Below are 129,753 nucleotides of genomic sequence, written 5' to 3' on the forward strand. Positions count from 1 at the left end.
GCATCCTGAGGTTTGTCATGCAGGATTAAAGGAGCCAGGCTTTGTTCACACAGCTAGGATTGTATTTTACACTGACCCTGGGTCACTATAAGTATCATACAGTTTAAACGAAGCACTGAAACTTGCACATATTTATTACAGATGCACTGAAGCTAATCGAGATTTTTGCTGTCAGTCTGTGGCTGCGATTAAACACTTTACTGGAAACTTTATTAACTAGTAACTTCATCAGTCATGACAGAAGCTAATATTTCTGTGCTAACATCGTTTAACCAGTAACAGCTTTACTCCAATATAAGCTAACGTTTACACCGCGTAAATTTAAGCTAGCACCATAAAGACGGTAAAACACGTAATAATATCTACAAATGCATCTTAAAGCTGTTATATTAGCACTCTGTGTATTACTAACATAACCACATTAACATTACTGACACTCGCTGACGTTTAATGGTCATTCTATAAATGCTGTCCGTTTAAATGGTCTTACCTGTAAACACTGCTGTATCCACCGGATTCCAGCCAGAGTGGATTCTGGAGTCTTCCAAGCTCCTGTTAGTGATCCTCCATCTGGATGGATGAGAACAACCTTCTGAACAATCTAGCAGGAGATGGCCCATATCTATGGGACTGATTTGTGCTAATAACGCCCATTGTATGGACTGATAACAGCCGAAGCGGGTGAATAAAGTCACCCAGTAGCTAGCTGTGCCATTACCCAGCATACATCACTCCCTCCATAAATGCAATAAACCATACAAAAGTATCGTTCTACCTGTTTTTCAGGTAGTTGTTTACATTATATAATTTATTGTGTTCAGTATACGTCACTACAAAGTGATTTCGGAAATATATAAATATACGGACAACAGGCTCTTCCGCGGCAATCTCTTCAATCGGAGGACCCTTCACGTCAATTCCCGACGCGAGGGGGGTACCCTGCGCGTCCATAAGTGCAGCAGAGGGAGCCTGACCATGCGTCACACGTTTGACGAGTTGGGAGTGAGAACGTGTTGGTATAGTGCACTCTATGTAGTATTTTGTATTGTATTAATTGCAGACTGGGATTTTTAATCAATTTAAAGGTTTTTAAGCATACCTGAAGTTTTGGTCTAAGCTGACTGATAAATCTGCTTCCCACTTTGCAATAGGAAGGGATATTGATTCATCTATTTTAGAAAGTGTTCTGTATATTTTAGATAATAATTTGGGGGATTTAAGAGTAAGAAAATGTACCGCACTTGGTGGTGTTTGTAATTCAACTTGACTGAGGTTAAATTTCTTTTTTACTATGGATTTAATTTGTTGATATTCTAAAAATCTTTTCTTGTTGATCCCATATTGTGTAACTAGTCTATCAAATGGAATAAATTCTGTTCCCTCTAATATATGTTCTAAGTATTTAATTCCTTTACAACTCCAATCTGGAAAATTAATCATATTATTGTTTTGTAATATGTCAGGGTTATTCCAGATAGGTGTACGTTTGCATGGGATTAATGAAGACTCCGTTATTTTTAGAAACTCCCACCATGCTGTCAGAAAAAAGCTGATGTTGATGCTTTTAAAACATTCATGTCTTTTGATGTTTGAGCTGATAAATGGTAGGTCTGAAATCTTTGCATAGTGCCTGTTCAACATCTAGCCAGGGCTCATCTAAGAAGGTATGTTTTAGCCATTCTGAGATGAACTGAAGCCTGTTGGCTAAGAAGAATTGGTGAAAATTAGGCAGATCTAATCCTCCTCTATCCTTGGTTCTTTGTAGCATTTTTAAACTGATACGCGGGGGTTTATCTTTCCAAAGGAATTTAGAAATATATGAATCCAGAGATCTGAACCAATCTTGTGATGGTTTGTTAGGGATCATTAAAAATAAGTAATTTATTTTTGGCAAGATCATGTTACGGATTCAAATATTGGGGATGGACACAAGAGGAAAAACCAAAATAACAACACTGGTCCGGCCAGGTTGAGTCAAACGATGATTTTAATGATCACACGCGTGGGAGATGGACACCGTACGCAGACAGCATCAGATCTCAAAATGGTGGAGCATTGATCAAACTCTTATAAGCCTCTAGTGGCCCCCACCTAATCATAAAAGCCTAAACATTCACATTCTTTCTCTCACACAGCGCCTAAGCTACGACCTTGGCTCCCTGTTTATCTGCTCCTGCTGAGATGGGGCAGAAAACCTCTCCAGTATGTTCTGTATGACTTTCTGCGAACAGTATTTCTTATAACTCAGCAGTATAATGCATCATAAAACAATATCATTCATTCACAATAAATCAGCAGTCTAATGTAATGCAAATCAGTCTAACAAATGTAATAGTTATCACCTTCTTCTAATTCAGGAGAATAATGCAAACTAAAACTACATAATAATTCACAATCATTAATTAGGGGTCTAACATGGCATAAAAAAATATTGTAATCCTACAATCATCATTTTTATAGTGGCGACCCTTCGCATGAGTGATATGGGTAGAGATTTCCATCTAGTCAGATCGCCTTCTACTTTCTTTAGAAGTGGGATGTGCTTTAATTTAGTTAAGTCTAAAAGCTTAGGCGAAACATTAATACCTAAATATTTAATATTTCTAGATTGTAGTGGGGCAGAAGAAGACTTATGGAAGGAGCAGTTAATGGGAAGAACTGTAGATTTTGGCCAGTTAATTGAATAATCTGAAACTCTTGAAAACCAGTTTATTAGAGTAATTACCTCAGAGAGGTTGGTTTGTGAGTTTTGCAGAAAAAGCAACACATCATCCGCATAGAGACTGATTTTATGTTCTATGTTCTTACATTTTATGCCCTTAATTGTTGTAGCCTGTCTATGAGACTACTGTTGGGCGACTGTGTTTCCCTTTTTGCACCCGCGAAGGAAAACATGTGAACATGTGCTAGGGTCTCTCTCTCTCGCTTACAAACACAAATGATTGTCGATAGAGAGAGAGGCAAGCTCCTAGAAGCAAGCTGTCCCATCCTGGGCAGCAAGCTGATCCTTCAAAGCACCGTTTAACGACTGCAGGAAATTTCCCTGCAGGTTAAATTCACCTGCCTCAGTGGCGGCGGTACGGAAATCAATCAAATAGAAATGAATACCACGGAGTGTGCATACAGTGCAGCTGCACTCCAGCAGTGTGAAGCAGTGTGACAGTTCAAATGTTTAGGAGGGAGATGTCGAGGAGAAAGAAACTGTTCCTGTGTCGGGTGGTCCTGGTCTGCAGGCTTCTAAACCGTCTGCCAGAGGGCAGCAGGTCAAGTCTGCTTGTGAGGGGTCTGTGATTATTTTCCCTGCCTGTTACACCAGTCCCCGGTCTCCTTCCTTCCACTTAGCATACAGCCTCAGAGTGCTGGATTTGGAGGATTTGGGGATTTGGGGTCTCCTCCTCTGGCCAGCTTACTATCCCAGGAGGGTACCTGATCATGGGCAGAGTGTAGGTGTTGATAGCCCGGATGTTGTTCTTACCGTTCAACTGACTCCTCGTGGAAGGCCTGACCCTCTACAGGTACTTGGTGGTTGCAATTTTTCTAGCAGTTCTGAGTGGTTTCCATTTGCCTGTGGGAAGATACTTGTAGCCGTCCTGTGGCTGATGATTGTTCCATTCCATAGTTGGTATCAGTATCCAGTCTTGTTAGTGATCTCACTGAGGGGGGTTTAGGCCTATGCAGAACAGCAGTGGGGACAGAGCTGTTCTGCATAGATCCCACACTTGATGGTGAAATTGGCCTCTAGTTTTACACGCCACGTCCCAATTGAGTTCCTGATGAAGGCTCTCAAGGTCCTGTTGATCTTGTACAGTTCTAGGCATTCCAGGATCCAGTTGTGGTACATTGAGTCATAGGCCTTCTTTGTCACGGTCTGTGTGGCAGACCGTGGGAGTGTAGGGAAGGAGGACCCAGGCGCGGTGCTCTATGTACAAGCAGTGCGTTTATTTACAGTGATGGACAGACATGACAATAAATCCCGTGCTCTCCCGACTCCCGTGACGTGTCCTCTTTGCAGTGCTAGTTCTCCTGTCTCCGCTTCTCCGTGATGAGCACCCCTGTGCTCGCTGTCCTCTCGTCTCCCCGTAACTCCTGGGGACATAAGAGAGAGGAAGCCATCAGACACACAATAATGCAGCAGACTCAAACTAGGAACTGGTCGTGTCAGGGTCCTGGGTCGGAGTGACCCAGGATCCCTGAGCAGTTATGAATTATATTATTATTGTATTGATATTTGGTGTTGCTGTCCTTCTCCCTGTTTGCGCGTGTGTGTGTATATGTGTTTCTGCGGGCGCCTTCAGGCCTGGTGGGTGCGGCCCAGCTGGCGGACTGGCCACACCCGAAGCCACACACCGGCTGCTGATCAGGCCTCGTCGGGGGAGCTACTTAGGAGAGTCTTGGAGCTCCCACTGACGCGGGATCATTGCTTGAGACTCCACGTTAGTCACCCAGTTGAGCTTGGTTAGTGTGTGTATGCCCGCGGTTGTATGTGTCCTGATGGCTGCTTCTATTGTGTTCCCAGGAGAGGTGTGGAGTGCCAGACAGCAGCAGCACAGGGGGTGCTGAGACACGGGAGCGGAGAGCACAAACACTGGGAGAAGACACGACATGGGAGTCTGGGGAAAGCACGGGGATTTATTGTTGTTTAGTTCCATACACTGTAAATAAACGCACTGATTATGTAACGGAGCGAAGGTGATTTTTTTTCAGTGTTTTTAAAGGAGGGGAACCTTGCTCCAAACGGACAGAGCAGTGAAGCCGCCAAGGGAACGCACACGAATAAAAACTGCATATTTAAAATATAATTTATTATATTTAAATAGTTAAAAATCTAAAATGAATTAAAACAACCCTGGCCAGGGGACAACACAATAAAAATCAATAAAACACAACAGTAAAAGTCCAGTGGCGTCCGCCACGGTATAAAAGTCAAGAAGAATTAAAAATCCAGTGAAGCAGTGCAGGAGGGAAACCCGGCAGCATCCTCGCCTTCCTCTCCGCGTTCTGTGCACCGGTGCGCTAAAGAAAGGAAGGCAGCGGCAGTCACTACTCTTTTAGGCAGCTTTCATTCATTAAAAGGGGACAAGTCAAAAGACTTAACCCGGGTGGGCAGAGCTCTCAACTCCGCCCGCTGCTTCTTTGTAACCGCCAATCGGCACCGGCCCGCCTCGCCGCCTCTAATCTCCCGCAGTGCTTAATCTGGCCTCCTGTTGCTGCAGCAGTCGGACCGCTCGCTCCACATCCCTGGTCGCTGACACTGTATCCTCCTGCCCTGCTTGACACCAAGCTCCACCAGTCCTATCTGTCACTGAGCACTCTCTGTAAATTACCACTCGCTCCTTTCCTCTCAGGTGTGTCCAATTAGTAAAACGGGAAAAGGGCGGAGTCTCTCCAGGACAAATTGACAGATGCAACCAAAACATGCAGTATAAATAAAACACTCCACAAGATATAACCAAAACATGCAATATAAAAAATAAATAAGCACACTTCACATTAAAACACAGCAAAGTAAAACAACATCCGTCCTCCCCTGGATGACATCTACACACAGAGCACCGCACCTGGGTCCTCCTTTTCCTCACACCCCCCACGGTTTTCCTTGCCAAACCGTGACAGGTCGAGAGACTGACGGGAAGCCACGCAGTGATCCAGCGTCGGAGAGAGCTCCACCACACTCTCAAGTTGCTCCTCCGACAGGCCTGATCAGCTGCAGGTGTGTCAAGGTCTTCAGGTGTGGCCAATCACCTCCCAGGGCCACACCCACACACATATGTCTACAAGCAGGGAGAACGAGGGACAGTGATACAAAATACATACATTATAATATTAGTCCATAACTGCTCAGCGTCCCTGGGTCGCTCAGACCCAGGACCCTGACATTCTTGTAGTCAATCCAGACAGGTTGCAAAACCACACAAATCCCAATGAAAGTTGAACAGAACACAACTGAAATAGAAAAAAAAACACAATTCCATGGATTACATTGCCCCCTTTTCCTGTTTCATATGTTAGGCTATGCCCTCTCTATTTTTGGTAATTCCACACCGGTGGAAACCCAAACAAAACATGCATTAAGAAGCCCTAATTCCTGTGTCTCAATCTCGTGGCCTATGTCACCGCTACTCGCGTCCGCATAATGAAGTGAAGAAATGTTTTTTACAATTATTACTCAAAAATGTATTTAATATGAAGACAATAGTGTTACAGGCATAGCCCTAAAGAATGTAGCCTCATGGGCAGTGTATTCCGTGCCGCAGGGAGAATGTACTGCTATACACGTTATGTGTCTGTGAGCGTGAGGGAGGGAGAAAAAGGAGAGTCAAAAAGTACAAGTTGTCACCGATCAGAAACGGGAGATGGAAATATAATAATAACCACAGCAGCCAAAAAGAGTGTCTGATGAGCCCAGTTGTAAGCAAGCTGCCAAGACTGGACTGTACACTGTGTTTGTGTTTTCCTCCGAAACAATAAGTTCTGTTCGAGCAGCGTTTCAATGCCTCTCTCTGTCTCTCGCTAGCAAAGTTGACCCAGACAACAAAGTAAAGCTAGTTCCCAGCTACGAGTCCGACACTGAACCCGACGTATTAGCCAGAGGTCCCTAACCCTAACCCTTAAATGCACCTTAGAACACACATGCATCAACACTACAATGAGCGGGTGGAGGGAGGTTTGGAGTCTTCTCTCACCCCGATTCTCTGCGGCCTGCTGGAGCGGGGGGGCTAGGAGGAGGAGTTGGCCGTCCGACTGCGGTCTGGAGTGTGGGGCCTCCCTGCTGCTGCTACGGAGTCCCGGCGGTCTGCCTCCCCCCACCGCAGGGAAAAGGGTAACACCACCTGGGTCTGGGTGCAGTTCCCCCCTCCAGGGGCAAGGGTACCTAGACCCGGTTTGTAGAGTACGCTTGGGGAGTGTGATCGTGTGTACAGCGTCACTTTATGTCTGTCTCCACGTTGGTTGAGTGTGGAGTAAGTGCATATGAGAGCATGAGGGTGGGAATGGATGTTTGTATATGTGTGTGCCTGTATGTCTGTGTCTATATGTCAGGTTGGGTGTCAAGCGCCACCTCTCTGGGGACATCTCAGGCCCTCCAAGGTTTGGAGGCCTATCTCCCCCTACTACCACTTCCCCTCCCAGTGGCGGACTCCCTCAGACATCGGTGCGTTGGTGGTTCTTTGAGTCCAGGGATGGGCGTCCAGGTACACACCGGCTCACTCCTTGGCGGCCGCTTATCGGGGCCTGGAGCCTGGGGCTCGCTCGGGCCACTTCGGAGGTGGGGTGCCCCCGGCCTCTCGGCCTGGGGCTCGGTCACTCAGGCACGGCTGGCTGCCGGCGGAGCTCACGGGCGCGTCACTGCAACTCCCCCTGGCTTCTGCTCCGCGGCTGCTGAGTGAGCCCTCATTTGGGACTCTCCTCAGCTCTTTCTGGGACAGTGGCGCGGCTGCCCCTCTGTTGGTCTTCCTTGGTCTCTTGTGTTCTGGGGGCCTCTGGATGTCTGGAGTTTTGATCTCCTCCATACCTGCTTCATGCCCTGGAAGACGGGGCTGTGGCCCCCCCACACCCTCTAGCAGATCATTACATGAAGGAACCTTTTAAAAAAACAAGCGCGTCCATGCTCACAGGTGTACACACGGGTGATCACACCCACAAACTACACCCTTTTTGGCTCCTACCTCAAAGCACACTGTGTTCTGTTGATCTTATGTGCTGCACAATAATGTTTAATATTTAGTATTTACTGTCATATTCCCATATATCATTGTGATGTTGTTTATTCTATTACTCTTGTTCTCTTCTGCTTGTTTTCTTTTTTCTTTCTCAGCAGGTGATCCAGGTGATTGATATATGCATTTTTTTTTCTGCCCATTCTGTTGGTTTTTGTCTTTTGCCCCTCTCCCCCGTCCCTCTTCTCAGCTGTTTCTCTTTCCCTCTTTCTTTCTCCCCTTCTTTCCCCCAGTCAAGTCTGTCCCGTATTCAGTAAGTGAAAATAAAATTAAAAAAAAAAAAAAAGCCAGAGGTCCCTTTACTACGGTTCGGAGCCACGGACCTGTTTTATACGCACGGAATAGTTTTCTATACGAGATCGCTGCAAAAAGTGCAGCCTTACGTAATGTCCACCCTACTGTTATTCATTTTATATTAAGATTTAAAAATCTAGTTGGTATTGGTATGGTAAGTAGCCTTCAGTAATAGTAATAAATCACACAGCAATAGTACATTCATACATGTTTTTTTCCTTAGAAAGAAAATCAGCATAGACAAATTATTATTTTTTTCATATATTTCAAACCCTCACAAATGCAATCAGGCAAATAATAATAAATAATAGTAATACAAAGAATAACAAGTACAACAACAATTACAGTCATTTAATCATTAATGTAATAATTTAATTCTTGAAACACTTCTACAAAGCCAACATTTCAATATACTGGTTCTTCTTCAGGGAGGAAGCAATCCAGTATATACTATGGTTAAAAAAAAAAAAGCAAGAATGCAAATACAAAGCAACAGTAATGCTAATACATATGCACTTAAAATAGTTTATTCATTTTAGTTAAGACTGCTGAAAACTGATACCTTATGACTTTGCCGTGCCACGACCAATTATTTCCTTTTTTGTGTTTCGCTCTGGTTTCAGCAGAATTATGTAACATTTTGGTCCAAACAGTGCCACCAATAGGCCAAAGCTTGAGGCCAAAATGGCAAATACCTCTACTGCATCTGCATATTTACCTGGAGAGTTGACATAAGCAGGAACAAAGGCCACCCACACGGCACAGAAGATCAGCATGCTGAAAGTGATGAGTTTGGCCTCGTTGAAGTTGTCTGGAAGATTCCTGGCTAGAAATGCTAGCAGAAAGCTAAGGATAGCCAGTACACCAATGTAACCCAGTAGCACTGCAAAGCCAATTGTAGACCCAACCACACACTCAAAAACTATTTTGTCATTGTAGTACTGAGTGTTTTTATGAGGAACTGGTGAGGAGGATATCAGCCAAGCAGTACATATAGCTGCTTGGATTGAAGTAAGAACTAATACTGTCCCTCTCTGCTGTACAGAACCAAACCACTTAAGATTGGTTCCCCCTCCTGGCTTTGAGGCTTTAAACACTGCCACAACAACCATTGTTTTCACCAGGATGCATGAGACACAAAGCACAAAGCTGATCCCAAATGCTGCATGTCTCAGTTGACATGTCCATAGCCTTGGTCGTCCGATGAATAACAGTGAACACAGGAAGCATAGTTTCAGTGATACTAAAAGCAGGAAGCTCAATTCTGAATTGTTGGCACGGACGATAGGTGTGCTGCGATAATGAGTGAAGATCCCCAAGACCACAGCACAGATAAATGTACCCAACAATGAAGCAGTTGTCAAGCAAATACCCAGAGGTTCATGGTAGGAGAGGAACTCTGTTTTCTTAGGAACACAGCGATCACGTTGAGGGCTTGACCAGAAGTCTTCGGGACAACTGGTGCACTCCAAAGAATCTAGTGTAAAGTGGAAGATACATTTTTTTGTATTTTCAGCATTCACCCTAGTGAACCAACTGCTTATATCAGAAACATTTTATGATACTAACCTGTTTCATTGCTGAACTTTCTTTCAGAACAACGCACACAGTCGAAACAGCACGCAGGTTGCCCATTTTTTCTAGCCATGCGAGTACCTGGGGGACAGCTTACACTGCACACTGACTGCACTGGCTGCAAGGTTAGTTATACCACATATATTGTACACAACATTATTGTATTGTACTGTGTCACACAGAACTATTTAAAAACAACATTAAACAGAAGTAACCTGTTTAGAGTCAGAGTTCCAGAAGATTTTGTCTTCATCAAGTCTGAGTTCTTCACCTTTCAAGGCTGTCTTCTTAACCACGCCCACATTCTGAACCTTCGTACTTCCATCAGGTAGCCATTGCCAATTCATGATATCATATATTGGCAAGGCATCACCATTTTCATCAAATGACACTTCATCTCCAAATGGAGTAGTGAAGTGAACTTTTTCCAAATAATGCATCAACTAAAAAAAATAAGATCAAGAGATTACCATTGAAAGGGACGTGAAAAGGAGACTTGATTATAGACTCAACTGATCATTCTTAATTCTCAACTGATTTTATTACAGCAACTAAGGATAGTTTAGTTTGGCATTGCAACTTGTGGAATAACAGAATTTGCAACATTGTTTTTTATTTCAATTTACTGAAATTAACAATCTTTAGTCACCACAATGTCTAGTCAAATGTGCAGTTATTCATTTTTATTTTGCAAATAAATTTGCTCATCTCACACATGTAAAATAACTATGTTCTAATGACAATGTTAATAAAATCTTGTGTTTCCAAAATCTGTCTTTAACACCAATTACTCACGTGAAAAAGAAGTTCACAGGAACACTCTTACTATTTCCATAGGAATTAAAAGGGTAAGTAGCAGAAAGGTATTGCTACTCACATGTACTTTATTAACTGATCATCAGCAAGTGTGACCACCTCTATATAAACAGAAGATTCAGGAGTTTGGTGTTCTAGAGCATTCACGTGTGTTAACACAATGCCAAATTCTTCCCAGGAGAGTGCGTCCCAGCAAGGTTGCCTGAAAGTCAGACTATGCACTGCTTACAGAATTTCCAAAAACCCAAGATCTACATTACAGATTCTACAAGATTAAATTATCATGTTAAATGTGTAAGTTTGTGACAGTACAATTTGAAGAAAACTAAAGTGTTGCAATGGACGAAGTGCTGTACATAAACATACCTACAAAATCAAAATAACTAAAGCAATGTTGTTAAAAAAAGAGCCAGTCTTCTGCAAAAATGTGAGACATTGATAAATCATACAGAAATTGATTGCTCCAAGTTAATGCTACTAAAGGTGGTTCTCCAAGCTATTGAATCAAAAGAGAGAGGGCACACAATCTCTACTTTTAAAATTAGGCTTAAAACTGTCCTTTTTGCTAAAGCATATAGAGGGATGGATCAGGTGAACCCGAATCCTCCTGTAGTTATGCTGCAATTGGTCTAGGCTGGTGGGGGATTACCATAATGCAATGAGTGTTTTTTCTTCAGTCACATTTCTCACTCACTATGTGTTAGTAGACCTTTCTGCATTGAATCATACTTGTTATTAATCTCTGGCTCTCTTCCACACCATGTCTTTTGTCCTGTCTTCCTTCTCTCTCCCCAACCGGTTGCAGCAGATGGCCGCCCCTTGCTGAGCCTGGTTCTGCCTGAGGTTTCTTCCTATTAAAAGGGAGTTTTTCCTTCCCACTGTCACCAAAGTGCTTGCTCATATGGGGTCTGATTGTTGGGTTTTATTCTGTATGTATTATTGTAGGGTCTACCTTATAATATAAAGGGCCCTGATGCAACTGTTGTTGTGATTTGGCGCTATATAGATGAAACTGAACTGAATCGAATTGAAAGAGTGTACTTAGTTTTTCACAGTACTGTATAACGTCCCATTTAAACATTCTTTTTCACTTGAGTGTAAGAGCTGAATTTTACAACAATAAAAATAAATGTTAGTGTGTTAACCAATACCACACCTGCCATGGCTCTAATTTTTGCAAAGTAGCACAGCTGTTCCCACTGAAAGGCCCCCTCCCAGGTGCACAGCGTAGCATGTCATCAAGGGCATATGCAAGAGCATACACCGCCTTGTAAATATTATACTCAGGCCTGAGGTTAGAAACATCCAAAAACTCAGTCTCCATATTTGCTAGTTCTTCTTGTCCAGTGCAGAGTGCTCCCCCACCTTGTAACCAACCTGATGGAGGTGGAGCAAATCTACACTGAAAGGTGTATTCCCAAAACTGTCTTACCTGAAAAATATTTCAAACAGTCTTAAAAAAGATATTTTCTTTTTTTTTTTAATTTTGTGAGTACAAGTGTATTTTAAAGTTACAATCTTACCATGCTATTTCCATTGTTATTTCTGTCATAAATGTCAGGATGCATTTTCATTAGAAAATCCCTGAGCCCTGGTATTTCTCCTCGACGAATGGCAATGCCCAGAGTGCCACTCAGATATGGCATGTGTCGAGTTGTTTGGAGTACAGCTGCTGTTGTCCAGGCTTCACTAGCCATCCACTGCAGCCCTGTTACATTCTGCTTTATCACCTATTTAGAAATATAAGGAACAAAAAGAATCTGTACATAGTCTAGGATTGAATCATTACAAATCTTGAAATCATTACATACAGGGATGGAAATTGAGATCTCAGTAGTGGTAGGAAATGTTGGTTTACTTGCTATGCATTATGCTTATTGGTTCTTTTTTGCACATGTGCTACAACCAGCTGATTTTGGTTCATGTGACAGAGGAGGAAGATAGTGGCACAGTTTGATGAAAGTAATTTTCATATCCACTATGGACATTACTTTTATTTTTTTGTCCAAAAGGACATGAGCATGACGGTAAAGTGCAAACTTCAACCTGAGCAAAAACAACTGCCTCATCCTGCTAACACAACTTCAGATCTTTACAAGCATCTGCAAAGATAGCATGCTAATGCTAAACTAGCCAAGAATCAAGCATGATGTTAAAACTGAGGGAATGATGACCCCAGCCCAGCAAACAGACCTTGAACTTCAAAAGGTAACAAAACCAGTCACGAGCAGGCTGTAGCCTCCTATTCTATCTGTTCATGTTTCTAAAGTAGAATCTCTGTGGCAATGACTTTGAAGTCTCTTTGTGCTGTTTTCATCTTTGCTTTGTGTTGTGGGCTTTGTTTTCCTACCCGAAATACAAGGAGAAAGATTATATGTGTGTCCTAATTTGGATAAGGAGTTGTGCTGGTGTGTGGGGCTGTAGCCTAAAATGCTAATTATGAAACAGAGAAAAAACAGAGAAACGCAAAAGTAATGTAGCAAGTAGTATAACGAATTTCTTTCTCCTGAGAGTAATTAAGTAGCATACTACATTACTTTAAGAAAAGTGAGCTGGAAAATATATGTAATAAATTACTTTTTTTGACTAATGACCCCATCACTGATCACAACAAAGAATGGAAATACCTCCAGCATCCATAAATATTTGACCACACAGCATGCAATTCATTTGCATGAATATAATGTCTGTAATATAATTTACATCTCTAATTACTAAGCAAGAGGCGGCTGATGAATACAATTTGATTTAGATATACCTCCTCCATTAGTTGAATCATGTGGATTTGATGTGCAAAGACAATTACCACACGTGCTGTGGACTTCTTCATCACCTCAACAATCCTCCTTAGTTCAGCTGAGTTTTCACCCCAGGGCAAAATTTCTGAGTAGGCAAGACAACTTCCACCAGACTGAGCCAACGCTTGTCGAAATGATCTCGCTACATGGACTCCATAATCATCATCACTTACCAGCAGACCAGCCCACGTCCACCCAAAGTGTTTTAGAATTCGAATCATTGCATGAACCTACATAAAGACCAGTGAAATTCTTAGTTTAGGCTTGAATTATATTTCAGTGCAAACAATAAAATTACATAATCACAGTTTTTCTTTCTAATCAATTTGCACAATACGTAATCCAGAAAAAAATGAAAAATTGAAAAAAAAACTGCGTTTTTTTAGTTCGGGGTAACTTACATCAATTCACTTGCTGTAAAATACATTTGCTCTTTGTAGAAGAAAGTTTTACCTGAAAGGCATCACTTGGAATGGTTCTAAAGAAAGACGGAAACTTATGACGGTCACTTAGACAAGAGCATGTTGCAAAATAGCTCACCTATCAAAAAACACAATTGAAATCAAAACAGATTGATGCTGAGAAGCTGGAACTAATATACAATGTATATTTCCTATTTTTTCATTTTGTCATTTCTCACCCTAGTGAGAAACATTAACTTTAATACAGCATGCCAAAAGCACATGTAAAATACAGGACAGGAAACTTACAATTGGCATTTTAAATAAACCTATTACATCAGAGGTTGCAATAGAAAATGTTGAGAAGGAATCACCCACGATCCCTACAACTGGAGGGGTCCCCAAACAGTTCTCGTGAAGCAGAAACTTTTCCTCCCGACCACTGACTAATGATAATGCAGCACTGAATCCAATTACAAGTGTGGCACAGTTGTCATAAAGACTGTATCCAAGAGTCACATTAGGTAGCAGATTGGCGTTTTTGTTGATTTCATCAATAGCAAAGGCCATTGTCATGGCATGCCTGAATCCAGGAGGGTCAAACCTTGTAAAAAACAAAACAAAAAACCCCAAAAACTCAATATTGAAAATTAACAAAAGTATAAAAATCTGCACCAGTGTTTGCTTTCATGAATTGGTGCATTTAATGCATGAATATAGTACTTACCCTTGGCAACTCAACATGTTTGGCTCTGAGGTAAACGTTAGCTCAGGGAAAACAGAGGTGTAGTGAACTTCAAACAGCCCCCCCAAAATCACATCTCCAGGTTTGTGCATCCCATTAAGATAAAACTGTCTCCTTAACTTGCAGGTTGAGAAAAGAGACTCTGAGATGAAAAAGTGGGATGAGAAGTAAATCATGATCACATAGAAATACAAGAACTTCAGTGTGTCAAAAAATGGCCCCATAATGACTCTTTCTCTTTACACCACTTTTCTTATCTTAATTAATGCTTACCTCATTTTATATCTCCTCTGGTTTCTTTTTCATTGTAGTATAGCACCACCTACATGCATATTTTATGACAGGGCATCCACTTTCTAGGTACATATTAGCTCATTAGATAAAGAATACCCTAATGACAATGTCAACTTCTGGACAACTTCCAGACTATGCAAGATTTAGTGCAAGTAAAGTAGAGTAGTAAAGCAAGTAGTAGAATCAATAAATTCGGCATTACTAACTTAATATATTTTTTGCTGCTGCCCCTGCGGCATTTTTGTAGAGAAGACAAAGTTGCTATTTTTGTAAAAAAACAAAAACAAAAAACAATAAAGGCCATAAAAGTGCTGTCAAAATTAACACGTTAACAAAGATTAATCAGTGATAATTAAAAATAAATAAATAATGCAATTAATGCATCTGGAGCGCAGAATGACTCGAAATCCCTGAAACGTTTCTGTCAACGCATTTCAGGCAGTTTGTCCAAGAGTTACATTCGCACATGTGCAAATGGGCAGTAGGTCTGGCAGTGATGATAAATGCACATTGGCCCTCTTGATGGGAAATTTGAGTATTAAAAAAATAACAAGACTGAACAGTTGACTGACATAAAGTCGTATGCACATTGTGGAAGAAGGAATTTTCTTCTTCAGCTTAAAATATCACATTGACGCGATGCATACATTAGTCGGGCCTGCTGCTAGCACATTGGCTAACGCGTCACTCAGCTTGCAATGAACCACCTCACAGCGTATCGGGGGCTCAGTACGTCTACCTCGCAATTTTTGACTGACACAAATGGCAAGTGGATTGCAACAAACTGCAGAGCTATTAATATCGTTGAGAAAACGCGGTTTAAATAGCTTTGGTTCTTATTACCATTATCTATTTGTTTCTTACTGTATTACTATTTATATTTCATTCCTGCACAGTTGGTGTGCAGCTTCCATAATTTCGCTGTGTATATGTACAGTGACACAAAGTGCTGTTCCATTCTATTTTATTCTATTCTTTTTCACAGAAAAACTACTGCTTATAAAAACATTATCAAAAACATAAAAGAAAATTGGCAATGTAAATAAATCAAGTTTCTTTACTTACTTGTCTACAGTTTTATCTTTAGTACTGTTAACACTATGGAGACCAAGACTCACGCGTAGACATGTATCTTGTTGATTGTATGTTAGGCTTATTCTGTACAGCTGGCTCTGAAGTCAGTGACCACTCAGAGAAATCTAAGGAGTACTGGCCATTATACATGCCCGTGGAACCTAAATCTCCAGTTCAGTCACCCATTCTTGCTGATGTTTGCTTCCATGTTTTTACTTTACTTTTTTTGTATAGCAACAACAACGCTGATCAGAGCACCTTAAATTGTGATTGTGATTCCAGATAAAGTAAGAGCAATTCTATCTGAGCAAGTACTGGCTGACACTGAAGAGAAAAGGTCTTTTTAACCAGAAGAGGAAAAACAGCAGAGAATATAATAGAAACAGTCATGGTTATGTTTTTCATTTTTGGTGTATATATTAGTATTAGCCTCTTTTTTTAAGTTGTTAGTATTTTAAGATGTGTTTTTGTGATTAGGCTATATTTCAAATGTCTTCAGTTGACAGTAAAAGATGAATTGCTCATATTTTATTTAATCATGTTGTCCACTAGGTGGTAGTAGCAGAGTGAGACTTTACAATTATAGCTTCTTTTAATATTTCTTAGTAAATTTCCAGCATTAATTTGCCAAAGACTCTGTGTGGAAATATTATACAGTTACATGACTGCAAACATGCCAACTTAGAACTCTCAACACATAAACTGAGCTAAATGTATTAAACATCAAATGAAGAAATACTGAATGATAAGATAACTTTAGGATATCTCCAAGCCTTATCGGGGACAAAGTTTTGTTTTGTTTTGTTTTGTTTTTTTAGCTAAATGAATCCAGCTAAACTCATAGTATCTGTCAAGGCTATTTGTAATATACACTCCTGTTTAGAGTAATGAATGACCGTTCAGACTTTTAATCAAAGACCACTGCGTAAGATCATGTCCTCTTGAAGGCGTAGAGCAGAGCCCTTTCTCTAAAACCCTATATAAATACCACTTACACACATACCTGGCATCAGGGAGAGATGGCAGTCTCAGTTCTTTTAATTGGTCTGGTATCTGCTCTGTGTTTGTTTCAGCTGAACTCAGTTTTTGCCTTGGGTGTGTCTCTGGATAGTCTGAATCAAAGGAGTAGCTTTACAGGTGCTTGGGCTGGTACTGAAGCTTCTTCTGTGAAATGTAAGTTGCAGGGTAGCATTCATCTACCTGCATTCTCAATGGATGGGGACTTCATTATTGGGGGTGCTTTCTCTCTTCACTCCTACACGCAAACAGTGAGCCATGATTATACCATCATGCCTGAGCCAGTAAGATGCAAAGGGAGGTCAGTATGGAAAAAATTATGAACATGTTGCATGTATTGTAATGGTAATCTTTCTTGCTGTGTGTTATCTGTATGAAATTTCATCTTAACAAAATCTATGTAGCCTACAATTTTAACAGTGAGGTGACTGTCTGTCTGCAGCATAAATGCCGATGAGCTGCAGTTGTCACATGCAATGGTCTTTGCCATAGAAGAGATTAACAACAATACAGAGCTGCTGCCCGGAATCAGGCTTGGGTATCAGATCTATGACTCATGTGCATCAGTTTCCATGACAGTGCATTTGGCATTTCAGTTTTTGAATAGCTTGGACCTTGTGTTTCACACTGGCAAAAACTGCTCCCAGTCAGGTATGGTGATGGCTGTTGTTGGTGAGTCTGGGTCTACGCCATCCATCAGCATGTCACGGATCATCAGTCCCTTTAACATTCCTCAAGTAAATACTTTAATTTTTTTTTTTCAAACTAGGTGTTTAAAATATGCATGCACATCTGCAGTTCTTATAGGATTACCTTGTCTTCTTTTGTTTTAGGTGAGCCCCTCTGCCACATGTACATGCTTGTCTAACAAGCAGCAGTACCCAAGTTTTTTCAGAACAATCCCCAGTGACCAGTTTCAAGCTGCTGCTCTAGCCAAGTTGATAAAACACTTTGACTGGACTTGGATAGGTGCTGTTCGGTCAGATTCGGATTATGGAAATAACGGCATAGCATCTTTTCTAGAAGCAGCACAGAGAGAGGGGATCTGTGTGGAATACTCTTTGTCCTTCTATCGGACCCACCCACATAGCAGGATTCAGAAAGTAGCAGATGTTATCCGCAGGTTTCTATATGACGTGGGAATTTAGTTTCATTTATTTAATGTAATCTTTCATGATGTTATGAGACAGTCAAAAAAATTATTTTGTCTCTAAAGGTCAAAGGCTGTAGTTGTTGTGGCATTTGCATCTTCAGGAGACATGAAGATCCTGTTTGAGGAGTTATCACGTGAGCCTTTCCCACCTCGACAATGGATAGGCAGTGAGTCATGGGTGACCAACCCGGGATTAAGGAAGTACAGTTTTCTCGCTGGGACCATTGGATTTGGAATTCAGAAATCTGTAATCCCAGGTTTCAGAAACTTCCTGTTGAATCTCTCTTTTGCTCAAGTGGCTGTATCACCATTGCTTACTGAGTTCTGGGAGGATTCCTTCAACTGCACAATAAAAGAAAGTGAGAAACATTTTTCGTTTTTTGTTTTTCTTGGTTGTTAGAGTTTCTTGTAAAATGTCTGGTCTTAAAAAGGCCAGACATGTTCTTTTTTGTAATTTAAGCAATTTCAAATCCAACATAATCAAAAAGGTCCGTTACTGCAACAAATCATAATCTATATGTTTAACCTTTAGGTCAAGTTTAGGCAGTCAGCCAACACTATTACTGTGGCCCCTTTTCTCAAACGTGACTCTTTGTTTGTTGAGTGATATGTTCAAAAGATATGATGTTAAATGGATGAATTCAATTGTCTGTCATTTTGGTGCCTTTTTTATTTTTAGGTAATTCTGCAGGAAAGAAAGTATGTAATGGAACTGAAGATATAAAGACTCTCCAAACCCCGTACACTGATACATCTCAGCTTAGAATTAGTAACATGGTGTACAAGGCTGTGTATGCAATTGCACATGCCATTCATAATGCATTATGTCAGGGAAGAAATGTCACAGCTCAGTGTGACAAACTAACCAAATTACAGTCCAAGCAGGTCAGTAAAAACGAATCAGTCATTGCCAACATGTTTCACTGTCTCTAAGAAACGTTAAGTGAAACATTACTTTTAGTTGTTCAAATATTGTTTTGTTTTTTCTTTCCACTCCCTTTATGTCTCAATTCATCCTTACAGATTCTAACTGAGCTGAAGAAAGTAAATTTTTCCCGAAATGGATATGATGTGTCATTCGATACTAATGGGGATCCTGTGGCTATTTATGAGTTGGTTAACTGGCAAAAAACTATGGCTGGCATAACTGACATAGTGACTGTAGGGCTGTATGATGCATCACTGCCAGAGGGCCAGGAGTTCCAGATTAACAAAAACATCATCTGGATGGAGGGCAGCACGAAAGTAAAAAGTCAAATTAATGTAATCTTTTCAGTTTTATAGCAAACATTTACATATGTTACGCTGCCTTTTTATATTACACAGGTGCCAGTGTCAGTGTGCAGTGGGAGTTGTCCTCCAGGAACTCGTAAAGTGCTGCAAAAAGGAAAACCCATTTGCTGCTATGACTGTACCGCATGTCCTGAGGGAGAGATTAGTAATACTACAGGTAAAGTAAAATGCTTGTCTGTGCATGTAAAATGTTTTTATGATGCAAATCTGCAACATCGAATACATTACAAGAATAAATTTGTAATCTATAAAGCCAAAATTAATAGAAGCACCTTAACTCCTTTTTTTCTCCCATTCAGATTCTGCTGATTGTTTACCCTGCCACATGGAATTCCAGCCTAATGCAAAGAGAGACACTTGTATTCCTAAACCCATAGAGTTTCTTTCTTTTCAAGACATCCTAGGAATCATCCTGGCTACATTCTCAGTTCTTGGTGCTTGTCTGACTATTATCACAACTGCTATATTCTTACGTCACAGGACATCTCCAATTGTCCGAGCCAACAACTCTGAGCTGAGCTTCCTGCTGCTCATCTCACTGACTCTGTGTTTCTTATGTTCAATAACTTTCATTGGAGCGCCATCTGAGTGGTCCTGCATGCTGCGCCACACTGCATTTGGCATAACCTTTGTACTCTGTATCTCCTGTGTACTTGGGAAAACTATAGTGGTTTTAATGGCTTTTAAAGCCAGACTTCCAGGTAGTAATGTGATGAAATGGTTTGGTCCTCCACAACAAAGAATGACTGTTATGTCTTTCACCTTTATTCAAGTTTTAATATGTACTATTTGGTTGGTACTTAGCCCTCCATTCCCAATAAAAAATCTAACCGCATACAAGGAGAAAATCATCCTGGAATGTGCATTAGGCTCTGCTGTTGGCTTCTGGGCTGTGCTTGGTTACATAGGCCTACTTGCTGCCTTTTGCTTTGTTTTAGCTGTTTTAGCCCGCAAGTTACCTGATAATTTCAATGAAGCCAAGCTTATCACCTTCAGCATGCTGATATTCTGTGCAGTGTGGATCACCTTTATCCCAGCATATGTCAGCTCTCCTGGAAAGTTCACTGTGGTTGTGGAGATTTTTGCCATTCTGGCCTCCAGCTTTGGACTAATAATGTGTATATTTGCTCCAAAATGTTTTATCATATTGTTTAAGCCTGAGAAGAACACCAAGAAACATGTACTGAGCAAAAATTAATCATAATTTAGTGGTTTAGAAATTGTTAATGTTACAATTCAAAGTCAAAATTGCATATAATTGTAAATCAATTTCTGGATACTGGCTACACATAATAGACAACTGCCTGACTACACATATGCACCTACACAGACATACAAACTTCTGGTATTTTCTCTTAACAGGGTCTCTCACATGGTATTCATCATCAATACTTTCATTATTGTTTGCTATTATTACTGCTATCCATATTATTATTATATTATATCATGTCAGTGCTGTGTTGGTGGGTGATTGGGGAGTGAACTGGGCATCTGCACTGCACCCTCAGCACTTTTGGTGACTTGCTCTAGACCCAACCGTTTCAAGTGGTTAAAAGGAAAGTCATAATTTAATAAAATCTCTTATCTCTGTATTTACATAATGATTGATTTATTTTTTCATTTATTTTTGCTACCTATACTTTGTAATGACACTACTATAACTGTTATTTCATATTATTATCATTATTATTATTGTTGTTATTATTGTTATCGTTATTATTATCATTATGGGCATTATTGCATTTGAGAGCATTTTTATTTCTTTATATAGTTTATGTAGTTTGCATTACTACATGAAATTATTTCATTTACCATTTCAACCAACACACAAACTGGACTGTACATAGTAAACAGATACTGGACTCACCTTAATAATGTTTTTGCACAACTTGCTTGTCTTTTTTGTCTGTTCACCTGTCCTTACTGGACCTGTTTGTCTTGTTTACCTCACAATAAAACTAAAAAAGAGGAATTCCACACCTTCAAAGCACATTACCGAGTTCTTCTTCTTTGTTATTTAGAAAACTTTTTCTGTGAAGTTATTATACATTTTTTAAATTATTGTTTGTATGTGTCAATTTATGAATACGTAATTCAGAGTAATCAGAGTAGGGGTAGTAATAGTGAATATTGAAATAAATGTAAAGTCACATTTCACAATAACACAATAACAATATAATTCTGATTTATTTTTCAGTTGTTTCGTACAATGGAATCTAACATTTCCATTTGAATCAAACATGAGGTCCAAGACTGCAAATTTAAGTTTAAAGTGAACTGAGTGAGCTCTGTCATCTATACACATATCTCGCACCAATTTAATCATTTAGTTATGATGCAGTGGGAAGCACTAAGAAACACTGAGTCTTATTATTAATGCGGATGCTACGTTGACATGTAGACACTTAAATGTTCTTAAGCAAGGACACAGCATCACTGTCATCTCCCAAGCAGAAAAATACACCTGCTGTGCCAAAAAAAAAAACTGTTTAGTAATGATGTCGAGGAATACAACATAATGTCTGCTGCGACAATGGTCCACATTCACAAACCCCACAATTACAATTTGCTCACTCAGAGAAAACATTAATTTAAAAAGTACATTTCAAAAAGTCTAGTTATAAAAGTTTTCAACTGTTGTTCAAAAACTGTTGTTCTGAAAAGTTGCCGAAGCAACATTTTCATTCATTATGAACAGGAACAAAATCCCAAATTATAGGATTTAATTAACAGCAGTTGGTAACAATATTTCAGTTTCATTAATTTCCTTCAAATATGCAGCTGGTAATCATGGTGAAATACCAGCAAGAACATAAAAGAAACAAAAAACAAAAATTAAAAAACATTATAAGGTAAATGGAACAATTAAAACATCAAGCCAGGTGTACTAAAACAGATTTTTCTCTTAAATTAAAAAAATAATAATAATAGAAGAACAGATTGGCAATTATAGCCCATCTGGAGGTTCATAAAGCGTAGAGTTCTTTTTTTTTTTTTGGCTTGAGACTATGCTTTGCAATCATTACTTTAATCAAATAACATTAATGTGTATTGTATTGAACAAAGAACTAAATACAGAAAACAATAGAATTGCATATTATTGTCATTGTACATGTAAAATAAAATTGTAGGTGTGTCCCACCAACTGTGCATGGCATAAAAATATACATAGTATTAGAGCAAGAATAAATACATGCCGGAAAAAGGTAGAATGGTTTCTTCACAGAGAACAGCCCAAGTCGGGTGTGAAAAGGCACCCAAGCCTCCCAAGCCTCATCAGCTGCCTGAAACTCATAGAGGAGCTCAACATCTTCATTGCTGGGTATGAGGTAACCCCTCTCCCCTAGACCCTGCTCCCCACTTCCCTTTCAACCAGCAGACCCCTCTCTCCCTCCAGGAACATGAAGTCAGAAGCACTCTGATCGGGCGACCGTGGCTCAGGGGGTTGGGAAGCGTATCTGTAACCGGAAGGTCGCCGGTTTGATCCCCGGGCTCTCTGTCCTGGTTGTTGTGTCCTTGGGCAAGACACTTTACCCTACCGCCTACTGGTGTTGGCCAGAAGGGCCGATGGCGCGATATGGCAGCCTCGCTTCTGTCAGTCTGCCCCAGGGCAGCTGTGGCTACAACTGTAGCTTGCCTCCACCAGTGTGTGAATGCGAGAGTGAATGAATAGTGGCATTGTAAAGCGCTTTGGGTGCCTTGAAAAGCGCTATATAAATCCAATCCATCATCATCTGAGCCCGGTGAATGCCAGAATAACTAATGGCCTTGATGGCATCCCAAGGGCTGTGGTCAAAGCCTGTGTGGAACAACTGGCAGGGATACTCACAAAGCTGTTCAACCTCTCCCTCACTCATGCCACCATTCCCAGCTGTATGAAGGCCACCACCATTCCCCAAAAAGACTGATATAGACAGCCTCAATGACTATGAACATACAGCCCTCACATCTGTAGGCATGAAGTGTGTCGAGTGGATAGTGTCTCAAGGTCTCTTGCACCCTGCCAACCACCTGTTTGACCTGCTGCCCTCTGGCTGGCGCAGGGGTTAATCATGTCTCACACCTTCAGGCTCACAAACAGCTTTTTCCCCTGGGCCATTTGGACATCAACAAACACTATCTCTCCACACCCGACCGATGTCCACTCACCTCACCAATCTGGGCCATGGTCTGAGTAACCCTCATCACTCAGACCACTCACACATGGTCTCTATACTCAGACCAAGTCCTGTACTACTTCAAAGCACTGTGTTCTCCAATGCATACCTTTCTCTTGTTTTCTATATATCGCTCTTGATTGTATATATTTTTCCAGTTTATTGTTTATTACTACTATTTATTACTTATTACTATTATTTAGAAGAAAATTGGCAATGTAAATGAATCAAGTTTCTTTACTTACTAGTCTACCGTTTTATTTTTAGTACTGTTAACACAATGGAGACCAAGACTCATGCGTAGACATGTATCTTGTTGATTGTATGTTAGGCTTATTCTGTACAGCTGGCTCTGAAGTCAGTGACCACTCAGAGAAATCTAAGGAGTACTGGCCATTATACATGCCCGTGGAACCTAAATCTCCAGTTCAGTCACCCATTCTTGCTGATGTTTGCTTCCATGTTTTTACTTTACTTTTTTTGTATAGCAACAACAACGCTGATCAGAGCACCTTAAATTGTGATTGTGATTCCAGATAAAGTAAGAGCAATTCTATCTGAGCAAGTACTGGCTGACACTGAAGAGAAAAGGTCTTTTTAACCAGAAGAGGAAAAACAGCAGAGAATATAATAGAAACAGTCATGGTTATGTTTTTCATTTTTGGTGTATATATTAGTATTAGCCTCTTTTTTTAAGTTGTTAGTATTTTAAGATGTGTTTTTGTGATTAGGCTATATTTCAAATGTCTTCAGTTGACAGTAAAAGATGAATTGCTCATATTTTATTTAATCATGTTGTCCACTAGGTGGTAGTAGCAGAGTGAGACTTTACAATTATAGCTTCTTTTAATATTTCTTAGTAAATTTCCAGCATTAATTTGCCAAAGACTCTGTGTGGAAATATTATACAGTTACATGACTGCAAACATGCCAACTTAGAACTCTCAACACATAAACTGAGCTAAATGTATTAAACATCAAATGAAGAAATACTGAATGATAAGATAACTTTAGGATATCTCCAAGCCTTATCGGGGACAAAGTTTTGTTTTGTTTTGTTTTTTTAGCTAAATGAATCCAGCTAAACTCATAGTATCTGTCAAGGCTATTTGTAATATACTCTCCTGTTTAGAGTAATGAATGACCTTTCAGACTTTTAATCAAAGACCACTGCGTAAGATCATGTCCTCTTGAAGGCGTAGAGCAGAGCCCGTTCTCTAAAACCCTATATAAATACCACTTACACACATACCTGGCATCAGGGAGAGATGGCAGTCTCAGTTCTTTTAATTGGTCTGGTATCTGCTCTGTGTTTGTTTCAGCTGAACTCAGTTTTTGCCTTGGGTGTGTCTCTGGATAGTCTGAATCAAAGGAGTAGCTTTACAGGTGCTTGGGCTGGTACTGAAGCTTCTTCTGTGAAATGTAAGTTGCAGGGTAGCATTCATCTACCTGCATTCTCAATGGATGGGGACTTCATTATTGGGGGTGCTTTCTCTCTTCACTCCTACACGCAAACAGTGAGCCATGATTATACCATCATGCCTGAGCCAGTAAGATGCAAAGGGAGGTCAGTATGGAAAAAATTATGAACATGTTGCATGTATTGTAATGGTAATCTTTCTTGCTGTGTGTTATCTGTATGAAATTTCATCTTAACAAAATCTATGTAGCCTACAATTTTAACAGTGAGGTGACTGTCTGTCTGCAGCATAAATGCCGATGAGCTGCAGTTGTCACATGCAATGGTCTTTGCCATAGAAGAGATTAACAACAATACAGAGCTGCTGCCCGGAATCAGGCTTGGGTATCAGATCTATGACTCATGTGCATCAGTTTCCATGACAGTGCATTTGGCATTTCAGTTTTTGAATAGCTTGGACCTTGTGTTTCACACTGGCAAAAACTGCTCCCAGTCAGGTATGGTGATGGCTGTTGTTGGTGAGTCTGGGTCTACGCCATCCATCAGCATGTCACGAATCATCAGTCCCTTTAACATTCCTCAAGTAAATACTTTAATTTTTTTTTTCAAACTAGGTGTTTAAAATATGCATGCACATCTGCAGTTCTTATAGGATTACCTTGTCTTCTTTTGTTTTAGGTGAGCCCCTCTGCCACATGTGCATGCTTGTCTGACAAGCAGCAGTACCCAAGTTTTTTCAGAACAATCCCCAGTGACCAGTTTCAAGCTGGTGCGCTAGCTAAGCTGGTAAAACAGTTTGGCTGGACTTGGATAGGTGCTGTACGATCAGATACAGATTATGGAAATAACGGCATGGCATCTTTTCTAGAAGCAGCAAAGAAAGAGGGGATTTGTGTGGAATACTCTGTATCTTTCTATCGGACCCACCCACATAGCAGGATTCAGAAAGTAGCAGATGTTATCCGCAGGTTCTTACATCAAAGATTTTCACTCTGGGATTTATTTTTAATGATTTTTTACAAGGTTTTTTTGTTTGTTTGTTGGATTGATATACAAAAATAAGTTTCTGACTAAACATTTTACATACCGGGTAGCTTAAAAAAGTCTTCTAATAAGTTGTACTTTTTTCACAAGATCTACATCTATGGTAGTGGTGGCATTTGCACCATCTGGAGACATGAGGATCCTGCTGGCAGAACTTTCACGTGAGCCTTTTCCACCTCGACAATGGATAGGCAGTGAGTCATGGGTGACCAACCCGGGATTAAGGAAGTACAGTTTTCTCGCTGGGACCATTGGATTTGGAATTCAGAAATCTGTAATCCCAGGTTTCAGAAACTTCCTGTTGAATCTCTCTTTTGCTCAAGTGGCTGTATCACCATTGCTTACTGAGTTCTGGGAGGATTCCTTCAACTGCACAATAAAAGAAAGTGAGAAACATTTTTCGTTTTTTGTTTTTCTTGGTTGTTAGAGTTTCTTGTAAAATGTCTGGTCTTAAAAAGGCCAGACATGTTCTTTTTTGTAATTTAAGCAATTTCAAATTCAACATAATCAAAAAGGTCCGTTACTGCAACAAATCATAATCTATATGTTTAACCTTTAGGTCAAGTTTAGGCAGTCAGCCAACACTATTACTGTGGCCCCTTTTCTCAAACGTGACTCTTTGTCAATTGTCTGTCATTTTGGTGCCTTTTTTATTTTTAGGTAATTCTGCAGGAAAGAAAGTATGTAATGGAACTGAAGATATAAAGACTCTCCAAACCCCGTACACTGATACATCTCAGCTTAGAATTAGTAACATGGTGTACAAGGCTGTGTATGCAATTGCACATGCCATTCATAATGCATTATGTCAGGGAAGAAATGTCACAGCTCAGTGTGACAAACTAACCAAATTACAGTCCAAGCAGGTCAGTAAAAACGAATCAGTCATTGCCAACATGTTTCACTGTCTCTAAGAAACGTTAAGTGAAACATTACTTTTAGTTGTTCAAATATTGTTTTGTTTTTTCTTTCCACTCCCTTTATGTCTCAATTCATCCTTACAGATTCTAACTGAGCTGAAGAAAGTAAATTTTTCCCGAAATGGATATGATGTGTCATTCGATACTAATGGGGATCCTGTGGCTATTTATGAGTTGGTTAACTGGCAAAAAACTATGGCTGGCATAACTGACATAGTGACTGTAGGGCTGTATGATGCGTCACTGCCAGAGGGCCAGGAGTTCCAGATTAACAAAAACATCATCTGGATGGAGGGCAGCACGAAAGTAAAAAGTCAAATTAATGTAATCTTTTCAGTTTTATAGCAAACATTTACATATGTTACGCAGCCTTTTTATATTACACAGGTGCCAGTGTCAGTGTGCAGTGGGAGTTGTCCTCCAGGAACTCGTAAAGTGCTGCAAAAAGGAAAACCCATTTGCTGCTATGACTGTACCGCATGTCCTGAGGGAGAGATTAGTAATACTACAGGTAAAGTAAAATGCTTGTCTGTGCATGTAAAATGTTTTTATGATGCAAATCTGCAACATCGAATACATTACAAGAATAAATTTGTAATCTATAAAGCCAAAATTACAAGAAGCACCTTAACTCCTTTTTTTCTCCCATTCAGATTCTGCTGATTGTTTACCCTGCCACATGGAATTCCAGCCTAATGCAAAGAGAGACACTTGTATTCCTAAACCCATAGAGTTTCTTTCTTTTCAAGACATCCTAGGAATCATCCTGGCTACATTCTCAGTTCTTGGTGCTTGTCTGACTATTATCACAACTGCTATATTCTTACGTCACAGGACATCTCCAATTGTCCGAGCCAACAACTCTGAGCTGAGCTTCCTGCTGCTCATCTCACTGACTCTGTGTTTCTTATGTTCAATAACTTTCATTGGAGCGCCATCTGAGTGGTCCTGCATGCTGCGCCACACTGCATTTGGCATAACCTTTGTACTCTGTATCTCCTGTGTACTTGGGAAAACTATAGTGGTTTTAATGGCTTTTAAAGCCAGACTTCCAGGTAGTAATGTGATGAAATGGTTTGGTCCTCCACAACAAAGAATGACTGTTATGTCTTTCACCTTTATTCAAGTTTTAATATGTACGATTTGGTTGGTACTTAGCCCTCCATTCCCAATAAAAAATCTAACCGCATACAAGGAGAAAATCATCCTGGAATGTGCATTAGGCTCTGCTGTTGGCTTCTGGGCTGTGCTCGGTTACATTGGCCTACTTGCTTCCTTTTGCTTTGTTTTAGCTTTTTTAGCCCGCAAGTTACCTGATAATTTCAATGAAGCCAAGCTTATCACCTTCAGCATGCTGATATTTTGTGCAGTGTGGATCACCTTTATCCCAGCATATGTCAGCTCTCCTGGAAAGTTCACTGTGGTTGTGGAGATTTTTGCCATTCTGGCCTCCAGCTTTGGACTAATAATGTGTATATTTGCTCCAAAATGTTTTATCATATTGTTTAAGCCTGAGAAGAACACCAAGAAATATTTAATGTGCAAAAATTAATCATAGTATATCAGTTTTTTGGAAATGATTATTGTTGCAATTCCAAGTCGAAATTGGATATTTTATATGTCTTTCTAAATCAATTTCTGGATACTGACTACACATAACACATAACTACACATAACTGCCCAACTGCGCATATGCATGTGCACACATCGACACACACACACACACACACACCCACACACACACACACACACACAAAGTTCTGGTATTTTTTCCTAACAGTTACTCGTACATGGTATTCATCAGCAATATTTTCATTATTGTTTGTTATTATCATTGTTATTATTATTGTTGTTGTTGTTGAGTGTTCCAAATTGTCCTACTCTGGAACACTCTGGGTTCCAGGGTATGTCACTAGATGGGTTGGGGCTGTGGTGGGACCTCTGGGTTGGCCTTGACCTCCATCCACTGTGCCCAATCTCTCCTACTATGAGCCAATTAATGACATCATTTTTTTTATTGCATCACATCAGGAAACAATTTTTTTTAAGGAATAAATATTAATTATTAAAAAAACACGTGAAAAGATAACTGGAAAATTTCATCCCTCATTACTATGTCTTTGCTGTCTTTTTTTTTTTTTTTTTTGCATCACAGAAGATTAGGGCTTTTAATATAACAAGAAATATGACAAGTAAATGAACAAGTAAATGAACAACTTTATTCAAGTTTTAATATGTACTATTTGGTTGGTCGTGAGCCCTCTAGTCCCAATAAAAAATCTAACAGCATACAAGGAGAAAATCATCCTGGAATGTGCATTAGGCTCTGCTGTAGGCTTCTGGGCTGTGATTTGAGAGCATTTTTTATTCTTTATATAGTTGAAAAAGTTTTCATGACTATCAAATAATTTCTTTTACCATTTCAATCAACACACATAATGCTCTATACATAGTTATGAGACTACACTATAATAATATATTTGATGAATTTGCTTGTCTTTTTTTTGTTTGTCTGTCCTTACTGATCATTTTTGTCTTATTTACCTCACAATAAAAATACAAAAAGTAAACTGCACACTTTCAAGCACATAGCAGAGTTGTTTACTTTTGTTACTGAGAAAACTTTTTTAAATAATTGTACATTTTTTATTGTTGTTGTACATGTTAATGTATGAATATGTAACTCAGTGTTAAGTGCATAAATAAATTTAAAATCACATTTCACAATAACACTATATAGCTCTGAATTATTTTTCAGTGGTTTCATACAATGAAATCTAACATTTCCATTTGTATCAAGCATCAAGTCCAAGACTGCAAATGTAAATTTAATGTGAGCTGAGTGAGCTCTGTCATCTATATATCAGTTATGCTATAGCAGTTTTCAACTGTTGTTCAAAAATTCCTGTTCTGACAAGTTACCAAAGCAATATTTTCAATACTTAATAACACCAACAAAATCCAAAATATTAGGATTTAATCTGCAGCATCTGGTAAAAATGTTTCAAACTTTCATTAATTTCATGCATGGCCAGTAGACGTGGCGAAAAATAATCAGCATAATCAGAATCAGAATACTTTATTCATCCCGAGGGAAATTAGGGTTACAGCAGGCAGCACGCTAATGGCGCATGCGCACTTACAAAGGAACCTTCTGACCAACTTTACACAAACATCACATTGGGCAGACATGTCAGAAAGGTAGGCTGATAGGAAAAAACAACGAAAATACACTACATGAGGTAAGAGGAGGAGAAAAAAAAACTCCACTCAGACTGAGCTCCTAGTGGGAGAACAGTTTGATAACAGAAAAAACACCTCAGCACAAAAGCACATGACTATCAATACACCATAGAAACACAAGACAAGCAACAGGGGTGGGTAAAGGGTAAGAGAGAGCCGGTGTAGACAGCGCATCCGGTCCTGCAGCATCTGTGCTGGTCCAGTTGACTGCTATCTTCCCCGGTAGGGCACAAGCATCGAAGGCGTTGGAAAGGGAGGGGGAATGAGTGAGTGCTTATCAGTGTAAGTGTGTGTGTGTGCGTGTCCATAGTTTAGCTGAGACAGTGTCCTTCGGCCTATCAGGCTAAGTAAACAGTCCTCCAGCCAATCCAGGTGTCCTTGCATGGGATGGGAAGAATAGCCGTAACACAGTCATTATCAGGGAGTGATTGTTCGCCTCCAGCCTTGGGCCTGCAGCTGGCGCCGTGATGGGGATCCGCAATGTTTATGTTGGTTTTGTTAATTTCCATGCGAGCAGCCCAGGAGAATTTTTCAGGCTGCTCTTTAACACTCCGACACTGGCCTCTCGATCTCCCATTGGAGAGTCACGAGCCTCCCCATGATAGTATCAAACTTCTGTTCCATGGTGTTATCGTTCTTTTGATTCTGAGACCTCATAACTGCAGTGATCCGTTCCGCGATGTTTTCCAATTGTCACTCAAGGGTCTCATTTTGAGCAGGCCTCTCTCTGATGTTTCCCCTCATACGCTCAATGGTGTTGTTTTGAGCCTTCACAGCAGCTGCAAGCGTCTCCAAGGTGTTGACCATATTACGTTCGTTGTGAGAGGTTGCGCCTCGTTCCATTTCAATTCCAGCGGGCAGCCTTGGGGGGGTTTGAACAGCCGGTTCCGCTCTATTATTTCTCCGATAAACCAGGGCTAAGCCAACTCCGATCAGCATGAACCCTGTTATCATGGTTCCGAATAGATAGATATCTTCAGCGTCCTCAATCGACAGTCCCGCCAGGCACATGATCCTCCAGTTCTGCCACCCGTCCATCGTGTATCCGGCAGGGAAAGTCCCTCCAGGGCACTCAGGCTCTCCCGAGCCCAGATTTCTCGTTGAGAAAAGGGTGTCAATAGCATTCAGAGACCAGTTGATCAAATCCATAATTCTCTTTTAGGTTTTAGAGAACGACAAATACCAGCAAGAACATAAAACAAACAAACAAGAAAAACTATTATAAATAAAGTAAATTGAATGGTGTACTGAAACATACATTTTTTGTTAAATTTACAGAAATTTGAAGAATAGATTGGCAATTTTAGGGACGGGAGGATCTGATGCTGTCAACTGAGGAGTGGTAAAAAGGCCAACGACAGCCACTGGTCCAGGTCATTCCTTTTCAGGACACTTGCCTGATGGGCCTTCATTAGTGTGGTTGGTCAAGGTGAGATTAATCGAGATGTGCGTGCCCAGAAACCTAAATGTGGAGACGGATTCCACCCATTCTCTATTTACGAGAGGAGACTCGTGAAATCCATGATGAGTTCTTTTGTTTTATGAACATTCAGCTTCAAGTTTTCTTTGGAGCACCAGCATGACAAATTCTCTATTTCCACTCTGTACACTGTCTCATCTCCATCAGAAGTGAGCCCAACCACAGTGGTTACAATGAGGTTGGTTGGGTGGATTGGTGTACAGCAGGGGTCGGCAACCCTAGGCACGCGTGCCACAGCTGGCACTCAAAGGGTTAACTGATGGCACGACCATAGCTGGACTGGCCATCGGGCATACTGGGCATTTGCTCAGTGGGCCAATGATTTTCTTTTTTTTTTTTTTGTAACGGTATGAAAGGTGGTGGATTGGCCAGATGCTGTCCGGTGTGTAAAAAATAACTCAGTTATTTGGTGGTGGCTATGGCGGTGCATCCACAGATTCAGTAACATTAGCAAGTGGTGGAGGCCAGCAGGTGGATGAGAGAAAGCGGAGGCAAGAGGAGAGACCCGAGGCAGCCGCCGGTCCGAGTGTCAGGTGAACTGAACTTCAGATAAGAAGTTATGACCTGCAGTCTATCTGGGTCAGATATAAACCAAGTTTAGGTGGAGTTTATTTTTGTTCTGCTGACTTTTTACAGACTCGAGACACAATGCATTTTTGGGACTTTCAGGTGAATGGACCAATGTTTTATTTTCTGATCAAACCAGAAAGCTTTAATGAGCAGCTAGATTTGTCTTGCATTAACTGGCTGAGTTAATGCCAGTTAATGCGACATTACACATTAACATGTGTATCTCTGTATTAACAAACATGCTATATTGGTCCAGTTTATTTTTCTTATCGTTGTTGTGAGGAGACCATAAATAGCATTTGCATTTTCTGTTGTACAGTTCATTTGCTGTTATGGAGTTCTTGTTATGGATAAAAAGTGTCTTTTTTTGGTTTCAAAATAGCTGATAACTATCCGCTGATAGCTGCCAACATCTGAGAACAAATATAATTCTATAAAGTGGTTCTATATAGTGTGTAACTGTTAATATAGAACATTATTAAATTTATTGCTAATGCAATCATATGGCACATTGACTTCTGAGGAAATTTTAGATGGCACTCGTCATCAGAAAGGTTGCCTACCCCTGGTGTACAGCAATATACTGGGTGTACAGTACTGGGCTAAGAATGCAGGCCTGCAGGGATCCACTGCTGAGTGAGAGTTTGGTGGAGAGGTAGGGGATGAGTCTGACTGATCTGTCCCGTTGGTGAGGAAATCTTTGATCGAGGAGCGGGTGGCAGGGGGGATGTGAAGATGGTCCAGTTTGTTGATAAGGATGGGATTATGGTGTTTAACACTGAGCTGTAGTTCACAAAGAGCATCCTCACCTAGCTGTTCATGTTCTCCAGATGACTCAGCCCTCTGTGAAGGGTGATAATGATGGCATCCTCTATGTACTGAATTGCTCTATAAGCCTTTTTGTGTTATATATGCCATTTTGTTATGTTGTCCTGCAATGCACTGATAACTTTCAGGTGATGTCTGTTAGTTACAGGAACTAATAATTACAAGAACTAATAGATATCAGCTTCAGCCTGAACTGGGATTTTAATTTGGATAGGACTGACAGTATCCCACCCAAGATTGTGAGTGCACCATGGGTTATTTTGGGGAAAAACAAACAACACAGATGGTGCAGGGAGAATAAACAAAAGCTGGCATGCAGAGCAGGCTATTATCTCCAGCTGCAAAACAGCAACACAAACAGCCCACTTCCAATCATCTTCCTCAGCAATGCCAGATCCCAGCAAACAAAACGGAAGAGCTACAGTCAGAGATTTACTACAACTGCTTTGTCCAGGAGTGTTGTCTACTGATTGTGACGGAATCTTGGCTCCATCCAAACATTCCTAATGCCTCAGTAGAGGTACAGTGGGGCAAAAAAGTATTTAGTCAGCCACCGATTGTGCAAGTTCCCCCACTTAAAATGATGACAGAGGTCAGTAATTTGCACCAGAGGTACACTTCAACTGTGAGAGACAGAATGTGAAAAAAAAAAATCCATGAATTCACATGGTAGGATTTGTAAAGAATTTATTCGTAAATTAGGGTGGAAAATAAGTATTTGGTCACCTCAAACAAGGAAAATCTCTGGCTCTCACAGACCTGTAACGTCTTCTGTAAGAAGCTTTTCTGTCCCCCACTCGTTACCTGTATGAATGGCACCTGTTTGAACTCATCATCTGTATAAAAGACACCTGTCCACAGCCTCAAACAGTCAGACTCCAAACTCCGCCATGGCCAAGACCAAAGAGCTTTCGAAGGACACCAGGAAAAGTATTGTAGACCTGCACCAGACTGGGAAGAGTGAATCTACAATAGGCAAGCAGCTTGGTGTGAAAAAATCAACTGTGGGAGCAATCATCAGAAAATGGAAGACATACAAGACCACTGATAATCTCCCTCGATCTGGGGCTCCACGCAAGATCTCATCCCGTGGGGTCAAAATGATCATGAGAACGGTGAGCAAAGATCCCAGAACCACACGGGACCTGATGAATGACCTGCAGAGAGCTGGGACCAAAGTAACAAAGGTCACCATCAGTAACACACTACAACGGCAGGGAATCAAATCCCGCAGTGCCAGACGTGTTCCGCTGCTGAAGCCAGTGCATGTCCAGGCCCGTCTGAAGTTTGCCAGAGAGCACATGGATGATACAGCAGAGGATTGGGAGAATGTCATGTGGTCAGATGAAACCAAAGTAGAACTTTTTGGTATAAACTCAACTCGTCGTGTTTGGAGGAAGAAGAATACTGAGTTGCATCCCAAGAACACCATACCTACTGTGAAGCATGGGGGTGGAAACATCATGCTATGGGGCTGTTTTTCTGCCAAGGGGACATGACGACTGATCCGTGTTAAGGACAGAATGAATGGGGCCATGTATCGTGAGATTTTGAGCCAAAACCTCCTTCCATCAGTGAGAACTTTGAAGATGAAACGAGGCTGGGTCTTCCAACATGACAATGTTCCAAAACACACCGCCCGGGCAACAAAGGAGTGGCTCCGTAAGAAGCATTTGAAAGTCCTGGAGTGGCCTAGCCAGTCTCCAGACCTCAACCCCATAGAAAATCTGTGGCGGGAGTTAAAAGTCTGTGTTGCTCGGCGACAGCCCCAAAACATCACTGCTCTCGAGATCTGCATGGAGGAATGGGCCAAAATACCAGCTACTGTGTGTGCAAACCTGGTAAAGACCTATAGTAAACGTTTGACCTCTGTTATTGCCAACAAAGGTTATGTTACAAAGTATTGAGTTGTATTTTTGTTATTGACCAAATACTTATTTTCCACCCTAATTTACGAATAAATTCCTTACAAATCCTACCATGTGGATTCATGGATTTTTTTTTCACATTCTGTCTCTCACAGTTGAAGTGTACCTCTGGTGCAAATTACTGACCTCTGTCATCATTTTAGGTGGGGGAACTTGCACAATCGGTGGCTGACTAAATACTTTTTTGCCCCACTGTACTTGGCCAGACATTACACCACCAGGACCACAACCAAGACTCCAGTAAGGGAAGGGTTGGTGGGCTCTATGCTTGTGTGCTTCAGGACTGGTGCCATAACAGTAGAATAAAAGACGGTCCCTGTTCACTGGACTTGGAGGCGATGTCCATTTAGCGCAGACCCTTTTCTCTACCCCACAAACTAACGATAGCCATAATTACCATTGTTTACATTCCTCCTCAATGCTAACGTTAGCGCAGCACTCAACCACATCTAACTTATTATCAGTAAACAGTAGAGAGTGCACATGTCCATATTGTTCCTGGGGACTTTAATAAGACATGTTTGAAATCTGTACTCCCCAATTCCACCAACTTGTTAAATGTCCTTCAAGGGGGAAATAGGGAACACTACAGTACTACGGTTATGGTACACTAGACCATGTGTACCGTAATATCCAGCATCATAAGTTGGCAAGTCACAGAGGTGGTCCTGCAGCCCAAAGAAACGGCATAACTCACTCTACTGTAGGGCCATAAACAGCAGAAGGCGGTGTAGGGGCTGTGTCCAGCGGCAGTCAGGGAAGAGGCCCTGGCTGTCCCATTTCTTGCTATCGAAGCTGGCTACTGGGAACACTGAATCAGTCTCCTAAAGAATGGCTGGACTCTGGTCTGAGTTGGATCAGGTGATGGGGGAGCATGCACTACAAGCCTGGTGCACCTAAAGAAATAATCTGGGTGCACTGGGACAGCCTGGCAGGTCCAAGGGACGCTAGGGACCCAAATGGTCCATGTTCTGCACCTCCATTGCTGAGGCAGCTCCAAAGAGCTGCAAGGTGCTTGGTGCCTGTTGTGGTGCTAACCCCTAATCCCTGAGTTAGATGGTGGTTACCAGAGAGGACGTCATCAAGGAGCCATCAAGCGCAAGGAGTCCTATTGGGCTTGGTTAGCCTGTGGGAGTTTAGGGGTAGCTGTGGAGTGTGGCTCGGGCAGTCGTTGAAGGAACAACTCGGGTGTTGGATGGGTTCAGTGAGGGTATAGAACAAGACTTTCAGACTGCCTTGAATAATTCTGGCAAACCAAAATCATCAGGTGGCTCAAGCAGGGAAACCGGTGCTCCACTCTGAACATGTACAGTCGATGTGGGGTGCTGCTGACATTCAACTGAGGTTATAGACAGGTGGCGAAAGGAATACTTCAAAGAACTTTCTGAATCCCACTAACATGCATTCTGTTGAGAAAGCAGAATATGCAGACAAGGAGGACGACCAGTGATGGGAATGACGGCGTTATACGTAATGGCGTTACTAACGGCGTTGCTAACGGCGTTACTTTTTTCAGTAACTAGTAATCTAACTAATTTCTATTTCTATTGTTACAACACTGTTACCACTACTAACAAGAAAATACAGTGCGGTCGTGTTACTATTTTTCAACAAACAGACGGTTGAAGCTGTGTTCAGCTTACTGCTAGTGATGGGTCGTTCGCGAACGAAATGGCTCTTAGAGCCGGCTCTTTGACGTGAACGACGCGAGCCGGCTCCTTATCGCGAGCCGTCACGTGGGTTTTTTTTTCTTTTTCTCACCCTCTCTCTCGCACTTTTTTTCCACTTCACTTCGCACCTGAGCCTTGTACTTTATGCTGGGCAGAGGGGGAAGGGGCGGTAGTTACACTCAGTAGCACAGGAACAGAGCCAGAGGGAGAGAGAGAGAGAAAGAGAGCCAGGGACAACAACGTCACATTAGAAAGGTATAGTAATCATCCACAACTATTTTCGGTTGCAGATGATAAAGGATTCAGAAAGTTTATTCATGCAGGCCCATATGACAGAGAATGTGCATGTTTTTTTTGTTTTCATATTATAATTTATATTTAATTGTGTTGTGGTTTGCAGCGTTTTGTGTTGTTTCACTTTAAATTTGTAAAAGGAAAAAGCTGAAAATTTAAATAGTTAAAAGTTGAAATGTGAATAGTTGATTTTTGTATTATATGATTTATTTATTACATTTTATGTGGCGTGAAAAAATAAAAGTATATTTACAGTGGCCCCTACAGACAAAGCACATACAAACTTCAAATCACGTACGAACTCTGAAGCATGTACAAACTCTAAAACACGTAAAAACTCCGAAGCACGTAAAAACTCAGAAGCACATAAAAACTCAAAACACGTACAAAAGACAACAGAAGTGCTCCAGGATGCTGGGCGCAGTGTTGAGCTTTTGTTATCTTGTGGCTACACAAGCCAGCAAGTACCAGCGACTGGATTTGGTGTGTGATAGTAACAGGTAGATGAACTTTTTTTTAAATTATTTGAATATATATGAGTGCCTGTGTATAAATACACAAACAATACACACATGCTTTCAATTGTGTAATTTATGTGATCTAGTAGTTCTGTTTTGGAAGTTCAGTTCATGCTAGAAATGTGTTTTGGAGTTTGTACGTGTTTTGTCTCTAGGGGCCACCGCATATATTTATATATAAGCATATATAAATAAAACCACTTTTTTTACGTTAGTAATTCTTTTGTGCATAATTTTATATTATTGTGAATAATAATTGGGGCGACCGTGGCTCAGGGGGTTGGGAACCGCATCTGTAACCGGAAGGTTGCCGGTTCGATCCCTGGGCTCTCTGTCCTGGTCGTTGTGTCCTTGGGCAAGACACTTTACCCTACTTGCCTACTGGTGTTGGCCAGAGGGGCCGATGGCGCGATATGGCAGCCTCGCTTCTGTCAGTCTGCCCCAGGGCAGCTGTGGCTACAACTGTAGCTTGCCTCCACCAGTGTATGAATGTGAGAGTGAATGAATAGTGGTATTGTAAAGCGCTTTGGGTGCCTAGAAAAGCGCTATATAAATCCAATCCATTATTATTATTATTATTATTATTATTAATAAATTAATTAAAGCAACAAAACAACCTGAAGAGCCGGATCAGAGCCGAAAGAGCCGGCTCTTTTTAGTGAGCCGAGCCGAAAGAGCCGGATCTCTAAAAAGAGCCGGAAATCCCATCACTACTTACTGCATCTTATATCAGTTGCATGGAAGTAGCTGACTACGTAAGTAATCTGGGCGCTACAGCTTTAACCAGCTCCCGCGTACGGCAATCACTTTCTGCCGGATGACCACTTTTTGGCACAACACCTGGAGCTAAGGGTGCAAAACAATCGCATGAGTGCTGCTGTTTGACTTAGGAAGAATAAAGTAGTCGTGGTAAGCCAATCACATGACCACTTCAAGATGACAAAGCAGCAATGTGATATATACCAGTTTTTAAATTGTGTTGATAGGCCACATAAAACCAGAGTCATGATAAACAATATATACGCGTTTTTTCGTCAATAGTTTCGTCACGTTTACTGTCTAAGGACAGCGCTAGCAAGCACTCTCTGCTTATGACCAAAAACAAAAAAAACCCTGCCAGATTTGTGAGGTTTAGCATGTTTGGAGTGTGTAGTTAATGTGTTGTCTCGTGTAGTTAGTGTGTAATGTTGTGGATAGTTTTGTGTTGTGTGTCAGAAAAAATGAGGTGACTGCTGTCTCCAGGTAGAGAACAGGAGTGATACACCTACCGCTTTCTGCCCTGCAGGTATCAGGCTGTGATGTTCTCCTTTATAGTGGACAGAAATATTTGGAGTGGCACAGATAATTTGTGTTGCATCATATTGAATGCGGAATACCTGATTGTTATGTAAATAGTTTTAAATGGTTATTTTAAAAAAGGGGTAAAAGGTAAATGGCTGCAAATAACTTTGTTGTTTGCAAAACTTGTGCATATGATTTTAAACTTGACAATTTATATTTGCATTTAAAGTTATGAAATATGATTAATTAAACATGTTTGTGGTTGTTACAGTAGAAAATATAACTCTTTCTACTTGGTTTTTTTTTTTTTTTGTCTGATTTTAGATCAATTGTGTTAATACAGTATGTCAAAATGAAAACATAACTGTAAATTCAGACATGTGAGGTTGTGCTGAAAAGCATGATACCAAACAAGGCAAATCAACAGTTTTTAAAGGTGTAATTTAGAGGTAAAATCAAAAGTAGTTGAAAATGGCCAATTATACCCTGGACCCCAGAGTTTATTAACTCCTTGGTTGCTAGACCCCTTGGATGTTTCCTAAAGGCTCCGGATTTTCTTGATGATCTTGATTGACATAACCTCGAGGAATATCAGAAAATCAGAAATCACATTTAAACACTTTTGCTCAGTAATGCAGATGTACCCATCAAGCAAAAACTGTACTGCCACTCTAAATTGTAAGGTGAAGGAATTCATTGAGGATATTATGCAGGATGATGTAAATTGTTTTGTTTTCATATTACAGGTTGCTTACAGGTTGTTTTGGGGTTTTTTTTTCCTTTAATGACCTTGAAAATTAGTAGACAAAACTAAGACTTGTGTTTCTATATCATTAAGTTTGTGTTGTTAGACTTTACTTTCCATTTTACAAAATGCAAAAAGTAATAACCAAACAGCCTTTTGGTTATTAAAAATACAGTACCATACAAAATACCATACATACTATTTAACATAGTTACTTTTAAATAAAGAAAAAAATCTGGGGACATAAGGTATACCTTATGTCTGCTTATGTCCTAGGACATAAGCAGTAGAAATTATATTAAAGACTTATTTGAAGGCTATTACATAAGGGTATGTCCTTTTGAAAAAAAAAAAAAAACAACTTATATAAATGCCTATATAAATGAGTGTAAAAACCACTCATATGTAAACACCTGACATCAGGCAGGGATGAAGGTAGCAGGTCTTATAATTGGTCTGATATTGGCAGTGTATTTTTTTCAGTTAAAATCAGCTGCTGACTGGGCTGTGTGTCTAGATTGTCTGAATCAAAGGACTAGGCTTACTGGAGCTCGTCCTCGTACTGAGGCTTCATCTGTGACATGTAAGCTGCAGGGTAGCACTCGTCTACCTGCATTCTCAATGGATGGTGATTTTATCATTGGCGGATCGTTCTCCCTTCATGCCTACATGCACACAGTTTACAATAACTACACCAGCATGCCTGAGGCTGTGAAATGCAAAGGGAGGTCAGTAAAAGCAGTATGTGGGTGAGCAAAGATGAAAACAAAAACAAAAAGTTTCTCTCTCTGTCTATATATATATATATATATATATATAGATAGATAGATAGATAGATATAGATATATATGTATGTGTGCATATGAATACAATGAAGATATGTGCATATCGTTATTGTATTAGCCTTTTGTCCTTTCACTTGATCAATCTTGAAATTAATCTTATTCTTTGTAGAATAATTCTAACAGTGACATAATTGTCTGCAGCATTGATACCCGTGAACTGCGCTTTTCACGTGCGATGGTCTTTGCCATAGAAGAGATCAATAACAGTACAGAACTACTACCTGGAATCAAGCTTGGATACCAGATCTATGATTCATGTGCGTTAGTACCTGTTGCAGTGCACGTGGCATTTCAGTTTTTGAATAGCCTGGACCCTACATTTTCAACTGGTAACAATTGTTCTCAGTCTGGTATGGTGATGGCTGTTGTCGGGGACTCTGGATCTTCACCTTCCATCAGTATCTCACGTCTCATCAGTCCATTTAACATTCCTCTTGTAAATAATTTGAATTTTTAGCATATTTTTTACATTTAAGATATGCATGTTCATGATTTTTGATTCTATAGCTCTTTCAGAGGTACAATATTTTATTTTATTTATGTATGTGTATATATTTTTTTTGTATTTCTTAGGTGAGCTATTTTTCCACATGTGCATGTTTGTCTAACAAGCAGCAGTACCCAAATTTCTTCAGAACAATTCCCAGTGACCAGTTTCAAGCAGCTGCTCTAGCCAAGTTGATAAAACACTTTGGCTGGACTTGGATAGGTGCTGTTCGGTCAGATTCGGATTATGGAAATAATGGCATGGCTTCTTTTCTAGAAGCAGCTCAGAAAGAGGGGATCTGTGTGGAATACTCTTTATCTTTCTATCGGACAAACCCACAGAGCAGGATCCAAAAAGTAGCAGATGTTATCCGCAGGTTTCTATATCATAACATGTGAATTACTGTATGTGTGGAAATTAGCGTCCTTTTTTAAGTAAATTTTTATGTCATGTTATAATGCAGTAAAAAATGTTTTTAATGCATTATGTTGTATCTCAAGGTCTAAAGCTTTAGTTGTTGTGGCATTTGCATCTTTTGGAAACATGAAGATCCTGTTGGAGGAGCTTTCACGTGAGCCTTTCCCACCTCGCCAGTGGATAGGCAGTGAGTCATGGGTAACCAACACAGAATTAACGAGGTACAGTTTCTGTGCTGGGGCCATTGGATTTGGTATTCCGAAGTCTGCAATCCCAGGTCTCAGAGACTTCCTGCTGAATCTCTCTTTCTCTGAAATCACTGCTTCATCGGTGCTCACTGAGTTTTGGGAGGATGCATTCAACTGTAGACTGAAAAAAAGTAAGAAAGTTTTCTTGCTTACAGAAAACCCTTTGGTGTTACAAAGGCTAATGCTGCTTCATAAACCAAGACATCCTCATACTCTAACAATTCTGATGATGAATATGAGATTAACAAAGGTTGAATGTCTTTGATTTAATTACTTCGAAGGTTTAATTTGAGTGGCTTTGTTTGGATGGTATAGATTTTATGTATTTAACTCTATTACATTTAGAATTTTTCAGATTTGTCAAACAAAATGTAGGAAATCTAGATCAAACTTCAATGGTGAAAACATATGTTTATGTTTGTTCGTTTTTCTGTAGGTACTGCTACTGTAGACGAGAAAGTGTGCGATGGAACTGAAGACATACAAAACCTCAAAAGCCAATATACTGACACATCTCAGCTCAGAATTACTAACATGGTGTACAAGGCTGTGTATGCAATAGCACATGCCATTCATAATGCAGTGTGTCATGGAAAAAATGTCACAACTCAGTGTGACAAACTAACCAACTTAGAGCCCAAACAGGTAAGATTAAACAAAGGATGAATTGCGGTATTGTTATTAATTATTTAACTTTTAAACATTTTTCTTTCTTTCCCCTCCCTTTCTGTCTTAACTCATCCTTTCAGGTTTTAACTGAATTGCAGAAAGTAAATTTTTCCCAAAATGGTTATGATGTGTCTTTTAATGCTAATGGGGATCCTGTGGCTATTTATGATCTGGTAAACTGGCAAAAACACGAGAGTGGCATCACTGAGATAGTAACTGTAGGACTGTATGATGCGTCACTACCAGTGGGCAAGGAGTTTAGAATTAACAGAAATGTAACCTGGATGGAAAATAGCACAAACGTAAGTCTATGGACAAGAATCTAAATATTTAAATTTTGGAGCATGGAATCCTTACACTTATATAGCAAACATTTAAATCTATTATGGTTCGTTTATGTCGTTCACAGGTGCCAGTGTCAGTGTGCAGTGGCAGTTGTCCTCTAGGAACTCGGAAAGTAATGCAGAAAGGAAAACCCATCTGCTGTTATGACTGCATAGCATGTCCTGAAGGAGAGATCAGTAATATTACAGGTAAAATCTAATGCGTGTCCATGTATTTAAAATCGTTTTATACTGAAAAATACAATTTACAATGAATAAATTCCTAGCAGCCTCTCCTTTTTTTTCATTTAGATTCAACTGATTGTTTACCCTGCCACAAAGAGTTCTGGCCTAATGCAAAGAGAGACACTTGTATCCCTAAACCTGTAGAGTTTCTTTCATTTCAAGACATCCTTGGAATCACCCTGGCTACATTCTCAATTCTAGGTGCCTTTCTTGCCATTATAACTGCGGCTATATTCTTTTATCACAGGACATCTCCAATTGTCCGAGCCAACAATTCTGAGCTGAGCTTCCTGCTGCTCATCTCTCTCACTCTGTGTTTTTTATGTTCATTAACTTTCATTGGAGCACCATCTGAGTGGTCCTGCATGCTGCGCCACACTGCATTTGGGATCACCTTTGTACTCTGTATCTCCTGTGTACTTGGGAAAACTATAGTGGTTTTAATAGCTTTTAAAGCAACACTTCCAGGTAGTAATGTGATGAAATGGTTTGGTCCTCTACAGCAAAGAATGACTGTTATGTCTTTCACCTTTATTCAAGTTTTAATATGTACAATTTGGTTGGTAGTGAGCCCTCCAGTCCCAATAAAAAATCTAACCACATACAAGGAGATAATCATATTGGAATGTGCATTAGGCTCTGCTGTTGGCTTCTGGGTTGTGCTCGGTTATATAGGCCTGCTTGCTGCCTTTTGCTTTGTTTTAGCTGTTTTAGCCCGCAAATTACCTGATAATTTCAATGAAGCCAAGCTTATCACCTTCAGCATGCTGATATTTTGTGCAGTGTGGATCACCTTTATCCCAGCATATGTCAGCTCCCCTGGGAAATTCACTGTGGTTGTGGAAATTTTTGCCATTCTGGCCTCCAGCTTTGGACTAATGCTGTGTATATTTGCTCCCAAGTGCTTTATCATATTGTTTAAGCCTGAGAAGAACACAAAAAAATGTTTAATGAACAAAAACCAATCATAATGTATCAAAGCTTTGTTAATTATTGCTCTTCCTACAGCAGCAGCAAATTGTACGTATCCAGTGCACATAACAAAGATTTTCATTTTCTGATGTTATTTAAATAAAGGATTTCCATTATCCATTGTTTGCCAATTGTTGTTTAATGTGCAAATACTTCATTTAAGTGAATAAATAAATATAAGTTTACATTTCTTAATAAAACCAGATTGTTCTGAGGTAGTAGTTTGACACAGCTGCTGTTAATTATTCTATTTTACTACAAAGCAAGTTTAAAATTGCAGATGTCACTTTAATGTCAACTGCGTGAGCTTGGTGTTATGATTGTCTTATCCACCTATTTTTCACAATTTTAAACACACGTTCATGCAGTGTTCTCCTCGGAAATATGTGTCACTGAAATTCATGTTGATGCTACTTTGAGGTGTAGCCGACATATAAATGCATTTAATCAAATGATTGGACCTCCCCAAGCAGACCAATAACCTACCAAGTAAGCCAGCAGGCCAAGATCGGAGTACTCTACTCTGGTGATATGGTATTATGAGGTGGGGTCATCCCATTTAGCCCTAACTATAAGCTTTATCAAACAGGAAACTTTAAAAGATTATCTGAAAGGTAGAGGGGTTGTCTGTCTTCTGAATCCAAACTGAAAGCTGTTTCCACAGAAAAGGGCCCTGAAAGCTGAAGGTTCTGTCTCCAATTCTACTTTTAAATAACTTAGAAACTGCAAATAAGCCTGTAGTCCAAGTGCAAAGCTGTTTATATGGGTGTTATGGTACTATGAGGTCTCTAAGATAAGTAAAACCTGATTATTCAACATCTTGTATTTAATGAGATGGATTTAACCCTGGCGACCTGTCCAGGGTGTACCCCGCCTCTTGCCCTATGACAGCTGGGATAGGCTCAAGCACCCCCGTGACCCTGAAAAGGATAAGCGGATGTGAATGGATGGATGGATGGATGGATTTAAATTTGATTTGGATTTAACAGGAAGTCAATGTAGAGAAGCTAATATGTGATACTCTATTTCTTTTTTTTTTTAAATTTATGTTTTATTAGTTTTCTTATTTATACAACATGTACAACAAATTCAACTTAATCACCGTGGGGGGAAAAGCAAAGCAAAACAACAACAACAACAAAAGAAACAAAAGGACCAAAACAAAACCAAACATAACACAAAAACAAACAAACAAACAAAGAAATACAATGACATTATACAAAATCGGGCCTTCCGTTTTGGACATATTTCAACCATTTCAACCAATATTCTTCAAATGAGTCCGCCTGCCACTGTTACGGGTCCCAAGGATGAAGACCACGATGACAAATATGTTACCTGTAAAAGCCGGTGAAGAGCAGAGTAAGGAAGACACGATGTGTCTCTGCTTTCCTCCAGAATGTGTCTGTGTTAATAGGAAAATTGTACTTAGTAGTCAGTATAATCTTTTAATGATATAAGTTTGCATATGGTAGAATACTGCATGTAATCATTTGTGTGTAGAAGTATATAGTTGGTGGCATATTGAAAGAATGTCTCATCCTAGGAGGTCTGTAACATTCTAGGGTGTTCACCCCCACATCCTGGGAGCATGAGAGAGGTCGTACCTTGTCTTATTGTTTTACGGTAGGATTAACGTAGCTATGTCAGTTTTAGTTTAAGTGCTTCTTTACATATAGATGAACTGTTGGATTTTCCAGACCAGCAGGTTAAGGGAAGTCGTTTATGGGGCCACACTCTAAGGAAGGAACTCAGCCTGTAAGGAACAAACGCTCACTGAAGTATAAATAAAGACAGGGGCAGTTTATTGGTATATTGGTGCTACTTGAAGCCTGAAAATGATCTCCCATAAAAAAAAATACTTTACACAAGTAATGGCTCAAAAAGGATTCCTTTTTTTTTTTACTGTGCTGCAAATGATTACCGGATTATTTGTGCCATTAATTAGTGTCAACTAATTTTTATTCAATCTCCACATAGGATATGCTTGTGAAGATGGAATATTTAAACTCCCAGAGAGCAGCCATTTGGCTTTTCTACCTATAAAACCCGGAGAGCAGCCAAATGGCTGGTAGGCTTTTAGCTAAGCTTTAGCTTCAGCCAAGTGGAAGCTAAATTGGCTAGTCATTCATATGTATATTAGGTTGTTACCTGGGAATTCTAGCCAATTTAGCTTCCACTTGGCTGAAGCTAAGCTTAGCTAAAAGCCTACCAGCCATTTGGCTGCTCTCCGGGTTTTATAGGTAGAAAGGTAGAAGCCTGGCTTTGCAGGTGATATGGGGGAGAGCAGAAGTGCGTTGAAGTTCCACAAAGTGATGAATGAAGGACATGCATATTGTATCCGATTGTTCAGTCTGACATCACTAGCCGTGTCTGGGTCTAAACTCCGCTGCAGGTCCATATATCAAACGATCACTATGACATTACTGAGAGTTGAAAAACTGTCTAAAGTCTTTCATCTTTAATAAAATGATCAGCGTTCTGCTCTACCAGGTGTAACAATTGAGTTTAACATCCAGGCATCCATGAAAACGGAATTTATGACATTTAACAGAGTTAGAAGTTAGCAGGGAGTTAGCTCGCTAGCTTCTATCTAAATACAATATAGCATGTCCTGACTGCGGGGTTTTGGAAACAAATTAAAACGTACAGCTCTGCTATCACTTCCAGCATAAATGAAGACAGAAAACTAAACAGCAGTGAGGTTTGTAGGGTTACTGAAGTTGGGCTAGCTGGTATACAATGATGTGCTACGTGACCGCTAGCGACACAGCTATGTTAGCATAATATAAACAAGCTAACTTTTTTTCCACTCGATAAAAGTTAACGTGAGTGTTCTCGGTGGTCAGGAACAAATGTAATCGCATGGCAGGATACTGTAAAAGGACCAAACTTCAGCCAGGAGAACAACTGAGATAATCCATCCACAATACGAGGTTAGTCATTCATATATTCATATTCAGGAAGAGCCTCAGTTGCAAGTATCTAAAAAAATCTTGATTTTCTAACCCAAATATTTTCTTAAGGTCCTGGAAACTCATCACTTTTCCATTTTTCAACAAGGTACTGTATGTGGTGAGACCTTTATTTGCCCATGTTTTGAATGTCGAGTCGAGCTTACTAGGCAAAAATTCTGGGTCATATGCAAACCACTTAAGGAATCCGGCCCTCTGGTTTAATTGATACTTTTTAAGTACTCTTTCCCATATCTTTATTGAACTTACTATCCAAGGGTTGCCCGGGTCTCCCAGGAGTCGTAACTCTGACGGATCTCCTATCAGTGCCCCGATAGGGAAATTACCTCCCAAGGACAATTCCACTTCTTTCCATCTTGAACAGTATCCAGGTTTACACCAGCCCACCAGATTTCTTATTTGTGTTGCACTGTAGTAGTCCTGTAGGCAAGGGAGGCCTAATCCTCCTTTATCCTTGGGAAGCTGAATTTTTATGAACTTAACCCTTGGCTTTTTACCCACCCATATAAATCTTGAGAGGATCATATCCCATTCTACAAAGTATCTATCAGGGTTTTCTATAGAAACAGACTGGAATAAGTACAGTATCTTTGGGAGCATATTCATTTTTATGATATCCACTCTAGAAGAGATGCTTAGATAAGGGGTTAATGACCATCTGCTAATATCTAGCATGATATCTTTTTTAAGTAGGGGGTAGTTGATTTCTTCCAAACTGGTTATATCCATTGATAAGTTTATGCCCAGATATTTGATAGTTCTTTTGTCACAGCTTAGTTTGTATTTGCTGAGCAGATTTATTATTTTTTATTTATTTTCATTTATTTATTTATTTATTTATTTATTTTTTGGGGGGGGGGGGGGGGCTATAAAAGCTACTAAGAATTTGTGTTTTTTGTATATTCAATTTATATTGCGAGTATAGCCCATACTCCTTTACCACTGACATGAGCTCCATATGTGATTCAGTAGGTTTTGATAAGTAAACCAAGACATCATCTGCGAACAAGGCCAATTTCTGCTCACTTCCAGCAATATTAATCCCTTTTATTTTACCTTTCAAGCTTAAAAGCATCTGAAAGTTCACCGTTAATCTTTATTTTTGCAGTTGGGCTATTATACAAAGCCCTCAATATTGTAATGATGGACCCATTAAACCCAAATCTAAGCATTGCTTGCAATAAAAACTCCCATCTCACAGAGTCGAAAGCTTTTTCAGCATCTATCAATAATATATCTGGTATTTTATTTAAACATGTCTAATAATTTGCATTCATTAGCGTTCATTAGTCAAACCTCAGATGCAGGAGGAACAATACAGTTTTTGTTCTAGTTGCTGGATGAGCTCTTTATGCTTTCAAGGATATTTGAGGGTTTGTGCGAGTTTGCCCCACCATTCTACATGTGTCTTGTGGACTTGGAAAATGCACTAATCGCATCACATGGAGTGTATTTTGGGTTGTGCTTCTGGATTATATGGTGTCTGGCCCATTGTTATGAGACATTTGGTTCTTAGTTGCAACAGTTAACTTTCGTAATCACTTCCTACAAATCATCAACTTGTCTGCTACACCCCATTTCTAAAGGACTTCTCAAAGATGTTTTACCATTAGTTAATGCTTTAATCTTAAAGCCATGAAGCCAGATGACATGTATCAGTTAGTTAAACTGCACGAATGTCTTAAAGACATAAAGACTTGGATGACCAAAATTCTAAGTTCCTTTTTCTAAATTCAGATAAAACTGAGGTTTTTGTACTTGGCCTTAACATTTCTGGAACATGGTGTTTAACCAGATACTTCCTGGAGTTCCTCGAGTTGCTTTTGACCTGTTTAAGACTATGCTTCCTCTTTACCGTCACCCAGCCAGCCTGTTTCCCTGGCTGCTTGGGATAGTCTGCTACAGGGGACTGGCTAGCTATGTGGTTTTCAAGGGTGCGAAGCCGAGTCTCCAATTCATTGATCATGGCCTCCAGAGTTAAAAATAGGTTACATTTATTCCAAGCAACATAATTGCTAGAGGCTGAGGAGTAACTAAACATCTGACACAATGAGCAGGAAAGTGCAGGAGGGACAGGTGAAGAGGCCATGCTGATAGCAAGGTGGCTACGAGCTAAAATATGTCCTTCAAAGTACATCTTAAACAAATATGCAGGAGTGCATTTCTTACATTGGCATAATATTGTTAAGGTTCACATAATATTGAGGAAGGAGAGTACAAACAACCATGGTCCAGAATATCTTGGTCAAACAATTGATTTTAATGAATACAGGCGTGGGAAGACCACTCTGTATGCAGACAGGAATTAATCTTCGACTTAATCAAAGCATACACAGATTTTTATAGCATCAGGGTTTGAATTAACGACGCCCCTTCATACGTCACAGACAGAATATATACACACGTCAAATCAAAACCACAATGACTTTTAACACAGTTTAAAAGAACGTTGTCTTCGTCTCGTCTGGAACACGAGCCCCACATCCTACCAGACGCTGTTCCTCTTTACAGAGACAAACATGACCAACCTCTCACCTATAAATGAGTCTACTAATGTGTGTGTGTGTGTATGTGTTGACCTTACATGCCCTCTCATCTCACCCGTTGCACTTCTGACCTTTTACCAGACCAGAGGCTCATCCTTATGTGTAATAACCTAACTGAAACTATATGTACTATGTTGAATAAATGTTTTAATCAAGAACCTCTACTAAGAGCTTAGTAAAAGAATATAAAAGTATAACAGACAATTTGAATAACCTAGTAATTCAAATAGCCTCGTCTAACCTGCTCAGAATAACTTAGACTCTGCTTTCACTTCTGCAAACTCTCTGCAACTTCCTGTCAGGCTGCAACTTAGTCTTTCTAAAAGACACACACTGTTTAAACCTCTGAATACAATATCAATGCTGCAGATTATATTATTAATGCAATGGTAATGATGATGATTATTTAACAATAGCAGTAAAATAATTTCCCTGCTCCACAATATCTCTAAAATCAGAAACATCCTGTCCCAGAGTTATGTTGAAAAACTATGCCTCATAGTACCATATCATCCCAAAAGTGCAATTTGACTGCTGGCTAGGGATGGGTACCGATATCTGACATAAACGGTAGTAACCAGACCAAAAAGCAACGCACATTTCGGTGCTTTATTTCGGTGCTTTTTTTTTTCTTTCCTGAATTCCACCATGGCCGGTCCCAAGCCCGGATGAGAAAGGAGGAGGGTTGGGCGTTGGGCTAGCAACTCGACCCCATAAAAACTTTTACCGCTACGGAAACGACAAGAGAGAAATATCGAATACGAGATGTTAGCGGTGAAGAGCGCCGTCTGATGACTTGGAACGTCAGAACTTTAGTCCAGAGTGGACGGTTAGCACAAGTGCTGCGCGAGTTTGAGCGATACATGTTGGACATCTTGGGCCTGAGCGAGGTAAGATGGACTGGAAATGGGCGAACGAGTGGCAGCCGCACTGGTCAGTTGGCGACCAGTCTCTGAACAACTGATCGTGGCAAGATTTATCTCCACCCATGAGAAAACCACTGTGACTGAAGTTTGTGCTCCGACCGAGGACGCCGATGACATGGACAAGGACGCCTTCTACGACGAGCTTCAAATGGTTCTGGACGAGGTGCACCGGCATGACATCGTCATACTCGTGCGACTTCAACGCAGAGATTGGACCTGATCGAAATGGCTTTGAGCAGATGATTGGCCCGCATGGATCGGCCGCGAATACAAATGACAATGGCCTGCGATTGACTAGTTTCTGTGCGGCAAACAATCTCTGCGTCGGGAACTCATACTTTCGTCATAAGCAAATTCACAAGAAGACGTGGAAAAGCCCTGGTGGTCTAACAGCAAATGAGATCAACTACATTTGCATATCGAGGCGATGGAGGTCAGCTACTGCTGACGTAGTCACTCGACGCGGCGCGGATGTTGGGTCTGACCACTATCTTGTTATGGCAAAGCTCCAGTTGCGGCTCAAACGAACAAGACAAGATGCTTGCCGCGTACGCCCTTTCGATGTTGCCAAGCTCAAGGATTGCGATTTCCGCAACCGATATAACGCTGAGATCCGAAATCGCTTTGCCATCTTGAATCAGTTACTAATTACTGATTACTTCCCCAAAAACGTAATCCCGTTACTTTACTGATTAGGGAGCAGCAGCCGTTCTTCTCTCGGCGAGTAGCTTAATGTTGTCTGTGTGTAATTTACGTTGAGTAGGCTAACCACGTTATTAAATTAATGCATGTAAGGTGAACTAGCAAACACAGTCATAGTTACATGCGGCTGTCTTCTTGTTTGATGGCAGATACTCCTTTAACCCTGGCCAAAAAGGCTAAAATTACCAAAGAAAAAGTGGACGAAATTCATAGGGCAGCGACAAAATTTATAGACAAAGATCTCCATCCATTTTCAACGGTGGAGTAACCATAAAACAAAAGACTGCTAAAAATAAAAACATAAGAGGTTTTTGGACAACGTTTGTGTTCTCCATTCTTTAAGCACCAGTTCTAGCACCGTTTGAGCACTGGCACCGTTTCAAAAGTACCGGTTTGGCACTAGTATTGGATAGAGATGGACCGATCCAATATTACGTATCGGTATCGGTCTGATACTGACCTAAATTACTGGATCGGATATCGGAGAAAAATAAAAAATGTAATCCGATCCATTAAATATCACGAAAGCACCTCACAAAACTTGCAACACGCCGTAACTCACCTCAGAATGTTAGCACGTCGGAGCAGTATGCATCACGTGATAGAGCAGCACGTTTAAGCTTGATCAGCTGTTGTTAGAATGTATTTAATATTACTTTCTACTCGAGGATCTTTTTCTACGTAGCTGACGCTGGTAACTGTGCAGGGGCGGATATAGCAAAGTTTAGCCAGGGGGGCCGATAGGGCATTAACAGGGAAAAGGGGGCACAAAGACATACTTTTCTTTCTTATTCTCATTTAAAATGTCTAGCTTTTAATAAATAATTATCTGACACCCAAAGTTTTAATTTGATGCAAAATGAATAGAAGTCCATTACTGTATATAGTGACTATTAAGTCTAATATATATACCCTAGTAAGCTATAGTACTTTTTCCTTTGGGAAGGTACCATCTGTGCAGTCTGCAATTTTGTTGAAGAAAGATGTTGAATCTATTTAATATTTCTTGAAAAATAATTGATTTCTGTGCATTTTTTTTCACACTGCATCAAATTAAGGTTGATTACGTCAATTAAGCATCATGAGGTGGAGCGTGAGGGGTGGTTCCCTATTTTTTATTTATTTATTTTTGTTGTTGCTGGGAGTTGGAACCCTATTAGTTAGGTTGCTTAATATTTATGCTAAGTACTCTTTAAAATACCAGAATAGGGAGGATGGTGTAGGTTTAAGTTTATTAGATTGATCAGTATTGCTGAACTATGACATTTTTTTTTGCATACAGGTATAACAGAATAGCTTTAGTGTAGTTGTTGTTTTAAACTTGAGTATGAACTTATACAAAATGCAGCAAGATATTTAAAAAACAGTTTTGTTGATTAAAAAACACTATATCGGATTCATATCGGTATCGGCAGATATCCAAATTTATGATATCGGTATCGGTATCGGACATAAAAAAGTGGTATCGTGCCATCTCTAGTATTGGATAAAACCTAAACGATACTCATCCCTACTGCTTGCTTGTGGTTCAATACACCTAGACTATTTTCAAGATTAGGCTTAAAACTTTACTTTTTGATAAAGCATATAGTTAGAACTGGATCAGGTGACCCCAAATCCTCCCTTAGTTAAACTGCAATAGGTCTCGGCTGCTTGAGCCTTCCCATGTTTCACGGAATGTTTCTTTTTCCTTCACATTTTTTACTCGCTGTATGTTTATACACTACTTTGCGCTGAATCGTTACTTGTTATTAATCTCTAGCTCTCTTTCACATATTGCCCCCCCACACACACACACACACACACCCCCAGAGACTGGTTCTGCTGGAGGTTTCTTCCTGTTAAAAAGGAGCCTCTCCTTCACACTGTTGCCAGAGTGTGCTTGCTTAGAGAGGGGGTCATCTGCTTGTTTGGGTCTTTTCAGGGGTTTTTTGTATTATTGTAGGGTCTTTACCTTACAATATAAAGTGCCTTGAAGCAACTGGTAAAAAATGTAATGTAATGTAATGAATTGAACTGAACTGAACTGAACTGAACTGAATTGAATTGAAATGAATTGAATGGGCTGGAGACTGCTTGCTCAGTGTCTCAGACCTGGAGGAAAAAAAAGTCAAAATGAACTAATACTGAGTATGACATATCTATCACCCACCTGGCTCTCATTCAGAGTTTCTTTCTGACTTCTCTAATGGTAAGCTCTGTATCCAGGCTGACAAATACCAAAAGTTCTGTTGAAACAAATAATCTTTTAACGTTTTCTTGAAAAAAAAAAGTATGAATTATTTTGCAAATAGAATTTTAAGAATTAGAGAAAAATATTTTTTTTAACAATCTCACAGGTTTATAATTATGTACAGCAAACAGATTTTCTCTCTTGAACTCCCTCCACAGCCGTGGCTCCAGGGTAAGGGTCCAGTAACACTGTGCAACTGAACTGCTTCCTCTCACCTCTGACCAATTTGCCTTAGAAGACCCTACCGGGGGGAGATAAAGCTCCCTGACAACATAGCCATTGGGATCACTGGAAACTATAAACCAGTCCACCACAATAAGGTGCCAATTCACTGAGATGTTTCTGGCGGGGCACAGCCCAAAGAAACGGCATGACCTGATCTCCTGTAGGCCCACCAACACCAAAGTGTCTCTTCATTAATTACTTTTTCATTTACTATGTACTTACACATTGCATTTAATCATTACTTAGTATTGGTCCCTGGCTGACAGTTTGTTTTTTGTCCTGCCTTCCTCCCATCACAGATGTTTTCCCCTCCCTGAACATAGCTCTGTCAGTTTTCTTTCTAGTAAAAACGAGTTTTCACTCCCTGCTCTTTTAAATTGCTTGCTCATAGGGTGTTATTTTATTGTTGAGGTTTTCTTTTTTTATTGTCTTTACCTTACTATATAAAGTGCCTTAAGGTAACTGCTGGTGCTATATGAATAAAATTGAATTGAATTAAGTTTGGTTTATTAGGTTATTAACATGGAAAACTGAAACAGGCAATTTTCCATTTAATACTCCCGATTCTTATTATCAAACATGTAATAACAAATGTGATTACACATGAACTACGAAATTTGGTAACAAGCTTTATCATTGGTGGGATTGTTGGAAAGCAACAATTCTAGTACAATTATTGCTTTGGTTATTCTGTTTCTTCTTCTTCTTAATAATAATAATAATAATAATAATAACATCATTTGCCAGCTAGCCAGTCTCACACAGTTTGTTTTAGGCAAGCCATTCACACCTCAAAATAATCAGCTTGATCATGCGCTACATGATTCAATTCAGAACAACACAACCACAGCACAAAGTAGGGGACAAGTAGAAGTCACATCCATACACAATGGACCCCAGTCCAACACAATGCAATACAGAGTCTGGGATGTAAGGAGGCTCCTGCACTGTTTGGGTAGCATTTACTCCCTATTGTTGTGATACAAACTCCAGTAATAAAATGAGGTTACTTCTAGATTACTGTCACTAATTTGAAAAAAATCTTCCAAAGGCTACGTTATCACATTATAGCATATAGATTATCATATTGTTACTAAAATTACTCAAATAAAAATACTATATAACTATAATATATAAAATATAAAATTTTTGCCTCATAGACATTGTTATTTTACTTGCCATTCATGATCACTATTTATTATTTCACTAATTAAATTTCAGTTTCTTTAAATTTAAAAATCCATAGTTGATACTCCGCTTCCTGTTCAGTAACATCTTGATAATTTCCTAGAAATAAATTGTAATTTTTTATTATTTTCTCCCTACTTAAAAATTAATACCCCACTATTATAATGTTAGTTCTAATTTGTAATATAAAGTCCAGCTGAAAATATTTTACAAGAAGAGAACACAGACATGGAAACACTGTAGAGGTTACACTCAAGACTTGATCAACCACCACTGGATAGGGGCACGCCCTCTTGAAGAAAACAAAAAAGAAAAAAAAACAGCCTTTGTCAAAATACCTATATAAACCAGTAAAACTCTCTTACACTCATATACAAACCACTGACATCAGGCAGGGATGGAGACAGCGGGTCTTACAATTGGTCTGATATTAGCAGTGTATTTTTTTCAGCTGAACTCAGTTATTGTGTTGGCTGTGTGCCTAGATTGTCTGAATTATAGGAATAGGTTTACAGCAGCTCATGCTGGTACACTGGTTTCATCTGTGAACTGTAAGCTCCAGGGTAGCACTCGTCTGCCAGCATTCTCAATGGATGGAGATTTTATTATTGGGGGATCGTTCTCCCTTCATGCCTACATGGATACATTTTATAACAACTACTCTAGCATACCAAAGCCTGTGAAATGCAAAGGGAGGTCAGTAACAGTGAGATATGTGTGATAACAACATATTGGATTGTATAATGGGGGATTAAAGTTGACATGTATTGTGTTTAAAGGTGCTGAATTATCTCTGTGTCGCACCAAAAACAAATGTAAAGCAATAATGCTGGATAATTTGCAATTTTTCATTTAATTTTAAGTTTTATTCCAGTTTTAAAAGCTTCATAAATTAAAGTGTGTTAAGCAACAGTTTCATAAGTGTCAACCCAGAAAACAAAAGATAAATTCCAGTAGTTATCTGACAGTGGTTCAATCCTCCAAAATGTCCTTCATATGTAGCCTTGTAGCCTTAATTCTAACACTTGCTTGACTGTCTACAGCATTGACACCCGTGGGCTGCACTTCTCACGTGCAATGATCTTTGCCATAGAAGAGATTAATAACAACACAGACCTGCTACCTGGAATCAAGCTTGGATACCAGATCTATGATTCATGTGCATTAGTGCCTGTTGCAGTGCATGTGGCATTTCAGTTTCTAAATAGCTTCGACCCTGTGTTTTCCACTGGTAACAATTGTTCTCAGTCTGGTATGGTGATGGCTGTTGTCGGGGACTCTGGGTCTACACCATCCATCAGCATTTCACGTCTCATAAGTCCCTTTAACATTCCTCAAGTATGTATTTTTTTTAATTTTGGCACAAAATTTACATCTCCATAAAATTTGAATGCACAGTTATTTAATGAGTAGCACTGTTTTTTTGTTTTGTTTTAGGTTAGCCACTTTGCCACATGTGCTTGCTTGTCTGACAAGCAGCAGTACCCAAATTTCTTCAGAACAATTCCCAGTGACCAGTTTCAAGCTGAATCACTAGCCAAGCTGGTAAAACACTTTGGCTGGACTTGGATAGGTGCTGTTCGGTCAGATTCGGATTATGGAAATAATGGCATGGCTTCTTTTCTCCAAGCAGCACAGAAAGAGGGGATCTGTGTGGAATACTCTGTATCTTTCTATCGGACAGACCCACAGAGCAGAATTCAGAAAGTAGCAGATGTTATCCGCAGGTTTCTATATCACAGATATAACATGTGGATTATTGTATGTGTTGAAATTAGGTTCCTTTTTTAAGTAATATTTCATGTCATATCATGAGACAGTCAAAAAATGTTTTTAATGCTTTATGTTGTATCTCAAGGTCTAAAGCTTTAGTTGTTGTGGCATTTGCATCTTTTGGAGACATGAAGATCCTGTTGGAGGAGCTTTCACGTGAGCCTTTCCCAACTCGCCAGTGGATAGGCAGTGAATCATGGGTAACCAACACAGAATTAACGAGGTTCAGTTTCTGTGCTGGGGCCATTGGATTTGGTATTCCGAAGTCTGCAATCCCAGGTCTCAGAGAATTCCTGCTGAATCTCTCTTTCTCTGAAGTGGCTGCTTCGTCAGTGCTCACTGAGTTTTGGGAGGATGCATTCAACTGTAGACTGAAAAAAAGTAAGAAAGTTTTCTTGCTTACAGAAAAACATCTAATTTGTAAGATTTATCAAAATAAAAAGTATGAAATCTAGATCAAAGTTCAGTGGTGAAAAGATATGTTTATGTTTGTTCATTTTTCTGTAGGTGCTGCTACTGTAGACGAGAAAGTTTGTGATGGAAATGAAGACATACAGAATCTACAAAGCCAATACACTGACACGTCTCAGCTCAGAATTACTAACATGGTGTACAAGGCTGTGTATGCAATAGCACATGCCATTCATAATGCAGTGTGTCATGGAAAAAATGTCACAACTCAGTGTGACAAACTAACCAACTTAGAGCCCAAACAGGTAAGATTAAACGTATATGTTAATGTCATTGTCTTTTATTATTTCTGATCTCACATGGATGACGTGTAATATTACTATTAATTTTTAAAATATCAAACTTTTTTTATTTCTTTTCTTTCTGTCTTAACTCATCCTTTCAGGTTTTAACTGAACTGAAGAAAGTAAATTTTTCCCAAAATGGTTATGATGTGTCTTTTAATGCTAATGGGGATCCTGTGGCTATCTATGAGCTGGTAAACTGGCAAAACCACGAGAGTGGCAACACTGAGATAGTAACTGTAGGACTGTATGATGCGTCACTACCAGTGGGCAAGGAGTTTAGAATTAACAGAAACATAAACTGGATGGAAGATAGCACAAAAGTAATGAGTCAAGAATCTATATAATTAAATTCAATGAGTATGAAATCCTTATAGCTGTGCAGAAAATATTTACATCTATTACACTTCCTTTATGTCTTTGACAGGTGCCAGTGTCAGTGTGCACTGACAGTTGTCCTCCAGGAACTCGTAAAGTACTGCAGAAAGGAAAACCCATCTGCTGCTATGATTGTATACTGTGTCCTGAGGGAGAGATTAATAATATTACAGGTAAAACTGAATGATGATTATTATCAATATCTGTAAAATTGAATAAAATAAAAAAAGAATCTCTCTTTTTCTTTTTAAAAAAAATGTATTTCTTTGATTTAGATTCAGCTGATTGTTTACCCTGCCACAAAGAGTTCTGGCCTAACTCAAAGAGAGACACCTGTATCCCTAAACCCATAGAGTTTCTTTCATTTCAAGACATCCTTGGAATCATCCTGGCCACATTCTCAGTTCTGGGTGCCTTACTGGCCATTATCACCGCAGGTGTATTCTTTTATCACAGGACATCTCCAATTGTCCGAGCCAACAACTCTGAGCTGAGCTTCCTGCTGCTCATCTCTCTCACTCTGTGTTTTTTATGTTCATTAACTTTCATTGGAGCACCATCTGAGTGGTCCTGCATGCTGCGCCACACTGCATTTGGGATCACCTTTGTGCTCTGTATCTCCTGTGTACTTGGGAAAACTATAGTGGTTTTAATGGCTTTTAAAGCGACACTTCCAGGTAGTAATGTGATAAAATGGTTTGGTCCTCCACAACAAAGAATGACTGTTATGTGTTTCACCTTTATTCAGATTTTAATATGTACTATTTGGTTGGTAGTGAGCCCTCCCTTTGCAATAAAAAATCTAACCACATACAAGGAGAAAATCATCCTGGAATGTGCATTAGGCTCTGCTATTGGCTTCTGGGTTGTGCTCGGTTATATAGGCATACTTGCTGCCTTTTGCTTTGTTTTAGCTGTTTTAGCTCGCAAATTACCTGATAATTTCAATGAAGCCAAGCTTATCACCTTCAGCATGCTGATATTTTGTGCAGTGTGGATCACCTTTATCCCAGCATATGTCAGCTCTCCTGGAAAATTTACAGTGGTTGTGGAAATATTTGCCATTCTGGCCTCCAGCTTTGGACTAATGCTGTGTATATTTGCCCCAAAGTGTTTTATCATATTGTTTAAACCTGAGAAGAACACGAAAAAATATTTAATGAGAAAAAATCAGTCATAGTATATTAATAATTAAAAAATTCTTAATATTGCAATTGTGAACTGAAATTGTGCTTTTTGTACTTACATGCCAATAGTTAAATTATTTATTATTCATATGTGTAACTCTTTAATATGTGAATGTTTTATTGTGATTTAAGCACATAAATAAATGATGGTAATGGTGGTAATACATTTATTTATTTATTGGCGCCTTTAAAGACCCTCAAGGTCCCCTTAATTAGTACAATAAAAACACAAGGTAAATGAAAAATAAAAAAAACAAGTATGAAAGTATAACGGTGTGTTCACACCGAACGCGATGGACGCGAATAAAACGCCCCAAACGCCCCTAATTTGACGCGTGTACATTCGCGTCTCAACGCGTGTCCAAGAAAAATCCACGAGAAATGTGGGAGGAATGTGGGAGGGAGTTGTGCCAGACCGGTATCTTTGCAAGATGGCAGCTATCGAGCTAGCGCTTGAAGAGAGAGTCTCCCTTCTCTATGTACTGTGGAGAGCAGAGCAGCAGCGTAAAAGACGTCCTCGCCGTACCTGGGTCCATCAGGTCCTCCAGAGGCATGAGCAGTTTGGTGAGTTTCACCACTTGCTCCAGGAGCTGCGCCTGGATGACGGCCGATTCCAGCGCTATCACCGTCATTCACTCGGCCAGTTTGAGGACCTGCTTTCCCTCGTCGGTCCCAGCATCGCCCGCCTAGACACCAACTACAGGCGCTCAATCCCACCTGCAGAGCGCCTGTCCGTCTGCCTGAGGTTAGTAAAACTATTTAATACGGTAGTCCTTTATTGATATCTGTGCTAATATGCTAATCCATCCAGTTATACACTCCTAACATGGATGTGCTATGCTAACAGTGAATGCTCTCGGTGTTTACTGAAAGCAAACTGTGGTACAGAGACGACTCTTTATAATATTTCTAGTGATACTCAGAAGGTCTCATCAAGTCCCGATTTAATTCGATTTATGCTGTTATCAGTGTTTGAATGATAGCATGGCTGTGGTGTCACATCAATGTATGCGCTCGGTGTTTGCTGATATCAAACTGTAGCACTAGGACCACTGAGTTAACCTTTGTAGTGATACTCACTCCTTTTTATTTAGACCTGGTTTAATTCTGGGATAGTTGAATATTTGTATATAATCCCTGCAGCTGTCAGACTCTATAGCAGGGGTCACCAACCTTTATTAAAACAGAGTTAGATAAAACTGAACAGTTTGGTTCATCTTTAGTTACATGGTTCTATCTTGATAAGCTGTCTTATCACAGATTAATTTTTCAAAAATATTAATGATTTAAGCAAGGAAAGGGCTACATGTCAACACACAACTCTTTATTTCTATTAATGTCTCACTTCATTCCTACCTGATTGACATGTTTAGGAATTATGAGTGATTGGCTCACTGTAGTTGTGAAAGTTGCTACCAATCAAATTATGATATGTTAAAGTTAAAACAAAACACAACTGTTTTAGATATTATCTAATATACATTTTGTAATTATCCTTATAATTACAAAAAGTTTTATGTAAGATTCATGTTTTGTGATTTAAATCTGACATCACAAAAGTATTTTGGAATTTGAATAATGTATTTTGTAACTGCAGTACACATAATACTGATTTTGAACAATTTTGTCCAGGTTCCTTGTCACCGGGGACTCCTTCAGGACCATCGCGTTCAGTTTCAGAGTCGGTGTGTCCACAGTGAGCCAGATCACCCCCCAGGCAGCGACGTCCATCTGGGACTGTCTAGTGGACGACTTCATGGCTGTGCCTTCACCTGGAGACTGGCGGTCCATCACAGAGGGATTCCAGGAGCGCTGGAACTTTCCTCTGTGCTGTGCAGCTCTGGATGGGAAGCACGTCCAGACAAAGGCACCCCATATATCATATAGGAGACACACACATTGATATACACTAAATATTCATTTCATTTCTTTTTTGTGGTGCCCAAATTGATGCACCTGCTTGATTTTGTTTAAAAAATTATTGCACACTTTCTGTAAATCCAGTAAACTTCTTTTCACTTCTCAAATATCACTGTGTGTGTCTCCTGTATGATATTTAACTGACATTTTTTATTGTAACAACCAACGATTTATACAGGAAAATAATGTCTATTAACAAGGTTGCCCAAACTTCTGCATCCCACTGTATCAGTATATTTTGTCATTAGTATAATATGAAATAAATTCTACATGTGTCAAGTTGTGTGCCAACATTTGCTGTGTAGTAGAACTGAGACATTAGTCATTATAAACATTTATTTGAAATAATATTAAAAGTCTCAAACAGAAAAACATTAAACATAAATATATAAAATATAAGAATTTACAGAGAGACAGGAATAAAAAGGACCAGCTGCTCTCCAGAGCAGGAACAAGGCTGAGGAGGAAATGCTCCATTGGAGACTGGTGTGGCCTCTTCAGGGACACCAGGATGGCCAGCTCCACCGCCGATGGACCGTCCTGGGACCCGTCCCTCATCTGCCTCGGAGCCGTCCTCCTCTGTGGGCCTGTAAAACAGCACAAAACACAAAGAAATGAGAAGGCTGCTACTAGATTTTAATTTCAACATTGAAAAAAAAAAAAACAATAACAGGATATAATCAGATTGGTTGTAGATATTTAGTAAAGGTGATCACAAGGGAATCCCACCGACTAAAAAGGTATCAGTGCTTGCTGTACATATCTGTGGGTGCAGCAGCAGGAGCTCAGGGACTGGGGATGCTCTGCTGCAGAATCAGTTGGTTCTATCAATACAGTATTAAATGTTAACAGGTTGGATATAATAATCGTAGAGTAGACAGTGGTCCCTCATTTATTGCAGGGGTTCTCAGAATAACTAGCCCCTGGTCACAGTTCTCACAATTGATTCTCAAAGTGCAAACCTTTGTAGATTGCAAAACGTAAAAGTATTATTATGCCGCGGTTTGTCTTCATCTGCCCGCCACTTTCGTGCGCCTTTTTCCCTCACGGTGCAGGTGTCTATTTCCGAATGAGGCTCATAGTTATGGGTGTTTTTGTGCTGTTTTTTCTATTGGACGCGATGGTTATCAAAACTAAACGTGATAAATTTGGCAAGCGCAGGAGATTTGTCAATCAGGCTGCAGAATGCAATGCTGTACTGTGCAATAAAAAATCAGCGAAAAAGCAAAGCAGTGACGGATGAACAGCGGGACCACTGTGTGCTGTTTATTAATAAACAATAAAATATATTCCTAAATGATAACATGCATAAAAGCAGAACGGTATTTGTACGTCAGTGGGAAAATAGCGGTGGCTTGCTAGCTTTTGTGCGGCTTCCCCGGGTCAGTGAAAACTTTCAAAAGAGAAATGAATGAACTTACCAGGTTGCCCGATCTCTTCACATATCTTCCTCCAAGCTCGGTCCTTTTTATTCCTGTCTCGGTACTGAAAGCAGCTGGTGTTGTACAGCTCCGAGTTGTTTGCTACCGCATTGATTAGCCTTCCCCTCCATTGAAGTATGAAAGGCTTTGGCTGGATCTGCCCCTTTGACCTAGGTCACAGCCACGTCACCAGGCTCCTGATTGGTTGTTGCGGCGCGATTTGACGCTGGAGTTCAGCTTTTTCCAACTCGAGCGGTAGACGCGAAACGCGCGTATGCACAAAATGCAACACAAAAACTCACGCGCGTGGTTTTATTCGCGAGTCAAACGCGCCAGACGCGCTACACTGACGCGCGTTTCACGCGTTTTGGCGTTTTCGCGACGCAAATCTGCTTCCGAATTTTCGCGGGACCTGCAATCGCGCGTCGTTGCGCCTTTCCATTGACTTTACATGTAAACCTGACGCTCCATTCGCGTCCATCGCGTTCGGTGTGAACACACCGTAAAAGCAAGTATAAAAGTAAACACGGTAAAAAATCGACTAAGATGGAATCATGATGTAGGGTATTCAGTTTTTAAATAGATGAGTTTTAAGACATGATTTAAGAGTGGAGAGAGCGTTTGTAGTCCGGAAACCTGATGGAAGTGCATTCCAAAGTCTCGGGCCAGAACAACTAAAGGCTCTGAGTAGTCAGGAGAGCAGGTGGAACAGACAAAAGGGAAGCTGAAGAAGACTGCAGTGTACAAGGGGGTGAGTATGTATGGAGAAGATCAGACAAATTTGGGGGAGCGAGGTTATGCAGTCGTGAGCTCTCAGAATTGGCTCTCTGAGCAAAAGAATGACAACACCACGGAACGCAAGTTTGATACCATCATGGGGAAGCTCGTGGTTCTCCAACGGGAGATTGAGAGACCAGTGTCAGAGTGTTAAAGAACAGCTTTGAAATTCTCATGAGTTGTTGCAAAAGAAAAATTACCATCATAATCCGGCTACCCCTTCGGCGCCAGCTGTGGGCTCAAGGCTAAGGCCGAACAAAAACTCCCTGATAATGACTGTGTTGAGTCTGTTCCTTCCCATTCCATGCAAGGCCACCTGGGTTGGCTGGAAGACTGTTTACTTAGCCTGGCAGGGCGAAGGGCACTATCTCAGCTGAACTATGGACACGCACACACATACATATACTGATTCTGATAAGCACTCACTGACGCATCACCCTCCTCCCCGGATCCAACGCCACCTCCAACGCTTACCTCCCCTCTGATGTGGACATCGGGTCAACTGGAGGCGCAGTCAAAGATTGCAGCGGTCCCAGATCAGATGTACACACTGGAACACTTTCCCATGTTGCTTGTCTGTGTTTATTGTGTTATGGTGTGTTGATACCTGTGCATTCCTGTATTATCCTTTTGTGTTACACATTTCGATGTTTTTTTCCTCGCTACCTAGCCTGACCTGTCTCCCCAATGTGATGTTTGTGTATTGTATGCAGTGTTGGTCAAGTTACTTGAAAAAAGTAATCAGTAACTAATTACTGATTACTTCCCCAAAAAGTAATCCCGTTACTTTACTGATTACTTATTTTCAAAAGTAATTAATTACTTAGTTACTTAGTTACTTTTTAAAAACACGATTTACAACCTGAAGAGGTGATAAAGCGATAGATCTTTCAGCCCAATTCTACTTTTTCTACATAATCCATCATACAAAATGTAATCAAATGGAAAATTCTCTTTTTTTTAACTTGTTTTATCAGTTTTAATCTTTTAACTTTATGCATCAAGCAAAAATTTAATTATATGCAACATTCTCTGACTTGAATAAATTAGTTTAACATTTAAACCTATTTTCTGCACATTCCAGCACATAAAATAAAATATTTTTTGTGTTTACACTCACTCTTTCAAATAGATGCAAGTAAAACACAGCAGAAAATAAATAAAGTCAAAGACTCAGCGGTCCTGTTGCTCTATTTTCGCCTGTAAAGCAGTACAGCGGTAGGCAGAGGTTTACCCTGGTGCAGGTGTGCCGCGGTCAGTTGAAGAATCCACGAGTTTCTCTGTGAATTTCCCATTACGTCGTTGCGCACTCGGTGCTTGCTTGGAAGTTTAGGGGTTTTTTTTCGCTGGTTTTATCAGAATCAGAAAGGGTTTTATTGCCAAATGTTGAGCGGGTTTACAACATTAGGAAATTGCTGCGGTGCTTCAGTGCAAACATACTGTTATAAATTAAGCTTAAATAGACATGAAAATAAAAATGAGAATAAGAATTAAAAATGCTAAGTAGATAGATATATACATGATATATACATGAGTGCAGGTGGTGATCAGTGCCAAACATGGAATGATGCAGTGAACACAGCGTAGGGTCATGTGTTAGTGGTGGGAACAGTCATACGGTTATTGTTCATGTGTTCAACAGCAGAGGGGAAGAAACTGTTCTTATGGCGAGAGGTTCTGGTGCGAATGGACCGGAGCCTCCTGCCTGAGGGGAGCAGGTCAAACAGACTGTGTCCAGGGTGAGAAGGGTCAGCTGTGATCCGAGCTGCACGCCCCATTGTCCTGGAGGTGTACAGGTCCTGCAGAGATGGAAGTCTGCAGCCAATCACCTTCTCAGCAGAGCGCAAAACACGCTGCAGTCTCTGTTTGTCCCTGATAGTGGCTCCAGCGTACCACACGGTGATGGAGGAGGTGAGGATGGACTCGATGATTGCAGTGTAGAATTGCATCATCGTCCGTGTTGGCAGGTTGAATTTCTTCAGCTGCCTCAGGAAGTACATCCTCTGCTGGGCTTTCTTAATGACGGAGGTGATGGTGGGCTCCCACTTCAGGTCCTGGGTGATGGTGGTACCCAGGAAGCGGAATGAGTCCACAGAGGTGATGGGGGTGTCAGTCAGGATGGTGGGGGGGGAGTGGGGCTGTGTGCTTCCTGAAGTCCACAATAATCTCCACTGTCTTCTGGGCATTCAGCACCAGGTTGTTGTGGCTGCACCAGGACACCAGACGTTCAACCTCCCTCCTGTAGGCAGACTCATCCCCGTCCGAGATGAGTCCAATAACGGTGGTGTCATCTGCAAACTTGATTAACTTGACAGACTGGTGGGTGGAGGTGCAGCAGTTGGTATACAGGGAGAAGAGCAGGGGAGAAAGAACACAGCCCTGAGGGGAGCCGGTGCTGATGGTCCGGGAGTCCGAGACATTCTTTCCCAGCTTCACATGCTGTTTCCTGTCCGTCAGGAAGTCAGTGATCCACCGGCAGATGGGATCAGGCACATTCATCTGGGAAAGCTTGCCTTGGAGATGGTCTGGAAGGATGGTATTGAAGGCAGAGCTGAAGTCCACAAACAGGATCCTGGCGTAGGTTCCTGGGGAGTCCAGATGCTGCAGGATGAAGTGTAGGGCCATGTTGATGGCGTCATCTACAGACCTGTTGGCTCTGTATGCAAACTGCAGGGGGTCCAGGAGGGGGGCCATGAGGGTCTTGAGATAGGAGAGAACCAGGCGCTCAAAAGACTTCATGACCACAGATGTCAGAGCCACGGGTCTGTAGTCATTTAGTCCAGTGATCCTAGGTTTCTTGGGGACAGGGATTATAGTAGAGGACTTGAAGCAGGCAGGCACATGACATGCCTGCAGTGAGGAGTTGAAAATGCCAGAAAACACTGGGGCCAGCTCGTTTGCACAGTGTCTGAGGGTGGCAGGAGACACACCGTCTGGGCCGGGAGCTTTTTGAGCATTCAGACTCTTAAACTGCTTCCTCACACCTTCTTCATGAATATGAAGAGTTGTGGTGGGAGGAGGTGGTGTGAAATCCTCTTTTGTGTGGGGTGAGGAGGGGGGTGTTGTAGGTGAAGTGTTTGAAGGTGGTGATGGCTCTATGGAGGGGGTAGAGGTGGGGGAATGAGTGTCCAAAGTGTCTCTTATTGTTGGGGCCGTTGCAGGTGTGAAGGCTGCCTGATGGCTCGTCAAAACGGCAGTAAAAGTCGTTGAGGGTGTTGGCCAAGAGCAAGTCATCAGTGGAGTGGGGGGTTTTAGGCTTGTAGTTGGTGATATTCCTAAAACCTTTCCACACAGAGGCCAAGTCATTCACTGAGATCTGCTGCTGCATCTTCTCAGAGTGCTAGTGTTTAGCAATGTCCACTTCTTTAGTGAACCTGTACTTGGCCTCTCTGTAGCAGTCCCTGTCTCCGCTTCTGAACGCCTTTCTCTTTTCCAGCCACAGCTTTTTGAGTTTAGGAGAAAACCAGGGTTTGTCATTGTTATAACTCACCCTGGTGTGTGATGGCACAATGCTGTCCTCACAGAAGTGGATATAGGAGGTGACAGTGTCCGTAAACCACCGTTATGGTGGTTTTATTTTTTTTTGTACAGTAGGAGACTAACACTGAATAAAACTAATTTATGATCTGAAAAATGCATGTCCAATACAGCACAGTTCTTCAGGATGACACCAGTGCAGCAGAGAAGATCCAAAATATGTCATTTGGAGTGTGTGCAAATAGCCATATATTGGTGTAAGTCGAAATTGTTCAGACAGGATATAAAATCTCTTGTGGATGAATTTGATGTGCTGTCCATGTCAATATCAAAATCTCCCAGCAGTAGTATATTTATTTGGAGATATGAGTAGAATTTCAGAAAGATAGTCAGAAAAGTATGTTAAAAAGTCAAAGTTGGGTTTATGATAGATGGTAAATAGCAACTAAAAGTGTGGGAATTGGGCCATTAATTTGTTTGATAATGGATTGAATAGAGGAATAGGCAGGAGCAGAAAGACAAGATACCTTATACCTCATCCGTGTGTCCAGACCCACATCCAGACACACGGGGTTGGCAGGTGTAAACAAATCCAGGCAGAGTGGTGATATTGAGTTTGGCGAAATCATTTGGACACTGCCAAGTCTCTGTTAGAAAGTCAAGTTGTAATTGGCCTCGCTAGAAGTGTGACTAGCTGTCCAAACAGCTCCGTTCCCTGTGGGGGCCCCACAGGGAACGGTTCTGGCTCCGTTCCTCTTCACCATCTACACTGCAGACTTCTCCCACAATTCCACCCAGTGCTTCCTGCAGAAGTTCTCTGATGACTCTGCAATAGTCGGCCTCATCACTGATGGGGACGACAAGGAGTACAGAGGTCTGACCCAAGACTTTGTGGACTGGTGCCAGCTGAACTACCTCCAGATCAACGCCGGTAAAACCAAGGAACTGGTGGTAGACTTCCGCAGGCACAAGCATTCTCCACTGCAACCACTGAACATCCAAGGTATGGACATTGAGGCTGTGGACAGCTACAGGTACCTTGGTGTTCATCTGAACAATAGACTGGACTGTACTCATAACTCAGACGCCCTCTATAGGAAAGGGCAGAGCAGGCTGTACCTGCTGCGGAGACTCAGGTCATTTGGAGTGGAGGGCCCACTCCTGAAGACCTTCTATGACTCTGTTGTGGCTTCTGCTATCTTTTATGGTGTGGTCTGCTGGGGCGGCAGCATCTCTGCTGGGGACAGGAAGAGACTGAACAGGGTGATCCGAAGGGCCAGCTCTGTTCTAGGATGCCCTCTGGACCCAGTGGAGGTGGTGAGTGACAGGAGAACGGCGGCTAAGCTGTCATCCCTGTTGGACAACATCTCCCACCCCATGCAGCAGACTGTGACAGCACTGAGCAGCTCCTTCAGTGGGAGACTGCGGCACCCACGGTGTGGGTCAGAGAGATTTCGCAGGTCTTTCCTCCCTACTGCTGTCAGACTCCATAATAAAGACTTTAACTGATCAAGCACACACATCCATACATATGCAATAATACTAAGTGCAATAATCCTTTCTGTCATCGTTGTATTTTTACTCAGTTGTATATAGTATTTGTATTTGTATTCTATTTTTATCTTATTGTATATTTATTTTATTTTATTCTACTGTATATAGTATTTTATTTTATTCTATTCTGTACAGTTGTGTACTGTATTTATTCTTATTGTATTCTAATTTTTGCCTCATAACTTTTGCACTGTCCACTTCCTGCTGTGACAAAACAAATTTCCCACGTGTGGGACTAATAAAGGTTATCTTATCTTATCTTATCTTAAACATGAACCCAGGAACTAGATATTTGGCAAAGTCGGTTGGCTCGGGGCATGGTCACGGTGAGCACAATTGGATTTATATGGTGTCTGAACAAGAGGGGTAAAGTCTTTGTAGCTGGTGGATAGGGGCTTGTACAGTTCATTATGAGAAGCAGCACAGTTTGTTTTGTTTCCTCCTTTTACAGCAATTTCTTGAAAGGCAGGTGCAGGGTCTTTGTATTTAGTTTTTACTGGGGCTGTTGATTCGGCTGCACTGATAGCTGTTTGTTCCAAAACATACTCTGCAGTGTGTTCTTGGATCTCAGCTAGGGATGGGCCATAAGCTACACTGCGTGTTTTGAAGCCTAATTCAAGTAGACCAGCTTCTAAATAATTAGCTTCTGCTATGGCAGCTTCCTTCTCTTGTTCTGCTCTCAGTGCATCGAGAGTAGATTGTAAACGTGCTTGCTCAACTTTAATTTCTATTTCTCTCTTTGCATATGAGGCTCTTGCTTGAGCAGCTTCAGCCTTTGCTTTTGCTCTGTGCAGTTCAATGCTAGCTGACGAGCCTGCCTTTGATGGTGGTTTGTGGGAACGGACTGACCCTGTCTCGCTTTTGAAAAATTTATTTTCAGACATTTTAGATTTCTTGTATTTTGATTGCGTCCATATGTACTTTACTTGGCTTAATAGGATTGTCGTAGCTCCACGCAGTGGCTTCTGTAGCTTTGCTGCTTGCCGTGGTGCTGTCTTTTCGCTGTAATTGGCCTTGCTAGAAGTCTGACTAGCTATCCAAACAGCTAAACATGAACCCAGGAACTCCAGACAGTAGATGAGATCTTATGAAGTTTACTGGTTCTTTCATTTTGTGAAACTGCAACAATAAAGCATATGTATGGAAATGTACATTACTTATCTCTACTGTTAACAACAATATGTGCCTTAAACCAATGACCTAACAATGCGATTGAGAAGCTAGCATGACGATTAGCACCGTAAATTAGCATATGAACCGGCGATCTCATTTACATATGAATAGCGTATTGAAAATGTGCTAACTGTCATCTGTCAAACATAAAGACAACACTTGGAGTGTCTCACTGCTTTTTACCATTAAATACTTACAGACAATGCGTTAACAAACACCCAAAAGAGGTGGAGCGGCCATCTTGAAACAGCATAGCAAGAAAACATCAACTTCCTCTCTAACTCTTCTTCTACTGTCATAAAATATCGACTTAAAGCGGCCACTGGGTGGCGCATTTTACTAACATTTAAAACATAAAATTAACCAAACAGTAACATAACATAAGTGTCTGATTATTAAGAAGATCATAGACAAGTGGCCCCTTGCTGGAAAGCGATCGGACATTGAGCAGTCAAACAGAGACAGGATAGTCGCTGCTAGCATTGTAAGTCGACCTGGCAAGGCTAGCAAGCACACTACGGTTAGCAGTCCATCCACGAGGCTTCCTAGCAGAGCAGCGCTGAGATGACCACAGGGATGTATCGGGTTCCTGCTGTCGATCTTGTAGTTCTGCATGGATCCGCAGTGGACATACTTTCAACGAGGGTGCCAGACAATGTCTGTGTGGGGCAGTAAAGCTGGTGAAAGGGTCAAGAGGTGCTGGAAGCGTAAATGAGATACAATGATGCAGTGTATCTTATGGTGTGTTCACACCGAACGCGATGGACGCGAATAGAGCGTCAGGTTTACATGTAAAGTCAATGGAAAGGCGCGATGACACGCGATTGCGGGTCCCGTGAAAATTCGGAAGCAGATTTGCGTCGCGAAAACGCCAAAACGCGTGAAACGCGTGTCAGTGTAGCGCGTCTGGCGCGTTTGACTCGCGAATAAAACCACATGTGGGAGTTTTTGTGTTGCATTTTGTGCATATGCGCGTTTCGCGTCTACCGCTCGAGTTGGAAAAAGCTGAACTCCAGCGTCAAATCGCGCCGCGACAACCAATCAGGAGCCTGGTGACGTGGCTGTGACCTAGGTCAAAGGGGCAGATCCAGCCAAATCCCTTCATACTTCAATGGAGGGAAGGCTAATCAATGCGGTAGCAAACAACTCGGAGCTGTACGACACCAGCTGCTTTCTGTACCGAGACAGGAATAAAAAGGACCGAGCTTGGAGGAAGATATGTGAAGAGATCGGGCAACCTGGTAAGTTCTCTCTTGTAATTTCTTTCTTTTGAAAGTTTTTACTGACCCGGGGAAGCCGCACAAAAGCTAGCAAGCCACTGCTATTTTCCCACTGACGTACAAATACCGTTCTGCTTTTATGCATGTTGTCATTTAGGAATATATTTTATTGTTTATTAATAAACAGCACACAGTGGTCCCACTGTTCATCCGTCACTGCTTTGCTTTTTCGCTGATTTTTTATTGCACAGTACAGCATTGCATTCTGCAGCCTGATTGACAAATCTGCTCCGTGCCGTGTCTCCTGCGCTTGCCAAATTTATCATGTTTGGTTTTGATAACCATTACGTTCAATAGAAAAAACAGCACAAAAACACCCATAACTATGACCCTCATTCAGAAATAGACACCTGCACCGCGAGGGAAAAAGGCGCACGAAAGTGGCGGGCAGATGAAGACAAACCGCGGCATAATAATACTTTTACGTTTTGCAATCTACAAAGGTTTGCACTTTGAGAATCAATTGTGAAAACTGTGACCAATGTTCATGTGTGTGGGGAAAACAGTGTATAAAGTGCGTGACCAGGGGCTAGTTATTCTGAGAACCCCTGCTGCAATAAATGAGGGACCACTGTCTACTCTATGATTATTATATTCAACCTGTTAACATTTAATACTGTATTGATAGAACCAACTGATTCTGCAGCAGAGCCTCCCCAGTCCCTGAGCTCCTGCTGCTGCACCCACAGATATGTACAGCAAGCACTGATACCTTTTTAGTCGGTGGGATTGCCTTGTGATCACCTTTACTAAATATCTACAACCAATCTGGTTATATCCTGTTTTTGGTTTTGCTTTGTTTTTTCAATGTTGAAATTAAAATCTAGTAGCAGCCTTCTCATTTCTTTGTGTTTTGTGCTGTTTTACAGGCCCACAGGGGAGGACGGCTCCGAGGCAGATGAGGGACGGGTCCCAGGACGGTCCATCGGCAGTGGAGCTGGCCATCCTGGTGTCCCTGAAGAGGCCACACCAGTCTCCAATGGAGCATTTCCTCCTCAGCCTTGTTCCTGCTCTGGAGAGCAGCTGGTCCTTTTTATTCCTGTCTCTCTGTAAATTCTTATATTTTATATATTTATGTTTAATGTTTTTCTGTTTGAGAATTTTAATATTATTTCAAATAAATTTTTATAATGACTAATGTCTCAGTTCTACTACACAGCAAATGTTGGCACACGACTTGACACATGTAGAATTTATTTCATATTATACTAATGACAAAATATACTAATACAGTGGGATGCAAAAGTTTGGGCAACCTTGTTAATAGACATTATTTTCCTGTATAAATCGTTGGTTGTTACAATAAAAAATGTCAGTTAAATATCATACAGGAGACACACACAGTGATATTTGAGAAGTGAAAAGAAGTTTACTGGATTTACAGAAAGTGTGCAATAATTGTTTAAACAAAATCAAGAAGGTGCATCAATTTGGGCACCACAAAAAAGAAATGAAATAAATATTTAGTGTATATCAATGTGTGTGTCTCCTATATGATATATGGGGTGCCTTTGTCTGGACGTGCTTCCCATCCAGAGCTGCACAGCACAGAGGAAAGTTCCAGCGTTCCTGGAATCCCTCTGTGATGGACTGCCAGTCTCCAGGTGAAGGCGCAGCCATGAAGTTGTCCACTAGACAGTCCCAGATGGCCGTCGCTGCCTGGGGGGTGATCTGGCTCACCGTGGACACACCGACTCTGTAACTGAATGCTTGGTCGTGAAGGAGTCCCCGGTGACAAGGAACCTGGACAAAATTGTTCAAAATCAGTATTATGTGTACTGCAGTTACAAAATACATTATTCAAATTCCAAAATACTTTTGTGATGTCAGATTTAAATCACAAAACTTAAATCTTACATAAAACATTTTGTAATTATAAGGATAATTACAAAATGTATATTAGGTAATGTCTAAAACAGTTGTGTTTTGTTTTAACTTTAACATATCATAATTTGATTGGTAGCAACTTTTACAACTACAGTGAGCCAATCACTCACAATTCCTAAACATGTCAATCAGGTAGGAATGAAGTAAGACATTAATAGAAATAAAGAGTTGTATGTTGACATGTAGCCCTTTCCTTGCTTAAATCATTAATATTTTTGAAAAATTAATCTGTGATAAGACATAGCTTATCAAGATAGAACCATGTAACTAAAGATGAACCAAACTGTTCACAGTTTTATCTAACTCTGTTTTAAGAAAGGCTGGTGACCCCTGCTATAGAGTCTGACAGCTGCAGGGATTATATACAAATATTCAACTATCCCTGAATCAAACCAGGTCTAAATAAAAAGGAGTGAGTATCACTACAAAGGATAACTCAGTGGTCCTAATGCTACAGTTTGATATCAGCAAACACCGAGCGCATACATTGATAGGACACCACAGCCATGCTATCATCGCAAACACTGATAACAGCATAAATCGAATTAAATCGGGACTTGATGAGAGCTTCTGAGTATCACTAGAAATATTATAAACAGTCGTCTCTGTACCACAGTTTGCTATCAGTAAACACTGACAGCATTCACTGTTAGCATAGCACATCCATGTTAGCAGTGTATAAATGGATGGTTTAGCATATTAGCACAGTTATCAATAAAGGACTACTGTGGAGGTAAGCATCAACGACACAGCTCTCAGTTCTCACTCCTTCTTTATTCGTCTCCAACATCAACTGCGCATATCGCGCCACAAAACACAGGAACACACTTCCTATACACTGGGTGTGAGTGGAGCCCTCTAGTGGTCCACCACACTACCGTATTAAACACTTTTACTAACCTCAGGCAGACGGACAGGCGCTCTGCAGGTGGGATTGAGCGCCTGTAATTGGTGTCTAGGCGGGCGATGCTGGGACCGACGAGGGAAAGCAGGTCCTCAAACTGGCCGACGGTGATAGCGCTGGAATCGGCCGTCATCCAGGCGCAGCTCCTGGAGCAAATGGTGAAACTCACCAAACTGCTCACGCCTCTGGAGGACCTGATGGACCCAGGTACGGCGAGGACGTCTTTTACGCCGCTGCTCTGCTCTCCACAGTAAATAGAGAAGGGAGACTCTCTCTTCAAGCGCTAGCTCGACAGCTGCCATCTTGCAAAGATACCGGTCTGGCACAACTTCCTCCCACATTCCTCCCACATTTCCGGTTCACGCGGCGATGGATTTTTCTTGGACACGCGTTGAGACGCGAATGTGCACGTGTCAAATTAGGGGCGTTTGGGGCGTTTTGTTCGCGTCCATCGCGTTCGGTGTGAACACACCGTTAGAGTGGAGGAGACAGGCCTTGTATGTAAGGACTGCAGAACAAACTGTTAAGATTCAATATTGAGGAAGGGTACAAGAGGTGATCGAAGAATAACCACACTGGTCCGGCCGGGTGAAGTCAAACGAAGATTTTAATGAATACACGCGTGGGAAGAAAACTCTGTAAGCAGACAGGAAGTAGTCTTCGACTTAATCAAAGCATGAACAGATATTTTATAGCATCAGGGTTTATTTACTGACGCCCCTTCATGCGTCACATACATTTTATACATAGATCAGATCAACATCATGACTTTTCACCTAGAAAATCATCTTCTATTTTCATGGCTAGCCCTTCCTGTCTACCTTTCAGTTCTTGTCTTGTTCCTCTTTCTTGCCGAGACACCAAGAAACGGTTCCTCTTTTACCAAGACAATTTTGCAGTTACAGCCAAACATAACTAACCTCTCCTCTAAATAAATCTAATTTAAAGTGTGTGTGTGTGTGTGTGTGTGTGTGTGTTGACCTCACATGCTCTTTGTGTCACCTCTTACACTTCTGACCTTTTACCAGACCAGAAGCTCACTGAGACTATGTGTATGTCTTCTACTAAATAAATGTTTTAATCAAGAACCTCTACTAAAACCTTAATATAAAATGATAAAGCTATCTGTTACATTGTTAAAGCCTCGTCTTAGCCTGCGGCTCAAAATAACTTCCTGTCTTCTTTCTGCATACAACTTCCTGTCAGCCTGCAACTCAGTCTTTCTGAAAGAGACACTGTCTAAACCTTGGAATGCAATATCCATGCTGCAAATTATATTATTAATGCAATAACAATTATTTAACAATAGCGGTAAAATAATTTCCCTCCTCGACAAAACCCAGCGAGAAGAGCCCGGAAGAACAGGACCTTAACAGTCATGATGGTATAATGTCTGAAAGCCGTCTGTCCGAAAGCAGCCCAGCGGCTAACAGCGGATGTTAACAGCTGATGCTAACAGCTGATGCTAACAGCTGACAGTAAATATGTCCAGAAAAATGCCAGCCAAACAGGTAAAGAAGAGAAACACTTTACCTGGCCACCCCTACCAGCCCTGCTACTTGATCTAACTCACAATCAAGTCTTGATCAGTTGACAGTGCTACTCCTTTTCTCATCTGAATGTCCAAGACATCTGGCCACAGAGCTGATGATATCATTACAAAAATGATCATCAATCATCAAACTGTAGTGTTCTGTTTACAAGTGCACCTGTGGACACTCAAGCTTAAACATGGTGTTTGTTATGGGCAGACTATGGTTAGCACAGATATCCAATAACAAAACACCACTCAGTAAGGTAAGGATCTACTCCTCCCAGTCACACCTTTCCAGATCACACTGCCATTGCTCATGTAAGCATTTTAGTCCCCTAAAAGCACAATTGATGCCCTGGTAAGGGCACCTTCCCAGACCCTGGGACTCCCAAAAGGCCTAGTATTCTGAACTGCTGTTAAGCACAAAAGGGCAAACAACAGTCAGAACCAGGGAAAAACGTAATGTACAGGCACCGAAACAGGAGCATGCAAATATGCCACCCCTGCCCAGTTCCTTTCACTGGAACAGAATCCAACCTCTCTACAGGAGACAGACTGTAGATCCTGTGCATTGAGGTAAGCCTAAATGTATCCGTTGAGTATTTCTCAACTCAGGTTCAGAAAGCTGAACATTATTGTTAATGCTGACTTAAATTATTTTTTAGAGGGTTTTTTTTTTTCCATTGATATAAGATAAGTAAAGAGTGCTGCCATGTAGGGAAGGTGCTAAAGAACAGTAATTGGTTTGTTTTTGTTTCCCTTCATACCTCTTATTATGCAATCAGAGCAGGTTTTTGAAGACACAACATCTTATTTTTGCTTATCAATAAATTGTTTGAAAACTATGACTTGATGAGTTAGATTAGCATTTAATTTGTATAGCAACTTATTAATTATTTAGGTCCTAGTGGTTTAATATAAAATGACAACAATGCTGGATTCAAGATTAAAACACAGGCATTAGAAAATACAGACATGATTTTCTATGGATTACTATAGATATATTATTAACAAAAGTAGAAAAATCAGAAATGCATTTTGCATGTCTGATTTATAGTTAATACTCTGAAACTACCACAACTGTTTTCAGGTAAAAAAAAAAAAAAGCATTATAACAATATAATAGTGTCCAAATATCATGTATAAGACATTATATCATGAAACATTTGAGTCCAAATACTGCACAGAATTTCACGTTTCAACAGGTTAAAGTTCTCCACTAGTCCTGCATGCAGGTAGTCTTTATCCCTCAAGCTTGGGTCCTCTACCAGAGTCTTGGGAGACTGATGATCCTGTGAAGAATCTCTGTTGTTCTTAGGACTGCATTCTTCTAGACAGACATCTCAGATTTCATTTCTGAAACCTGCCGGAGCCACTGCCCCAATTTGGGAGGTCACTGGTGAAATGCTTTGATTACCACAGAGACCACCATTGCATTCTCCTTCCACATCTTCTCTAGCTCCTCTCTCAGCCTATGGTATTTCTAGAACTTTCTGCTATGTGAGATATTCACTAAGCATATGATCAGTTGTGGCTATCTCCTTATGTATCAGCTGGGTAATAGTAGGGTCAAGCTTAGCAGACTTTCAGAAGGTACTTCATATAGTCTTAGTAACTGGCCAAAGAGGGGCCAGGTTTCCAGCTTAGCCATAATCTTCTGTCTCAGGTCAGCTGCTCTGGTATTCAACATGTCTTGGTATCCAATCTTGGAGTGTGTGTCATTTGTGGAAGATGACTTCACTTCTGTGATCTGACTGCTCCACCTGCTGTTAACTCCAAGGGAAAGTCATTTTCACCTCAGAGGTATCTAGTTTTTACGTAATTGCATAAATAATAATAATAATAATAACAATAATAATAACTTTATCTATAAAGCGCTTTCAAATTGCTGTACAACTAAAGGGATAAATAAAATAAAAGCAATACATAGCAATACAGGTAAGAGACACAATACAAGTTAAAAACAATAAAAATTTAAAAACTAAAAGCCATAGAATTAAGACATATAGGATAAGGTGAACAAATGTGTCTTCAACTTAGTTTTAAAAACCTCCACAGAGCCTGCCTGCCGAATATCTTGAGGGATATGATTGATTGTATAATGTATCATTTTTTATATAAATACAAATCATATAAATTTCAATTTAATATTACTTATCTTAAAAGCAAAAACAAACAAAAAAGTGTTCATAACAAGTCATTTTAGTAATACCTTGGTGTGTAATTAATGGTACAATGTGTATTACCTCTGTATGTCCACATTATTACATCACTATTGAATAGTGCACAGTGCTTCCTGAAGTAGTTTATAAGAGGAGAACAGATAGATTAAAACAATAGTAATAGTAAGGCTATGCACACATTTCATACAAAATAAAGACTTACTCAAAGATGACCAAGAAAGGGGATGTCCTAGTGATCATTAAAAAAAATCTTGTCTGAAGAGCTATATAATCCAATAAAAAAGCATTTCCACCCGTATACACACAACTGACATCAATGCGGGATGGATGATCTTATAATTTGTCTGGTATTGGCTGTGTGTTTGTTTCACCTGAACACAGCCTTGGCTGTGTGCCTAGATGATCTGAGTCAAAGGGCTATGCTTACAGGCGCCAAGGTTGGTACTGTGGAATCATCTGTGAATTGCAAGCTGCAGGGTAGCACACGTCCACCTGCATTCTCAAAGGATGGGGACTTCATTATTGGCGGCACTTTCTCCCTTCACTCTTACACGCAAACAGCTTATAATAAGTATACCAACATGCCTGCACCTGTGAAATGCAAAGGAAGGTTAGTAAGTGGAAGAAGAGGGTGCTACAAACACGTTGGACTATGTAAAATTAAAAATGTTTTCACATGTATGATGATTCATGGTATATAAGTATTTATAATATAATTCTTCTAACAATAGTAAGTCATTTAGATTTTTAAAATAGTGTTTTTGTGTTTTCAGAACTGAATTTTTTACTTATATTATAAATATTTAACAGTAAATTGTTATCTATAATTTTATATTGATTTCTGGTCAGGCAGTGATTTGATGTACCTAAACTAGCTGTTTGCAACATTATTGCCGCTGAGCTGAATTTATCACGTATAATATCTTTACCTGAATTGACAGTCAAAATTTTAAAATGACATGATTGTTTACAGCATTGACACTGTTGAGCTGCAATCCACAAGTTCGATGGTCTTTGCCATAGAAGAGATTAACAACAGCACAGACCTGCTGCCTGGAATTGAGCTTGGTTATCGGATCTATGATTCATGTGCATCAGTACCTGTGGCAGTGCATGTGGCATTTCAGTTTTTAAATAGATTGGAGGCTCAGTTTAACACTGGTAAAAACTGCTCTCAGTCTGGTGTGGTGATGGCTGTTGTTGGTGACTCTGGGTCTACGCCATCTATTACCATGTCACAACTTGTTAGTGCTTTTAACATTGCTCAGGTAAATATTTTGCCTTTCTAGAAAACGTATTTGTTGACTGTTCGCGTTTGTGCAGCTGTTTCAGAGTTATTCTATTTTATTTTTTGTGATTTAGGTGAGCCACTTTGCCACATGTGCATGCTTATCTGACAAGCAGCAGTACCCAAGTTTTTTCAGAACAATTCCCAGTGACCAGTTTCAAGCTGAAGCACTAGCCAAGCTGGTGAAACACTTTGGCTGGACTTGGATAGGTGCTGTCCGGTCAGATTCAGATTATGGCAATAATGGCATGGCTTCTTTTCTCCAAGCAGCACAGAAAGAGGGGATCTGTGTGGAGTACTCTGTATCTTTCTATCGGACAAACCCACAGAGCAGATTTCAGAGAGTAGCAGATGTTATCCGCAGGTTTCTTTATCAAAGATAATTATTGTGCATTGACTTGTGTAATTACCTTTAAAATAAATGTTTGATCATGTGAAGACATTTAAAAAACATTTTCCTAATGCACTACATTGTCTCTCCAGGTCTACAGCTGTAGTTGTTGTGGCATTTGCATCTTTTGGAGACATGAAGATCCTGTTGGAGGAGCTATCACGTGACCCTTCCCCACCTCGCCAGTGGATAGGCAGTGAATCATGGGTAACAAGCACAGAATTAACACAGTACAGTTTCTGTGCTGGGGCCATTGGATTTGGTATTCCGAAGTCTGCAATCCCAGGTCTCAGAGACTTCCTGTTAAATCTGTCTCCCACTCAAGTGTCTGCCTCGCCAGTGTTTACTGAGTTCTGGGAGGATGCATTCAACTGCAGTCTGAAAAAAAGTAACAGTTTCATTTGCTTTTAAATCATTTTCCCAAAATTGTAGTGTTACAACAGCTACTGCTGCTCATGTTTTTTCCACTAATGGTAATGGTCAAATATGAAGTGAACACAGGCATATGTCTGCATATATTCTCCCTTGATATAATGACTTTTCAGGTCAAGTTCCAGTGGTTTAGTTTAATTTTTCTTGTATATCAATATAATTTTATCCATTTACAAATGTAAGTCATTCTACTAAAATAATTTTCTAATATCTATGTAACAGGCCTGTAATCTAGTTTTACTTACAGGCTCGATAACACTATTATCTGTGTTTTTGTAATTATAGCTCCTGCCATAGAGAAGAAAATGTGTGATGGAAATGAAGACATACAGAATCTCCAAAGCGAGTACACTGACACATCTCAGCTCAGAATTGCTAACATGGTGTATAAGGCTGTGTATGCAATAGCACATGCCATCCATAATGCAGTGTGTCAAAAAACAAATGCCATAGCAAAATGTGACAAACTAATCAAGTTACAGTCCAATCGGGTAAGCAGAACTGAACATGTTAATGCCAATGTCTTTCATAACTCCTAATATAACTTAGATAAAAAGAACTATCAATGTGTGTTATTGCAATGTCCCATGTTCTTCTTTCTCTCTCTTACTGTCTTTACAGGTTTTAACTGAGCTGAAGAAAGTAAATTTTTCCCAAAATGGATATGATGTGTCATTTAATGCTAATGGGGATCCTGTGGCTATTTATGACTTGGTTAACTGGCAGAAAAGTGGGAGTGGCATCATTGAGATAGTAACTGTAGGGCTGTATGATGCCTCACTACGAGTGGGCCACGAGTTTAAGATTAACAGAAACATAACCTGGATGGAGGATAGCAGAAAAGTAATGATGAGAATCTGACTTATTAAACTCTGGTGAACAAGTTGCTGCTACTTTATATCTGTAATATTTATATCTGTTATGCTACCTTGTCTTGACAGGTGCCAGTGTCAGTCTGTACTAACAGTTGTCCTCCAGGAACTCGTAAAATGCTGCAAAAAGGAAAACCTCTCTGCTGCTATGACTGTATAGCATGTCCTGAGGGAGAGATCAGTAATATAACAGGTAAAATCAAATGTTTCTCCATGCATTTAAAATCATTTTATACTGGAAAAAATACAATTTACAATGATTTAATTCCTAGTAGCCTCTTATTGTTAGGATGCCTGGGTCGTTGACCCAGGGTTTTGAGTTTATATATCATTTATCATTTCTATTCTTTGGTTTCTTCGTTAGAGTTATGTCTTATGGTTTATGTCTCTGTGTAATCCTTAGTTGCTATATCCTGTGTCCAGTCAGTGTCTGTCTGCCCTGGTCCCATGTCTTTGTTCCCTCTGTTGCAGTGCCTGCATGTGAGTCTGTGTCTTTAGTTCAGTCTGTGTTATGTTTCCTGTTTTATTTTGAAGGTCCATGTCTGATGTTAATGTATCTGGTTTTGCGTCCCCTTGTCTCATTAGGCCTGATTTGCCCCAGCTGTGTTTCCCTACTGTTACCCATTCCCTAATTGCTCCCCCTGTGTATTTAAGCCCTGTGTTTCTCTATGTCTGTGTTGTGATCTACCCCCATTTATGCTGTGTGTTCTGTCTTTATGCATGCCTGTGAAAGTTTATTTTGTATTTTCGGGTTTTGTTACGTTTTGCCATCCAGCAATAAAGCTGAGTTTTGAAGTATACTTTTGCCTGTCGAGGAGTCTGCACTTTGGGTCCTTTTCCTGCCTGCACACAGCTGTTACTTGACACTTATTGGGTTTTTTCTCTCTTATTCAGATTCAGCTGACTGTTTACCCTGCCACAAAGAGTTCTGGCCTAATGCAAAGAGAGACACCTGTATCCCTAAGCCTGTAGAGTTTCTTTCATTTCAAGACATCCTAGGGATCATCCTGGCTACATTTTCAGTTCTTGGTGCTTGTCTGGCCATCATAATTGGGGCTGTATTCTTTTATCACAGGACAACTCCAATTGTCCGAGCCAACAATTCTGAGCTGAGCTTTCTGCTGCTCATCTCACTGACTCTGTGTTTCTTATGTTCATTAACTTTCATTGGAGCACCATCAGAGTGGTCCTGCATGCTGCGTCACACTGCGTTTGGCATAACCTTTGTACTCTGTATCTCCTGTGTACTTGGGAAAACTATAGTGGTTTTAATGGCTTTTAAAGCGACACTTCCAGGTAGCAATGTCATGAAATGGTTTGGTCCTCCACAGCAAAGAATGACTGTTGTATCTTTCACCTTTATTCAAGTTTTAATATGTACTGTATGGTTGGTAGTGAGCCCTCCATTCCCAATTAAAAATCTAACCACATACAAGGAGAAAATCATCCTGGAATGTGCATTAGGCTCTGCTGTTGGCTTCTGGGCTGTGCTCGGTTACATAGGTCTGCTTGCTTCCTTTTGCTTCATTTTAGCTGTCTTAGCTCGCAAATTACCTGATAATTTCAATGAAGCCAAGCTTATCACTTTCAGCATGCTGATATTCTGTGCAGTGTGGATCACCTTTATCCCAGCATATGTCAGCTCTCCTGGGAAATTTACAGTGGTTGTGGAGATTTTTGCCATTCTGGCCTCCAGCTTTGGGCTAATAATATTTATATTTGCTCCAAAGTGTTTTATCATATTGTTTAAGCCTGCAAAGAACACTAAGAAATATTTAATGAACAAAAATCAGTCATAATATATTAATAATCTCAAAATGTTAATTTTCCAATCGTTCTTCATTCTGTAGTTAAATGAAATATTTACTACTTTTTTCTTAAATAAGTTCATATTCATATGCCATAATTTTTTCTGCATTTATTTATTTAGTGTATGAACATATATAATTGAAAGTTAATTGTATGAATAAATGTAAAGTCACATTGAAACAGTGTGTTGTTCTGAGTTATTTCTCAATGGTCTGATACAATTTCTTGTAACATTTTGATTTCTTTTAGCATTTGAATTTGTATCAGTCACCAAGCCACCAAGTGCAAATATAATTTTAATGTGAACTGAGTAAATTCGGTCATAGTATGAATAGTATAAATAGCCCAAAAAATTAACACTGTTTTGTTTTTTTCTAAATTATATTTAAAGATTGCCAATTTTAGGCCATCCAGGGATGTGATTTCAAGGCATGTTTTTTCGTGACTTAAGACTAGACTTTACTGTAATCAGTTTAATTAAATTCATGTTTACTGTCTTAGCCTGAAGAAAAATGATATTTTTTGGTGTGCATAAAGTAAAGTGTAAAATTATAATATGCCTTCCCAGATTATCATTGACCCATCACCAAACCAGTCATGGTGAGCAATTTCACAGTCATACAACATTCTCCACAGTTTCTCCAGACCTTTTCACATTTATTACATGTACTCCGGGTGAACCTGTCGGAGTACACGTATGAAATGCACAGGGCGCTAGTGGTAGACCTGCCAATTCTAGTATTTTATGGCAAAAACCAAGTGGGTCCCCTTGATGCTGAGCTATGAGCACTGGGCCCAGTAGATTATATCAGACCCTTAGGCCACTGTCACGAAGTCTGCTTTTGATTATTTGGTCAGAAACATTCATAGTGGTGGTCTGTGAGGTAATTTTGTAGGCTGCTGCCTATGCTCATCCCGTTTCTTATAGCACACAGGAACAGATAACGATCTTGATGATGGGTTAAAGACCTTCTATGGCCCTGTCCAGCTCTCTTAGAGTAACTGTCTGTGTCCTGGAATCTCCTGTTCTTTAGACTGTCTTGGGAGATGCAACAACCCTTCTGGCAATGGCAGGTATTAATGTACCATCCCGAAAGAGTAGGACAGGGGTCTCCACTCTAGGCCTTGAGAGCTACAGCCCCAGTGGTGTGTCTAGAAAATTTTTGTTGGGGAGGCCAGGTAGGGGCACAGATTTAGAGAAGGGTGGCAGATGTAATTGGCAGATAATGTTTAAAAAAATTCTACCAACCGTTAACCATAATTCAGTAACCCTATAAACCTAATAACCGAATGCACTTTTAACTCTTATTAGAATGAGATTTTAACCACTACGGTGCAAAGTTTTTAGATACTGCATTGATAAAGTACAAGAGATACAATCAGTCAATGTTTATTCAGCAGTCAAGGACATCAATATTTGCATAGTATTTTTACTGACATGTAGTGCACATATGTTTTGGGCAAAAACATTTTTGAATATTAAACTACAAACATTTGTAACAAACAATTGAAACAAACAAATTAGCCAATGGCAATGTAAAACTTTATGTGCCAATCAAAAAAAGAAGATAATCTTCTCACAAACTGGTGTTTGATTTTGAAACAGGAAAAAAGTGGGGAAACAAATGAAAAGACTATCATTTGAATAAAACCTGAAAGCAAGTAAATACTTTCTATGCTGCCTTATGGTAAACTTTGGTAATATTGATAAAGAACAACACTGGCTGATGATGAAATACAGTCAGCTGGCATGGTGACACTGCCAGTATTAACCTGCAGGGCTGGACTGGGACAGAAAATCGGGCATTTTGACTAGAGACCGGCCCACCAGGTATTAAAGCCATAAAGACTTTGAATGAAAACAAATGCTGTTGTGACAGTGATGTACACAGTCTTGTTGGTATATGTATGATTTCTATACATTTTACGTCAGATAAAAACTTTGGTTGTAAGATTTAGATAATTATTTAATAAAAGTGAGATATTTTAAATGAGAATAAGAAAGAAAAGTATTTCTTTGTGCCCACCTCTCCCTGTTAATGCCCTACCTGGCCCCCTGGCAAAACTTTACTAGACCCGCCCCTGCACAGTTACCAGCTGTCAGCTACATAAAAAAGGATCCTGGTGTTATTTGTCTCTCAGAAACAGTTCATAACTTCCCTTCAACTCATTCATGTCACCTAAAAGGTAAACCCGTTTCTCCATCACAGTACCAGTTATTGTAACTGACAGTAAAAAGTCAGCACAACGAAAATAAACTACACCTAAACTTGGTTTATATCTGACCCAGATAGACTGCAGGTCATAACTTCTTACCTGAAGTTCAGTTCACCTGACATTCGGACTGGTGGCCGCCTCGGGGCTCTCCTCCTGCCTCCCCTTCCCTCATCCACCTGGCCTCTGTGGAAGCTCCGCCATAACCACCTAAAAACAACTGAGTTATTTTTACACATCGACCTGCATCAGGCCAAACCACCACCTCTCATTGTTCATGCCATTACAAAAAAAAATAAAAAATAAGTCACCGGGCATATGCCCGGTATGCCCGATGGCCAGTCCAGCTATGTTAACCTGCAACCAAATCTGCAGCTCCATACAGCATTGTTACGACTTAGATTATATATTATAACTCATAACTCTTGTGTTAGCTGCCCTCAGTAGCATACTGTCTGATATACAGTGGGGCAAAAAAGTATTTAGTCAGCCACCGATTGTGCAAGTTCCCCCACCTAAAATGATGACAGAGGTCAGTAATTTGCACCAGAGGTACACTTCAACTGTGAGAGACAGAATGTGAAAAAAAAATCCATGAATCCACATGGTAGGATTTGTAAAGAATTTATTCGTAAATCAGGGTGGAAAATAAGTATTTGGTCAATAACAAAAATACAACTCAATACTTTGTAACATAACCTTTGTTGGCAATAACAGAGGTCAAACGTTTACTATAGGTCTTTACCAGGTTTGCACACACACAGTAGCTGGTATTTTGGCCCATTCCTCCATGCAGATCTTCTCAAGAGCAGTGATGTTTTGGGGCTGTCGCCGAGCAACACGGACTTTCAACTCCCGCCACAGATTTTCTATGGGGTTGAGGTCTGGAGACTGGCTAGGCCACTCCAGGACTTTCAAATGCTTCTTACAGAGCCACTCCTTTGTTGCCCGGGCGGTGTGTTTTGGATCATTGTCATGTTGGAAGACCCAGCCTCGTTTCATCTTCAAAGTTCCCACTGATGGAAGGAGGTTTTGGCTCAAAATCTCACGATACATGGCCCCATTCATTCTGTCCTTAACACGGATCAGTCGTCCTGTCCCCTTGGCAGAAAAACAGCCCCATAGCATGATGTTTCCACCCCCATGCTTCACAGTAGGTATGGTGTTCTTGGGATGCAACTCAGTATTCTTCTTCCTCCAAACACGACGAGTTGAGTTTATACCAAAAAGTTCTACTTTGGTTTCATCTGACCACATGACATTCTCCCAATCCTCTGCTGTATCATCCATGTGCTCTCTGGCAAACTTCAGACGGGCCTGGACATGCACTGGCTTCAGCAGCGGAACACGTCTGGCACTGCGGGATTTGATTCCCTGCCGTTGTAGTGTGTTACTGATGGTGACCTTTGTTACTTTGGTCCCAGCTCTCTGCAGGTCATTCACCAGGTCCCCCCGTGTGGTTCTGGGATCTTTGCTCACCATTCTCATGATCATTTTGACCCCACGGGATGAGATCTTGCGTGGAGCGCCAGATCGAGGGAGATTATCAGTGGTCTTGTATGTCTTCTATTTTCTGATGATTGCTCCCACAGTTGATTTTTTCACACCAAGCTGCTTGCCTATTGTAGATTCACTCTTCCCAGTCTGGTGCAGGTCTACAATACTTTTCCTGGTGTCCTTCGAAAGCTCTTTGGTCTTGGCCATGGCGGAGTTTGGAGTCTGACTGTTTGAGGCTGTGGACAGGTGTCTTTTATACAGATGATGAGTTCAAACAGGTGCCATTCATACAGGTAACGAGTGGGGGACAGAAAAGCTTCTTACAGAAGACGTTACAGGTCTGTGAGAGCCAGAGATTTTCCTTGTTTGAGGTGACCAAATACTTATTTTCCACCCTAATTTACGAATAAATTCTTTACAAATCCTACCATGTGAATTCATGGATTTTTTTTTTCACATTCTGTCTCTCACAGTTGAAGTGTACCTCTGGTGCAAATTACTGACCTCTGTCATCATTTTAAGTGGGGGAACTTGCACAATCGGTGGCTGACTAAATACTTTTTTGCCCCATTGTATTCCACGGCTGCAATAATTCTTTAAGTGTTATTTTTTCCTTGGTATTCTAATTTCACCAAAGTTTACTAAACTCAACAAACTTAATATTACTTACCGGGACATTTATTCTGTCCTCATTTTCTTTTCCTGCAGTGCCGTGTTTCGTGCTTGGCTCTCCTACCTTTGCTAACGTGATGCACATAGCGCAGAAGCCGATGCTGCATTCACTTACACTCGGATATCTGAGCTTCACCGTGAAAACATAATCGGACATTTGATATTTGATTGAATTTTATTGTTTTGCCTTTGGGGTGGCACCTGGGGTGGCCAGTCTGGTTGGGGGGGTGGCCTGTGCCCCCCCAGGCCACCCCGCTGGACACGCCACTGTACAGCCCTGCACCTTTTAGATACATCCTTGTTCCAACAAACCTAATCAAATTATTGACTTGTTACGAGGCCTTTGCCAAATTTGATGGCATGCTGAAGAGGTAGCTCAACCATTTGATTCAGCTGTGTCGGAGTAGGGATGCATCTAAAGGCTGCAGGTAAGTAGCTCTCGAGTACTGAAGTTGGAGACTCTTGGAGTAGGACTACCTGTGCAACCTCTGTAGGGTTCTGGTATTACCTTATTCTACCAGTACTGACACTGACCGTAGCCAAATGCAAAGCAAGTGAAAAAGAAAAGCAGCCAGAAAGACAACCGAGTGGCAACCTGTAAAACCACTCCTGTTCTGTGAGTTGTCTTACTGTTGACAGTCTAGTGGACCTGTTGTTATTTCTAATGACACCAACCGAGTTAAAACTGATTAACAATCCCCTCTCCTACTATATGACCAGACCAATTTTCCAGAAATGTTTTATTCAGCAGTGTATATTGAGCTATTTGGCAAAGCTTTAATAATTTTTTTGCACGATGTTCATAAATTCCTCTTCTGACAAATGATCAAAATTCTTTCTCCATCCATCCAGCCATCCATCTTCTTCCGCTTATCTGGGGCCGGGTTGTGGCAGCAGTAGCCTAAGCCCAGACCTCGCTCTCCCTGGCCAACTTCGCCAGCTTGTTCGGGGGAAGACAAGGCGTTCCCTCTCACCAGATATCCAAACCGATATTATGACCAACAGCTCTTATAGCTGTGGAACCAGTAAACATGAGGTGATACTCAAAAGTAAAATTAAATAAACTCTAACAACAGCTTATCAAGCTTAAACGGGCTTCTGTTGTTTATCAAGGCTGACAAAAAAGTTAACATTTTGTACTAGTAAGTCTTTTGTAATGCCATGCAGAGGCATACTACAGTCACCAGGATGTCCTAGATCAGTGGTCCCCAACCTTTTTTGCGCCATGGATCGGTTTAATGTCAGACAATATTTTCACAGACCGGCCTTTAAGGTGTCCCGGATAAATACAACAAAATAAAATTATCCAAGACAAAAGCTGTGGTATTTTGTAACTATATTAAGCCTTAACTCTAGAGGCCCGGTACCAAATGACTCAAAGACCAGTACTGGTCTGTGGCCCAGGCGTTGGGGACCGCTGTCCTAGATCATAGTACGCGTTAATTGTGATTCATTAATTTCACAAAATAACACATAAAAAAATAACGCGTTCAATCGCGCTTTGTATTCCAAGCCGATTAAACTGATGCACACATCAGAGCTACAAAAATGGGAGAATCAGAAAGCGCGTTACCAGGACCGATCTGAGGCAAATTTCATTCAACCCCAGGTAGGCCAATTATGGATCTTCGGATCCACATTATGTCAGCAGCTATTCTCCACCGTGAACTATGTTAAAAACAAACACCGCTCACGCCTCACAGATGACAGCTTACAATCCTGCGTAAAGATGAAAGTGACTTTGTACAGCCCTGATTTGCAGACGCTGTGCGCATTTGGGATATGCGCAGAGGTTCAGGAGCATTACTTCCATTGTAAACATACCACGGCAGACCCGCTGCTTTTCAACATTTCTTTATTGACCACTTTTCACACACGGTTGCTGTACGCATACAGCCAGCTGTAGCTTTTCAGCTCACAGCCTGACAACACAACAGCAGAGAGAGCACAGACTTTAAGGCGGCGAGGCGTGATTGCAGGTGCCGCTCAGGTGCGTCCGACTCCCATGCAGCGGCACTGCAGACCACGCCCCGCCACACACATTAACCAGATAAAATACATATTTAGGCAGAATTTTGCAAATATCTACTTTTTTTTCGCAGCATAGTGCTTTTTTTCCCAATTACTTTTAAAAGTCAGGTCAAGGCTCCAAAAGTTCAAAGGCGATATGAGGGTGGCGGCTCACAACAGTTTTGTTTGCTACATGGATCCTTTTAGTTCAGCTGGGTGTCTTTCCTTTTGTTATATTTCTTTAAGAGTTCAAAATGTGTTAATTACATAAATAAAATGTAAATTTCTCTGTAGCACTTCATGGATTTCTTCTTCTTTTTTTTCTTTTTTTTTGCTTGTCCCCTTTGGTTCTTTAGCCGTCAGAATTGTTGTCTGAAGACCAACAAGGATACCCAATGGATTTATTTTGCCAAATGGATCATCATGGCATTGCCGTATTGGTCCATTTGATCGACCTTTGTTTTTATTATTTATTTAATTTTATTTTCAGTTGTTACAGACGGGACAGACATGAGTGAGGAATAGGAAAGGGAGAAAGAAAGAGGAAGGAAAAGAAAAACAGAAGGGGAGAGGGACAGTGAGAAAGGGGGAAAAAAAAATAAAAAAAAATCTCCTGGATCACCTGTTGAGAGAGAAAGAAGAGAAAACAAGCAAAAAAACCCAAAGCAACATACTAAACACAACACCATCGCATTAATCTAGCTAAGTGTAAACAGGAGTAAATACTAAATATTCAATGTTGTTGTGCAGCACGCAGGACAGACAGCGCACAATGTGCTTTGAAGTAGCAGCCAAGAAAGGTGTAATTTAAGTCTACGAACAGTGAACACCCGTGTGCATACCTGTGTGGATCAGCGCGCTTGTATTCAAATGGTTTCCACATGTAATGGTCTGCAAGAGGATGTAGAGAGCCATAGCCCTGTCCCCCAGGGCATGAAGCAGGCATGGAGGAGATCCAGGCCCCAGACATCCAGAGGCCCCAGAGTGCGAGAGCCCAAGGAGGACCACCGGAGGGGCATCCATGCCACCCTCATGGGAAGGGCTGAGGATCCCCAGACGAGGCGTCACCCAGTAGCCACCGAGCAGAAGCTAGAGGGGGCTGCACCCGCGTGCCCGCCGGCTCTGCCGGCAGCCAGCTGTGCCAGAGTGAACCGAGCCGCAGGCCCAGAGGCCGGAGGCCCGAGGGCCCCCCGCACCCCGGAGGAAGCCTGACCGAGCAACAGGCGCCAGCCCCCCCCAAGTAGCCACCGGGAGTGAGCCGGTACATACCTGAGTGCCCAGCCCCGGACACCAAGAACCACCAATGCACCGACCCCTGAGGGCATCAGTCACCGGCAGGGAGTTTGGTGAGGGGAGATAGGCCTTGGAGGGCCTGGGAGTTCCCAAAGAGGTGGAGTCTAAGACCCGACCTGACATAGACACAGACAAACAGGCACGTAAAGACACAAACATGCATTCCCACCCTCATGCACACATATACAAACACTCAGCACTCACCCAACGTAAGGATTGACATAAATGGACATGTACACACAATCACACTCCCCAAACGTACTCTATACCCCGGGTCCAGGTACCCTCGCCCCCAGAGGGGGAAACGGCACCCAGACCCAAGAGATGTTACCCTTCCCCCCGGGGTGGAGGCAAGCAGACCGTCCCAGGCTCCGCAGCAGCAGGGAGGCCAATTGGACAGCCGCACTTCATGGATTTCATAAGCAACACACCTTAGTTGCTCTGTGGATTCTTTTAAAAAGCAGTTAAAAACTTTTCTGTTCAAACAAGCCTTTTGTTGATCTACGTATTTTATATACCTCCATCTCACCAGTCACCTCCACAAACATAAAACAATGAGGCTTTCCCAGGGCAGGCGATACATACAATCTCTCGCAATTCCTGCCGTCCTGCCGTGTGTATCACCAATCTCATTTTTCTCCCTTTAAAAGAACTAGCAAAACAGTGTTAAAAAAAAAATCAGGCCGAGGTTAACCCTTTAAAACCAGTCGGAGCGGGAACGCTCCGTTTTGAGTAACTATTTTTAAATCCCTGTAGAACTGGAACCACGTAAGCTAGCACAATAATTGTTTTTTGCACATGAAACCAGAGGAGTTGTACTTACATCTTATACCATCAGCTTGTCTTAAGTCACAGTTTCCTTCCACAAATGGCCTTGCAAAAACAGCATAAAAAGCACTAGTAGAGCAGTGGTAAACAAAATTCTCTTGCAAGCGCGTTTATTTTATGGTAACAGTTATTAAAGTGTTATTTACCATCATTTTCACAGTTAAGGTGCTTAATTGCTAGATGTAGCAATTTAAGGATAATTGCATTACTTTGCTAGAACAGATGCACTGCCAGAAAGTTTTTGGTGGCACCCTAAAATTTCCTTTCCAGGGCCCTATTTCAGGAAGCCGGTTTAGTGCAAACTCTGAGTAAGTATACGCTGAGTTAACGAAAACTCTGGGCTTTCGGTTTCACAAAGCGAGTTTAGATTAATTCTGAGTGAGTTACTATGACGACACACTCCGTGAAGCTAACCTGCCCCCTAGCAGGTTTACTTCAACTAACCCTGACCTTCTCCGCCTCTTTGTCGGAAACCTGACTGTAGGAAGTGTCAGACACTGCGTGCTCCTTCCTTGAAGAGCCAGTAGATGTTGAAGCCCAAATTCTCCGCAGAGCTCTCCGCCAGGAGAGAGTGATTAGAGCGCGTTTTATCATTTCCTGATGATTTCCTGTGTGAACGTTACCGTTTTTCAGCACAACCTATAATTTATTTGAATAACATCCTCAGGCCTAATATTGCTCATGTGACACATCGCGGACATTCTCTCAGTTCTGTACATATTATTTGTATTGCACTTCGGTTTTTTGCAAACGGGAGCTTTCTGTATAATATTGGTGACGCTGAGCACGTTTCCAAGGCTACCGTCTCTCGGGCAGTCAGGAATGTTACAGTTGCACTGAAACGTCTCCTGTACTCGTTTGTGGTGTTCCCCGGTCATAGACCCACAAGATTTATCAAAGAGGGATGCCACAAAATTGCAGGTATCAGGATGAACAAAACTTAATCCATGATGTGGTGATACTTGAACTACTACTTAAATTTTACATTTATTTTCACGGTTCCCAGGCGTGATTGGCTGTATAGATGGCACTCACATTCCAATCATTGCTCCTTCAGTAAATGAAGGAGAGTATGTGAACAGGAAGTCTTTCCACAGCATTAATGTACAGGTACATAGTTCCCTGTAGCATTTCAAACTAACAGATTATTTCATTATAGTAATGGATGCTAATTTGTGTTCTCTGCACTGTGAAGATCATATGTGATGCTGCCAACATTATCACAAATGTGGAAGCCAACTGCTCAGCCTCTGTGAGTGGTGGTGGTGGAGGACCCCCACCTGTTTTTCGGGCCTCCGCTTTTGTTCTGTTGGCTATAACGGGTCGCATATGAGCATACAGAGTAAGCAAATATGTACTTGTAATGTGCTCAGATAATTTCAATAAGTGCTTACAGAGGGGAAATTAATGTAGCCTCTAACTGCAATTGATTTACATCGGACAAACAGACCAAGCACTATGGCTCATAATACAATTACACCTTACCTGTTTGGACTATATTTTTATATTTCATTTTTACTTGCTGCCAGGAACGTTTGGGGCCTGTTGGGTTGCACCTGCGCTCACATCACATCACAAAATAAAATGTATGAAATAAAAAATAAAATATAATATAATAAAATAACTGTCACGGTCCGGGGCAGCGGCCGTGTGAAGAGTGGAAAGGAGGACTCAGATGCAGCACTTACTCAGATGTGAAGGTGATTTATTGACAATACTGAACATAAAGTGGAGATGGCAAAACAGAACTAAGGACGAACTAAACTGGGAGAAACTACACAAAGGGAGTGGCAAACCTGAACATGAAGGGAGAACAGCAGGGAGAGCACGCATGGGATTCACCGGGTATGAACACAGACGACGTGACGAGGAGCAGAGGAAATCACACACTATAAGTACACAAAGAGACACTGGGAAATCACACACAGGTGGGGGAAACAGCTGGACCTGATTAACCTGACGAGACAGGGGAACACTAACACCAGGGACCAACAGAGGGAGCACAAACCCAGAACCCAGTATCTAAAATCCCAAAACACAAACCATCCCAAAACAGCCCATGAATAATAAAGAGAATAATAACAATAAGGGACACAAACACAAAGTCACTCAGTCATGGCCGCAAGACCATGACAATAACGTGTTAAATGGGTGGAAATCCCTAGATCAATGTTTAAATTAACACTCACGCATTGACTCTGTCGGCTTTGTTTTGCCATGCATGCTCCCTTTCTTTTTTTTTCCGCGCAATTTGCATGTTATCGGCATATGCTGCCATCAGAATTTCGGCCTCAAGCGCTGTAAAATACATTGACCGCGCCTTCTTTCCCTCCGTCTCCATGGTGACTCGCTTAATCTGTGCTCCACTAATTAGGGCTTTATGTATCCTCGTGCGCGTGCTTAACTTGGGGTTAAAGCAACTCCGCGTTGACTGAACTAATTGTTATCAGCCTTTCTGAAACCGAATATTCCGAGTTGGACAGTTCGGGGTTACTCAACCCTGAGTATCGTTTTTCACTCTGAGTTTTCTAAACCGGCTTCCTGAAATAGGGCCCAGGACTTCAAGTATGTTGACATACACTTCACACAATAAGTGTGCTACACCAACTAAGTCTTATTCTGGCACCAGGCTGACTACAAACATTTCAGAACAGATATACCAGAATAGATTGCCATATGTATAAAAGGTAGCATATGTGGATTAGACTAAACTATTATGTTGTTTTAAGTAAACACCCTTAAACTTACAAGTTTCTTTCACCCACTGTTTTTCAATCCTCGTGTTTCTTGCACTTTTTCTATTTCTGGAGCCAGAAGTCACCATACTTAGATGAAAAGGTGTATTGTAGCCGACTAGTAAACTGCTAGAATTTCACTCACTAGAAGCACAAACATATGTGTCAAATCCAGCCATGTATGTTCAAAATCTCCAGATGATATCAACAAAACATGTAGAAGGTTAGTTTGGTCACTGTAATTACAAAAGTGAGGCTACGGTTCTGTAATTGGATGGTTATAGCCATACAGTTGTTAGAAGGTGAAAACTATCCATGTGCTGTGTTGTAAACATCATTTTTAATGCTGTAGGGTTGAACATTTGCCTGTTTGGACTGACCACTGGAGAGACTGTTGGCTTCATTTTCAAACCCTTGAGGTTGCCGTTTGGTTCAGCACTATTAACTGCTCCTAGAAACTGCTATTGTAAATTATGTTTGATGGATGACCTCGAGAAACACAAAACAGCTTATAGGACATCAGGTCAATCCAGTTGTCCTGTTTATAAAGTTAATATACTGATATCAAGACATTAGATTTGACCATTAATGGGTAGAAACAGATACAAATAAAGAAATGTGAGACCTTAGATGTTTAATTCACTGACTGACCTTTGTTAAAACTTGCTTTTGCCGTAAATGATAACACTCCATTACTGCAAAGAGTAAAAGACAGACTATAATATAATCATCTTGCTTCGTAATTGTATGTGTGCGTTTTTTTAAATATTATGCAGGCTATAAATTTTGTTCCCGGGGCCAGACATCTGAGCACTTTGCCAAGTTAGCAGTCATTTGCTGCTATGCAACAGAGAAAATATTTCTTGTTGCCTCTTAATGCACAGGGAGGGAAGACAACATTTACATTATGTAGAGATAATCACGGCTTCATCTGTTAACAGCACAACTTATTGATGTTGGGCAGGGACATCTATGATGTGTGTGGCGGAGCAGTAGCCAGTCTAATGGAAAAGTGTGAGCCTTTACTTCATAATAAATTTATTCCCAAACCCGGGTAATACTTGAGTGTCGGCTAATAAATCTAAACAAGAGAAACCTTTTAGAAACTGATGGAGTCCCTACTTCACTGCTTTCTATCAGCACTAACATGCAACACTTGGATTGGATTACAACGATGCTAATGTATTTTGGCTCTTCTTGTAGGATATATAAGAATGGGTTGATTTTGGTGGGAAGCGAAGTCTGGGATCTAATAAACAGCCTTCAAACTTCTAAGCTTATCAAAAATCTGAGCAGCTGTGGTCAGAAGACAAGGAAGTTGCGCTTTGGGCCCATTGATGGTCACTACAGCTTGCCAACGGTGGTTGGGAGGATGAAACGCAGCTGCTTCCTTCACATTCTGAAATGGTGAGGACTTGGTGGATGGATGTGAATTGGCTTGTGTGAGGTCCTGGGGGGGGGGAGACTCAAATCACAGCTGCAGGGCAACAAGCCATCCACCCGCGTCTCTTTACTTCCTCGCTAGCATCTACGCCCGTTTCCTGCCTAAGTAACGGTATTGCACAGCTGATAATGACGCGTAAAATAATAGCTGCACACATGATGAAAACACTTGACCCCCGACCTAAAGGGGATTTACATCCGACCTGAGTACTCTACTTTCTGTGTGGCCTCAGGAAAGTGTGAAAGGAGACTGATTTGTGCGGGCTTTACTCAGGATGGGAGTGAGGAGCTGTGGTCACAACTCAATCTGTCCCATATGGGAGAGATTGGAAGGGATGAGCTGCATGAGGGGGATCCGTTTGTGAGGGTTTGTCTCATCAAATAGGAACAGGACTGCAGCAGATCAGTCATGCTAAATACCCCAGTAAACTGAAACATGTTTATTTCTTTTTTTTAAATCAATATTCATCATATAGCAATCCCAAGGAGTTAGACTTTGTGCAAGTGTTTAGTGACCCGCGTGTAACAACAGCTTTTATTGTTGACAGTATAAATAACAGCCAATAGCTAACAAGGAATTGGAGCCTCTAGAATCCAGTAGCTGCTGGGGTGCATTTATAGTTTTTTAACATTTCCCAGACTTCCTTGATTATAATTTTGAGTAATACTACATTTATAATCAACAGCAGCTACCATTTTTTACCTCACTGCCTAAACACAAGACATGCACATGAACTTTTGGCTTATGAAGGTACTCACAGGTTTTCTTTGGATGCTCTTTCTTTCCAGTCCAAATCACACAACATCCATTCATTTTCTGAAACCCTTGCTCATATCCCAGCTGTCATGGGCTGAGAGGTTTTGGTTGGCAAAGATTCAGTTTAATTGTGCTAAGTAAGTTAGACAGGCAGCTGTCAGTCGGGGAACATTTATTCAAATAGTAAAATGACCAGTGTGTGTTCCCATCAGGGAAGAAAAAGAGAGAAAGAACAGGAAAAAAAAAAAAGGAATAGACGTCAGCGTGAACTATCGCGTGTCCACCATTACCTGGCCAAAACTGGAAGTGATGTCACTGAACGACACAGGAAATCATTCCTGCCTGTGGCCATCTCCCTGTACAACGCATCCACTTAACACACTGTTTGCTGCTACAACTACACATGTTTCTTTTCCAAATATTTATTTATAAGTGACTTATGTATGTATGTATGTATGTATATATATGTATATATTGTACTATTCTTAGTTAGCGTATTGTCTGTCTTGTCTTAATGTTGGTTTAAAATGGAGCACTGTAACAAAAATAATTTCCCCCAGGGATCAATAAAGTATTCTGATTCTGATTCTGATTATTCGCACAAAATGTAGATTTTTACCTTTGGGGCCTTATAAGCCTGTACTGGTGTTTTTAAAAGTCATGTTACACTGCTGGAAATAGTTTATTTTGATGCACATGCTGGTTTTTTTGCAAATTTGCATTGTAATATTTTTTTTCCAACAGTATATAAAAATTGGTGTATCTCAAAAATAAAACTATGAAGACACTCAAAATAAATTTCCTGTTGAAAGAAACTATTTTGTGCAACTTTTTTGTATTTACAGTTTTGAGGGACAAACCTCTTAAATTTCTCTAACTAGAAATATATGTAAAAAAAACAAAAAACAAAAACGATTTTCTATTTTTTTGTAAATTGCACTTTGTTGCAATTTGTGTAGTTATTATAGACTTAATGCAGAAATATTATTAAAATTTGGGTTATAATGGTTATACTGATGTATAGCAACTTGGAATGCTCCCAAAAATGGCACTACAGCATGTAAAAATATAAAGATAACTCTGGCAGACTTGGTTCTATGGTAGGTCTTAAAGGGTTAACAGATTGATAGCATTTCTCACCAACAATGCTTCTTCTGGTAGCAGATGGGTGCATAAATTAGGAAACAACTATTAGTGCCAACTTTGACAAACAGATTAGTTCTGTGGTAAAAAAAAAAAAAAAAAGTATATATTATTTTTATTTCCAGTTGAGATTGTTGGCCAAATTGAAAGTTTATCATTTGTATAATGACTTTGAAAGAATCAAATATTAGAGTTCTCTTATTAGATGCCATGATAAACACTTTGATACCATTCTCCTATTCTATTAGAGTTTATTTGCAAAGTCTCTGAGTACAACACACTTCAGTATTGCTGTCATTAGACAGAAGTGAGCTTCACTGACTCATCACATTAGAGATTTTACAAATAAATGGTAAATGGCCTGCATTTGTATAGCGCTTTTCTAGTCCATAGGACCCCAAAGCGCTTCACACTACATTCAGTCATTCACCCATTCACACACTGGCGATAGCAAGCTACATCGTAGCCACAGCTGCCCTGGGGCGCACTGACAGAGGAAAGGCTGCCGGACACAGGCGCCACCGGGCCCTCTGACCACCACCAGTAGGCAAACACGGGGTTAGTATCTTGCCCAAGGATATTTGGCATGCAGCCAGGGATCGAACCGCCGACCTTCTGATTAGTGGCTGACCTGCTCTGCCACCTGAGCTACAGGTGACTTCAAAATCATTATTTTCCTTTTTTTGAGCATAAAATAGATTTGTTAGTGTGTTTCTGATAATTGTCCTGCTACATAATCTGACTGTACTTAAATTATAGAGCATGAGCATTTGCCTTCAGGATATCCAGTTTGGTATTCTTTGGACTTTGGTCAGCAGTTTTTTGTTGTTGTTTTTGCCTTGCGGCTCCCCCATGAATACCATTTTTGTCCAGTTTCTTTCTTGTTTTTGAATCACAAACATTCACCCTAACTGAGACAAATTCGGTAGGTAATTGGTTTTAAGGTTCATCCATTTGTGGATAATGGCTCTCACTAAGGGGAGGGCGATTACTTTTCCAGGGCCAGGAAACTTTGGATAGCTGTTTTTCCCTAAATAATTGGATGATGGTCAGTAAATCAATTACCCTAACCCTAACTGGAGGAAATGTTGAAACTTCTGAACCGTTTAAATAAAATAAATTAATTATCAGTCATAAATGAAATTTAATTTGTATCATCTTTTGCTACATCTGGCAATATTGTCCAATTTATTGCATAAAAGTTATTGTGCAAATTAATCAGGTTTTCCAGAAAAAAAAAGACCTTAAAAAGTATCCCATCCATCTTTTCAAATCACTCCCTTAATTTGTAAATACATTTCTGTGTTTGCTATTAATCACAACAGAAATAATCTTAATTTGACAAAGTAACCAAAACTTTCCTATGCATATTGAATATGTAGAATTTCAGCTTAAAAATGGAATACTAGCTTGTTGTGAAAAGTCCAATATACTCTGATTAATTTTTGTTCATTAAACATTTCTTGGTGTTTTTCTCAGGCTTAAACAATATGATAAAACATTTTGGAACAAATATACACATTATTAGTCCAAAGCTGGAGGCCAGAATGGCAAAGATTTCTACAACTACAGCAAATTTCCCAGGTGAACTAACATATGCTGGGATAAAGGTGATCCACACTGCACAGAATATCAACATGCTGAAGGTGATAAACTTGGCTTCATTGAAATTATCAGGTAATTTGCGGGCTAAGGCGGCTAAAACAAAGCAAAACAAAGCAAGTAGCCCTATGTACCCGAGAACAGCCCAGAAGCCAACAGGAGAGCCTAATGCACATTCCAATATGATTTTCTCCTTGTATGTGGTTAGATTTTTTATTGGAAAAGGGGGACTGAATACTAACCAAAAAGAACATATTAAAACTTGAATAAATGTGAAAGACATAACAGTCATTCTCTGCTGTGGAGGACCAAACCATTTCATCACATTACTACCTGGAATTGTAGCTTTAAAGGCCATTAAAACCACTATAGTTTTCCCAAGTACACAGGAAATACAGAGAACAAAGTTGATACCAAATGCAGTGTGACGCAGCATGCAGGACCACTCAGATGGCGCTCCAATGAAAGTTAATGAACATAAGAAACACAGAGTCAGTGAGATGAGCAGCAGGAAGCTCAGCTCAGAATTGTTGGCTCGGACAATTGGAGATGTCCTGTGATAAAGGAATACAACTCCAGTGATAATGGCCAGACAGGCACCAATGACTGAGAATGTAGCCAAGGTGATTCCTAAGATGTCTTGAAAGGAAAGAAACTCTATAGGTTTAGGGATACAAGTGTCTCTCTTTGCATTAGGCCAGAATTCTTTGTGGCAGGGTAAACAGTCAGCTGAATCTGAATAAGAGAGAAAAAAAATATATAGGCTCCTTGTAATTTCTGTAATTTTCATATGTTCACAATAAAAACATTTTACATGCATAGAATTTTTTTCATTTTACCTGTTGTATTACTGATCTCTCCCTCAGGACACGCTATACAGTCATAGCAGCAGATGGGTTTTCCTTTCTGCAGTACTTTACGAGTTCCTGGAGAACAACTGTCAGTGCACACTGACACTGGCACCTGTCAACACACAAAGGTGGCATAATAAATATAAATTATCTTGTTCAGTAGAGTTAGATTCTCATCCTTTGAGTCATTACTTTTCTGCTATCCTCCATCCAGGTTATATTTCTGTTAATCCAAAGTTCGTGGCCCACTGGTAGTGATGCATCATAAAGCCCTACAGTTATAATATCAATGATGCCACTTTCACTTTTCTGCCAGTTAACGAGCTCATAAATAGCCACAGGATCACCATTAGCATTAAATGACACATCATATCCATTTTGGGAAAAATTTACCTTTTTCAGTTCAGTTAAAATCTGTAAACATGAATAAAGAGAGAGGGTGGGAGAGAAAGGAAATAGATAAAATAGTGCAATAATCAATATTAATACAAAATTGAATTCAAGCAGGTGATGAGGGAAACTGCCATTAAGATATTTATTTCTTCTGACCTGTTTGGCCTGCAACTTGGTTAATGTGTCACACTGAGCTGTGACATTTGCTCCTCGACACATTGCATTATGAATGGCATGTGCTATTGCATACACAGCTTTGTACACCATGTTAGTAATTCTGAGCTGAGATGTGTCAGTGTACTGATTATGGAGACTGTTTATGTCTTCTTTTCCATCACATACCTTCTTGTCTGCAACAGTATCTAAAAATAAACAAAGACAGAACTGACATTTTAAACTCTGAAATTCAAACTAGTCTCAGATCTCTTTTATGTACTTTCCACTGTGACCAATATTCTGAAAACCATACGTGTGTGTGTGTGTGTGTGTGTGTGTGTGTGTGTATGTGTGCGTGTGTGTATAATATTTAATTGAAAACTGCTAAGCTTATGGATCAACAGTGCACCTTGTAACACCAGAAGTTTGACAGGATCATTTAAACCTAGAAACATTCCTTACTGTTTTTAAGTGTGCAGTTGAATGAATCTTCCCAAAACTCAGTAAGTACTTGAGAAGCAGCCACTTCAGAGGGAGACAGATTCAACAAGAAGTCTCTTAGACCTGGAATTACTGACTTCGGAATCGCAAATCCAATGGCCCCAGCACATAAATGGAATCTCTTTAATTCTGAGTATGTTATCCATGACTCACTGCCTATCCATTGGCGTAGTGGGGAAGGCTCACGTGAAAGCTCCTCCAACAATATCTTCATGTCTCCTAAAGCTGCAAATGCCACCACAACTGTAGCTGTAGACCTGCTGAGACGACATAGTGCATTTGAAAAATGTTTTTGTGTCTTTTTACATCATCAAATGTTTATTTTAAAGATAATTAAACAAGTCAATGCACAATAATTATCTCTGATGAAGAAACCTGCGGATAACATCTGCCACTCTCTGAATTCTGCTCTGTGGGTCTGTCCGATAGAAAGACACAGAGTATTCCACACAGATCCCCTCTTTCTGTGCTGCTTGGAGAAAAGAAGCCATGCCCTTATTTCCATAATCCGAATCTGACCGAACAGCACCTATCCAAGTCCAGCCAAAGTGTTTCACTAGCTTGGCTAGTGCTTCAGCTTGAATCTGGTCACTGGGGACTGTTCTGAAAAAACTTGGGTACTGCTGCTTGTCAGACAAGCATGCACATGTGGCAAAGTGGCTCACCTAAACCAAAAGAAATAAAACAGTGTAGCTCAGAAAATACTGCAAACACAAATATCACATGGCATATTTTAAATACAAAAATGGACAGAAATTGGAAATTGGCATTTACCTGGGGAATGTTAAAAGAACTGATGACTTGTGACAAACTGATGGATGTCATAGACCCAGAGTCCCCAACAACGGCCATCACCATACCAGATTGTGAGCAATTGTTACCAATGAAAAACACAGGGTCGAAGCTATTTAGAAACTGAAATGCCACATGCACTGCCACAGCCACTGATGCACATGAGTCATAGATCTGATACCCGAGCCTAATTCCGGGCAGCAGCTCTGTGCTGTTGTTAATCTCTTCTATGGCAAAGATCATTGCACGTAATGATTGCAGATCATTAATCCTGCAGAAAGTTAACTCACTTTTAGAAATTAAACTACAGACTTAGGTTAAATGTCACAAGAAAACATTGTAGGAGTTGTGGGTTTTGACCATGGCCAAATAATGACTTAAATTTTTACGGGCACTTCAACACATTGCTTCATCAGTTAAATTCAGCAGAAATGATTATCATGATAAATCACAAAAATGTATAAATAAATATGTAAAGGCTTGTCATTTCCTGTTTGATTTTTGTAAGATTGTTGTTCAAAAATATGATTTCTGTTTTCAAAAACACAAATATTACTTCCACAAATATAAATGACTGACTATTGGAATATTTTTCTTGGTGATTTTTTTCAGAACCATACAGAAGCAATGTAATACCACAGAAAATAAAACGTGAAAACATTTTCATTCTTACATAGTGCAATATGTTTTGATCACTCTCTTCTTTCCAATACTGACCTTCCTTTGCATTTCACAGGCTCGGGTATGATGGTGTAGTCATTGTAAACTGTGTGTGCGTAGGTATGAAGAGAGAAAACACCACCAATAACAAAGTCCCCGTCCATTGAGAATGCAGGCAAACGAGTGCTTCCTTGAAGCTTGCATTTCACAGATGATACTACCGTACCAGCCCAAGCCCCTGTAGACATGGTTGTTTGAGTCAGATAAGCAGCCAATACCAGACCAATTAAAACAGCTGATCTTTCCATCTCTGTCTGACATCCAGCTTGTGTATATGGGCGTACGTTTGTTTTCCTTGGTTTATATAAGTCTTCTGAGAATTTTTTTTCTTCTTTTCATCTTCACAAGTACATCCCCTTACCAAGTAGTGTTTTCAAAACCCTCAGATATTAATGATAGTCTACGCCTTCCCAGTATGGTTTGGTGTCTTTGGGTTACCCAGGCCAAAAATCCTTTCATAATAAGTTTGATTAACTTTAAACAACAGATATATCTAGAATTTATAAATAGCTTGTCTCACATAAATAAATAGTTTACTAATTATCCATTGACCCAAAACATCCTAAATACACAAAAAATTAAAGCACTTTCATAGCAGTATGAAATTTAAAAAATCTTTATTTTTTGTGTATTTATGTCACTTCTGTAAAAATTCATCAAATTTCAGGCAAAAACAAATTAGGGCAATATCACGATGAAGACAAAGAAGAATCGTGTAATGAGTTGAATGTAGTGATAGAGAGTGTCCCCATAGGGGAGAGACTTGTCAAGGAGCAGATATTGATGGACGTGTAGATCAAAATAATAGAGAAGCTGAAGAGGTGTTGGACAGGTAAGATTATAAGGAGAGAAATGCAGGAAAACAGATGGTGGTGGATTTTGTGGGAAGGGTGGAAATAATTATCAAGAGGCACAGTTACCTTTTCCACAACAAGGTTACTGGAACTTTGGTGTACAGGGCGATCGTGGCTCAAGAGTTAGGAGTTCGCCTTGTAATCGGAAGGTTGCCGGTTCGAGCCCCGGCTCGGACAGTCTCGGTCGTTGTGTCCTTGGGCAAGACACTTCACCTGTTGCCTACTGGTGGTGGTCAGAGGGCCCGGTGGCGCCAGTGTCCGGCAGCCTCGCCTCTGTCAGTGCGCCCCAGGGTGGCTGTGGTTACAATGTAGCTTGCCATCACCAGTGTGCGAATGTGTGTGTGAATGGGTGGATGACTGGATATGTAAAGCGCTTTGGGGTCCTTAGGGACTAGTAAAGCGCTATATAAATACAGGCCATTTACCATTAGGCTTGAGGGGAATGTCTCGTGGCTGGTTGGGCCTAGCCTGAAAGAGCCACATGTGTCCAATCTCCTGTGGGTCGGCTACCACCAGTAGGAACTTTAGGGGTTTGATACATTGTGTTGATTGGTGGTAGAATAGATAGCAGTTGATCAACAGCTGGTAGGGAAAAATACAACCTGGTATACCGAAATAGACACCAAGCATGTGCTATTAGAAAGATGCTAACTGCAGTGTTCTTTCTATTGATACAGGTCTAGATTTGCTCTAGGTCTGGCACCAGTAACACAATCATATGTGATTGGTGGGCCCTTTTGTCACTACCATCATCTCCAAACCATACATCATAGCAGGTCTCACTATCATCTTGTAATCTTTACCTTTCACTCTTGCTGCTATGCTTGTGTCACAAATTATCCCTGACTAAATTGCAGATGTAATCTGCAATTTACTAAATTCTAGTTTCTTTCTCCTCTCAATTCAAGTGCATAATCCTAGCAATGTTAGCCTCTGTTGAATAAATAACTCTAGCCATCATTCATCTTAGTGTAACACAGTTAGGGGAATTGCTGAAACGATTGTATTAATGGGTCTATAAACCATATGGTTGACAACCACAGGTTTAAGGCACTTTACAATTGTGGAAAAGAAAATGACAAAAAATGAAAGAAAAGTAAAACACATAAACTACTAAAACAGTGACTTGGAAAAGTGTTAATCCTTAATGCTGGGTGCACCCTGGTACCCTGACTCCTTAACTGTTATGGAAAACCGATGACTCAAATTCAGTGTCCATTCATAAGAAAATCTCACACACCTTTCACATGTGGAGAATGTTCTACACAGCCGCTTATTATGCACAGTCCCAAATAAAACACGTCCAAGGGGTACAGTCCAAAAATTCCCAGGGTGTGAAAGAAAATAGGGATGGGAAAATGTCAGTCAGTGGTCTTTTTCATAACCAACCGTGTGAGTGATACAGTCCAACCACACCGCAAGGTGCAGCAGATCATCAAGTGGAAAAGAAGGGATTCTCGGTCTCTTTAAGTCCAGGTGGGAAGGCTTGCCATGTAATTCACTGGAGGAATCCACCTGAGGAGCAATCCAGTATACTAAAAAACACCTGACCTGTCTATGGAGCGCCAGGACTGCCATAATGAATTAATTAAATACACCAACACATGGTGGGCCTCTCTGGTGCTGTACATAACTGGTTCACTTCCTATCTCTCTGACAGAACTTTTATGGTGAGTATGGATACATGCTCCTCTAAGATCCATAGAATGACATGTGGTGTGCCTCAAGGGTCGGTTCTAGGCCCTGTACTTTTTAATTTGTATATGCTCCCTCTCGGCAGTGTCATCGGGAGGCATGGAGTGAACTTCCACAGTTACGCTGATGACACGCAGCTGTACATCTCCGTGTCTCCTGATGACACCAGACCAATGGATGCCCTTTTTAACTGTATCTTAGATATACGATCTTGGATGGCAGAAAACTTTTTACAGCTTAACCAGGACAAGACTGAAGTTTTAATCGTCGGTCCTGAGGCTCAGAGAGAGAAACTCTTGTCTAAATTAGAGGCATTTTCACTATGTCCTTCGCTACAAGTGAAAAACCTGGGTGTTATTTTTGACTCTGAGCTTGGTTTTATCCCACATGTTAAACATGTAACCAAAATTGGATTTTATCATCTAAAAAATATAGCCAGAGTTCGCCCTATTCTCTCTCGGGCCAACACGGAGATGCTGATGCATGCTTTTATTACCAGTCGCATTGATTACTGTAATGCCCTGCTCTCTGGTCTTCCTAAGAAGAATATTTCAACTTTACAACTTTTGCAAAACTCGGCAGCTCGTGTGCTGACGAAGACCAGAGGGCGGGCCCACATTACACCGGTTTTAGAATCGCTGCATTGGCTCCCCGTGTGTTTCAGGATCGATTTTAAAGTTCTTTTATTGTTTTTTAAATGTCTTAATGGTCTTGGGCCTTCTTATCTCTCAGATCTGCTTTTACCATACGAACCCTCGCGGACCCTGAGGTCCTCTGGTACTGGCCTTTTAATTGTCCCTAAAGTCAGGACACATACTCACGGAGAGGCAGCTTTTCAGTGGTATGGTCCTCATCTGTGGAACAGCCTGCCGGAGGAGCTCAGGGCTGCAGAGAACGTACATGTTTTTAAGAACAGGCTCAAGACCCACCTTTTTAATTTAGCTTTTACTGAACGTTTATTTATTTTATGCTTATTTATTCTATCCTGTTATTCTATTATTAATTTAGACTTTACCTAATATTTATTGATTTTATTCTTATTCATTTTTTAATCTTCTTACTCTATTTATATTTATATTTATATTGTATCCTGTTCTTATTTATTTTATCATTTTACCCTGTATATATCCTATTGTGTCATATCTCCAGTGTTTCCTCAGAGGGCGCTCTCTGCACCGGGGCTGTGATCGACTGTGGCTGCTGGGTTTCTGGGGGTCCTCTCAGCCTGGCTGGCCTCCCTCCTGCTGTGTGCCCAGCCAGGAGGCTGCGGTCTGTGACCGGCTCCCGGTGCAGACGGTTCCCTGTTATAGTGTTTCCTCACTTGGCTCATGCGAGCCCAGCCCAATTTTTACTCTTTAAGTGTGCGCGTGTGTGTATGTGTGTGTGTGTGTGTGTGTGTGTGTGTGTGTGGAAGGGGGGGGGGGGGATATGTTTGTATTCACATCATTTATGTTAATGAGAGTGTGGGGAGTGAGTTGGAGGGTGGGGTGGGCTGCTTTTAACTATGTAAAGCACTTTGTGCTACATTTTTTTTGTATGAAAAGTGCTTTATAAATAAAGATTGATTGATTGATTAAATAATTAATTAAATGTGTCAATAATTAATTAAAATTGGAATTAATTAATTAAATAAATAGTTATGACACATGTAATTAATTAATTATTGACACATTTAATTAATTATTTATGTACTTCACATTTTAATTAATTATTGACACATTTAATTAATTATTGACACATTTAATTAATTATTTAATGATATATTTATTTATTTCATTTTGGCAGTCCTGGCATCTGGCTCTCATCTTGAAATAATTTTATCTGTCAGCCTCACCCATCAAACTCAGGGGGCGGGGTTAACGCTGCCCATGCAGCTTCTCTAACATTTGACTGGTTGCTGTGCAAAGTAAGTCAAAACAGGTCGATCCTATATAATCGATTGCTTGTGTAGACTTGGGGCAGCCAGGTATCCCAGAATGCAGATCAAATCACAGGCAGCTATGGTGGTGGTGTAGTTTTAAAATACCCCGTTTTTCTGTCACCAACTACACTTTTAACAGTGTTTTAGCCGCGAATGTCGCGCCGTATGTCTGGTCAGGTTGTCAACATAGAACATGTTTGCAAAAGTGCTCAGATGTTTTCAGAGATTTCACTAGCTCTGCTAACAATTAGCATGCAGAGTGCACCCAGGGGGTTACGTTAACCGGTTTGTTTACATATTCCACTCTCCGTGTTCCACATGTTGCATTCGCAGATTCTCATTTTCACCGAACGATCGTCTCTTTCCGCCTGGTCTTGTGTCTCTGTGCTTCTGTAACATAAAGAACGAGCTGACATTTTTCTCACGAAACCAGCGATCAGCTCAACAGACCCTCAGTTTACCTGCATGCATCCTCCTCCTCATCTGTTAGCTGTTTAACACCTGCTGCTAATTCAAGAAACACGCCTACGTTACCTGGTGATAGTCACAGTTTAACTGGGCAGCCGGTGCTCGATATAAAGCAATGTCAGCGCATTTTTCTGCACAAGATAAGGAAATATAGTGTTTTCCCCAAGCGCAGAGCTGCTGGAGCTTGTTTCCTTACAGAGCACTTTATAGGCGAACCAGCTTCATCAGCGGCTGATGTCCAATCACCGGCACACAGCTTTGAAACCTCACCTTAGTTTTAGCTCTCAGTGGTTAAACGCTGGACTTCATTCACTCAGGTTCTGTCTGTCGGATCACGTTTACTTCGCTGTTTTATTTACAACTGAGCAAATCGGTTTGGCTGAGGTTAAAGTTACGTTTCATAACTGCATAGTTTCACAGACGTTTAATGGTTCACTGGCACATGTGTTAGACTGAACTATTCGCTTTTCTTTATCTGGTGTGTTTTGGATTTAACAGTGAATTTTGAGATTAAACTGACTTTTAAAATGTTTTTATACAAAGAGGAAAGAGAAGGCGCATTTCCACCGAGAGGAGCAGGGTTTCATGTTCATCATGAAGTGTGCAACCTGGACAGAAATATTATATCATCTGTTATTTAATAGTTATTCAACTGTATTCTAAGCACCAGCTGTCTGTTAGAATGTGAATTTTTTTCTCTCTCTGTTGGCAGAGGTATAAAAATGCGCAGGAAAATCTGACGTGCATGGCAAACTTCACCGACAATATTTAGGGAGGAATAAACACACATCAAACATAAACTAGAAAGCGAAAATTTCAGAAGAAATTTTAAGTGTGCCTATGCCGCCGCTAATCAGTGTAGTTTGCCATTCAAACGGCTACAGAGAGCAAAACTCAGCAGAGCAGCCATTCTCCACCATGAACTATGGTAAAACCAAACACCGCTCGCGCCTCACAGATGACAGCTTACAGTTTTGTGTAAAGATGAGGTGACTTCGTACAGCCCCGATTTGCAGACGCTGTGCACAGAGGTTCATAAGCAGACCTGACAATGTTTGCATGAACACGCTTTGAAGCATTACGTTATGGACCACTTTTCACACATAGTTGCTGTACCCACACAGCCGGCTGTAGCTTTTCATCTCACAGCCCGACACATACAAAAAAAAAAAAAAAACAGCCGAGAGAGCACAGACTTTACGCCTGAGAGGCGTGATTGCAGATGCCGCTGAGGTGGGTCCACCTCCCCTGCAGCGGCACTGCAGACCACGCCCTGCCACACACATCAAACACGTAAAATAAATATTTATGCACTTTTGCACTCACTTTTTGTTTTTTGTTATTTTTACACAGTGTTCTGAATGATTAACAATGGTCTACAGCCAATCTTGTGTATTATTATACAAACTTTGGTTGTAAGATTCAGATAACTATTTAATAAAAGCTAAATATTTTAAATGAGAGTAAGAAAGAAAAGTACATATTTGTGTCCCCCTCTCCCTGTTAATGCCCTACCTGGCCCCCTGGCAAAAGCTGTGCTAGATCCGCCCCTGCACAGTTACCAGCTGTCAGCTACACAAAAAAAGGAGCTTGGTGTTAGTTGTCTCTCAGAAACAGTTCATAACTTCCCTTCAACTCATTCATGTCACCTAAAAGGTAAACCTGTTTTTCCATCACCAGTTCAGCTCTGATGATTCAGTAAGGACATCTCCTGGTTTCGACCAGCCCTTTTTTACAGCTGTGGCTCCAGCAAACATCAGCTGATACTAGAAATTAAAATCAAATGAATTCTAACAACAGCTGATCAAGCTTAAACTGCTGCTGTTGTTTAGCGCAATAAACAAACGAGAGAAAAGCCGATCATTGACCAGTTTCATGACTGAAGTTTCAACAGGCGAGAGAATGACAGGGGAGGCTGTCAAAGTTCAACATCAGTAACTTAGCGCACACAGCTGTATAGAAACTCCGTCGTGCTAGCTAGCACGCAGTACGAGTTATTGTAACCGTCAGCACAACGAAAATAAACTACACCTAAACTCGGTTTATATCTGACCCAAATAGAGTGCAGTTCATAACTTCTTACCTGAAATTCAGTTCACCTCACGCTCCTGCCTTCGGTTTCCCTTATCCACGATTGAGCTCCGCGTAAGCCACCACCGGTCGATCGGCGGCCGCCTCACCGCCTCGCATGTTTCTTTCCCCACATACGAGGGGAAAGAGACATACACCGGTGGCTAGCTGCCCTCTGTTATAGCTCCGCGTCAGCCACCACCTCACGCTCCTGCCTTCGGTTTCCCTTATCCACGATTGAGCTCCGCGTTAGACACCACCGGTGTTATTTAATGGTGTATTTAATTAATTCATTATGGCAGTCCTGGCGTTCCATAGTCAACAGGCAGGGTCAGAAGAGTAATTCAATTAATTATGCTGTTCTAGCTATAATCCACAACTTAGGCTTTTGTTGACATCACATTTGGCATCAATTTGTAACTAAAATACTCAAATTTGCAAAAACAATAAAACATCTCTCTTATACAAACTATGTGCTACTGCAATGTATTGTCAGAACACTTTTTTGTAAATTGCAAAATAAGTACTTTTCCAAATACAATATGAAAATATTACTTAGTTCGATTGGTAAGTTTTAAATTTATTGGATATGCAACAATTATTAATCAAACAATTCAGATGAATTCAGTTATTCAACTATAAAGGTCAAAACAGATTAAAACTAACTGAGACATACAATATGTGCTCACCGATCTCAGTGTATCATGGCCAAAGACAATGATATGGTGTCTCCCGGTCGGAACATGCAGGGGTCTAAACAACATAACAGGGCATGTTTATTTTAGTCTTTAATGACAGTGACATGACGTCTCAACGTGAATAAAAATCAACATAAGTTGTACTTTAAGTGTTACCTTAATTATGGAAGCAGAATGAGATGAACTTTCAGGCAGTTGATAACAAATTAGAGCAAACAAAGGCTAACAGTTTTGCTCCATGTGGCACTTTTTATGTGATGAAAAAGAAATTATTTTACTTTTCATCACAGCTTTCCCTGCTTCCCAGAGAAGAGATGCTGATGTCCCAGGAGTGTCATTATTGCCTGAAGTCTATTCTTTTTTAAAATATTTAGTAAATTCTATATCTTTGAGCAGTGATGTATTAAATCTGCAGTTTTTACTTGGCGGAATGTTCTTCTTATGTATTCGTGTTAGAGATGCAGGAGCATGATCGCTGACAGCTGTCACTCAATGTCACTCAACAGTGAGCTGCTGACTACTATAAAGTATATTTCTTATGGTTGAGATGAATGCCATGTGTCGCAAAGTCCGAAATCGCTGACATACTGTTCAACTATATTTGTGGACTTTTTGTGTATTAAAATTGCTACTCCCCTTTGCCTAGAGTTATAGCAGGCTGACAACGCATTTGGAAACTCAGGTGTTTTAAATTAATCTGTAGCTGTGACAGGCCTATGAGCCTCCTGTAACAAATTGTTACGACCCGGCTCAAAATGACCGTAACAAGAGCGGGGTGTCCCGTGACTTCCCACGCTCAAACAGACACAGCCACAGCATCTGACTTTTAACAAAAGTTTATTCACAACAATGGCACTCACGGTAGTGTGAATGTATAATTTCGGGGTGAGCTAAGGCCAACACAACAAACAAAACTCAACCTAGGCTTCGGTTCCCCTCTGACCTGTTCAAGGAAAAGAAAACAAAGAAATAACACAGTCTGACCCTCCTGGTCTAAAAACACAGGAGAAAAGAAGGCTTCCCAAAATAATCGGCAGCTCACCCCCTACTTGCTCCGCACTTCATACACATGCCCAACCTTGTAACCAAGTAGCTATGGCTACGGCTGCTCCGTCTGGACCTGAGGCAAGTGCACGGGAAGTCTGCCACACACCCCCGCACCACAGCTCTTCAGTCGCCCTTTTATAGTTCACGTCCACAGCAGGAACCAGTTACATCAGGCCATTCCTTAGGTCCACCAATCACAGCCGAGCTCCTGAACAGGTGAATTTGCATACACACATTAAGAAATAAATAACCCACCACCAATGTTCGTCTGCTTCCCTGGGTGCACGTAACACAAATCAACATCTGCCTGTAGTATTTTAAGCTGGTTAAATATCTTTAACCTCTTCTCTCTAAACAATAATAATGACTGAAACTAGCCCACTGAATGAACAATGGACTGTGAGGTCACTTCCTAGGTCATTGATATGCAAATTATCAATGATCAGTGGTCATGACAATTGAGTACCAAATGACAAATGAGTACCATTCATAGAGAGTTGGGGAATTGCTGCAATCATAGCATTGTAACATGGTGAAAGATGTACCCTTAGGCCCCCTCCTCGGTTCAGAGATGGTCTTTCCCTTTTCACGTAAATGCCCTCCTTGACTCTCTGATCAAACCAGCATTCCTCCCTGTCCAGGATGTATACATCCTCATCATTGAAAGAGTGGCCACTGGCCTGCAGGTGTAAATAGACTCCAGAGTCGTTAGCTCTTAGCAGTTAGCTCTTCTGTGTTGTGCCATCTGCTTAGCCAAAGGTTGTTTGGTTTCCCCAATGTATAAATCATGACAACCCTACTGGCACTTAACAGCATTTACTATATTACTCTGTTTGTGTCGGGTAACCAGATCCTTGGGGTAGACGAATTTTTGGCACAGCGAGTTTTGGTGTTTAAAAGCCACAGAGACGTGGCGTTTAGAAAAAAATCTGCTCAACTGTTCCAATTCCCCTGACACATAGGCAGCAGTTGTCCTTCTCTCATGATTGCTTGGGTATTTCCAGTTCAGACAACCACATTTAAATGGCCTGTATTTATATAGCGCTTTACTAGTCCCTAAGGACCCCAAAGCGCTTTACATATCCAGTCATCCACCCATTCACGCACACATACACACACTGATGATGGCAAGTTACATTGTAGCCACAGCCACCCTGGGGTGCACTGACAGAGGCCAGCCAAAGTGTTTCACTAGCTTGGGGACCTTCTTGATATGATGTTCGTCTGCTTCCCTGGGTGCTGTGTCTTTGGGGATAATGTTCGCTCTGTGTTGTAGCATCCTGATGACATCCAGTTTGTACTCCGGTGGACGATGAGAGTCAAACCTTAAATTATGACCTGTATGCATATATTCAGGATACACATCAACAGTTAAATGTCCTCCATTGCTGATGGAAATCTTACAGTTTAAGAAGGCTAACCTGCCTCTTCTCATATCCTCACGGTTCCAAGAGCAAACGCACTTGGTCGGTGCTGACAGTGGTCCTGTTGCTAAGTCTCTTACGAACTACCTTCACTGATTCAGTGACTGGAACAAGAGTGAAGTGACGTAACATCATATGAGACCATTGTGTCATCTGCCTCCATAATCACCTTCTCAACAAAATCCAAGGTGTTTTGGATGTGGGGTTGAGGACCAATGCCAGAAACTTTAAGATGTTACGCTGAATCAATGTTCAGTTTTGGGTATTTAAAAATCAACTTTTTGGGTATTTCTTTACCTGGATAATTGAGCATGCATCAAGACAAACACTGATGTTAACGTCTTGCTAACAATTGTGCATTTATTTTTAAGCTGCGCATGTGCAGAGCCTGTAGGTATAGGTTCTACAATGACAGCTTCATACAGCCAACTCAGCATTCAAATTTCCCAAATCCCTTGGTATACTGTCAAAGTTATGCAGGAGATAGTAATTGAAAATGATGTAGAAAGAGGCCTTAGGCCATACAGATGTTAATACTACACCCTCAGTGTCTATTTAGGTACACAATGTGTCTCTTGATAATTATTTCCATAGTCATTTGCATCCTTTCTGCAGAATCCACCACCATCTATTTTCCTGCATTTCTCTCCTTAATATCCTATCTGTCAAACACATCTTTAGCTTCTCTATTCCTTGCAACTACAAATCAATCATCAACATTTGCTCCATTGACAAATCTCTCCCCCATGGGGACAATCTCTATCACTACATCCAAGTCATTACATGTTTCATCTTACTCTTTTATTGATAGCAAAAATTTTCAGGTAAAATTTGAACAGTTTTGACAGCAAAGACATCCTAATTTGTTTTTGCCTGACATTTGATGATGTTTCACAGAAGTGACATAAATAAACAAAAATTAAATACCTTTTTTTTTCTTATTTTATACTGCTATACAAGTGCTCTAATTGTTTGTACATTTAGGATGTTCTGGATCAATGGATAATTAATAAATGATCAATTTCTTAATGTGAGACAAGCTATTTATACATTCTAAATATATCAATTGTTAAAAGTTAAACTAATTATGAAATGATTTTTGGCCTAGGCAACTCAAAGTCACCAAACCACACTGGGACGGCATAGAATATGATTAATATCTGGGGGTTTTGAAAAAAATACTTGGTAAGAGGATGTACTTGAGAAGGTTAAAAAAAACAAGAAAAAAGATTTCTCCAAAGACTTATATAAACGAGGGAAAACAAACGTACGCCCATATGCACAAGCTGGATGTCAGACAGAGATGGAAAGATCAGCTGTTTTAATTGGTCTGGTATTGGCTGCTCATCTGACTCAAACAACCATGTCTACAGGGGCTTGGGCTGGTACGGTAGTATCATCTGTGAAATGCAAGCTGCAAGGAAGCACTCGTTTACCTGCATTTTCAAAGGACGGGGACTTTGTTATTGGTGGTGCTTTTTCCCTTCATGCCTACACACACACAGTTTACAATGACTACACCATCGTACCCGAGCCTGTGAAATGCAAAGGAAGGTCAGTACTGGGATGAAGAGAGTGCTCAAAACATGTTGGACTGTCTAAAAATAAAACTATTTTCACGTTTTATGTTCTGTAGTATTACATTGCTCTTGTGTGGTGCTGAAAAAAAAAATAAACAAGAAAAGTATTCCAATAGTCAGTCATTTATATTCTTGGAAGTAATAGTTGTATTTTGAAAACAGAAATCATATTGTTAAACAACAATTTAAAAAAAAAATTGAACAGGAAATGGCAAGCCTTTACATATTTATTTATACATTTTTGTGATCTTGTGAGCATGATAATCATTTTTGCTGAATTTAACTGGTCAGACAATGTGTTGAAGTACCCTTATACAATGAAGTCATTATCTGGCCATGGTCAAAACCCACAACTCCTACAATGTTTTCTTGTGACATTTAACCTAAGTCTGTAGTTTAATTTCTAACAGTGAGTTGACTTTCTGCAGCATTATCACCAGTGAACTGCAATCATTACGTGCAATGGTCTTTGCCATAGAAGAGATTAACAACAGCACAGAGCTGCTGCCCGGAATTAGGCTCGGGTATCAGATCTATGACTCATGTGCATCAGTGGCTGTGGCAGTGCATGTGGCATTTCAGTTTCTAAATGGCTTCGACCCTGTGTTTTTTATTGGTAACAATTGCTCACAATCTGGTATGGTGATGGCCGTTGTTGGGGACTCTGGGTCTACGACATCCATCAGTTTGTCACAAGTCATCAGGGCCTTTAACATTCCCCAAGTAAATGTTTCCAATTTTTGTATTTACATTAAGCATGTGCATGATATTTGATTTTGCGGTTCTTTTACATTTACACTGTTTTATTTCTTTTGGTTTAGGTTAGCCACTTTTCGACATGTGCATGCTTGTCTGACAAGCAGCAGTACCCAAGTTTTTTCAGAACAATTCCCAGTGACCAGATTCAAGCTGAAGCACTAGCCAAGCTAGTGAAACACTTTGGCTGGACTTGGATAGGTGCTGTTCGGTCAGATTCGGATTATGGAAATAAGGGCATGGCTTCTTTTCTCCAAGCAGCACAGAAAGAGGGGATCTGTGTGGAATACTCTGTATCTTTTTATCGGACAGACCCACAGAGCAGAATTCAGAGAGTGGCAGATGTTATCCGCAGGTTTCTTCATCACAGATATTTATTGTGCATTAACTTGTTTAATTATCTTTAAAATAAACATTTGATGATGTGAAGACATAAAAACATCTTTCTAATGCACTATGTTGTTTGTCAAGGTCTACAGCTATGGTTGTTGTCGCATTTGCAGCTTTAGGAGACATGAGGATACTGCTGGAGGAGCTTTCACGTGAGCCTTCCCCACCCCGCCAGTGGATAGGCAGTGAGTCTTGGATAACATACTCAGAATTAACGAAATTCCATTTATGTGCTGGGGCCATTGGATTTGCGATTCCGAAGTCAGTAATTTCAGGTCTCAGAGACTTCTTGTTGAATCTGTCTCCCTCTGAAGTGGCTGCTTCTCAAATACTTGCTGAGTTTTGGGAAGGTTCATTCAACTGCACACTTAAAAACAGTAAGGAATGTTTCTAGGTTTAAATGATCCTGTCAAACTTCTGGTGTTACAAGGTGCACTGTTGATCCATGAGCTTGAAGTATTAATGGTAGCAATGAAATATGAGACAGGTGGCTCTCTACAAATATTGATACTTATGATACCTTGTCTAAGGAACATGGAAAGAAAAGAATCTGCACTTCCAGATGCATTTCTTTCCAAGCTCCTTAGACAACGATGACCTGGATGTCTGAGAACCGTCACAGATTTATGATGACTTCTAATTCAGTTGAAGTTTACGTGACTTAGTTTTTGTATTACAGACTTTACATATCTATATATTTTTAATCTTTTGAGATTATGAATCACAGTGGTAATGTAATTTGTAAGTACATAAATGAGATCTGAGACTAGTTTGAATTTCAGAGTTTAAAATGTCAGTTCTGTCTTTGTTTATTTTTAGATACTGCTGCAGACAAGAAGGTATGTGATGGAAAAGAAGACATAAACAGTCTCCATAATCAGTACACTGACACATCTCAGCTCAGAATTACTAACATGGTGTACAAAGCTGTGTATGCAATAGCACATGCCATTCATAATGCAATGTGTCGAGGAGCAAATGTCACAGCTCAGTGTGACACATTAACCAAGTTGCAGTCCAAACAGGTCAGAAGAAATAAATATCTTAATGGCAGTTTCCCTCATCACCTCTAATATAACTTGGATCAAATAAAGTATTACTATTAATAATTGCAATATTGTATGTATTTTCTTTCTCTCCCACGCTCTCTCTTTATTCATTTTTACAGATTTTAATTGAACTGAAAAAAGTTAATTTTACCCAAAATGGATATGATGTGTCATTTAATGCTAATGGGGATCCTGTGGCTATTTATGAGCTCGTCAACTGGCAGAAAAGTGAAAGTGGAATCATTGATATGATAACTGTGGGGCTGTATGATGCATCACTACCAGTGGGCCACGAATTTTGGATTAACAGAAACATTACCTGGATTGGGGATAGCAGAAAAGTAATGACTCAAAGGATGAGAATCTAACTCTACTGAACAAGATAATTTATATTTATTATGCCACCTTTGGGTGTTGACAGGTGCCAGTGTCAGTGTGCACTGACAGTTGTCCTCCAGGAACTCGTAAAGTACTGCAGAAAGGAAAACCCATCTGCTGCTATGACTGTATAGCGTGTCCTGAGGGAGAGATCAGTAATACAACAGGTAAAATCAAATTTTTGTCCAAGCATTTAAAATGGTTTTACGCTTCCCAGAAGTCTCTCTTTTTTTTTTTCTTTATTCAGATTCTGCTGATTGTCTACGCTGTCTCACGGAATTCTGGCCTAATGCAAAGAGAGACACTTGTATCCCTAAGCCTGTAGAGTATCTTTCCTTTCAAGGCATCCTAGGAATTATCCTGGCTACATTCTCAGTTGTGGGTGCTTTTCTGGCTATTATCACGGCGGCTATATTCTTTCATCACAGGACATCTCCAATAGTTAGGGCCAACAACTCTGAGCTGAGCTTTCTGCTGCTCATCTCTCTCACTCTGTGTTTCTTATGTTCATTAACTTTCATTGGAGCACCATCAGAGTGGTCCTGCATGCTGCGTCACACTGCATTTGGGATCACCTTTGTGCTCTGTATCTCCTGTGTACTTGGGAAAACCATAGTGGTTTTAATGGCTTTTAAAGCGACACTTCCAGGTAGCAATGTCATGAAATGGTTTGGTCCTCCACAACAAAGAATGACTGTTGTGTCTTTCACCTTTATTCAAGTTTTAATATGTACTATTTGGTTGGTAGTGAGCCCTCCTTTTCCAATAAAAAATCTAACCACATACAAGGAGAAAATCATATTGGAATGTTCATTAGGCTCTGCTGTTGGCTTCTGGGCTGTTCTCGGTTACATAGGCCTACTTGCTGCCTTTTGTTTTGTTTTAGCTGTCTTAGCCCGCAAATTACCTGATAATTTCAATGAAGCCAAGCTTATCACTTTCAGCATGCTGATATTCTGTGCAGTGTGGATCACCTTTATCCCAGCATATGTCAGCTCTCCTGGGAAATTTACAGTGGTTGTGGAGATTTTTGCCATTCTGGCCTCCAGCTTTGGTCTAATAATGTGTATATTTGCTCCAAAGTGTTTTATCATATTGTTTAAGCCTGAGAAGAACACCAAGAAATATTTAATGAACAAAAATCAATCATAGTCTATTAACAATCGGAAAATGGTGAATATTCTAATCGCAAACTTAAATTGTGCCCCTTCAAAGTATTTTTGTTGTTGTTGCTAAGTTCAAATTCATATGTCATTATTTATTTTTTTGTACATGTAATTATTTAGTGTATGGATATTTCATTGAGAGTCAATCACATAAATAAATGTAAAGTCATATTTAACACTCAGTGTGTGGTTCTGAGTTATTTCTCAGTGGCCTGATACAATTTCTTCTAGCAGTTTGATTTCTTTTACCATTTCATTTTGTATCAAACACTAAATCATACTCAGTCATAGTATAATCAAACTGCTCAAAGAAATAAACACTTTTGTTGGGAGTTTCTTAAATTTACAGAAACAAAGGACTATTTTGGTTGGGTACTGTAATTGTTTCGCCTTTATAAAGTAAACTGTAAAATTAATATGCTTACCCAGATTAGTGGTGACCCATCATCAAACCAGTCATGGTGAACAGTGTTACAGGCATACAACATTCTCCATGGTTTCTTCCAACCCTTTGACATTTATTACATGTACTCATGTAATAATCATTGCATGCCCTCATGTTTGAAATGTACAGGGAGCCAATGGTAGAACAGCCAATTCTAGCAGTCTATGGCAAATGCCAAGTGGGCTCCATGATGCTGAGCCATCAGTACTGGGCCCAGTACATTATATCAGGCCCTTAGGCCACCATTATTAAGTCTGCTTCTGAATATTTGGTCAGAAACATTCATAGCAGTGGTCTGCTGGAGGTAATTTTGTAGGGTGATGCCAATGCTCATCCAGTTCTTTCCTGCACACAAAAACAAATAACGGTCTTGATGATGGGTTAGGGACCAAATTCTCCTCCTGTGTGCAATAAGCTCTCTTAGAATAACTGTTTGTCTCCTGGAATCACCTGTTCTTTAGACTGTCTTCAGAGATACAACAATGTTTCTGCAAATGTAGGTATTGATGTGCCATTCTGAAAGGGCAGGATTACCTGTGAAACCTCTGTAGGGTTCAGGTATCACTTCATGCTACCAGTAGTGACAGTGACCCTAGCAAAGGCAAAAAAAAAAAAAAAGTGAGAAAGAAAAGCATTCAGAAAAGACAACTGAGGAAATCTCAGTGGCAATCACCTATAAAACCATTCCTATTTTGCAGGTTCAATAATTGTTCACTCATTGTAAGGCAGTGTCATTTGACAATGTAACAAAAAGTCGTGCTCTATGGCCTCCTTGACTTTTGAGTAATACTAAAGCTGCACTCAAATTCTCTTGCTATAGTGCCCGTCAGTTGTGGTGTCAGGGTTGATGCATCTGGTTCAGGGTTGACTGCCATGAAAGGCACCAAGCACCACACCAACTCCATATAGGCAATATACCACCACATGTTGATCAGTTAGAAGCTCAGCTCCTCTATTTATTCAGGCCACTAATTTTATACATAAAAGTAAATTGAATTAAATAAAATGGAATTAATTATTATAATAATACCTTTACATTTATATAAGTTGATTTATATGGGGTGAGGCTCTAGTAACCCTCTCAGTGGACAGGCATTAAGAGGGAGTTACTCCTAGGGGTTTCCTGAATTTGCCTTGAAACTAGAGATGGACCGATCCGATATTACGTATCGGTATCGGTCCGATACTGATGTAAATTACTGGATCGGATATAAATAAAAAATGTAATCCGATCCATTAAATATCAAAAAAGCACCTCACAAAACTTGCGACATGGCATAACTCGGCTCATAACCGTAGCACTCGGAGCAGTATGCATCATGTGATAGAGCAGCTGTGTGTATTTGTAGCCTTGCTACCAAACCGGTGGCATTTCATCTCCGAGGAAGTGATCCCCAAGAGAAGTAAAGCAAGTGTGTAAGTTCATCTCTGAATGTTTGTAAAGCATTCCCATGTTAAGCTTAACAACCGATATATAGAGCTAGTGCCTCTTCTCTCCCTCTCCTGCTGGTACTTCAATCATGAAACTGATTAATGATCAGCTGATCGGCTTTTCTGTTGCGAGTCTGTCTCTCTTCTTTGTTTTTGGCCCACTTCGTGCCAGAAAGAGGAAACCAGCGGCTGAACAACAGCAGCACGTTTAAGCTTGATAAGCTGTTGTTAGAATTTATTTAATATTACTTTCTACACCAGGATCTTTTTCTACGTAGCTGACGGCTGGTAACTGTGCAGTGGCGGATCTAGCAAAGTTTAGCCAGGGGGGCCGATAGGGCATTAACAGGGAAAAGGAGGGCACAAAGACATGCTTTTCTTTCTTATTCTCATTTAAAATGTCTAGCTTTTAATAAATGATTATCTGAATCTTACACCCAAAGTTTTAATCTGATGTAAAATGTATAGAAGTCCATTACTGTATATAGTAACAGTTAAGTCTAATATACCCTAGTAAGCTATACTACTTTTTCCTTTGGAAAGATACCATCTGTGCAGTCTGCAATTCTGTTGAAGAAAGATGTTGAATTTATTTAATTATTCACGAAAAATAATTTATTTCTGTGCATTTCTTTTCACACTGCATCAAATTAAAGTCGATTACGTCTATTAAGCATCATGAGGTGGAGGGTGGTTCCCTATTTTTTTTTGCTGGGAGCTTGCAACCCTATTAGTTAGGTTGCATAATATTTCTGCTAAGTACTCTTTAAAATCAGAATCAGAATACTTTATTGATCCCTGGGGGAAATTATGTTTTGTTACAGTGCTCCATTATAAACCAACATTAAGACAAGGCAGACAATACACTAACTAAGAATAGTACAATATATACATATATATACACACATACATACATAAGTCACTCATAAATAAATAGCTGAAAAAGAAACATGTGTAGTTATAGCAGCAAACAGTGTGTTAAGTGGATGCGTTGTACAGGGAGATGGCCACAGGCAGGAAAGATTTCCTGTGTCGTTCAGTGGTGCTTTTCGGTAAACTCAGTCTCTCACTGAACGTGCTCCTGTGACTGACCAGCATGTCATGGAGTGGGTGGGAGGTGTTATCCAACATTGTCTTTATCTTGGACAGCATCCGCCTCTCCGACACCACCTTGAGGGAGTCCAGCTCCATCCCCACAACATTGCTGGCCTTACGGATTAGTTTATTGAGTCTGTTGGCATCTGCGACCCTCAGCCTGCTCCCCCAGCATGCAACAGCATAGAGGATCGCACTGGCCACAACAGACTCATAGAAAATCCTCAGCATTTTCCGGCATATGTTGAAGGACCTCAGTCGCCTCAAAAAAATAGAGACGACTCTGGCCCTTCCTGTAAAGTGCTGTGGTGTTTTTAGCCCAGTCCAGTTTATTGTCAATGTGTACTCCAAGGTATTTATAGTCCTCCACAATGTCAACACTGACCCCCTGGATTGAAACAGGGGTCGAGTGTTTCCTGGTCTTCCTGAAGTCCACGATCAGTTCCTTGGTCTTTGCCACGTTGAGCTGCAGATGATTCTGCTCACACCACGTGACAAAGGAGTCGACCACAGCCCGGTACTCTGTCTCATCATCCCTGCTGATGCATCCAACCACCGCAGAGTCATCAGAAAATTTCTGAAGATGGCAGGTCTCTGTGCAGTGGCTGAAGTCTGTGGTGTAGAGGGTGAAGAGGAAGGGGGAGAGGACAGTCCCCTGTGGTGCCCCTGTGTTGCTGATCACCTTGTCAGACACACACTGTGGGAGACGTACATATTGTGGTCTTCCTGTCAGGTAATCAACAATCCAGGACACCAGAGAAGCATCCACCTGCATCGCTGCTAACTTATCACCCAGGAGGGTCGGCCTGATGGTATTGAAAGCACTGGAAAAGTCAAAAAACATGACCCTCACAGTGCTCGCCGGCTGGTCCAGATGGGTGTAGACACGATTGAGCAGGTAGATGATGGCGTCCTCAGTTCCGAGACGAGGCTGATAAGCGAACTGAAGGGGATCCAGATGTGGTCTTACTATGGGTCGCAGCTGGTCCAGGATGAGCCTTTCCAGGGTCTTCATGATGTGAGAGGTCAGTGCCACGGGCCTATAATCCTGGGGGCCACTGGGACGAGGCGTCTTTGGTACAGGGACGAGGCATGATGTCTTCCACATCACCGGGACCCTCTGCAGACTCAGACTCAGCATAAACAGTTTATGAAAGACTCCACACAGCTGGGGGGCACAGGTCTTGAGGACAAGGGGACTCACTCCGTCTGGTCCAGCAGACTTGCCTGAGTGAAGTCTCCTCATTCAACCTGGTATTGAGTAAAGGTGATGGGTGGGGGAGGGGTGTCAGGAATCTCACAGGAGGCAACAGCGCCATGTGAAGAGAGAGGCTGGCACAGTGGTGTGGCTCTGGATTCCAGGCTGACTACAGGTGAGGTTGTGGGGGTGGGAGCAGACACTGTGGTGTCGAATCTATTGAAAAACAGATTCAACTTGTTGGCTCTATTCTCACCTCCCTCAGCTCCCCTGCTGTTGGTTGGCCTGAATCCAGTGATGGTCTTCATGCCCCTCCACACCTCTCTCATGCTGTTCTGCTGGAGTTTCCACTCCAGCTTCCTCCTGTAATTGTCCTTAGCCTCTCTGATCTTGTCCTTTAGTAACACCTGGATCTTCCTCACCTCCTCTTTGTTGCCCCCTCTGAAAGCCCTCTTCTTGTTGTTGAGGAGGGCTTTGCTGTCCTTAGTCACCCACGGCTTGTTATTTGGGTAACAATGAACAGTCCGAGCTGGAACAACGGAGTCGGTGCAGAAAGTTATGTAGTCTGTGATACACTCAGTAAGCCCATTGATGTCCTCGGCGTGAGGCTCACAGAGTGTTTCCCAGTCGGTCACCTCGAAACAGCCCTGTAGTTCTGCTATTGCCTCCTCTGACCACCTCCTAACAGTCCTGGTGGTCACAGGTTCCCTCCTCACAATTGGCACATAGCGGGGGATGAGGTGAATCAGGTTATGATCTGACCTACCAAGTGGGGGGAGGGAGGAGGAGCTGTATGCATCCCTGACGTTAGCATACAGTAAGTCTAAAATTTTCTCTCCCCTGGTGGGACAGTCCACATATTGTTTGAATGTTGGTAGTGTATTGTCCAGTGATACATGGTTGAAGTCACCCGAGATCACAATAAAGGCACCCGGGTGCTGAGTCTGTAACCGAGCTATGGCAGAGTGGATAGTGTCACATGCAGCTGTGGGGTTAGCAGAGGGAGGAACATAAACAGCCACCAAGATGACGTGAGAGAATTCCCTGGGTAAATAATACGGCCTGAGTCCAACAGCACACAGTTCAGTGTCCGGGCAACAAATCCTTTCTTTGATTGTTATGTTGGCAGGGTTACACCACCGATTGTTAACTAAAACAGCAAGCCCACCTCCTTTCCGCTTACCGCTAGCAATGCTGTCCCCGTCCGCCCGAACAGTCTGGAAGCCTTCCACGGAAGCATTCTCATCGGGAATGTCCTGGTGCAGCCATGATTCGGTGAAACACATCAGGCTACACTCTCGGTATTCCCTCTGACTCCGTACCAGTGCTGAGAGCTCCTCGATTTTAATTGCCAACGATCGCACATTTCCCATCACGATAGACGGCAGACACGGTTTAAACCTCCTCCTTGCTTCGAGCCTCCGCTGTCTCACCGTCACCTTTTTTCTTCTTTTCTGTCCTTGACCTCTGCATCCCCGATGTGTTTTCCTCCAAATTTCAGCTGGTACTTCTGCGGGCCTGGCCAGCGAGCCGGCCGGCATCAGGGCGATCAGCTGATCTCTGGAGTAAACAGTCCGTGAGTGTAGGAGATGTGCCGCGGTCCCGTTCCTTGATAAAAGTAACAGTTCCACGGCCACCAGAAGAACAAAAACTCTCTCAATCCACATGATTGAGTAAGAGATAGAAAACGGATGAAAATACAAGTCAGAAAAAAAAAAGAATACGTAAGAAAAAAAGAGCTAAACTAAGAGAAAAGCAGGAGCGACTGTAACAGGCTGCACGCTGGTTGGCGCATGCGCACAAAATACCAGAATAGGAAGGATGGAGTAGGTTTAGGTTTATTAGATTGATCAGTATTGCTGAACTATGAAATATTTTGGGTGCAGTGTATTTTTTTATTTTTATTTTTTACACATACAGGTATAACAGAATAGCTTTAGTGTTGTTGTTTATTTAAACTTGATTATGAACTTATACAAAATGCAGCAAGATATTAAAAAAAACAGTTTTATTAATTAAAAAACACACTATATCGGATTCACATCGGTATCGGCAGATATCCAAATTTATGATATCGGTATCGGACATAAAAAAGTGGCATCGTGCTATCTCTACTTGAAACACCCTACGAAAGGCATTTTTCCCTCGACAGTGTGGTTTGTTATCAGAGCTCTGTGATTTGATTATTGGGTAGGGGACAGGAGCAGAGTCTGGCAGTCTGATGCCTGACTGAACAATTTGGCTTTAGGATCAGGGAACATTACATTTTGATGGATAAGCAGCCTGAGCTTGTGCATGAGGTTGAAAAGTAACCAGCTAGTTATAATAAACTGGCTCGATTCTGGAGCCAGTCTCCCGAAGAGGTGCTGGACTCTGTACTCTCAGTAATGCCGGGCTCACACTGTGCGATTTTGTCAGTCGCGCAATTCAGCTCCTGCTCAAACTGTACGATTGACTCGTAGGGGTTAGAAGTTTGTAGGTCACGATGCAGGGTCTCACACTATATGACCCGATGCTCTGATGCGATCTGAGTGCTCACACTGTGCGTCCATAAAATGAAGGTTATAACAGAAATTCTGTCGCTTGCTCTCCCTCTCTGTCTTTCACTCACACAGACACACCACCACCATCAACTTTGCTAAATTGCTAATGAAAAACACTGATCAGGCAGCTGTGATTGAGCAGCAATGTCCATCCAACTATTTTCACGGTTGTTGTGGTCGTGATAATTTTGTGAGGTTACACCGAAAAGGCTCGGATGAGCTTTCCAAAGTTCTACAAGTGCGTCCATCGCTTGTGTCCAGATCACACGCTGCACTGCCGTACTGCGCCGTCTTTTTCGCTGACATTTGTGTTTGCGCGTGCGCAGTGTGAGAAACTGCGGTGACACCCTCGCGACCAAGCGATTGATGATCGGGAGCTGGTCGTGAGGTGTTACTCGCTTCTCGTTACCCCACGTATACTACACGATGCACAACGCACGATGAAGGCCAAAATCGGGCCGATCGCCAAAACGGTCGCACGACTCAAAAATCGGCTCAAAATGGGCCAAAAATCGCACAGTGTGAGCCCGGCATAAGATGCACTGAGCAGTGGTGGATATTGTTTTATTCCCGTCATTGATTAAAGAAAAGAGCAACCCTAGGTTTCTCTTCAGCACTGTAGCCAGGCAGACAAAAAGTCAGAGGCTGTTGCGCAAACCATTCCTTTAATGTTAACTAGTAATGACTTCATGAACTTCTTAACAAATAAAATTTTAACCATTAGAGAAAAAACTGCTCGTAATGTTCGAGCATTTTTAATGCTCGAACACACACACACACACACACACACACACACTTTTAAATAGAATATATGTAAATACATTAACAAGTTAGGGACAACAATTCTAATTTCCTGATTTCAGTTTTTCACAACATAAAGCTTTTTTAACCAATAACTACAGTGAACAATATAAATATATAAACAGTGCAAACTATTTTCAGTGACAAGATATGCTGTATACTTTATATTCACTTCTACTCTAAATGGCACAGCAGCCTCAGAGAAAACAAGAAGGAGGCATCTTCAACATAAGTACATACAAGGCAGCTCACTTTACCATAAATTGTATGGGTGTGCATCAATCTCTGCATATTTAGCAAAAAAGCGCCATTTCTTCACTCAGTAAGTGATGATTGAGCTTCAGCAGCAGTATGCTCTAAAGCAGGGGTGTCACGGCTGGGAAGGCGAGCCGTGTGGTGTGGAGGAAGGAGGACCCAAGATGCAAGCAGTGGATGAAAATGCTAGTGAAGTTTATTTACAAGGTGTAGTGGCAAACAAGCAGTGGGGCATGACAAATAGCTGAAAACACCTAAACTGGGAGAACTAAAATAACAGACCTGGGAGCATACGACAAAGGGATGAGAGGCAGATGAGCAGGAGCAGGAGCAGGAGCAGGAGCAGGAGCAGGAGCAGGAGCAGGAGCAGGAGCAGGAGCAGGAGCAGGAGCAGGAGCAGGAGCAGGAGCAGGAGCAGGAGCAGGAGCAGGAGCAGGAGCCCGAGTAACACCGACTGACACAGACTGACACAGACAAACCAGCAACAGGCAGGAGAACAAACAGGGCTTAAATACACACACCAGTAATCAGGGGATGAGAGACAGGAGGGCAACACAGCTGGGAGGAATCAGAGCTGACGGGACAGGGGAAATGTAAACTGAACACACTCACATCAGACAGAGACCTTCACAATAAAACAGGAAACTCAGACACGGGGAACCAAACAAGACACAGAACTAAACGGACAGCTTCACAAACAGACAGGGTGACACCATAGACAGACAGAGGGAACACAGAGAAGTGGGAGCAGGCAGGCAAAGAACAGAAACCTAACAAATGGCAAAATCACAACAGAATACACACTCGGAATGAACAAAAACATAAGGAAACACAAAACACTGAGTCCTCAGACTCAGGACCATGACAAGGGGTCTCAAACTCAAATGAGCCGCGGACCACTTCTGGCACTGTCATCTCATTGGAGGGCCACTTTAGTGTCCAAGTAGTACAAAGAAAACAAACACGAAAACACCCACTAATATTTCCTGAAATGTAGTGTTTTTATTTAATTAATTAATTTAATTCCAAATATTGTGTAACAAGACAAAATTGCAAACATGAATGCAATTTTTTTTCTCACTCTTAACTATCTGAAGCCTTTCAGTTTCATTTGTCATATGCAAGTTAGCACAGGGTCAACACTGCAATGAAATTTATTTGACGAGCAGAAGACAGTCACTCAGCAGTATAGTACAGTAGAGTACAGTAGTTTCATTGAACTACCAAATAAACAGCTCTTTCTGGCCAGACACGTGGCAGCACTTTTGCTACATTTATGTATAAAAATGCAGGCATAAGCGTACACATTAGTTTTCGACTGCAAGTGAAAACTGTTTTCTTTCCAAATAATCTGTCACTGAACTAACACAGCCACTCTCTCAACATATTTGAACTCTCTTCTTACCTCGGCCAGGTCCGCGGCTCCGAACCATGGTAAGGAGACCTCTGGCTAATACTTTGGGTTCCGTGTCGGGCTCGTAGCCGGGAAGTAGCTTTACTATCTGGGTCATCTTTGCTAGCGAGAGACAGAAAGAGGCGTTGAAAGGCTGCTCGAGCAGAACTTTATTGTTTCGGAGGAAAACCCGAACACAGTGTACAGTCGAGTTTAAATAGCTTACGTACAACTGGGCTCGTCAGGCACTCTTTTTGGCTGCAGTAGTTATTTTTATATTTACATGCTTCCATCTCCCGTTTCTGCTCGGTAGCACCTCGTAATTTTCAACGTTCCTTTTTCTCCCTCCCTCACGCTCACACACATACAGCGGGAGGGGCGGTCCCACATGTTTTTCCTGCAGCAAGGACTACACCGCCCATGAGGCTACAGTCTTAAAGGGCCATGCCTGTAACACTCTGCCGTCATCTTAAATAATTTTTCGTGTAATAGTTTTTTAAAAATATTTCTTCACATCAATATGCAGCCACAAGTTGAGGTGACATGGGCCGCATATGGCCTGCGAGTTTAATACCCCTGCTCTAAAGATTTTTGCTGTGAAGCTGTAACTGTTCAGCAGTGAACAGGAATCTCGCACAGTCTTTCACAAGCTCCAGATGCAGGAAGAGATGTAGTGATTTTGATTGACAGCTTCTTGATTGAGGAAAACTATCCAATAGATCAGGGGTCGGCAACCCTGGGCACTCGTGCCACAGCTGGCATGCGAAGGGTTAACTGATGGCACAACCCGCAGTGCACATCGCAAATTAGCTCACATAGACACATTAGTTGTGCCGCTTCTTAATGACAGTATCTTAGCTAACAACAACAAAACTACCAGATTCATCTTGTAATTGGTTGAAAATCACTTCGCCTACCGGTAGGGTTGCCAACTCCCTGAAAAATAAATAAGGGACACCTCGTGGCCAGGGCCGGGCAACCCAGTTGTCTTCACCCTTCCCAGTGTGGTAGCTCTTTTTTTTGTGTGTGTGAAATTATTTTTTAATCATTTGACTTGAATTTGATTTAAGCAGATGCATATTCTTTGTGATATGACCATATGGGAAACAAATGATCATTTAGCCATTTATTTTTAGCTCAAAATGACAACAGTAACACAGTAAAACAGGTCTCTTTCTTAAACAGAAGCCTGTCATGCTTAACTTTTGAGAATATAAGTAAATCTTTCTTTAAAAGAACTCTGTCCTGCTTAACTTAAAATTATATAAATTAATAGAAAACAATAGAACAAAATCATTCTTGTAACTGTGCACATATAGTGCATTTAGTACAATTGGCTTCAGTTGACGTATCAGCTTTTCTAATGCTAATCAGCTGCTCCTGTTTGTAAACCCACTTGTTCCCATGATTACGCATCTTAACTCATCATCATTATTCATCTATGTATTACTTTTATGTATTAGTCATCTATTTGTTGTAATCATCTATCCTTGCAGTTGTTTATTACACAAAATAAATTATATTATCACACTTCTGGCCACATAGCGCTGATATTCACCGCACATGCCCATATTAACCTTAACCAGAGGGTTTAAACAAAAACAAACCAATGCTTACATACCATATCTACTTCTGCCGTGGCCTGGTGGACAAAAAATTGGTTAAGGGTTCCCCGAGCTTTCACGCCCCTCATGTTCTTCATGTGCCCACCATTAGAAGCATGCCTATGGAAAAAGTGCGCCGGCATACAGTGCAGTGCGCTTTATAGATGTTATCGTGCACTTTTCCAGCCAGGTGTTTTCCTTTTCCCATTCCTCCCTGTACTTTTGCAGCATATTTTTCTTTCTCTGAGGGGAACAAACATTGCTGCTGTAATGCTGGGCTTATACTGTGCGATTTTTGGCCCATTTTGAGCCGATTTTTGAGTCATGCGACCGATTTGGTGATCGGCCCAATTTTGGCCTTCATCGTGCAGTATACGTGGGGTAACGAGAAGCGATTAACACCTCGAGCAGCTCCCGATCATCAATCGCTCGTGAGGGTGTCACCGCAGCTGCTCACGCGCAAACACGTAAACGTCGGTGAAAAAGACGGAGCAGCACGGCTGTGCAGCCTGTGATCTGGACACAAGCGATGGAGGCACAACTTGTAGAACTTTGAAAAGCTCATCCGAGCCTTTTCCATGTGGCATCACAAAATTATCACGACCACAACAACCGTGAAAATAGTTGGATTTACACTGCTGCTCAATCACAGCTGCCTGATCAATGTTTTTCATTAGCAATTTAGCAAAGTTGATGGTGGTGGTGTGTCTGTGTGAGTGAAAGACAGAGAGAGCGAGCGACAGATTTTCTGTTATAACCTTCATTTTATGGAGGCACAGTGTGAGCACTCAGGTCGCATCAGAGCATCGGGCGGTATAGTGTGAGACCTGCATCGTGACCTACCAACTTCTAACCCCTGCGAGTCAATCGTGCAGTTTGAAAATCGCCCAGTGTATGTCCAGCTTTAGGTGTACTGACGTCCGAGACTTGCACCGCAGTGTCGGCGTTTGTTTCCCTGTTGGCCATGCTTCTTGTTGTGGTCATCTGTTGTCTTCCGGTATTTTCTCCGTAAGCGACCTTTCCTCGACCAATGAGATGAGCGGTAATCTGAATTGTCATACTCGAATTGTCATAAGTGTGCTGTCAGTTCATTGGTCACAAAGCAGGGGAGGGGCTGGGAATTATGTTTTCCAACAAAGCGTTAATTCCATTAACATTTATAGACTACTTTTGATTCTCACTGTATTACGGGACAAAGTGCGTCCTTTATTAGCTCAATATGGGACGTGTACTTTTGTTTCGAAATACAGGATGATTCCGTTTTTTAAGGGACGGTTGGCAACCCTACCTACCGGTGAGAGGGACTTTGCTAGCTGGCAGTTTTTTCAAGCGATGCTGAAATTTCCACATTCCGACACTTCAATTGCTTCGGGTGCTGCCCGCTCAGCACAGCATCAACACCACAGAAATACTGTGTTTACATGTGCGTGGAACTCTGGCGTTATTAACCAGGCTAGCTGTTAGCTTATAGCTCACGCTAGCTAACCAGTGAGACATTAAAAGGACAATAGAAGCTGCAGACAACACCCACGAACTTATCTCACCACAACGTAGCACCGAAAATATGTGATTCTAGTTTAGTCAAACTGAGGGCAGGAGGAAAATCGCTCCAATCCTCGAGGCCCAGTGTCCTAAAACTATTAAACATGTCCTCACCGCAACACACCAGTATAAAATCATTAGGTCATTAGCAAGACTCTATAGTACTGCATGCAGAGGTGGCAATTTAGCCATTTAATTAATTGGACTATGGACATATCAAAAAGTTCCAGTACACAGACACCTCGAGGAATCGAGTTCGACACAGCTTCTGTAACATGAAGACTGGCATGCACCTAAACAGAGCTAAAAAGAAATTCAGAAAGGCTTGGGCCGCTCTGCCCGCCACAGTTCATAACTGGTTGTGTGACCGCATGGCTACATCTGATTGGTGAAAGAGTTACAGGAAACTCCACTGGCACCATGATCTATTATTAGAAGCATTATCTAATGTGTGAAATTAATTATTTTTTTTAAAAAAGTAACGGGTCAAATATTGCCAAATGTAGCAGAGTAAAAGTACAGTTTCTTCTTCATAAATGTACTCAAGTACAAGTAAAAAAGTATAGTGGAAAAAAGGTACTTTTTTTTCAAAAAAGTGGAATCTGTTTATTATGAGCTAACTAAGATTAAAAAAGCTATCAAAGATGGAGTGGAATGTCGTGAGAACAGAGAAGCACCTGAGCTGCCATTTTAGTGAGGTTAAGAAACACATAAAAATCCCAAATATCCAACATTTCCTCCCAATAATTTGAATGCAGACTAATGAATGACTTTTGTGCTCTAAATTTTAATTCCTTTGTATCACTACAGATATTAGTTACATAGTAAAGACAATGTTAGTAGTAGTAATGGTTACGAAGTACAGTTATATAATAAATCCCAACAATTCCAGAATTTTCTTGCCATTTACACTTTCTAAAATTATATGTTTAAATTATTGATATGGTTTTTTTTATGATATGTTTCTGTCTTAGGCATACCGACATAAGATCTTGTGTGATAATATGTTTTTCTCCAAAAACAACTGGTGTAAAACCAAAAATGTACACAAAAAATTTACACTCTTTCTGCTC

General features: G+C 40.8%; 9 protein-coding genes and 3 long non-coding RNA genes across 12 annotated transcripts; 8 read left to right on the forward strand and 4 right to left on the reverse strand.

The window, feature by feature from the left end:
* Positions 1 to 7,311: 7,311 nt before the first annotated feature.
* LOC113036648 (extracellular calcium-sensing receptor-like) lies at positions 7,312 to 15,471 on the reverse strand. The gene is made up of 9 exons (XM_026193060.2): positions 14,327 to 15,471; positions 13,909 to 14,203; positions 13,652 to 13,738; positions 13,159 to 13,428; positions 11,924 to 12,130; positions 11,557 to 11,832; positions 9,800 to 10,027; positions 9,579 to 9,702; positions 7,312 to 9,486 (listed from the first exon to the last, which is right to left on the reverse strand). The coding sequence occupies exons 1-9, from the start codon at positions 14,566 to 14,568 to the stop codon at positions 8,573 to 8,575; spliced, it is 2,643 nt and encodes an 880-aa protein (XP_026048845.2). The 5' UTR covers positions 14,569 to 15,471; the 3' UTR covers positions 7,312 to 8,572.
* A 656-nt stretch (positions 15,472 to 16,127) lies between these two features.
* Positions 16,128 to 20,762, forward strand: LOC113036472 (extracellular calcium-sensing receptor-like). Its single transcript, XM_026192853.2, has 8 exons — positions 16,128 to 17,030; positions 17,172 to 17,466; positions 17,563 to 17,852; positions 17,946 to 18,241; positions 18,562 to 18,767; positions 18,906 to 19,127; positions 19,209 to 19,332; positions 19,475 to 20,762. Exons 1-8 carry the CDS (start codon positions 16,732 to 16,734, stop codon positions 20,371 to 20,373), a joined length of 2,631 nt encoding a protein of 876 aa, XP_026048638.2. The 5' UTR covers positions 16,128 to 16,731; the 3' UTR covers positions 20,374 to 20,762.
* Positions 20,763 to 24,034: 3,272 nt separating this feature from the next.
* LOC113036176 (extracellular calcium-sensing receptor-like) lies at positions 24,035 to 29,676 on the forward strand. Its single transcript, XM_026192329.2, has 8 exons — positions 24,035 to 24,899; positions 25,041 to 25,335; positions 25,431 to 25,720; positions 25,887 to 26,182; positions 26,457 to 26,662; positions 26,801 to 27,022; positions 27,104 to 27,227; positions 27,370 to 29,676. The coding sequence occupies exons 1-8, from the start codon at positions 24,601 to 24,603 to the stop codon at positions 28,266 to 28,268; spliced, it is 2,631 nt and encodes an 876-aa protein (XP_026048114.1). The 5' UTR covers positions 24,035 to 24,600; the 3' UTR covers positions 28,269 to 29,676.
* A 10,203-nt stretch (positions 29,677 to 39,879) lies between these two features.
* On the forward strand, positions 39,880 to 43,479 carry LOC113036616 (extracellular calcium-sensing receptor-like). Its single transcript, XM_080288950.1, has 8 exons — positions 39,880 to 40,001; positions 40,260 to 40,554; positions 40,692 to 40,981; positions 41,106 to 41,401; positions 41,707 to 41,915; positions 42,020 to 42,241; positions 42,349 to 42,472; positions 42,575 to 43,479. Exons 1-8 carry the CDS (start codon positions 39,895 to 39,897, stop codon positions 43,477 to 43,479), a joined length of 2,448 nt encoding a protein of 815 aa, XP_080145076.1. The 5' UTR covers positions 39,880 to 39,894.
* Positions 43,480 to 54,772: 11,293 nt separating this feature from the next.
* LOC113036695 (extracellular calcium-sensing receptor-like) lies at positions 54,773 to 58,558 on the forward strand. Its single transcript, XM_080288949.1, has 8 exons — positions 54,773 to 54,971; positions 55,319 to 55,613; positions 55,713 to 56,002; positions 56,134 to 56,414; positions 56,556 to 56,764; positions 56,905 to 57,126; positions 57,231 to 57,354; positions 57,457 to 58,558. The coding sequence occupies exons 1-8, from the start codon at positions 54,865 to 54,867 to the stop codon at positions 58,359 to 58,361; spliced, it is 2,433 nt and encodes an 810-aa protein (XP_080145075.1). The 5' UTR covers positions 54,773 to 54,864; the 3' UTR covers positions 58,362 to 58,558.
* A 198-nt stretch (positions 58,559 to 58,756) lies between these two features.
* On the forward strand, positions 58,757 to 60,567 carry LOC145420142 (uncharacterized). Its single transcript, XM_080288952.1, has 2 exons — positions 58,757 to 59,113; positions 60,001 to 60,567. Exons 1-2 carry the CDS (start codon positions 58,761 to 58,763, stop codon positions 60,269 to 60,271), a joined length of 624 nt encoding a protein of 207 aa, XP_080145078.1. The 5' UTR covers positions 58,757 to 58,760; the 3' UTR covers positions 60,272 to 60,567.
* Positions 60,568 to 60,610: 43 nt separating this feature from the next.
* Positions 60,611 to 62,115, reverse strand: LOC145420144 (uncharacterized). The gene is made up of 2 exons (XR_013901437.1): positions 61,710 to 62,115; positions 60,611 to 60,875 (listed from the first exon to the last, which is right to left on the reverse strand). It is a non-coding gene; the product is annotated as an uncharacterized LOC145420144 (long non-coding RNA).
* Positions 62,116 to 69,650: 7,535 nt separating this feature from the next.
* LOC145420145 (uncharacterized) lies at positions 69,651 to 71,104 on the forward strand. The gene is made up of 2 exons (XR_013901438.1): positions 69,651 to 69,931; positions 70,840 to 71,104. It is a non-coding gene; the product is annotated as an uncharacterized LOC145420145 (long non-coding RNA).
* Positions 71,105 to 71,147: 43 nt separating this feature from the next.
* LOC145420143 (uncharacterized) lies at positions 71,148 to 73,112 on the reverse strand. The gene is made up of 2 exons (XR_013901436.1): positions 72,758 to 73,112; positions 71,148 to 71,713 (listed from the first exon to the last, which is right to left on the reverse strand). It is a non-coding gene; the product is annotated as an uncharacterized LOC145420143 (long non-coding RNA).
* Positions 73,113 to 76,954: 3,842 nt separating this feature from the next.
* On the forward strand, positions 76,955 to 81,260 carry LOC113036407 (extracellular calcium-sensing receptor-like). The gene is made up of 8 exons (XM_080288951.1): positions 76,955 to 77,088; positions 77,452 to 77,746; positions 77,841 to 78,130; positions 78,250 to 78,551; positions 78,875 to 79,080; positions 79,211 to 79,432; positions 79,531 to 79,654; positions 80,356 to 81,260. Exons 1-8 carry the CDS (start codon positions 77,060 to 77,062, stop codon positions 81,258 to 81,260), a joined length of 2,373 nt encoding a protein of 790 aa, XP_080145077.1. The 5' UTR covers positions 76,955 to 77,059.
* Positions 81,261 to 97,300: 16,040 nt separating this feature from the next.
* Positions 97,301 to 100,996, reverse strand: LOC113037014 (extracellular calcium-sensing receptor-like). The gene is made up of 8 exons (XM_026193708.2): positions 100,875 to 100,996; positions 100,140 to 100,428; positions 99,741 to 100,030; positions 99,327 to 99,622; positions 98,865 to 99,070; positions 98,508 to 98,729; positions 98,304 to 98,427; positions 97,301 to 98,199 (listed from the first exon to the last, which is right to left on the reverse strand). The coding sequence occupies exons 1-8, from the start codon at positions 100,979 to 100,981 to the stop codon at positions 97,301 to 97,303; spliced, it is 2,433 nt and encodes an 810-aa protein (XP_026049493.2). The 5' UTR covers positions 100,982 to 100,996.
* A 12,085-nt stretch (positions 100,997 to 113,081) lies between these two features.
* Positions 113,082 to 116,418, forward strand: LOC113037013 (extracellular calcium-sensing receptor-like). The gene is made up of 7 exons (XM_026193707.2): positions 113,082 to 113,357; positions 113,456 to 113,745; positions 113,862 to 114,157; positions 114,600 to 114,805; positions 114,949 to 115,170; positions 115,251 to 115,374; positions 115,455 to 116,418. Exons 1-7 carry the CDS (start codon positions 113,097 to 113,099, stop codon positions 116,357 to 116,359), a joined length of 2,304 nt encoding a protein of 767 aa, XP_026049492.2. The 5' UTR covers positions 113,082 to 113,096; the 3' UTR covers positions 116,360 to 116,418.
* Positions 116,419 to 129,753: the final 13,335 nt, after the last annotated feature.

This window comes from Astatotilapia calliptera, chromosome 14, assembly GCF_964374335.1.
Source record: "Astatotilapia calliptera chromosome 14, fAstCal68.1, whole genome shotgun sequence".
Taxonomy (NCBI): domain Eukaryota; kingdom Metazoa; phylum Chordata; class Actinopteri; order Cichliformes; family Cichlidae; genus Astatotilapia; species Astatotilapia calliptera.

Coding starts and splice junctions, on each gene's coding strand:
- LOC113036616 (XM_080288950.1), top strand. CDS start 39,895: ATGGATGGTGATTTTATCATTGGCGGATCGTTCTCCCTTCATGCCTAC. Junction 40,555..40,691: donor GTCCATTTAACATTCCTCTT/GTAAATAATTTG, acceptor TGTATTTCTTAG/GTGAGCTATTTTTCCACATG. Junction 40,982..41,105: donor GTAGCAGATGTTATCCGCAG/GTTTCTATATCA, acceptor TTGTATCTCAAG/GTCTAAAGCTTTAGTTGTTG.
- LOC113036648 (XM_026193060.2), bottom strand. CDS start 14,568: ATGGGGCCATTTTTTGACACACTGAAGTTCTTGTATTTCTATGTGATC. Junction 13,739..13,908: donor GTTTATTTAAAATGCCAATT/GTAAGTTTCCTG, acceptor GTTTTTTGATAG/GTGAGCTATTTTGCAACATG. Junction 10,028..11,556: donor AAAAATTAGAGCCATGGCAG/GTGTGGTATTGG, acceptor TATTTTTTTTAG/TTGATGCATTATTTGGAAAA.
- LOC145420142 (XM_080288952.1), top strand. CDS start 58,761: ATGTGGGAGGGAGTTGTGCCAGACCGGTATCTTTGCAAGATGGCAGCT. Junction 59,114..60,000: donor CGCCTGTCCGTCTGCCTGAG/GTTAGTAAAACT, acceptor AATTTTGTCCAG/GTTCCTTGTCACCGGGGACT.
- LOC113036472 (XM_026192853.2), top strand. CDS start 16,732: ATGGCAGTCTCAGTTCTTTTAATTGGTCTGGTATCTGCTCTGTGTTTG. Junction 17,853..17,945: donor GTAGCAGATGTTATCCGCAG/GTTTCTATATGA, acceptor TTGTCTCTAAAG/GTCAAAGGCTGTAGTTGTTG. Junction 18,242..18,561: donor CAACTGCACAATAAAAGAAA/GTGAGAAACATT, acceptor TTTTATTTTTAG/GTAATTCTGCAGGAAAGAAA.
- LOC113036407 (XM_080288951.1), top strand. CDS start 77,060: ATGCCTGCACCTGTGAAATGCAAAGGAAG. Junction 79,081..79,210: donor TCAAGTTACAGTCCAATCGG/GTAAGCAGAACT, acceptor CTGTCTTTACAG/GTTTTAACTGAGCTGAAGAA. Junction 79,433..79,530: donor GGATGGAGGATAGCAGAAAA/GTAATGATGAGA, acceptor TTGTCTTGACAG/GTGCCAGTGTCAGTCTGTAC.
- LOC113036176 (XM_026192329.2), top strand. CDS start 24,601: ATGGCAGTCTCAGTTCTTTTAATTGGTCTGGTATCTGCTCTGTGTTTG. Junction 27,023..27,103: donor GGATGGAGGGCAGCACGAAA/GTAAAAAGTCAA, acceptor TATATTACACAG/GTGCCAGTGTCAGTGTGCAG. Junction 27,228..27,369: donor AGAGATTAGTAATACTACAG/GTAAAGTAAAAT, acceptor TCTCCCATTCAG/ATTCTGCTGATTGTTTACCC.
- LOC113036695 (XM_080288949.1), top strand. CDS start 54,865: ATGGATGGAGATTTTATTATTGGGGGATCGTTCTCCCTTCATGCCTAC. Junction 54,972..55,318: donor CCTGTGAAATGCAAAGGGAG/GTCAGTAACAGT, acceptor GACTGTCTACAG/CATTGACACCCGTGGGCTGC. Junction 56,415..56,555: donor TTGGGAGGATGCATTCAACT/GTAGACTGAAAA, acceptor ATTTTTCTGTAG/GTGCTGCTACTGTAGACGAG.
- LOC113037013 (XM_026193707.2), top strand. CDS start 113,097: ATGGTCTTTGCCATAGAAGAGATTAACAACAGCACAGAGCTGCTGCCC. Junction 114,158..114,599: donor CAACTGCACACTTAAAAACA/GTAAGGAATGTT, acceptor GTTTATTTTTAG/ATACTGCTGCAGACAAGAAG. Junction 114,806..114,948: donor CCAAGTTGCAGTCCAAACAG/GTCAGAAGAAAT, acceptor TCATTTTTACAG/ATTTTAATTGAACTGAAAAA.
- LOC113037014 (XM_026193708.2), bottom strand. CDS start 100,981: ATGGACGGGGACTTTGTTATTGGTGGTGTTTTCTCTCTTCATACCTAC. Junction 100,031..100,139: donor GTTCTTTTAACATTCCCCAG/GTAAATGCCAAT, acceptor CTTTTGGTTTAG/GTGAGCCACTTTGCCACATG. Junction 98,200..98,303: donor AGAGATCAGTAATACAACAG/GTAAAATGAAAA, acceptor TCTCTTATTCAG/ATTCAGCTGACTGTTTACCC.